The 144,179-nt window shown below is 44.6% G+C and overlaps 1 protein-coding gene across 1 annotated transcript; it reads left to right on the top strand.

Annotated features, from left to right (window-relative positions):
• The first annotated feature begins 57,296 nt into the window (after positions 1-57,296).
• Positions 57,297-124,782, top strand: LOC126262792 (hairy/enhancer-of-split related with YRPW motif protein). Its single transcript, XM_049959658.1, has 5 exons — positions 57,297-57,525; positions 57,988-58,205; positions 58,275-58,363; positions 72,253-72,470; positions 121,687-124,782. Exons 1-5 carry the CDS (start codon positions 57,297-57,299, stop codon positions 122,355-122,357), a joined length of 1,425 nt encoding a protein of 474 aa, XP_049815615.1. The 3' UTR covers positions 122,358-124,782.
• Positions 124,783-144,179: the final 19,397 nt, after the last annotated feature.

The raw sequence follows: 144,179 nt of genomic DNA, 5'->3' as shown, positions 1-144,179 counted from the left end.
TTCCTCAACTAATACTCTTTTGGCGGTAGTGGGGCCTCAAAATAGCGATAATGTGTCGCCGGAACTAATTATATGACACAATAAAGACATTCTGAAGTTATAGCTGTGGTGGTACTTTTTCTCATATCTGTTTCATGCACAGGGGTATAAGGGAAATTTCGACCCTTATTGCACAATACTTTTATTTGTTGGAGAAACTTATAAAATTTGTTTAAAATTTATATAATTACATTAGAAAAAACATTAATAGACATTAGATGTATTTCAAAAGAGTCTTTCGATAACAGTGGTGGTAGATTATGCCTACCACCACCCTTCAAGTTACTTCGCAGAGTTGGATGCAGGATCTGTTCTTGCGGAAAGAGAGGAACCTGCCACTCGTAACACTTCAAGTAGCGTGGTAGTCTTGGAAGCAAGACTTGTTTTTTCCTAAGCAGGAGAGGTACCTGGCACACACGACACATCCATTCGATTCTTGTCTGCTTCTCCTTGGTGCTTCAATTCGAACATCCTCTGCCTCTCTTCCTTGAAGCAGCCAGGGCATTGCTCACAAGACTTCTGGACACTTCCCTCCGAAACTTCTTCATCGTGATTGTTTCAAGCTTCAGTTCCTTGTGAAGCACAAAAGCATTCACGACACTTGAATCAATAAAGTACCAGAAAATACGAGGCCACCATCTCATACTCTTCCTATCAATTTCATATGTTGATTTTTTTTTGTCAGATTTATCCACACAGTTCATATTTTCATTGTAATCAACTACCAGTTGAGGGCAAGGCAGTTCCATCCTTTTCATTCCGCTGTACTTCTGTTGTGGTTCTTGGGTCATGAAAGCTTGACAACAAATGCACTGTTCTTTTGTCCTTCCATTTTACAATACACAACACAATGTCACTTGAACACCAGTCTTATTCATTACTTTTCAATCTTTTGGCTTGTCCAGCTTAGGCAGATTCTTTCTTGCTATATTGACAGTACCACATGCATGTATTTGTTTCCTTTTCAGATCCTCCATCAGTTGTACTCTGGTGAAATAACTGTCAAAGAAAACTCTACAACTTTTCCCTTCGAGACCTGTCAGCGGCTCTTTTACTCCCCTCTCTCCAAGACAAATCTGCCAGCGACAAAATGCTTCATACCATCTTAGAATCCACACACACATGGGATCGCACAAATATGTTTTTCCAGTTCAACTATTAATTCCGTTTTCACGTGGAGTTGCACTTCACACACTAGTTCGCGTGTTGGCACCTCTAAAACCGATCGTTGACTGCCTTGGATTAACACAACATCGCATAAGTATGTCAGCGAAGGTAATTTTTCAACAACTGTTCCGTATTTACATGAAATCAGATTTTCTATCGTTTTCATGTATTACCTCCCCGGAAACAGATCGTAGACTAGTAGTGAGGAATCTTAGTATTTTGGCGACTACCCTCTCAGGGAGCACTTGTGTTTGGTCCATCCATTCCATCAATAAACATTGACAGTAATTGACAGATTCATACCTCAAAAATTGGTAAGAGATGGAACTGATCCCCCATGGTACACAAAACAGAACCGAACGCTGTTGCAGAGGCAACGGAAAAAGCATGCGAAGTTCAGAAGAACGCGAAATCCCGAAGATTGGCTAAAATTTACAGACGCGCGAAATCTGTCACGGACTTCTATGCGAGATGCCTTTAATAGGTTCCACAACGAAACATTGTCTCGGAATTTGGTAGAAAATCCGAAGAAATTCTGGTCGTATGTAAAGTACACAAGCGGCAAGACGCAGTCAATACCTCCGCTGCGCAGTGGCGATGGTACTGTTACCGACGACTGTGCCGCTAAAGCGGATTTGTTGAACGCAGTTTTCCGAAATTCATTCACCAGGGAAGACGAATGGAATATTCCAGAATTTGAAACACGAACTGCTGCTAGCATGAGTTTCTTAGAAGTAGATACCTTAGGGGTTGCGAAGCAACTCAAATCGCCTGATACTGGCAAGTCTTAAGGTCCCGATTGTATACCGATTAGGTTCCTTTCAGATTACGCTGATACAATAGCTCCCTACTTAGCAATCATATACAACCGCTCGCTCACCGATAGATCTGTACCTACAGATTGGAAAATTGCGCAGGTCGCACCAGTGTTTAAGAAGGGTAGTAGGAGTAATCCATCGAACTACAGGCCTATATCATTGACGTCGGTTTGCAGCAGGGTTTTGGAGAATATACTGTATTCAAACATTATGAATCACCTCGAAGGGAACGATCTATTGATACGTAATCAGCATGGTTTCAGAAAACATCGTTCTTGTGCAACGCAGCTAGCTCTTTATACGCACGAAGTAATGGCCGCTATCGACAGGGGATCTCAAGTTGATTCCGTATTTCTAGATTTCCGTAAAGCTTTTGACACCGTTCCTCACAAGCGACTTCTAATCAAGCTGCGGGCTTATGGGGTATCGTCTCAGTTGTGCGACTGGATTCGTGATTTCCTGTCAGGAAGGTCGCAGTTCGTAGTAATAGACGGCAAATCGAGTAAAACTGAAGTGATATCAGGCGTTCCCCAGGGAAGCGTCCTGGGACCTCTGCTGTTCCTGATCTGTATAAATGATCTGAATGACAATCTGAGCAGTTCTCTTAGGTTGTTCGCAGATGATGCTGGAATTTACCGTCTAGTAAGGTCATCCGAAGACCAGTATCGGTTGCAAAGCGATTTAGAAAAGATTGCTGTATGGTGTGGCAGGTGGCAGTTGACGCTAAATAACGAAAAGTGTGCGGTGATGCACATTAGTTCCAAAAGAAATCCGTTGGAATTCGATTAATCGATAAATAGTACAATTCTCAAGGCTGTCAATTCAACTAAGTACCTGGGTGTTAAAATTACGAACAACTTCAGTTGGAAAGACCACATGGATAATATTGTGGGGAAGGCGAGCCAAAGGTTGCGTTTCATTGGCAGGACACTTAGAAGATGCAACAAGTCCACTAAAGAGACAGATTACACTACACCGTCCTCTGGTAAAATATTGCTGCGCGGTGGGATTGACGGAGGACATCGAAATGGTGCAAAAAAAGGGCAGCTCGTTTTGTATTATCACGTAATAGGGGAGAGAGTGTGGCAGATATGATACGCGAGTTGGGATGGAAGTCATTAAAGCAAAGATGTTTTTCGTCGCGGCGAGATCTATTTACGAAATTTCAGTCACCAACTTTCTCTTCCGAATGCGAAAATGTTATGTTGAGCCCAACCTACATAGGTAGGATTGATCATCAAAATAAAATAAGAGAAATCAGAGCTCGAACAGAAAGTTTTAGGTGTTCGTTTTTCCCGCGCGCTGTTCTGGAGTGGAATGATAGAGAGATAGTATGATTGTGGTTCGATGAACCCTCTGCCAAGCACTTAAATTGTGAATTGCAGAGTAATCATGTAGATGTAGATGTAGATGTAACTAAAATTTGTAATTAGCATTTCCTGACGAACTAAGTGATACTGAAATTGTATATTAACAAGTTCTCACAGCAAGTAACGTCATCACCCACCGTTGGAGCTGTACGTTAATGTTCAAACAATAAACATCAATAATAAAACATTCGCGTTTTGGCTTCCAGCTTTGTAGGTGAATCCCCAGTGTCTTTGTTCCAGTACGATACGTCTCTTGATTTCCCGACCGTTCTCAAGCTATGTGACGATCTGGTGCGTCGTTCCATGAGTATATCTTGTGAGTCTGCCTACTTGCTAGCCTTCCGTGCCAAAACCTTCTTACAATGTGCATTAAAACACAGCAACAAAAATGTAATAAACGTGGGCAGGGATGTGGCATAAACGCCACTGTAGGATTCGTGGACCTGGAAAAGCGTTCTACATTGTAAAATGATGCAAGATGTTCGAAATTCAGAGAAAGATTCGAATAAACTATAGTGTTGGATGCGTAACATACGGCATATACAGTATGTACAAGCAGGCCCGGATCTATGATGTTTCCGAACCGGGACAAAAAAATTGATAGTGGCATCCTCCCCCTCCCCCCCCCCCCCTTTCCACTCGGGAGCCTGAGACAGCACGTCAAAAATTTATAAAAACATCGATTTCTCAAAAATATATTCATTTTGTAGTACACATGTTTCTGAAGAGTTTGATGTATAAATATATACGTTCGAGGGAATATAAGACATGCTGTTTGATCCAAGTGTGCCAAAGCGCAGTGACACGAGTCTTCAGACAGCATTCTTTTATCGCACGTCATTGTATTTCGCTCTGTGGAATTCAAACGAGTATATTTTGTAAGGAAAGCCATGAAACCTACATTCAGGACAGTGGAAATTAAATGTCCTGCGGTGCCTCTCCTACTTCCAGTCGGCCGGTTTGACATCCTACCACCTTTAAAAAAATTACAGCTAGTACTGGGTAGGATTATTTATTACCAGGAGAATAACAACTCTTCAGAAAATTTGCAGTCTTTATTGTCTATTAACTAATAATGTTCTCTTTAGTGTGACATAAAATTAAATATAGAAAACATAAAACCAGTTAAGACAAGAGACAAGCAAGACAGTACACATTTCTTCAATTCTTAGGTCCCAACATCTTTTTCTCTCTAATCTTGCTAAAGCTTTACAAGACGTGCTTTCCTTTCTGCGAAAGAATCTGTTACCTCATCAAAGTTCGTCCAACGTTTTGCTACATGAAAAATCAAAATTTCGTTGTTTAATACTGAAAAAACAGTTAATACGAATAGTTCCCAAGACTGGAGTGGTTTCTCGATTATCTAACGTCTATTTTGTCACTGTATGATAAATAAAACAAAATGGGCCTTTCTAAGATTGTAACACCTGTAACACACGCAAATAAGCGAGATTGTTTTGGCAGAAATGGTTATTTTTATCTACCTCATTTACATAAATAACACGACAGAATGTAATTCACGAAGTACCAATATCAAACACCTATTAGTTCTATTACAAGCAAAGAGTTTTATTTTAGGAAAGAGTTTCACATTTCAGTTACATGCTCCAGTTTCTCAAGCATGAGATTGAAAAGCAGTACTAGTACGAAATTTTTTTATAAATCTGGAATCGGCACATTGGCAGATGATATTTCGAACATTCATTCCTCGGTCTGCTGTGATAGTGCTAGACTATGAGTATGTCCACATGTTTGTTCAGTCCTGCTTCCATTATTAAGCGCAATGTCAGAACTTCCGCCCTAGTTCTTCACCTTTTTGAAATCAAAATTGATCCTCATCTAACAGTTTGAAGAGTTTCTTTCAAAATCTTCTGTATATTATTCTTGTCAATAACTTACATGCACGAGCTATTAAGCTGTTTGTCCATAGTTCTCGCACTTATCTGTCTTTGCTATCTTCGGAATTGTGTAAATGGTACTTTTTCGACGCTCTGAGGGTACCTCGCCAGTCGCCAGTCGCCATTCTCATTGAGTATACATACCAACTCGAATAGTCGTATTGTTGCTACTTCCCTCAATTATTTTGGAACTTTCGATGAATTTTTTTTCTATCCGTTGTGCCTTATTTCATCTCAAGTCTTCCAGAGCTCTTTTAGATTCTGACACTCATTCTGGATCTCATGTGTCTTCCATACTGACTGCAGTTTTTTCTTCTATCCGGTCATGTGACAAGTCCTACCCCTCAAAGCTGCCATCAATGCACTCTTAAACCCATCTGCTTATTCTTCTGCGTTTAACAGTACAATTACCATTGCGCTCTGAATGTAGCTCTGTTAAAATAACACAGACAACTAAAAGTCCAAACTCAGCAGAAAATGAAAGAAGAAATAGAGAATGAAGGAAATATGAATTATCAAACATCATCAACAATTTGTGGAAGTGCATCGGTCTCGCAGACGTGCGACAGTAGCTGACGATATAAATAAATAAACCGAACCACCACAGCCATATTGTCAAAGAAATTTATTTCAAATGAATAGTTTCAACGCGACACTTGCGCGGTCTTCAGGTCCACTATAAACCAAGAGTACTTTCATTCCTTGGCACGTATACGATATAAGATATACTGGTTGTACGATACAAGGGCAAAGGAATGAAAGTATACTTTTGGTTTATAGTGGGCCTGAAGATGGCGCAAGTGTAGCATTGAAATTATTCATTTGAAATAAATTTCTTTGATGATACGGCTGTGGTGGGTCGTTTATTTGTTTCATCAACAACTGGTTTGGTGTGTGGCAGTCATGATATAAAATGTGACACCCGGAATCCTCTCATTAATATGGGTGACACGATAATTTCCAGAAAGATACAGAAAATGAAAACTTAAACTGGTTTATTCCTGCCCATTTATATCAAGCAGATTACTGCTATTCTTGAAGATATTATACAATACAGGAACTGAAATTCGATGTCACTTTGTTGATAAGAAACGAAAATAAATAATTTCCATAAACGGGATGAGACGGATAGTGCTATGAAAATCAACGTAACAGACGGTGCCTCTGGGGAAATTCAAGGAAGCCCAAGAAATGATTTAAAATCAGCGCAAGGTGTACATGCCTATGTACCATTTTAAAATCTTTCCAATCCACATTATTGTAAAGCTAAATGCTGTGAAGAATGTTCTGTTTATTGTTTCTAAAACAAAACTGAAATTTTCTAGCATGGTGTTTACTATATCAGCTCTTTATTCAGAAACGCCGTTGCGTGATGGGAAGTGGTGAGACGCTCATCAATTTTTGTCATAATTCTCCCAGACATTACCGTCTTTGAGCCAGGTCAGGCCTTCAGGTGAGAACGTTCGTCATCTTGCTGTCTCATCTCTTGTAGATAGCAAAACAGTGATTTATAAAATCGTTGCTCGCACAGTCGGCAAACAATCATTACCACACTGCTAGCAGCCTCTACAGAAGCAGCGAACACAACACTCGCTGAACAACGCAGTGCCCTTATCGAAGTCATTATCCGTTTTCTCTTAAGAAATAAGTGAGGTACCAGTTTACGGCCTTCGACGCGGGCGATGACCTTCCTTGTGCATTTCACAATCCATGTTATGGCCAGATATCAGCATGGAACGCTGCAGTAAACCAGGATTTTTGAAGACACCGGTGAGCCTTTCTGCAACGCCGCATCGGTGACCTCGACATCGAGCGCCCCATAAAATATAACAGCTGTGATACACCTTTGTTCAAAAGTCATGTAGGCGCACAAAGTCTGTGTTGAGAAAGAGCAGACGAGTTGCGCAAATTTTTCACAGAACTCTTACCACCTTTCTCTCTAATAAACGGCTTTTTCCGTTCGGCGTTACGACGAACAAGTACGCAATATTTATTCTCCTGCCACGCGTGGTCTACGAGGACCAAGAAATAAATGCAAAACTTTTTTATTTTTTGTGAGGATTCCAGTACACCGTGTTGTACTTCACTCTTTTGGCTACAAAACCCTATAATCTCCGTCCAATGCGACGGCCTTTCAGGACCCTACCGGTAGGCACTGTATGTCCGCATGGGACCACACTGCTGGTCGACGTCGGAGCCAACGTCGTAATGCATCAGAAACCTCCCCATCATCCACAAACTGCTTCCCGCAAAGTGCATCCTTCTTTCGGCCAGACAGATGGAAGTCGTGAGAGATGTGTACTGTCGGGTGAATGACGAAGAACAGTCCAGTGAAGTTTGTGAGCTCCTCTCGGGTGAGCAGACTTATGTGAGGGCTTGCGTTTTCTTGGAGAAAAAGCTCGTTCGCATTCGTTGCGACGAACACGCACAATTTTCTGAGGATAGCACAATACGTTTCAGAGTTGATCGTTGCACCCCTAAGGGAGGACATCAAACAGAATAACCCCATCAGAGTCCCGGAAGACCGTCGCCATGGGTTTACCGGCTGACGGTGCAGCTTTGAACTGGTTCTTCAGAGGAGAGGTGAGGTGGCGCTACTCCCTGGATTGCCGTTTTCTTCCGGTTCGAAATGATGAAACCATGCTACATTGCCTGTAGCGATGTACTATAAAAATTGTCACGATCAGACTCACAATGCGCAAGCAACTCTGCACAGATAGTTCTTCGTTGCTATTTGTGGTCTTCTGTTAAGCGGCGAGGAACCAAGTGGACTCGCACCTTTGTGTAATCCAACTGGTGGACGAGACTGTCAGAACTGCCATCAGAAACGTCCAGTTGTGCACCGAGGTGTTTGACTGCGAGCCGTCGATCACCTGGGATGAGAGTGTCCGCACGTTCCAACACTGCAAGAGTCACAGCTGTATACGGACAGCTGGTACCGGACAGGTATGATAACAGACGCCTCGTCCAACGACTCACCATCCTTTTGTTCACTGCCGGGTCTCCGTAGAGACACTCTGCAAGCGCCTGACTATCTGCGATGCTGTGGTTTTCCGCCAAAAGAAACTCAGTGACAGCTCTCTGCTTGGAACGCATATCCGTTACACTCGCCATTTCGAAAGCTACGTGTATCGCAGCCACCTGTCGGAAATTCATGAAACTGTAGGGACTCAAGCGGGAATATTCCACGATGTCCCACGGCAAATTCCGGATTTTTTCAACCTAAATTGGCCGAGAAAAAAGTGCGTTGTATTACTTATTGAACGCCCTTTGTACTCGAACGTAATAATCTATTGTAAATGATCCATTGATTTAAAACATCACAAGCTGGCTTTTTTTTTTTTTTTTTTGTTATCCTGCAATAGTTTCGATACTGACGTCATGGTCTGGAGAACTTCAAATTTTTGGTGGTGTACACCACGTGTCTACGATATGTATTTTAGAATCGAAGACATGTGGTACATACCAAAAAAAATGAAGTCTGCAAGACGATGTAGAAATGAGATGCAAAATTTAAAAAATCAAAGTTTTAGCAGCTTTCGGTGATTTTACATCAAAATGTAATACATATAGCGATGTTATCGAAAAGTTAAAAAATGGTTCAAATGGCTCTGAGCACTATGGGACTTAAAATGGCTCTGAGCACTATGGGACTCAACTGCTGTGGTTATCAGTCCCCTAGAACTTAGAACTACTTTAACCTAACTAACGTAAGGACATCACACACATCCATGCCCGAGGCAGGATTCGAACCTGCGACCGTAGAAGTCCCACGATTCCGGACTGCGCGCCTAGAACCGCGAGACCACCGCGGCCGGCTATGGGACTTAACTTCTGAGGTTATCGGTCCCCTAGAACTTAGAACTACTTAAGCCTAACTAACCTAAGGACATCACACACATCCATGCCCGAGGCAGGGTTCGAACCTGCGACCGTAGCGGTCGCGCGGATCCAGGCTGTAGCGCCTAGAACCACTCGGCCACTTCGTCCGGCATCGAAAAGTTAAACTTCCCAAAATGAATATGAGGGAGATCGAGGAAAGATGACGAACGGGACAAGGTGACTAATCACTTAGTTATAGTTCATACTTCTACGTAGCTTCGGCATAAGGATAGTAATAACTCTTCACAGGGTGAGGCACCCAAAGCTCCCACAGTGTAGCTGCTGCCGCCAGTTAAATGTGTGTTGGATTGCTGTCGTGTACATTACTTCTCATGATATATAATTATGAAGGCAATCAGCGTAAGGACTTGTGGCATAACAGCTATTTGGCGAGTCTTTGCTCTACATGACCATCTTAGGCAATATACGTTTCACTGTCATTACTTATTTATGTTTCACTGTCGTTAATCTTAATCCAAAAATCAAATAAATTAGACAGAGGCGATTGGGACAAGTTGAGCTCGTCCTCTGTTGCGTAGCAGCTACATCGGTAACAATTGCCTTTGGTTCGAACAAATCAGCATCTAACCCTACGATCCCCTTTTGTTTAACGAACATGATTTTGTGGCACTGGAAACCATAGTTCGTGATATTGTTGCACACGGTACCAACGCTGAAAATTTTCCAGCTTAGACTGCAACACCTAAAAATCAACTTGTAGAAACCAGTAACAAACACAGTGAACATGATAAGAACAAAGTGGAATGCTTCTAAGGAATCATATCAAATGCGACACTAAAAATGGATGTGACGATAGGATAACTGCTAGCTTTCGTTCTAGTTAATGAGGGTGTTTTCGTTCTGTCGTTGTAACAACAAAGTACGCGTTTTTTTTATTTTTTGCCAGACACGTTTCGCTTTATTGAGGTAGAACATCATAAATGGTCTGTAATTAAGTTATTTATATTTTGATTTGCTTTAAGATTGAAAAACATTTCGTTAAGAATATGTATGCTTTTGTTACGGTGATTTCCGCTTGATTTCTCGCCTACATCGGGAAATGCTGTCTGCTAGCACATCGTTGATGTTTTTCTTCTTTAGACACTGATGTTTGTAGTCTAATTTAATACTTAGAAGTGTAGAAACAAACAGAAAACAGTGGTGTGCGAAAACGTGTGCTGTGTAAGACATAAAAAATGCATAGTTCTGCAGAGCAATTAAAACATCAACGATGTACTAGCAAACGGCATTTCCCGCTATAGGCGAGAAATCAAGCGGAAATCACTGTAAGTAAGCCGCGCGGAATTAGCTGAGCGGTCCAGGGCGCTGCAGTCATGGACTGTGCGGCTGGTCCCGTCGGAGCTTCGAGTCCTCCCTCGGGCATGGGTGTCTGTGTTTGTCCTTAGGATAATTTAGGTTACGTAGTGTGTAAGCTTAGGGACTGATGACCTTAGCAGTTGTCCCATAGGATTTCACACACACACACATCACTGTAAGTAAACACCAACATATTGTTAACGAACTTTTTTTCGATCTTCAGACAAGTCAAAATGTAAATAAATTAATTACAACCACTTTCGATGCTTTACCTCAATAAAGTGAAACGGGTCTGGAGAAAAAACACGCATTTTTTGTAGTTGCAACAACAGAACGAAAATACCCTGAACAACTGTAAAGCAACGACGGACAACATGGCCACACAAATGAATAATTTCGTATAATTGTTTCTCTTCTGAGTGTGGCTATGTGCTCTTCAGATGACTATCCTTAAATTTGTGAATGTTGACTACTTGTTGACTACTTCTTTCGTAACTGTCAGTGGCTATTTGGTCAATATTACAGGCAGTTGGTGATAACTATTTAATCCATTGCAGCAAAGTCCATTTTATTTCGTCCTGCAGCCGTTGGGCTCGGCCTATACTTTTATAGTCCAATGTGCCGTGAACAGGCCTTTGTTTATCCTTCATCCGATCGACTAAAAGCTCCTGCAATAGATTCTACGCGGGGTTTCGAAAGAAAGAGGATGTACTGAAGTGAACTGGGGAAAAAGAAATTCATGGCACAACTTGACCACAAGAAGGGGTTTGTTGACAGGACACATACTGAAGCACCAAACATTTGTCGGTTTGGCAGTGGAGGGAATTGAAAGGTGTCTAGTCCTTTGGGCTCGCCTCTCTTTCACCTAATTCAAATGGTTCAAATGGCTCTGAACACTATGGGACTTAACTTCTGAGGTCATCAGTCCCCTAGAACTTAGAACTTCTTAAACCTAACTAACCTAAGGACATCACAAACATCCATGCCCGAGGCAGGATTCGAACCTGCGACCGTAGCGATCGCGCGGTTCCAGACTGTAGCGTCTAGAACCGCTCGGCCACCCCGGCCGGCTCTTTCACCTAATTGACCACAGTTATGAACCGTATGCGAATTAAGCCACTCGTGTCGATTTAAGGAGGCACAGTGATCAATTCAGTAAACAGTATGGAAGGTTGACAGTGATTAGGCACGGTGCTAGTTGTAACATAATTTTGCATGTAGTATTTTGGGGTGAAGGAATTGTCTCGTGTACCGCTAAGGTGACAGAAATGCCACTTTATTCCTGGCAATTTGGAGGCTGTGAAGGACTGAGCTCAGTACGTCGGGGTGGCGGATGAGGAGTCGTTGTCAACGCTTCCCTCTGGTGGAGGAACGATGGCGGACGGGCCTTAAAGGCAGGAAATTTGTCTGCGTCCAGCAGACGTTTATTGGGACTGGGTATTTCCGTGGAAATGCCGGCGCCTTAGTTTTATAGCCTCTTCGTCGGAACACGTCGGTAGGGCGCTCGCAGTTGATCCCTGCAGAGTAGAAAGACCATTTCAGGTAGCCCTGACAATGATTTTTTTTTTCCATGGGCATTCCTAAGAATGTCGAATCACCTTGTGAAAGTATTGCTGAGCTGACTCTGACGCCGAGGCATGTGCCGCAGGTTGCCTGCTCGAGGCCACAAGAATTGGTGAAAAAAGATGTACCCGATTGTTGGAAGGAGGCACTACTGTGTATTAAAAAATAGTTTATCGGCGGAAAAATATAGCTCACACCCCGCCATTAGTGGATCGTGCTTTTCGAAGGAACTCCGCTGTAGGAGGGTGGATAAAAATGTAAATGTCATGTGACTAGGGACTCCCTTAGGGTAGACCGTTCACCAGTTGCAAGACTTCCGATATGACGCCACTTCGTCGACTTGCGCGTCGATGGGGATGAAACGATGATGATTAGGACGACACAACACCCAGTCCCTGAGCGGAGAAAATCTCCGACCCAGCCGGGAATCGATCCCAGGTCATTAGGACTGACATTCTGTAGCGCTGACCACTTTTTTTTCTTTTTTTTTCTTTTTCTTTTTGACTGATGTCAAACATTGTAAGGAAGGCTTTCATACATAGCGTAAGTGTACCAAAGGATGTGCAGTCCCAAAGAGAGCGCAGCTTGTGTTCCTGACAGCGGTGTAAACTGATCAGCTCGCCACTGACGTAGTTGTTTTCAGTATGGTATCAGCAACGTCTCGTAGAAATTGTGTGAAGAACTTCTGTGTTTCCGAAGCGAAACTGGTAAGAATCACTTTTCAGCTTTCTTAATGTAGTTCTAGTACTCTGTTGCATAAGTTATACACAGAATACACTAGCAATAGCCTTTAATTCTTGATTGCAATTTGAAAGACCGGCTTGCAATCTACTATATTGCATCAAGATGTTTTGCAAATGTGACGTGTGCTGTCATGTGTTGACTTCGCTTGGAGTCATTGTTTCTGTACGAAAGAGCCCGCATATAACGTCCTCGAAGTGCGCATGCGTTCTCTTTTGGGTTGGGTGGTTGATTTGGGGAGGGGACCAAAGAACGAGGTAAATGGAAATGAGCATTTGGTGTCAGTGGGCGCAAGGCCCCCTACGGGGCAGGTCCGGTCGCCTTGGTGCAGCTCTTATTTCATTTGACGCCACACTGGGTGACCTGCACTCCGGATGGGGATGAAATGATGATGAAGACAACAAAACAGCCGGCCGCGGTGGGCGTGCGGTTCTAGGCGCTGCAGTCCGGAACCGCGGGACTGCTACGGTCGCAGGTTCGAATCCTGCCTCGGGCATGGATGTGTGTGATGTCTTTAGGTTAGTTAGGTTTAAGTAGTTCTAAGTTCTAGGGGACTGATGACCTAAGATGTTAAGTCCCATAGTGGTCAGAGCCAGTTTTGAACAACAAAACACCAAGTCCCTGAGCGGAGAAAATCCCCGACACAGCCGGGAATTGAAACCGGGCCCCTGAGGACGGCAGTCCGTGTTTTTTTTTTTTTTTTTTTTTTTTTTTTTTTTTTTTTTTTTTTTTTGTGGACCGGTGGGGGCTCGGAGGGCAAAGTGGGCAGGGGTCGAAACCCGATGCCTGACCACAGTGTCCTCCTCACCACCACCGAGCCTGTGGTGCTTAGGGAAATGGGAGACACAGGAATCAACAGTAGTGAAAGGTGTTGTTATTTATTTATTTGAATGTGTTTTTGTAATATTCACTAATATCATGAAATTATGTGAACACATAGGCGAAAGAGAAAATAGATATAAATTCTGGTTAAAGAAAAAGAAAGGAAAAGCAAAAAAAAAAAAAAATCCGCGCAATCTGCGACGCGCTCTCCCATCCGCGGAGGTCAGAAGTAGAATAGATCGTAGGCGGTTGAAACTCAGACACCGCCGGGGGAGGAGGGGTGGGTCCCCTCTGAGCCAGGCACCCCCCAACTCAGTGGAGGTCTAACAAAGACCGCTCGAAGATAGTTAACAAATAATGTTCGGTAACGTGGCGTGTTTTCGAGAGCTGCATGGGCTGTTCGTAAATAGGTCCAGAAGTCGAGGCGGGATTTAGGTCCCTCATGAAAGAGATAAGCGACCGCCCACCCTTTGACCCACGTAATACGGACGCATACGGACATTGACGAGCCCGATGCCACCATACCATGAGGGCAGGGTAAGTGTCTCATAACGGACTTTAAACATTGAACCAGCCATGAGATAATAGCCAAAAGCCGCCTGAAGGTTGCGCCCAGTTGCAGTTGGCAGAGGGAGAACTTGCGCGATGTGAACCAATTTTGATGCCACATAAAGATTAAGAAACTCAACCCGTTGAAGTGTGTCCTGGCGGCGCAACAGGTTCTGGCGGACGTCGTTGCGGATGACGTGTAACAGGCGACGGAAATTCGTTGCCGCTGTGCGTGTGACCGTGGGGGTAAAGGTAATGCGCAGGTACCGGAAAGTCCGCACAAGCGGCAGGGGTGCCACTTCACCCTCCTGGAGGCCTCGTCCAATGTGCATTGCAGAAGATTTGGCGACATTCATGGCACTGCCAGCGGCAGCCCCATAACGGGTAATCAATTCGAGGACTTCTCGAATCTCAGAGCCGGAGCGAATGAGGAGGAGGAGGTCATCAGCATATGCCCGACAGCGAAAAGTGTGTTGGCGTAGGGTGAGGCCAGAGAGCTTGGTCGTCAAGCCCCCAATAAGGGGCTCAAAGGCAATGGCATACAGGAGGGTAGAGAGGGGGCACCCCTGCCGTGTCGAACGGCAGATAGGTACCGGCCCTGCTAAACGTCCATTGACTTGGACACGTGAACTGGCACTGTCGTAAAGACGCCGGATGACGTCGAGAAACGGAGTGGGGACGCGGGCAATTAAGTCGCGGCATTCCCCTGTGGCAGTCTGTATGTTAACCTGTCCTCCAGGCGTCGTTTGCTCTGGCGAGAGGATATGAGGGAGTATTGTTCGGAGCCGCATTGCCAGTAAGCGCGCGAAAATCTTGTAATCGGCATTGAGTAGGGTGAGCGGTCTGTAACTCGTGACCATCGAACCACAGGCTGGTTTGTGGACTGGTATGATGATGCCCTCAACAAAGGCGGGTGGGATTTCTTGGTCAGACGTCATCAGTTCTTGATACATAGTCGTCCACCGTGGTGCCACGAGTTCCCGAAAGGTACGGTAAAACTCAATCGGTAAGCCGTCAATGCCGGGCGGTCTGTTGACAGCACCCTTGGTGATTGCGTTGTTGACTTCGTCTAGCATGACCGCCACTGTCAAAGCATCCGCCTCCGTGTGGGGGAGGGTGCGCGTGACGTAATGCAAAATGGAGTCGTCTGCTGCAGTTTCAGCGTCTTCTTCACTATAAGTACGACGGTAGTGCTCGACGAATGCGTGGACGATGTCATTCTGAGTGGTCACCTGCGTGCCATGAGTCATGGTCAGAGTGCTGATGATCTGCCGACGACACCGCCGTTTGTCGGACACTATATGATGCATGGATGGAATTTCTAAATCCGCGTGATCGTGGCGTCGTGTCCGTATCACGACCCCTTGCAGTTTCCGGAGTGCCAGCGCAATTATCTTCGCCTTAGTTCTTTGCCGTTCCAACTGGTTGTCCGGGGTTGGCGGTTGAGCGTCCAGATCTCAGAGAATCGCATAATAGAAGTCAACAGTGGTGCGATGCCAGTCGGCCACGTCCTTCCCGTATCTCATCAGTGTCCTCCGGATCGCCGGCTTGGCGCAGTCCAACCACCACGTCAATGTCGAGTGGTAGCGGGGAAGGCGTCGTTCGCAGGCTGTCCACGTTTCAGTGACTTGTTGGCGACACGCCAGGTCATGCAAGTGTGAAGTATTGAGTTTCCATGGCGCACGGCTGCGCCATACTGATTGCAGGGGAAGGAGGACCGTACTGATGTAAGCGAAATGGTCGGAAAAGGCCAGAACATCTCCTGCATAAGGCGGATTTTCAACATGGAACGGATGTTGTTGGTGTTGATTGTTGCTATCCGGTAGGCCTGGTGTCGGATTGCTGGAGGCTGGTCCACTCCGCTGTCCGCGCAAGGGTGTGGGCGTCGCAGCGGAACATTATCCCGCAGGGGAGTCTTGGGAGAGTATGATTAGTGATGCGTCCCGTAACGGGTCCTGCTCCTCAACCTCCTCCTCGTGCCACGCCGTGGAAGCGGACACTGGTGTATTTTCCATTTTGTCTGCAGAAGATGATGTAATGGTGTGTGGTGTAGTGTCGCCTGTGATACATTCATGATTTAGTTCAGCGTCAGCACGGGGCGCAGGCACACCGATAGATGTATCCGCGCCCATAACGTCTTCGTCAGCAGTACCGGGTTCTGAGGCCTCGTGCTGGTCGACGGTTACGTTCTCCTCGACTTGTAACGTCTCCTCTTGGCCGGAAACTGTGCGACGTCTTCGCTTGCGACGTTTCTTAGAACGTTGTTTCCTTGTGCGACCCTCCGTGTCCGACGACGGAAGGGAGTCGCGTCGTTCTGGCAGAAAGCCCGCTGTAGGAACGATGAGCGAGTCGATCTCCATCGTGTTTCCGACGTCAGGGTCAGCGTCCGGTTGCGTCGGCATCGTCGCAGCGGCGTCGATGGCCGGCCGAGGCGGCGGGTCGTCTTTGGCGCTCGCCGTCGGTGTCTGGTCGGGCTCGTTGGTGGCGTCGTTTGTGGTGACCGGAAGATGTTGCAAAGCGGTAGGATAAGCTAGAGCAGCGGCGTAGGTCACCGGTAGCACTGTAGGTTGCGACGTAGGTGGTTCTTCGGCAGCTGGAAGTTGCGTAATACGCCGTTGTAGGCATTCGGATCTAAGGTGGCCTTCTTTGCCGCACCCGGATCAGGTGCGAGGCTAGCCGTCGTATATAATTATTGCACGGCATCCGCCGATCTGTAAGTAGGACGGGACGTGGCTTCGGAGATCAATGGTGACCTGTCGGACCCCGTTCAGGACAGGATACGTCCGAAACTGTGTCCACTTCTCCGCAGTGTGGCCACGGACTGTGCCGTATGGGCGTAGTACCGCGACGACTTCCTCAGCAGGAAGTTCGAATGGCAATTCGAAAATGCGTATCTTTCGCATACCTAAGCCTGCGTGGTCGACGGTTACCTCCCCCACATTTCCATCAGCATGACAGAAGCGGAGCTCCTGCTTGCTCTCACGTTGTATGCGTTCGCACGCCGCATCGTTAATGATTTTCACATAGACCGTGCTGCTCACGATTGACAAATGTATGCCGATAATATCGGTCGCCGGGATCTTCACTTCCTCTCGCAGAAAACGCTCCACCTCGAGTGCTTTGGGTCGGGCATAATCGTTGCAGAAAGTAAATCGGAGTGTTGATTTACGGTAACGGTTCGCCATGGATCGTACAAGGTAAGCCGGCACTTAAGCAACGGCCGTCAGAATGTAAACAAGGCGAGCTCGCGCTCCGCACGAAGTCAACACGTACGCGTCCGCTCTGTTGCCCTGCCGCAGGCAGACTGTCCACTCAGCTACCGTGGGCGGACAGGAGGATAGATGGAAGGTGGAGACAGAGGTCGGCCATGATCAAACTGTGGCATAGACACTTGTAATCAGATGATGATGTAAGTGTTATGTGGTATCCGCAAGGTCCCACCATACATCCGGGTGTAGATGCAAGGCAAATCTCGTCGAAACTTAGTTTGTTGTGCGAGGCAAATCTGACCAAGACCCTTGGCACGCATGGCATAGAAATTTCGTATCTGGTTTGAAGACGCAATTCCGGGTCATGTATCGAACAGTGCGATTGTGGTATTTCGGTCGACTTATTGAAGTGTCGTGCAGTTCACAACTTTGCAGTACGTGGTAAGCATTGTGCTGCTCCAGCTGCATAGAAACACTGGAGGTGAATTCCTCTCTTAGTCTGGTATTCGCAACTGCAAATAGCAGCAGTCGTAGCTCCATATATACTTGGTAGATTAACGTGTAGATTGCTGTTCACAATCTGGATTGATATCCAGTGCACTGTAGTCAGACGGACTTCTACACATTTTACATGTAACCGTGGTAGGGACTCCACCAATTCCTGACTTTGGCAACTGCACGAACCTTGTAATCAGAAATATTTGTGTTTGCTCGTCGAATTTCACCCTTGTCTTTTTCGACAATAAATCTATGTAATCACGGTGGACACCTTCAATTTCAGTAGAAATCAGAACCTATAACCCTTTTCAAATAAGTTTTTGTGGGAGGTACTTAGAACTAGTACCTTATGTCCACTATCTATGTCCACTTCATTCTCACCATTAGGGTCAAAATATTGATTAGATAGGGTCAGATCTCCACTGCGCAAAGTTTTATAGTGGTGTAGCTGATAAGGGGTTCTGTCACGTCGGGTGTTACCTGTCAAATAGATAGAGTGGTATCCCACATTAATTAGCAAAACAAACTTGCACCACAAATGCTTTATTATACACTGAGGGAATAAAATCGCAACACCAAAAAGCAATTAATGTATAGTAATGAAATTTCGGGAATACATTTGTCTAGATGACATACACTCCTGGAAATGGAAAAAAGAACACATTGACACCGGTGTGTCGGACCCACCATACTTGCTCCGGACACTGCGAGAGGGCTGTACAAGCAATGATCACACGCACGGCACAGCGGACACACCAGGAACCGCGGTGTTGGCCGTCGAATGGCGCTAGCTGCGCAGCATTTGTGCACCGCCGCCGTCAGTGTCAGCCAGTTTGCCGTGGCATACGGAGCTCCATCGCAGTCTTTAACACTGGTAGCATGCCGCGACAGCGTGGACGTGAACCGTATGTGCAGTTGACGGACTTTGAGCGAGGGCGTATAGTGGGCATGCGGGAGGCCGGGTGGACGTACCGCCGAATTGATCAACACGTGGGGCGTGAGGTCTCCACAGTACATCGATGTTGTCGCCAGTGGTCGGCGGAAGGTGCACGTGCCCGTCGACCTGGGACAGGACCGCAGCGACGCACGGATGCACGCCAAGACCGTAGGATCCTACGCAGTGCCGTAGGGGACCGCACCGCCACTTCCCAGCAAATTAGGGACACTGTTGCTCCTGGGGTATCGGCGAGGACCATTCGCAACCGTCTCCATGAAGCTGGGCTACGGTCCCGCACACCGTTAGGCCGTCTTCCGCTCACGCCCCAACATCGTGCAGCCCGCCTCCAGTGGTGTCGCGACAGGCGTGAATAGAGGGACGAATGGAGACGTGTCGTCTTCAGCGATGAGAGTCGCTTCTGCCTTGGTGCCAATGATGGTCGTATGCGTGTTTGGCGCCGTGCAGGTGAGCGCCACAATCAGGACTGCATACGACCGAGGCACACAGGGCCAACACCCGGCATCATGGTGTGGGGAGCGATCTCCTACACTGGCCGTACACCACTGATGATCGTCGAGGGGACACTGAATAGTGCACGGTACATCCAAACCGTCATCGAACCCATCGTTCTACCATTCCTAGACCGGCAAGGGAACTTGCTGTTCCAACAGGACAATGCACGTCCGCATGTATCCCGTGCCACCCAACGTGCTCTAGAAGGTGTAAGTCAACTACCCTGGCCAGCAAGATCTCCGGATCTGTCCCCCATTGAGCATGTTTGGGACTGGATGAAGCGTCGTCTCACGCGGTCTGCACGTCCAGCACGAACGCTGGTCCAACTGAGGCGCCAGGTGGAAATGGCATGGCAAGCCGTTCCACAGGACTACACCCAGCATCTCTACGATCGTCTCCATGGGAGAATAGCAGCCTGCATTGCTGCGAAAGGTGGATATACACTGTACTAGCGCCGACATTGTGCATGCTCTGTTGCCTGTGTCTATGTGCCTGTGGTTCTGTCAGTGTGATCATGTGATGTATCTGACCCCAGGAATGTGTCAATAAAGTTTCTTCCTGGGACAATGAATTCACGGTGTTCTTATTTCAATTTCCAGGAGTGTATTTAGGTGATTGACATTATAAGATTGCAAGTTAATGTAAGCCTGAGGTAAGCCATTGTAAATGTGAAATGCTGGTGCGTTAATAACCGGTGTAATCGCCAGAATGTTGAATGCAAGCCTGCAAAATGCATGTATTTGTTGTACAGGTGCTGGATGTCAGTTTGTGAGATGAAGTTCTATGCCTGTTGCATTTGGTTGGTCAATACAGGGATGGGTAATGCTGTTGCTGTTTGTGGATGACGTTGGCGTTGTCGTCTGATGATGTTCCACACTTGCTCGATCGGAGGCAGATCTTGTTATCGACCAGGCGAAGACAACATCTCGACACTCTGTAGAGCGTGTTGCGTTACAAGAGTGGTATGTGGACGACCGTTACCCTGTTGGAAAATAACCCATGGAATACTGTTCATGAATGGTAGCACAACAGGCCGAATCACTAGACTGAGGTACAAATTTGAAGCCAGAGTGCGTTGGTAACGACGAGAGTGCTCCTGCTGTCATACGAAATCGTACCCCAGTCCATAACTCTTCATGTCACCCCAACAAAACATTATCATCAAATACAGAGAGACCAACAAAAAATTATACCAGGCGTGGGTCCAGCGTGTGTAGCACGCCAACAGGTTGGTAGCAGGCCCTCAACTGGCCATCTCCTAACCAACACACAACCGTCACTGAGAGAGAACCTGCTTTCTCGCTTCACACCACTTACGAGTGTAAATGGCAGTGGTTTGGAGATCAGTGGAATGCACGCTACAGGGAGCCTGTCTCGGAGCTGTCCTCGAAGTAACTGATTTGTAACAGTTCGTTGTGTCACTGTGGTGCCAACTGATGCTCAAAACGTTGCTGCAGATGAAGCACAATGCGTCAGAATCGTACGCAGAACACGATGATCTTCGCTCTCGGTAGTGCGCCGTGGCCGTTCGGAGCCCAGTCTTTTTGCGACCGTGTATTCCCATGCCCACTGCTGCCAGCAATCATGCACAGTGTCTACAATGCTGCGAAGTCTTTTCGCAATACCGCAGAAGGAACATTCAGCTTCTCGTGACCCTGTTGCACGGCGTCGTACGAACTCAATGAAGTGTTGATAACGCCGTCTTTGTCGCCTTAAAGGGGTTCTACTAGCGCCACTCTTATGGGACTGGCACGCAATTTGAATAGACATCGTCATTCAGATGTAGAAGCACGCCCACTAACTTTCGTTTACGTCTCACAATTCCTTCTTGTTGTTGCGGTTTTTTTTTTTTTTTTTTCATTCAGTGCAGAATTGGTAACCCGGTACCAGGATCTCGTTTCCTGGAGCACTAGTCTCTAACGGTTACGGTTTACATGGATTCGGGCCAGTGAGCCAAATTTCTGTTTCTTGATTTTGGAATTTTGCATACAACTGGGCGCGTCCGAACTCTGAATTATGATCAAGGGACACAATAAAGAATTGTCATTTCGTCTCAGAATTTAGTTTCCTGGAACAGTGTGATCTTGACTTTGTTCAGTCTGATTTCAGATCTTAGGGCTTGTATCAAATTGTTGTTCCTGTGGCTTCATTTTTGTTTCTTTTTTATGTTGCCAAGGCAGATTCTTAGCGTATATTTGTAATAAATAGCTGGATCTTCCATCGTTCTTTTTTTTTGTTTTTTTTTTTTTGTTTTTGTGAAATGAGAAATTGTCAGATGGATTCTTTTTCAGTTTAATAATTTGACCAGATTGTGAAGAGTTAGAGCCACGTTAGTTAGAAATACTAGCAAGAATGTATGTATGTGTGTGTTTGTTCCTTCTTTGGCTCAATATTTTCTGTGCACGTTGATCTGCAGTTTCTGCACCACGTGTTGTGATTTGCAGTGCCGCCACCAGCGTTGAAGAGATTTGGACGGGCCGACTAATTGGTGTATTTGTATGACACTGGAGTGTAGGTTTATATATATTTTTGCGATCCAAGGGTAACACCAATACGGGTTTATTCATAAACCTCTGAAAAATAACGGAAAAAGTCTCCCGTGACTCCACACGAAGCAAAACAAAAGAACAATATAGAAGGTGCGATATAAGCGATATAAAGAACAGATGATGTGAGCGGTAGAGCGGTAAAAACTAATAGAAGTATATATATGCTGTATCCTGCTACTAGTGCGTAGGAGTGTGAGTGCGCCGACTGCATTCTCACTTAAAAGAATGCACCAACTGTATCATCAAGTGAAAGCCTATTTGGACAGACTTCAGTCTCTAGAGGTGGTGCAACCTAGTTTGGCTAGTGAATGGTTGTCTCCGCTAGTTGTAGCTTGGAAGCCGTCGGGGAAACTTCACCTCTCTGACCATTTTAGTACTAGTGTCGTGGATGCGTATCATGATCCACATCAGGAAGAACTGTTGGTCAAGATATCGGGTAACCAGTAGTTTTCTAAACGTGATTTGTCTGAAGCGTATCTGCAGGTTCCTGTGGATGAGTCTCGGCGAGTTGTGGTTTTGAATACTCCTTTTGTTCTCTATCGCCGGTCGGTGTGGCCAAGCGGTTCTAGGCGCTTCAGTCTGGAACGGCGCGACCGCTACGGTCGCTGGTTCGAATCCTGCCTCGGGCATGGATGTGTATGATGTCCTTAGGTTAGTTAGGTTTAAGTAGTTCTAAGTTCTAGGGGCTGATGGCCTCAGAAGTTAAGTCCCATAGTGCTCAGAGCCATTTGAACCATTTTTTTTTAATCAATATTTGCGTCTTCGTTCTGGTGTGGCTAGTGCCCCTCCTACTTTGCAAGGATTTTTAGAGCAATTGACAATGCCTGTCCTGGGTTGCATTAATTATCTGGATGATTGTTTCAGGCTCCTCCACGGTCGATCACTTGAAAATTTTGCACAGTTTGTTTTCTGTCTTACAGTCCGCGAAACCTCGCAAAATCTCAGTTTTTTCAGCCTTCTGTTGTTTATTTGGAGTTCGAAGTTTCGTGGATTGAGGTTCACCTCTGGCAGACCAAAACTCTGTTGTTACGTTTGTGCCTCGCCCCTCATCCACAAAGGAGTTTCAGGCCTACGTAGGGAAGATAGCTTAGTACCACAAAATCCTGCCAAGGGCTGCCACATCGGCCCATCCGTTCGATGTCTTGTTACGCATGTGTTTTCTCTACTGGAGCCGGGATTGGGAACCTGCTTTTCAAACGTTGAAATCCGAACTACCCTCGGCGCGTTGTTCAGCTAGTTTTGGCTGGTTCAAAAATGGTTCAAATGGCTCTGAGCACTATGGGACTTAACTACTGTGGTCATCAGTCCCCTAGACTTAGAACTATTTAAACCTAATTAACCTAAGGACATCACACACATCCATGCCCGAGGCAGGATTCGAACCTGCGACCGTAAAGCAGTCACGCGGCTCCAGACTGTAGCGCCTAGAACCGCTCGGCCACACGGCCGGCCGCTAATTTTGGCGACTGACACTTCACAGTACGACCTCAACCTGGTCAAGCGCGCCGATATGCCAGTGGCTCTGAACGACCTTTTGTTTTTGCCTCTAAATCCCTCACTCCGGCCTAGCAGCGTTTCAGCTGGAAAAAGAGGCTGATGCCATAGTTGTGCTCTCCAGAAATTTCATGTTTTTTTTTTCTATAAGGTTCTAAGTTTCACCTTCCTGACCATAAACCCTTGCTTCCCATGTTCAACCGTAACATTTCTTTGCCTGACAAAGCAGCACACCGCCTACAATGCTCAGCGCTGGTCTCGTCTCGCTACAATTGCGAAATCCATTTTCGACCCACGTCAAAACGTGACAATGCGGACGACTGGTCCCCCTTTCCTGTAGCTCCCGATTCCGACTTTGGCTATTAAGAATTGCTTTGCTTCCACCTTGATACTGAAACACAGGCTGCGGTCAAGTGTTTCCTAATTACAAGGTCACGCATAGCAACTACAATTGCCGCCGATCCGGTTCTCCCCCTGGTGGTTCGGTTTGTTCGACAAGGCTGGTCAGATAAACCGCTGGGTTGGGCTTCATACCCCCTAGGCAACTATTTTTCCTTGTGATACCTCCTCTATGTTTTTGACAGTGTTTTGCTGTGGTCACAGAAGACCTCTTTCCCAGAATAATCATTCTCGCTGCATTACGGAACGAGGTTCTATGCCTTCTTCACCAGAGCTATTGGGACGTTTCGCGAACTAAACTGTTAGCTAGGTGACTTTTTTTTGGCCAGAGATTGATGGGTAAATTGTCCGTTTTGTCGCGGCTTGTGAGTAGTGTGCCTGGCAACAAGCAGCTTCCAGGGCGTCCCTGTCCCCCTGGCCCACTCCATGTCAGCCACGGAAATACATTCATCTGGGCTTCGCAGGTCCCTTCTTGAATTGCTATGGGTTCTTGGTTATGGATGTATTTTCTCAGCTTCCTTACATTCTCTGGTGTGGGTCAAAATTGGCAAAGGTCACAATTTGTACCCTTCTGACGGGTTTTCTAGCTTCCTTACATTCTCTGGTGTGGGACAAAATTGGCAAAGGTCACAATTTGTACCCTTCTGACGGGTTTTCTATTGAGGGGTTGCCTTGTACCCTATTTTCCGATAATGTGCCCAGTTCGTTTCTCACACCTTCCAGTTCTTTTGATCCTATCACGGCATTAATCATATTATGGCTTCATCATTCCACTCTCAGTCAAATAGGAAGGCGGAAAGCCAAATGAATTTTTTTTTTTTAGATTCTTCGCCAGACAACGCCCTTCTCTATTTTCTGAGCACCTATCACTTCACGCTTATGCAGGAGCAGAGCGCAGCTGAGTTGCTTCATGGCCGGCAGCTACAGACGCTCCTCCATCTTCTGCAGCCTCTGCCGACTTGCCGCGGTTGGGTTCATTCTGCCGCTTCACGCCGGTGCCGCCGGTGTGGCCGCGAGGGTTTTGTTGGTAGGCCTCGTGGAGACTGGTCACTGTTTTCCGCCGCCAGGGACGCCATCTTTGTATGACAGACGGGCTAGTGGAGCGCCAACCTGATCAGTGGCGCCCCGCTCGCTCCTCGAAGCTACTGGTTCGCAGGTGCGGCCCCCGTCACCTCAGCCTGCTCCACTGCCCCCCACCTGAAGCCCGTCGTCGCCTGATGTGGAGTCGCCCTTGTCCCATTGGCTGACTCCTCCACTAGCAGCTTCCCGGCGCTGGGTGCCAGTCTGTACCCAGCTTCGAGTCCATGGCCACAGCTTGCTGTTCCGGTCCAGCCACCTCCACCGCCACTCGCCATTATTGCCTCAGCCATCATCCCCACTGGGTCCAGCCCCATCTGCTCCACACTGGAACCTGCCTGCTGATGATGACACAAAGATAGTGACGGAACCCTCCTCGTTGTTCCTGTCACCGGGTGCCGCACAGGCGCACCACCCACGTGCATACCCGCGTCTCCATCTGTTCCAGTTCTATGCTCTGGAGCCCGCCTGATACATCGCCCTGTCCCCACCGCTACCGCTACCACTGCTCTGGATCTGAAGGATATGTCTCTTTTTGGGCCACCGGCGTCTCCCCCGTAGCCTGGGCACCCTCTTCGCACGAGAGAGGTGTGCTGTATCCTGCTACCAGTGCATCTGAGTGTGAGTGCGCCAAGTGTAGTGTCGCCATATGTGCGTACTTAAATCAGCTGCCAACTTCAGCAATGTGGGCCAGCAACTAGAGGCCCCCTGTGGGAAGTATGCAACTGGCACATGACACAATCTCCACTCTGCTGTCTTCTGGCGACTCGCTCCTATATGCACGTGAAACAGAAGTGACTCATGCTCACTACGCTCTTTTAGTTTGTACCTCTCACATCGTTTGTTCTGCGTATCGCTTACGTTACACTCCCAGTATGATTCTTTTGTCTTGCTACGCGTGGAGACACGAGAGGGTTATTTCCATTTTTTTCAGAGGTATATGAATAAACCTGTATTTGTGTTGCTTGGATCAATTTTGTGTATTACTCGGTTACTGTATAAGCAGTTATATATATTTGTGTTACTTGGATCAGTTTCGTGTATTACTCGGTTACTATATAGGCAGTTATAAATATATATGACGAAGTTCATGGGAAAAGTGTTTCTGATCATGAAGTGGTAGATGATATGCAAGAAGTAAGGCACAGTTAGCTCATGTAGAAGCTAATACCAGAGAATTTAGTAGTAAGAGTCAAGCCTCAGATAGGAGGATGGACGAGTCCAGTGAGGGCTCGATAGGACAAAGGGGAAACAAACTCATTATGTCCAAATACACCGGTCATAGTTAAGTATGTTGCAGCAGGACACTATGAGAAATCGGTGTCGCCACTGCAACGACGTAGTGCAGTGAGTTCCCAGGCGTCTATGCCGAAAATGACCATGGATAAGGATAAACAGATAACCTGATCCTAGAATTTTTAAGGCAGTCAGAAGAGAGAGAACAGGAGAATTAGACGCACATACTTGCCCAACAAACATAGTTAATTAAAGATGCAAAGGAAATGCAGAACCATGGTAAGCGAGTAGAGGATTGATGTGCTAATAAAGCAAGAGAGGACTCGGATCGTACAAAATGTATGGAGCGAGAGGAGTGTAGGGATGGACTTTACTCCACAATGAGAAGAGTCTGTAAGTCTAGTAGGAACCCATGTATGTCAACCAGCTATTGTGTGTTCACCACCAGATAGTGCTCCAGCAATCGTATCGAGAGCGTCAAAGTCTGCGACACTCATATTAGAAAATAATATAGCGCAACAAGACAGAAGTAACTCGTGTCATGGGACTAAGCATAACATTGAAGAAATACGATTATCTGATGGACAAGAGAGAACAAATTCAATTACTGACAGAGACCTTGAGCACCTGCACTTCAACTCAGTACAAAATTTTCAAAATTACAAAGAGATAATATGTTAGCTCAGTTTGATAAACCAAAGAAAGCCCTCCCCCCCCCCCCCCCCCTATCTGGCCCTGACAACATAAAATAGAATCCGTCAAACGGAATGATCATATGTGGAATTAATGCAGTTGGTACCAAGAGTTTAGAAATGCCTTCTTCATCAGATACTTGTCACAAGAGGTGCAAGAAAGAATTAAACAAGAAATCATGATGTGCAGAGGCATAGAACCGTCAGGATCCAAAAACCAGTATAGTTTTTTGATTCATTAATAAAGAAGAACCAGTTTTTGGACGCTCCATGTACCACAAGCGAAATCATACGGTTCTGCTACATGAAGCTGTCCTTCAGCTTGCGAGGTGCCGGGGCTAGCAGTGTATTTAACACTAAATTCTTCTAGATTCTTCCTATATAAAGGATGCCCTAAGGCCCCCCCTATTCCAACTCCGACTTTTGCTGTTGCACATGGATTAAAAAGAAACGCGAACTGACTGTAATCGACCCTGCAAGTGGAGTAGAAAAGAGTTTGGCACCTGCAATAATTTAATTTGATAAATAAGTTAAATAAAGGAAAGTTTCATTAACGTAGTGAGAAATGAAAGGGTTGCTCTACCGATTAACAGAATGAAAGTTCTGTCCAAAACAACAACATGAGTTATTATGACTAAAATCAAAATAATAAACAAAACACATGAAACATTTTACAAACATCAAATTGGCTAAAACTGGATACTCAAATAAATGCTGTGAAGGTGAAGTTGTCCCTAAACTAGATTGTGACATTTATGGCGAAGTGGTATGTGGAGCCAATTCCTTGCAACTCAAATCTTAAGAGAAACACACAGCCAACCCAACATTAATTTCTGCTACAGTAGTGAGAATTCAGACAATGAACACCCAAGACAGAACAAAGTTAGAAAAAGACGAACAGGAGAGCTCTGCTTAGCTCTGATTATCACCTAGGAAAGTCCCTATCTGCCAGTGCTGCGGACATACATTACCAAACTGTCTTCTTAACTGCAAGAACACGATCTGGCGTAGCGGAGGCGATGGCTGGTTGCTTCGACGTCGTGGTGATGATAATGTCGCGAGTATAGCCCGAAACTAATTATCCTGGTCTGGTTGTTCCAGACTAAAGACTTCCTAGCAATACAAATGCGCCTCTGAGGGAGATGAAGAAGGCCCACCACACAATCACTGACGGTACAGTGATTGATTTTAACAAGCGAAGTCACACTGTAACTCCGATACAGTCAACTTTAGCAAAACTGCTCAAGACAGACAACATAGGCCGCTTGTACGCAGAACGCTCAATTGCCAACTGTACTCGGAAAGTTACGTTGAAGTCGAAACTTCAGCAACTTCGTCAAACAGTTACAATAAAATAAAAGTATATTAGACAGCCAACGGAAGGCAGGCTGTCCAGAGCAGCGAGAGCTCACTCTTGTAACCTACCCCGACCGAAAGGCGAGAGCCGACTCCTCAAGAGCACCCGTACAAGCCGAACACAGAACATTCCCGCCCCCATGACAGTGGCCGTGGTTAAACGTTCCAATCAGCAACTCGAAAACCGGCGGAAAATTCCACTCTATTGCCGAAGCACTACCATTCCACCAATGGAGATACTTGGCGCCAATTTCTGCGTCGATTTTGCTACGTCACGGAGCTATGTCCTGAGCAAGCCAAACACAGTTGCGAATTTGCAGAAAACGCGGGAACTGCCTGGGAACACAAGTCATTCCCACGCCTCGCTGGTAGCCCGCCATAAAGTGTTTTCACTAAGTTTCTGCGAAGTAACGGAATCTCTAGCCCAGCCGCTACTTCAGGCCCCTGTGGGCGTGTCTTTTGACAATGTCGGCGTCTGGAAAGCATTCACTCGACTCCCTCACACCCGTCGGCTTAACCCTTTCAAGATTAGCGGAGCCCGCCTGTCACCGGACCACCCGGGTGACGAGAGACGCTGCGTGGGAAGTCCGCGTGTGAAGGAATAGCGACTTTTCACTGCATGCAATTAGAGAGGAAAATCGTAAGATAGAAATATGAGAGGGGGCTCATGCCACCTCTCATAGCCCCTACGCCATTTTAGATTGTAATTGGTGAGCGGTTGGCTCACTTAGGAGCAAGGTAGTGAGTCAATCGCCCAAGAACAATCTCGCAAACTGACTCCACATGCCGCACTCTATAAAGAAAATCACTGCAACTGAAAAATGCAGCTTATAGAGGGAGGATTATTTATGATGTAGCCAACTTCACCTTCTTAATATGGAACTCTAACCCTCACATCACACATCCATACCCAGCAAACCACTTCCAAACACTGATTCACACAGACATTCACGCTCTAAATATGGCCCGGGCACGTGAGCCAAATATGGAGCAGTTTATTCTTTACAATCAGAGTTGGAGTGCTCCGCAATTAAATGCCCAAGATGTTACAACAATTTCAATCATTAAGCTAACCTGAACTCAATCACACATGATAATATTTAAGTTAACAATCTCTTTTTGAACTTTCAGAATCTAATTACAACCTCCGATTCATTCTGTCTCCCTGCAGCAAGAATAACTTTTACAAAATGTTCCCTGAACTGATGGTCCATTCACAATGACAGTGGTGGTATGTGCTTCAGTTTATTGGGACTTCAGGCACACTGTTTGCATACACACAACAACAAAATTCAGAATACAAAAAAAAACATGGTGTAGAGAAGAATACAGTAATTTGTAATTTGTGCACCCTACTCTATGACTTACATAATAATTACAGTGCAAATTCACAAACACATACAAGGTATAACATACATTACAAAAACAACACTAGAGAAAGAAATTTAAGAAAAAAAAACAAGGTTCATGGGGTGTCAAGTTGTTCTTGCACATTGCACAATGTTCACGACTGTGCTGAGAATGAGGCACTAAATCACATTGTTGGAAATATTCGAAGCACTTCAAAAATTCGTTCTGAGGGGGTTGGTATGTTGAGTCATATGCATTGATGCACGTGGTTCCATGTCTTGAGCATCAGAGGGGGTCTTTTGGGATGGGGCCACAGTACTGACATCACATAGGGCTAAACGTCAGCTGTTGTTGCTACGTTGTGCTGAAGCATCTGCAGTACGCTGTTGAGATTGCAGCAAGACCCACGCATATGATCATGGCAGTGCGGTAGTAAGACATAGGCTCTCCTCACGTCGATTAATTGTCTCTGAGGTCTACTAGTTGGGATGCATTACTAGTCCAGGTCTCTTCTCTCCATGGACAGTACTTTACGTTTCCCAATATTGCAGTTCGACGAGGGATGAGGGCACGTGGACTCCACAAGTGTGTGAGGTGATCCAGACAGGATCGAACTAGGAGCGACGATTGCTACAACTGCTCTCTAAGTGAGAGGAGAAGTTAGAAATGAGACAATTCATTTGTTAGAGTTTGTGGCACGATACTGATTTGTGTATGCAGATCGGCCAATGCTAGTCAGTTGTAAACATTCAAATAGGTGATTATATAACGTCCCTTTCTGTCCTGAGGCCCATGAGGCGCAGGTTCTGACACCTTATGCGATCTTCGTGTACTCACGACAACGTGGTCTGCCACAGGGAATCCCTCCAAACGGCTGCCGCGTCCGGAGAGCTAGCTGGCTGTTGCATGCTGGTCGCATGTCAGTGTCAACGGCCAGCCACACTTGCGCTTGTGGGTCGGCGAGGGCTGTCTGTCGCCTAATCCCTCAGGTATACGGCCCGGTGACTGACAGCTTGTAGGACCGGACGCTCCCGCCCCCTTCTCGTCAGGTGGCGCGCTGACGCTCCCCTTCTTGCAGGTAGCCGATGACCTCTTGTTTTTGCTCCGCCTGTCCTCTGCATTGCCACGATTCCCGTCATCTGCACAGTTCTGACAAAAATCTTATGCCTAACTTTTTCCCATGACCTTCTATGTTATAATAAATTTACATAACGATACATTGATGGTCTGTCATTTAAGACACTCTTATTTTAATTTTATAGTTATCAATCTACGGCAATCATTATAACAAAATCTTGGTGTATCTAATCTAGCCATGGAAATAATTTATCTTGATATCTGTGTAGAGACCGATCTCACTATTGTATATGGTGTGTGACAACTGATGCTATGTATTGCATGAACAACTAAATGTGCGGGCCCGCACTAATATTACTATTAATTATATAGATCGACAGTAGACATGCTCAAGAATTTACTACCATTTGCCAACGACCTTCATTCTATGTCTTTTGATTAAATTATATTGTTATGCAGGTCGAAGTTTTACTGAGTTATAAAGAACATGCAACTATTCTACATTCGCTCGCCCGTCGTCCCTCCACTTGGGGTCTGTGGTTTGGTGACTTGAAAAATAGCATCCCAACACGCGCGCGCCAAACACTTATGGTAGAAAACCCCCACAATATTAAGGATCTAGCTATTGTTAAATCCTAAAGTTTAACTTATCCTAGTCTATAGTACTCTCCTTTTTTCTACTTGTATTTATTTATTTATTTTTGTTTACCTTGTACAATACTCTTACATAATTCCTGTTACGTTGAGATGTCTCGCTGCTCGCTGCTATTTGACAACAGTGATGTGCGCGCCGTACGACATGACCTCCGAGTTTTCATTACGCCTCACTGAAACTCCAGAGATTGGGTTAGCCATAGCTATACAATAAATTTCTAGTTGCAACTTCTTTTTCTATTTAATGCGGTTTTCGCGATCAAAGCGCCCCTTTCCAGAGGCAATGTAATATGACCAAGCCAGGACTGGTTCCTGTTGAGGATTCCGTCGCCCACCACACACCAGCTACACAGTATGTCACCAATCTCCAAGTATAATTCCTTGGTTATTCATCTGTGACAGTCACAAGCAGCACGCTAAATCCCCAACCAGCACATTGGCATGGTAGGCTTTATGCCCGCATTTCTACCGTCCAGGGCACCATTGGAGTCAAACGCTCACGGGTTCACCCCGACTTGCAAGACAACGATGCTGGCGCATCACTGTAAAAACTATACTGCCCGTATTCATCCTCAAAATCACGCAATATACCACAATCTTGCAGTGCACTGACGCGTGCCTGCAAGCATTGGTATGAACGTCTCACGAACTGGTTGTGGCCGCTATGGGGCGTATCACGACTTCTCAGAACGCTTCTAAGAGCACGTTCTTGTATGCGCCCGTTTGTGCGACATCTTGTCACTCATATTTGTCCCTTAACATGGACACCAGACAGGAAAGGACTAAAACATTGCTAATGGAAAGGTAGTGCCTCTTATCCCATCGACAGTGGAGATCGCGAACATAAACAAAAAAAAGTTATCAGCAGTAAATTCCTATGCGAGAAAACGCAGCGTGTTAATACTTTAACAATCTTAATCTATTAATGCAACGATTATTGTTCCCCGAAGAAAGGTTCATATATTTGCCTATTCTACTATGTACACCACGTACACTACTACTATAGCAAGGTTCATGTATTTGCCCATTCTACAATGTACACCACTTACACTACTACTATTCCACGAACTTCTTTATGTGAGAGATGTGGTGGAGTCCTATGGACTTCTTTCCTTTCAGCGTCTCCAATTCATAAGCATTGTGGTGAGCTGCTCTCCTTATACGGTACGGGCCGTTGTAAACAGAATATAATTTTTGGTATTTCATTTTTTGTTTGTTAGAGAGTCGGAAAGACTTCATGAGCACCCTTTGTCCAATTTGGAAGTGTCGTAGACGAGCTCCCCTGTCGGCACGTCTCTTCCTGACCTCTGCTGCAGCCCGTATCCTCTTGAGAGCCAAATCCAATATGGCTCGGTGCTGCGTTCGCGCCCTTGATGGGAAGTTTACGACTTCGGTTATCAAGTCCTTAGGAATCCGGTTTTTCAGTACTGTAATGGGTGCCAATTTTGTAATCCCATGGGGTGCCTCATTGATCATCTCCTGGAAGTCTTTAAGGAAAACGTCCCACGTCGTGTGCTGTTTGTTACAGTACAACCGGCACAAGTTTCCGAGTTCCTTAATAACCCGTTCTGCAGCATTCGAGCTCGGATGGTGTGAAGATATAAAAATGGAATCAATTTTACATCCAAGCAACGTCTCCTTCCATGTTTTTGACTTAAACTGTGGCCCGTTATCAGAAATAATTCTACTCACATGACCAACCTGTGGTAGGAAATCCCAGATTAGGGCTCGTGATACAGTTCGTCCTGTCGCCCTCTTCAGTGCCGTAAAGGTAACGTATTTCGACGTTAGTTCAACAAACACTAATACGTAAGTATATCCTCTTCTTGTTCTTGGCAAAGGTCCCATCAAATCTGTTGCTGCTAATTGTCTTAATTTGGTCGGTACGATTGGGTATAATGGTGCCTGCATGCTCACAGTGGTGTGCTTAGCCTTTTGGCAGTCTTTACACACCGACAGTACCCTCCGAATTCGACGCTCCATGTTTCGAAAGTAACACATGGTCCTTAGCTTGAGATTGCACTTGCGTGGTCCGAAGTGTCCATAGCTGAGGTTAGTATGCCATATAATCTTGTTTATTAGGTGTTCAGGGATGCATACCCCCCATTCAGTGTCATTGGCATAATTTCGGTGGAAAATTATGCCTTTCCGCAAGAGGTAGAACTGCCTGACGGTGGCGTGTCTTCTGTCTATCCATTTCTGTTTCAACAACACTAGGGCAGGGTCCTTGTCTTGCTCCTTCTTGATGTCCTGCATACTACAGGTAATAAAATTTTCAAAGGCTACATTCTGCATATAGAAAAGGCAGTAGTGATTTTCCTCCAGATCTTCTTCCATGTTGTGCTCAAATCCGATCGGTGACCGTGATAAGGCGTCTGCAATAATGTTATGACTGCCGGGGATATATTCTATCGAAAAGTTGTACTGCTGCAGATATGATGCCCACCTAATGAGCCGCCTGTGATTAAGCTTTGCAGTCATCAGGAACTCGAGTGCCTTGTGGTCAGTGTAGACCCTCGTCTTGCGACCAAACAGAAGGTATCTGAATTTTTCAAACACCCATACAATGGCCAGCGCCTCTAATTCGGTTACTGAGTAATTCCTCTCACTCTTGGCTAGTACTCTGCTATCAAACGCAATTGTCTTCCACACCCTGTTTCCTTCATGTACATAGTCTTGGAACACCATGACACCCAGACCTGAGTATGAACTGTCCGTGACTATGCAAAGCTCTTCTGCTAAATTAGGATGTGAGACGATGGGTGCTTGTAATAATGCGAATTTTAATGCTTTCCATTCGGATTCGGCCGCCTCATCCCATTCCCAACGAATCTTCTTTCCTGTAAGTTGATGCAACCTACGACTGCTCTGAGTTTTGACATGTATAAAGCGGTTGTAAAAATTTATGATCCCCAAGAACCCCCTTAACTGCTTCTTTGTCGTAGGAATGGGAAACTTTTCAATCGCTTCGATCTTTTCGGGATTTGCCGCAATGCCCTCACCCGTGATGATATGTCCTAGAAATTTGACAGAGGACGTCCCAAAATTCGATTTTTCGATATTGATAGTCACTCCTTATTCCTTGAATGTCGCAAGGAGTTCACCGAGGACCGCATTGTGCTCTCCCCAAGATTTCTCCGCGATCAGCAAATCGTCCACATAGCTGGTGACATGACGTTTCAAATTATCGCTTAGTATGCCGTCCAGCCCCCGAATGAATGCGGCAGACGAAATGTTCAAACCAAATGGTAGACGACGAAATCGGTAACATCTTCCAAATGTTAAAAAGGCTGTATACTGTCTGCAACTTGGATGGAGCTCGATGTGCCAGAAACTCGATTTTAGATCAACTGATGAGAAGATTGATATTCCATGGAAGTTTTGTAAGAGTTCCTCTAATCGTTCCGGTCTGTCTGTTTCGGGTTCTATTATGGTATTAATCTGTCACGAGTCCAAGACTAAACGAATACTACAACCTGCCTTCTCGACTACACTCAACGGGTTTTTATAGGCTGAAGCCGTAGGTTCTATTATTCCTTCACTCAGCATTCGCGTAATTTCAGCTGCTACTTTCTGTCGATATGCCAAGGGGATTGGGTAGGGTGGCACACGAAACTGGTTGTGCGGATGTACACGGAATTCATATTGGAAGTTCTTTATTGATCCTGTCTTGGGAATGAAAACCTCCGCATGTTCTACTAGTAATTTATGAAGTTCTTTGCGGTGGTCGCACCTTATATTCTCTATTGCTTCCACTTTTTCTCCTATTTTCTCTTTTATTTCTCCCATTACTACGACTTCATTCTCATCCGTGTCCTCTCCCCTACCCGCAACGTCGACCTGTTCTTCCTTTCTGTCTTTCTGACACGCATAGTTTATCCGAACACAGTTAGGCGGTAGTTGAGCTGGGATCAGCTGGTCGTCGAACTTAATGTGGACGGGATTCCCTTTCCTCAGAACCACTTCACCTCGTCCTAGACAAACTATCGCTTCATGCTCATTTAGGAAGTCCGTTCCTATTATCATGTCGATCGCCAGATTTGGCACGATCCAGAAGTTGGACTCTATTTTGTGTCCTTGGCAGGAGAATTCCAGTCTTGTTTGTTGGGTGACCTCCGTACATTTCCCGCTAATGCCCCTTTTATTTTGGTTTTCTTAACCGATAGGACAGGCCAGTCCACCTCCTGAGAGCACCTCTTGTATGCTGCCTCAGATATTGCTGTTATGCAGCTTCCACTATCTATTATCGCCTTCATACTCTTTTCAGCTATTGCTACTGTGATAAGAGGCTGCCGATTCTGTCGAGGAGTTGTTTTATGTTCTTCGAGCAGGATTTCTGATAAATCTTCGTAATTTATCATCCATAGTTGGCCAGATCCGAGATTGCGTGCGAAATTCCGGCGGCCTGTGTTCGCACTAGTCTGGCGTCAATCCCTTGTTAAGCTCTCCCTCCCCTGACGTGCTTTAGGATTTCCGGGTCTAGTTTCAATCTCCTGGCTCCCCTGTTATCCTTGGTTTCGCTCTCTCCAATTACGGTCGCTTTGCTGTTCGTTATTCCTCCTATCCCAGATTCCTTGTCTACATTGACCCTGTTCCCTAACGTTCTGGTTTCCGTGTCTCTGGTTTCCATAACCTTGAATAGCGTAAACTTGACTCCCGTAACCCTGGTTTCCTAACTGGCCAGTGCGATTATGCGATCTGTTGTCGTCTTCCCTTCCTGGCCCGTGGTATTTGTTACTTTGCCCCTTCTTCCTGTCCTTTGCGTCTTTTTTATCAAAGACTACTTCGAGTTCGCGCAATAGACTCTTGAATGCTTCTATGTCAGATCCACACTTCCCAACAAGTGTCTGTTGGTACCTAACTGGCAATTTGGAAAAGCAAAATTTAATGATTTCTCCGTTGCTATATGGACTATCTAAAAATTGATTCTTCTTGAGTACATCACCAAGAAATTTGGTTGCGCTCCTATGCCCGGACACTTCCAGTTCAGGACAAAATATTATTTCCTCTTTAATCCTGTCTTGCGTTTCCTTTGACCAGTAGGTCCGCAGGAATGCACCAACAAATTCCTGATAAGTTCGACACGTCGCTGCCACACCCCGCATCTTTTCCGCGGCTTGGCCTTCAATGTGTCCACACATTAATTCTAATTTTGCCTGGGTTGATCATGATGTCGGTAATGAATTTGTAAACTGCATCACCCAGCTCTTCGGATGCATCGACCCTCCATTTTCTTTGAACTTCTGGAATTTTAGTATCGACAGGAAGTGATTGTGATCAAAATCCTGTCTGATCCTCGCACTGGTGTTGTCACTCGTTTCCGATACTTGCACGTCTGCTGAGTGTCCTGATCTATCTTGCTTATAACTGTGATGTACTACCTCTGTATCACAGTGGGAGTGGCATTCAGCATTCACTCTTCTAAGTGGGCTGCAATTATTGGAGCTATTACTCGCTGTTTCTGCGTATGCACTGTTAGTTGCGTACTCTGTCACTGGGCTAGAGCACGGCGAGCTTTTCCTCGGAGACACAATTGTGTGTACTCCATCATTGGTATCCGAACGTGCAGTGCTCGTGTACCCATTTCGCTCTAGATTTGCTATTCGACTCTCTACTTCTTTCCTTCGTTTCGTGATGTTCGTAACCGCGACATTACCTTGAGTTTTTAAGAACGCTAGGGATTTTGAGTGGGCTTGTGTCGCACGTCGCAAGCGACCTGCGAGTTGAGAAGTTACTTTTGCGATTTTCATTGCCCCTGTTGCTGCCGTTTTGGCTAGGCCTGCTACTTTTTGTGCTACCGATGACATTTGTTTTGCTTCTCCACATTCTTTCTTTATTGTTAGTAATTCCCCACGAATTTTCCCTATATGCGAAATTATTGCCTGAGTGTCCTTCTGGCGCTGTTCGTCAGCTTCTTCCTTCTCCTTCGTACGTTGTTCATCAGCTTCTTCTTTCATTGATCGTAGGAAGCTCAGTATTGGGTTAATGTCATCTTTTTGATCCTCGTCACACATGGGCGATTTAACTCTGGACACCTGGGCGCTAGAGCTCTGACGTGACCGAGCTGGCCCCTGTCTGCTCTCGTTCGTTTGATTATAAACTTCTGCTGCCGTCTCGACCTGTGTGCCTGTCTCTGTTTCATCCTCTACCTCACTATGATAATCACGGCCGCGACGTTGCTCTAAGATCGCGTCCAAATCACCGTCCTCATCAATGACCCTGTCGACCTATCCTGCTAAATATGTGCCCATCTCATCTCCGAACCTATCCCCGTCAGTAACGTGCCCCTTATCCATTATAGTATCCACTTTTGTTTTAGCTTCGCTCACTAATTGTCGTCCCTTACTTCTCGTGATCATTCATGAGAAACAAAATTTATCTAAAATACACAATAAAAATAATCTACTCCCTGTATTTTTACACATAGACATAAAATTTCAACAACGCTGTTCCAACGCTGTAATTACAAGCACAATTTGATGCGGTACAGAAACCGCACACAAATCCCACAAAGTGCGATGTGGTACGGACACCACATCAACGAAACACAAAAAACAATGAACAAAAACATACATACACTGAAAACAAAAACTGTAATCATGCGCCGCTACTTAAAAACTAAACGCGGAACTAACAGAAAAACTTGGGTATTAATCAATAAAAAAATTAAGTAAAAAATTTTGAGTGTTCCTACTGATAATACTGCTTGCTTATCAGCGATTCACAGGAAAAATCCGAGGCTAAGGGTAGCCTTTTATGCGAGGTGCCGGGGCTAGCAGTGTATTTAACACTAAATTCTTCTAGAATCTTCATATATAAAGGATGCCCTAAGCCCCCCCTATTCCAACTCCGACTTTTGCTGTTGCACATGGATTAAAAAGAAACGCGAACTGACTGTAATCGACCCTGTAAGTGGAGTAGAAAAGAGTTTGGCACCTGCAATAATTTAATTTGATAAATAAGTTAAATAAAGGAAAGTTTCATTAACGTAGTGAGAAATGAAAGGGTTGCTCTACCGATTAACAGAATGAAAGTTCTGTCCAAAACAACAACATGAGTTATTATGACTAAAATCAAAATAATAAACAAAACACATGAAACATTTTACAATACATCAAATTGGCTCGAATTGGATACTCAAATAAATGCTGTGAAGGTGAAGTTGTCCCTAAACTAGATTGTGACATTTATGGCGAAGTGGTATGTGGAGTCAATTCCTTGCAACTCAAATCTTAAGAGAAACACACAGCCAACCCAACATTAATTTCTGCTACAGTAGTGAGAATTCAGACAATGAAAACCCAAGACAGAACAAAGTTAGAAAAAGACGAACAGGCGCGCTCTGCTTAGCTCTGATTATCACCTAGGAAAATCCCTATCTGCCAGTGCTGCGGACATACATTACCAAACTGTCTTCTTAACTGCAAGAACACGATCTGGCGTAGCGGAGGCGATGGCTGGTTGCTTCGACGTCGTGGTGATGATAATGTCGCGAGTATAGCCCGAAACTAATTATCCTGGTCTGGTTGTTCCAGACTAAGACTTCCTAGCAATACAAATGCGCCTCTGAGGGAGATGAAGAAGGCCCGCCACACAATCACTGATGGTACAGTGATTGATTTTAACAAGCGAAGTCACACTGTAACTTCGATACAGTCAACTTTAGCCAAAACTGCTCAAGACAGACAACATAGGCCGCTTGTACGCAAAACGCTCAATTGCCAACTGTACTCGGAAAGTTACTTTGAAGTCGAAACTTCAGCAACTTCGTCAAACAGTTACAATAAAATAAAAGTATATTAGACAGTCAACGGAAGGCAGGCTGTCCAGAGCAGCGAGAGCTCAGTCTTGTAACCTACCCCGACCGAAAGGCGAGAGCCGACTCCTCAAGAGCACCCGTACAAGCCGAACACAGAACATTCCCGCCCCCATGACAGTGGCCGTGGTTAAACGTTCCAATCAGCAACTCGAAAACCGGCGGAAAATTCCACTCTATTGCCGAAACACTACCATTCCACCAATGGAGATTCTTGGCGCCAATTTCTGCGCCGATTTTGCTACGTCATGGAGCTATGTCCTGAGCAAGCCAAACACAGTTACGATTTTGCAGAAAACGCGGGAACTGCCTGGGAACACAAGTCATTCCCACACCTCGCTGGTAGCCCACCATAAAGTGTTTTCGCTAAGTTTCTGCAAAGTAACGGAACCTCTAGCCCAGCCGCTACTTCAGGCCCCTGCGGGCATGTCTTTTGACAATGTCGGCGTCTGGAAAGCATTCACTCGACTCCCTCACACCCGTCCGCTTAACCCTTTCAAGATCAGCGGTGCCCGTCTGTCACCGGACCACCCGGGTGACGAGAGACGCTGCGTGGGAAGTCCGCGTGGGAAGGAATAGTGACTTTTCACCGCATGCAATTAGAGAGGAAAATCGTAAGATAGAAATATGAGAGGGGGCTCATGCCACCTCTCAAGCTATCAACAAATACTAGAAGTAAGGTGCAAATACAACGTAGAAGCATATAGGAGCATTCTCCAAGAATAAGAATTTGCCTATGAAGCGAATAAGATGCGTAAAAGAGAAGGAATAATGAGGGAAACGTTCTGAAACAGTCGAACAGGAACAATGATAGAAGGAACAACAATAGATTTGGATCGTTAGGACAGCATGGTTATGGCCATCTACAAGCAGACGAACACCGCCAGAAAGGGGGAACAACTGAAATGGCTCAAATGGCTCTGAGCACTATGGGACTCAACTGCTGAGGTCATAAGTCCCCTAGAACTTAGAACTACTTAAACCTAACTAACCTAAGGACAACACACACATCCATGCCCGAGGCAGGATTCGAACCTGCGACCGTAGCGGTCGCGCGGTTCCAGACTGTAGCGCCAGAACCGCTCGGCCACCAGCGGCCGGCGGAACAACTGAAACAATTTAAATGGCAGGAATAAAAACAATTGGCTCTTTGAAAGACACTGATGTGAACCAGATAGGACAGAACAGTAGGTAGACAATGTCGAGATTCGGCCTACAACGCAATGGTAACTTGCACCACAATAGACTACATAGAGATGCGGATAGCTCCTAATATGCCCGCGCCAGACGCTGGAACGAACCAAATAAATCTGTTATAATGTGGATACTTAAGTCAAATACAATTAGAAGAAATGTTATTAAACGGTGTCAGCACCCCGCTATACAAGTTAAACTAGGAAACATTCGCTAGAAAAGGGATTTTGGATAGTGGAAGCCACATTATTGACAGAGTGGAAATGGGATATCAGAAGTGTGTACAAGATCGTTTGTGGATGGTTCTATCACTTGAGAAGATGATGAAGAACGGGTGCATTAGTGGACAAACTTACAAAGGTACAACTATAAAACCATTGTCAAGGGCATACGCACGAAACAAATTTCCTGATCGTGCGAAATTTGGCCATTTATCTCACGCTTATCATGGATTTTCTCAATGAATAATAAACAATATTAGATGTAGAAAGAGGAGAAGTCATACTACAGAAGGACATGGCCATTAAAATACAATTTAGACAGCAGGCAATTCCTGTAAATTGTCTTAAGCTGAGCTATACAAATTGGGAACAGCAAAAAGAAGTTGCAACTTGACAGTACAAACGTGAACTGTACGAACAAGAAGGGAAACATTGGGGATTGATGTCACTGAGGCCATTGAAGAAAAGATACAGAAACTGCAGAATATTCCAGAGAAAGAGTGAGTAGAATTACGGTTCATACTGTTTACAGCCAAAGACGGGAACTATCAAGAATTTCGAGCACACATTTTGGGTGCAGCAACACAAGAAATCCTGCGTGTGAAACCCTATCCCTTCTCACACACTTACAGGAGCAAAAATGTTCCTTAAAATACTGACAATGTTAGAATATGGCATAGTAGAGCATGTCAAATCGACTTACAACAGTCCACGCAGGGTGGTAGAGAAATATGACGATGGAAATGGAAATGCCGTGTTGCTAGGACCTCCTGACGAGTAGACCGTTCGCCTGGTGCAAGTCTTTCGAGTTGACGCCACTTCGGCGACTTGCGTGTCAATAAATATGCTCACTGAGATGAAGACAGACAGGCCCGAAAAATTAGAATAGTTACTAAAAAATTTTCAAGGCGTGACTTTATTTTCATCTACTGACTCCGCTCCATTTACTGGCAGGTCGCCCTGCATCCTGACTGTCGTAAATAAACGGCCTTCTTGGAATTCGGTAGATGCTACCAGCTGGATTAAATGTGTCTTCTGCTGACTTTATATGTAGGCTGGATAGCATTTTGAGTGATTCATTTAAACAAAATGTAACTAGTTATGTAGACGGTCTCTTACTCACAGAAGAATCATGGAAATATCTTAATAAAATTAAACAGGATTTCTGAATATTAATATCTTAATAAAATTAAAATTAAAAAATTTAATTAAAATTAAATTAAAAAATCTTAATAAAATTAATTATTTATTAAAAATTAAATAATAAAATTAAAAATAAAAATATCTTAATAAAATTAACATGGAAACAGAAAAGTAATTTCAAGCCTTAAAATCAGCGTTAACAAGAGCGTCGCAATTTGGTACAGGATTTCTGAATGGCTTCAGACAGTGCTTATTCTGGACTGGGTGTCACGATATTCCAGGAATATGAAGAGGCTGGAAACGTAGTCCACAAGACGCATTCAGGAGCCATGCTTTGTCAAAATGTGAAAAAAATTTATTGTAATACTGTGCTACCAGCTCTGGCTGTCGTTTGGGTATTCCACAAATTCTCGGTTTTCTTGTTTGAGAGAAAAACAAAGATCTTCACAGATCACAAAGCGCTCGAGTTGTTATTAACTGCCAAACTAAAATTCAAGAGACCATCAAGATGGGTACTGTGCCTCCAAGAGCTTAATTTCTCCATTACTTATATATCATGCAAGACCAGCATCATTGAAGATACGTTGTTTCGTGCACCTATAGGTTTGGAGAACCACTTTAATTTGTTTTAAATGCACACGATGGACTTTTAGAATTACGTAACAACGAGTATGAAGGAGATAGGGAGACAACAGAACAAGAACTCAACGCTACTACGTCTGAAAAGGAAATGGAAGATCAGTCACAGGCAGCAATTAGACAGTTTTACCTGCTACGTAAGGGGATTCTCTTCTACTGGAGTGCTGCAGGTGACACATTGTAGTAGTTGTGTGTACCAGAACAGCTCATTAACAAAGTTATCCTGCTCACGTACCTGAGATACGCACATTTTGGTCCGCTGACGTGTTTCTTCAAACTGCGAACACTCTTACTTTAGCAATGTGGAGAAGAGGATAAGCAGAATTTTGGCTGCATGTTAGGCGTGCCATAAAGTAAAACACACCACTGTAGTGTCCGCCCCCGGTAGCTGAGTGGTCAGCGCGACATAATGTCAATCCTAAGGTTCTATTCCCGGCTGGGTCGGAGATTTTCTCAACTCAGGGCCAGGGTGTTGTTCTGTCCTAATCATCATCATTTCATCCCCATCGACGCGCAAGACGCCGAAGTGGCGTCAAATCGAAAGAATTACACCCGGCTAAAGGTCTACCCTACGGGAGGCCCTAGTCACACAACATTTACATTCAGCGCTGTAGTGATCCAAGCACCACTAAATCCCATCGTACCTGAACAACTGAAGCAGTTTGTGGCAACGGAAATGACGGGATCCCTCCCATGCACTAGATGAGGATTTTACTATCTAATGGTAGTTACACAAAAAGCCGCAAGGAAACGAAAGGAGCGAACATAAGGACGCATGTGTGGAATTCCCTTCAGGACAAAAAAATGTGTGTGAAATCTTATGGGACTTAACTGCTATGGTCATCAGACCCTAAGCTTACACACTACTTAACCTAAATTACCCTAAGAACAAACACGCACACCCATGCCCGAGGGAGAACTCGAACCTCCGCCGGGACCAGCCGCACAGTCCATGACTGCAGCGCCTGAGACCGCTCGGCTAATCCCGCGCGGCTATTCAGGTCAGGAAGTCCTTGTAAAGTCCTTCTGGTCGCCACCAAAAACAAATTTTTCTCACTATACAAAGATGCAGTACACATCTGTCAGATTGCCCACACAAATGTGGCAGAGCTGAAATCGATGAAAACCACAAAAACAGTGAGGGTTCATCACATTTGCCATGTCCAACCATATCGTAAACAATCATGTACCATAATATTGTTTGGGGAACTCATCAGCTTCTGCAACCCGACAGGCTTCTCCTATATTTTTTTCTATCAGCCTCTCTTTGCAAACTCTTGTTTATTTCGACACCGGTGGTTTTAGGTTTCGAGACCCGATGGTATATGTCATTTCAGATTTTCTACTCTTATTAGTTTCGTTAGGAAACCTAAAGCTGGCAGCCACGACACCTAGGTCAGAAACCCGTAACAGGGAAAATAAATCATTTATTCCGCTGTATCTGGGCTCAAAGCCCACAAGCATAGCAGGACAGCACCATTGGTGGCCGATTCACGAGTTCTTAGGGGCCACGGAGACGAGAGCAGAAACAATGCGAATTATGAAAAACAGCCACAAGTGGCAATTCAACACGCCGCCACTGCGACCCGGGGCACTCGCCACGCCGATAGGAGGCAGGACATTACCCCTAGAAGGCACAGCTAACACTTGTTTATTTGCTTGTGTCCTCTCAAGTGACTGCAAATCGCGACAGATTATTCTGCTGGCACCATACTTACGATGACGCACGGCCAGTGTCTGGCATTTGAAGTCTGCTCACCAGTTTGGAAAGTGCCGCCTACATCTACGCAACGCTGCATCTGGCCCTCATGAAACTCTGGCACCAGGATTGTTACAGTATTGTATTCTTGGGCAACCGTCCGTAACTGTGATCCTTCCGGACTATAGACTTTTGCCTGCTTAGAGTCAGTGAACTTGTCAGCTACGACAAACAGTTACAATTCTTTATCAGACTACTTAAATGCTCATACAGAGACAGTTATTTCCACAAACTGTTTTTGAAGTTACAACAACTGTTAGAGGAACCGTCTTAAGCTGCGTAGGAAGTTTTATTTATTTACTGATGATAAGTTTCTCACAGCTTGTCTGTCATCAAATCATTCATGTACGTAACTCCTGTATTACAACTAAACGTGCAGTATTGGTTAAAAACAGTCTTGGTTGCAATTTTAATTTTTAATACTTCAACGACGCTTTTCGCCTTATTTAGGCATCTAAAAATTAAAATTGCAACCAAGACTGTTTTTAATCAATACTGTTAAGCACTGGAATGCTGTATGCCACATATGGATTGGAAGAATGACTAAAAGTGAATGTAAGTTACTGGCCACAAAACAAACAAAGGTAGATACACAATGTAGCTTCCATACATGAACATTCCCGTATGTCAGAATGTAAACTGACTGTTTTTGAAACTGACATGGCCAGTAACTTACATGCATGTCTGGTTGTAGTGCAAGACTTACGTACATGGATGATTTGATAATGGACAAATCATCCGAAACTAGTTATCAAACAAAACTTCCTACGCAATTTAAGGCTGTTCCTCTAGCAGTTATTACAATGACATAAAAGTTGCAAACGTTTAGTCCCCAGCATATTGGAGGTACAGAATTTACTGTGACTTGTATTGTTGTTATTAATAAATGTTTTGTTCCTTGTCAACATCGGACAAAATCATTGCGCTCTGTGTCCTGGATGGGACACATCATACTTATCACAACCTGGTACATAAAGTCCAGACGAAAGTGGTGTGTGACGTCATAGCTACAACAGCGACTGACGACGGCGCCTTCTCCTCAGTTTGCGTGCGGACTGGGAATAGGGAGATTTGAAACAGATCAGACTTTTATATATAGGCTGTACATTTTCGGACATGCATTCTTTATAAAGGCCTTGTCTACTAAGAAACTCTACAACCCTTAGAAATATACAATAGGAATTGAGACTGCTCACAGAGCTCCCTTTCTCAGATCTGCTACTTTCATTCATCGGCTCAACACTACTGAAGGCTTGCTTTAAGAAGTATTACACAAGTGCTGAAAAAGCACGAGTCATCACGTATTATCAGAACGTAAACATTACGTACTCTGTTTTAATTAAAAAAAACTCTTTTTTCTTATCCAACCAAAAGACGAGAGAATTTAGCTGAACAATCATTTATAAAAACAGATATGTACTTAAAATCTAATATACACAGAAGCGCCAAATAAACTGGTATAAGCATGCTTATTCAAATACAGAGATATGTAAACAGGCAGAACATGGCGCTGCGGTGGGCAACGCCTATATAAGACAAGTGTCTGGCGCAGCTGTTAGATCGGTTACTGCTGCTACCATGACAGGTTTTCAAGATTTAAGTGAGTTTGAACATGGTGTTACAGTCGGCTCACGAGCGACGGGGCACAGCATCCCCGAGGTAGGGATGAAGTGGGGATTTTCTCGTACGGCCACGAGGGTACAGTGAATACCAGGAATCCGGTGAAACATCAATTCTGCGAAATCGCTGTGGCTGGAAAAAGATCCTGCAAGAACAGAACCAACGACAACTGAAGAGAATCGTTCTGCCTGACAGAAGAGCAACCCTTCCGCAAACTGCTGCAGATGTCAATGTTGGGCCGTCAACAAGTGTCAGCGCGAACCACTCAACGAAACATTATCGATATGGGCTTTCGGAGCAGAAGGCCCACTCCTGTACCATTGATGAGTGCAGGGCACAAAGCTTTACGCCTCGCCTGGGCCCGTCAACACGGACATTGGACTGTTGATGACTGGAAACATGTTGCCTGATCGGGCGAGTTTCGTTTCAGATTGCATCAAGCGGATGGACGTGTACGGGTATGGAGACAACTTCATGAATCCATGTCAACATGGGACTGTTCAAGCTGATGGAGGCTCTGTAATAGCTGTAATAGTGTGGGGCGTGTGGATTTGGAGTGACATGTGACCCCTGATACGTCTAGATACGACTCTGACAGGAAAAACGTACGTAAGCAGTCTGTCTGATCACCTGCATCCTTTCATGTCCAGCGTGCATTGAGATAGACTTGGGAAATTCCAGCAGGGCAACCCCACACGTCCATAACTGATACACAGTGGCTGCAAGAACACTGGTCTGAGTTTAAACACTTCCGCTGGCCACCAAACTCCCCAGATATGAACATTATTGAGCAAATCTGGGATGCCTTGCAACGTGCTGTTCAGAAGAGAACTCCACCCTCGTACTCTTACGGATTTATGGACAGCCCGCAGGATTCCTGGTGTCAGTTCACTCCAGTACTACTTCCGGACATTAGTCGAGTCCATGCCACCACGTGTTGCGACACTTCTGCGTGCCCGCGGGGGCCCTACACGATATTAGGCAGGTGTACCAGTTTCTTTGGCTCTTCAGTGTTTGACATACGGGGTGTTTCACACCGACGCAAGCCGTGTCTTGCGTGTTGCGCGGGTAGCAGTAATTCAGTAGGCAGGTTCTAATCACCGTGGCGCCTCGGTAAAATTCTGAGTTGAGTCTCGTCTATTGAGCGGTCGAGTATGTAAGATTTTTCTTTGTTGTTGTTGATGTTGTTGTTGTGTATATTTTCCACTGCGTTGTAGACAAAGGATGAACGAGATTTCCCTGTGTTGACCAGTGCAAGAACTCAGTCTCATATGTAGTTCAGCTGCCTTCATGAGAAGATTTACTGGTATAAGCGTTTCCAATGGTTCGACAAAAAAGGAATTAATAAAAAAATTTCAGAAGACTGGATATGCCTTAGACAGACGTCTAAAAAGTCGAGAATATGAGAAAATCGTTGCGCCATTTAGTACCACAAATCAGCTTGTCTGCAACATCTGGTCACCAAGCTGTGACCAAAATAAGGAGACCTTACGGTACGGTAGTAACTCGAATAGTGTTGCTGTACTGGCTGTTGCTCTTTTATCTAACGAGGCATGGGCGCTTTTATCGAGATTGTCGCGAAACTGTCGATGTTCAAGTTCCGAAAAGCCTCTGGATTTTTTTGTTATTATTGATCTCACAAGGGGAGACCACGACGTTTGGAACGCGGATTTACTTCAAACTTTGCACACTCGTAGTACTCTATGAGGACAACAAAATGTGTAAGCAATAGCGCGTACTTCTCAAGCGTTATTGAGAAAATCGCAAGATCATTTCGGTCGTCAAATATATACCTGTGCGTGGACATCATTACCGTGAAGCGCCGACAGCCGAAAAAAAAGAATGGTTAGCGTTCAAGCCCCGTAATCGCTGGGTCGCTGGATCGTGTCCCACTCGTCAGTTTTTTTTTTTATTTCAGACACAGTCATTTTCTTTACTATTTATATTACAGTTGATGTAACGGGAAAAATTCGTGTGATCGGATGAACTTTTATTAAATTTACAGTGTTATTTGGCAGTACAAATTTTTACTATCACAAATATAATAATATTCATAACTACCGACTATTAAACGGCCAAACGCATAAACTGATACTGAAAATGTATGCTTGTCCGTGATTTGAGAAATCCCTTATACCTAGGAGGAGCCCGAAACGACTTGTTACCTACAAGTTTTGACCGGCACAGACGGCTTTCGAAAGACGTACAATTAATCGTCGCTTTCGACGTTACAAGTTGCGGGATGGTATTTTTCGTAAAAACCTGAAAAAAAAGTTAAACGGCACCAGCTGCATTGAATAAATGCTATGTTTCCGCACACGCAAGGTCTTTTGAGGTTTGCCGGCCGGGGTGGCCGAGCGGCTCTAGGCGCTACAGTCCGGAACCGCGCGACAGCTACGGTCGCAGGTTCGAATCCTGCCTCGGGCATGGATGTGTGTGATGTCCTTAGGTTAGTTAGGTTTAAGTAGTTCTAAGTTCTAGGGGACTGATGACCTTGGAAGTTAAGTCCCATAGTGCTCAGAGCCATTTGAACCATCTTTTGAGGTTTTCCGTGGAAAAACAAACCTCGTTAACATTTTCAAAAGCCTCTCTTTCAGGCGATAATTTGGAAGCAAACCATGCACAACGCAGCATTTCCTTAAATATCGGCGCTGATAATTGGTCATGCAGTATCGAGTGTATTTTAATAGCGATTAAATACGAACAATTTTGACGACACGGACAAGCATGCATTTTCAGTATCACTTTATGCGTTTGGTCGTTTACTAGTCGGTAGTTATGAATATTATATTATTTGTGATAATAAAAAATTGTAGACGGCCAAAAAAAGTTCATCCAATTACACGTATTTTTCTCATTACATCTACTGTAATATAAACAGTACACCCAGTGATTACGGGGCTCGAACGCTAACTTTTTTTTTGCGGGCAAGTGCTCTACCAAATTGGTTTTTTTAAATAACTGAATATATCTTTATAATTTCGCACACCTTACATTGTTTGTTGACATTCTTTCAAATAAAATTGAAAAATTTGTTCGATTTTGAAGAAAAAAAAATACACGAGCAGGACTCGAACACGGTACCTCCAGCGCGGTAGCTGTAAACCTTTTTTTCTCTTTTTTTGTTTTTGTTTTTTTTCATTTTCTTGTTTTTTTTTATTTGTTTTAATTGTAAATTTTTTTCTCTACCAACTTCTTTTTGTATGGAAAAGGCGTTTTTCAGTTACGACAAACAAAATTAGAATGTACATCCGTAGCAACAACAGAACAAGAGTTCCTTCTAAACTATGAAATAGAATTTGAAACTAATAGTATGATAATAGATAATAAAGAAAGAAAAATGTAACCAAATCCCGCATGCCATTCCATGTGCATGGCCCATCTGCGTACAGATTCCATGTTCCAAATTGATAAAACATTTCGCAGCGTGTGGAGCTCCATGACGGCGGTCCTCCTCTGCCCGGTACTCCCTAACTGTGAGGGGCGTTATCGAAGACACTGCGCAAATAGTTCGCAAATAGTTGTCGGTATAGGGGTGTACACTCAAGTGTGCTATGACTATCCTGGAGAAATTTGCCAGTAATCAAGTACCATCTTCTCATCATATCGAAAGAGGTAGTATATGGACATGCCTTTAAACCACGTGAGAGCGTGAGTCTTCGCAGGTGGGAAATAAGAATCCTCTGGACAAAAGAGGAGCAGGGGCTCAATTGTGCGCGGCGCAATACGTAGGTAGCAGGTGAGGATCTTCTGCACTAGCAGACATACCTCTAACGCCGAACCACATGTTAAACGGTGTTCGTCAGTATCCACGAGGTGGAAACGTAGGCAAAGGGGGGAATCCGTCATCCCAATAGCGTACAGCCTTTGTCGTGTTACAACCTTCCCGTTCACCACCTGGTACCACGCGGCTCGTACCCGCGTGGGGAGAAACGGCTTCTGGATCGCTCTCCACACTGCAGGCCATAGGGTCGTAGGGCTCTTCCTCTCAATCACATTGCGAGGGATGGACCTTAGCAGTAGCCTGTAAAAGTCTGTCGCCTTGGGAGTGAGTTGGGGAGGTCTGGGTGCACATAACTATACTCAAGAATAAATGCCGAGAGGTGCGAGAGTGAGGGTGTAATGTGCGCAATCGTGACAGGTGGCAGAAGAGACGCCGGCAGCAATTCCTCTAACAAACTTCCGGTAAGGGAAGCATCTTTGTGGGTCCACAATTTCATCATTGTGCACAAGTATAACGCTGTAGCTCTCGTTCGTACATTTGTAAGTCCCAGTCCCCCATCACGCGGAGGGAGGGTGAGTGTTTCGTAGCGGACTTTGAATAGGTGTCCGGCGGTAAGGTAATATCCAAACGCTGTTTGCAGTCTGTGTGCCATCGCTGTCGATATCGGTAGGACCTCAGCCATATGGATCATCTTAGTCGCCACGTGAAGGTTGAGGTATTCCACACGCTGTAGAAGGTCCATAGGTTCCGGCGAACTTCTTTGCGTATTGCCTGTAGTAATCGTGCATAGTTCATGGCAGCCATGCGGTGCACATCCTGTGTAAATGTTATGCCCAAGGACCGGATCTTTTTGACTAGTGGGAGTGGGGCTAAAGCGTCCTCCTGTAGACCTTGGTTCAAATGGCTCTGAGCACTATGCGACTTAACTTCTGAGGTCGTCGCCTAGAACTTAGAACTAATTAAACCTAACTAACCTAAGGACATCACACACATCCACGCCCGAGGCAGGATTCGAACATGCGACCGTAGCGGTCGCGCGGTTCCTGACTGTAGCGCCTAGAACCGCTCGGCCACTCCGGCCGGCCCTGTAGACCTCTCCCAATGGGCATCGCTGCCGAATTGGCCACATTCATGAGGCTGCCCGCTGTCAATCCATAACGATTGATTCATTGTATCACTGAGCGTACCTCGTCACCAGATCGGACAAGTAATAGAAGGTCATCAGCATATATCCTGCAGTGAAAGGTGTGATCCCTCAATGACATGCCGGAGAGTCTGTTTTTCAACCCTCCGACAAGTGGTTAGAGTGCGATCGCGTAAAGGATCATGGAGAGTGGGCATCCTTGGCGAACTGACCGTCGGATCGGAAAGGGACCCGCAATCCGTCCATTCACCAGTACACGGGATGCAGCTCCACGGAAAAGGCACATAAATACGTCGAGATAGTCAGGCGGGAAGCCTATGCGGGTCATAACGGACAGAAAGAACTTGTGGTGAACTCTGTCGAAGGCGTGGTCGAAGTCAATGGAGATCAGAGCAGCTCGAAGGCGACAGAATGTGGCGATGGCTATTAAATCCCTGCTTTCGCTGGTTGTCGTTTGCATGTTGGTCACTCCGCCCTGTGTCGTTTGCTCCATTGAGAGAAGTAGGGGCAGAACCTTCTTTATGCGGCTGGCGAGTAGTCGGGTGAAGACTTTATAGTCCGAGTTGAGCATTGTAATTGGCCTGTAGTCCTCGACCGTCCGACCTCTGGAAGGCTTGTGTATCGGTATGAGGAGACCTTCCACGAATCCAGGTGGCACGTGGGAACCGGGGGTCATCAGTTCTTGGTACACGATGATCCATCGGGGCATCATTAGATCGCGGAAAGTCCGATAAAACCCGAGCGGCAGTCCGTCTGGCCCGGGAGATTTGTTGAGTGCTCCCTTGTTAAGCGCGTCCTCGATGTCGTCCCGTGTAAGTCCAGCTAACAGCGCCGCCGCTGCTGCATTGTCGAGGGTGTGCGACACGTGTTGCAGTGTGTCGTGCTCGTCCGCTTCCTCTGTATTCATCTCGTCGTAAAACCGGCGATAGTGATCTGCAAAGGCTTCTGTAACCGCCGCCTGAGTCATTACGACCCTACCACCTGGCAATATGAGGTCCGTGATCAGCTGCTGTCGGCGTCGGCGGCTGTCGAGCACGATCTGATGCATAGACGGGTTTTCTCTTTCCGCTCGGTCTTGACGTCGCGATCGCACGACGACCCCCTCCAAACGTTTCCTCGTAAGAGACAATATTTTACCTTTAATTCGGCGGCTTTCCAATTGTCGGTTTGGAGATGGTGGTTGGCTGGCGAGTTCGCGGAGCATCATGTAATAGACAATGTGTGACGATGCCACGCTGCGATATCTTTTCCGAATTGTGTTAGCAGACGCCGAAACGCTGGTTTTTCACATTCCACCCACTATGCTAGAGTCGAAGGGTATCGGGGAAGACGACGTTCGCAATCCATCCATGTGTTGGCGATAATCTGACGGAATTCCGGGGCTTGAAGATATGCCACATTCGGCTTCCAGGGTCCTCGGCTGCGCCATATCCGCTGCTGCTGTAGAGTGAGTGTGCATATGAAAGCGCTGTGATCGGAGAAGGCAAGCGGCCAACGTTCGGCGTCCAGTATTCCCGGCGCCAGAGCTCGTGAGACATAAATGCGGTCTAGGCGACTGGCTGAGTGACTAGTAAGATATGTCGGCTCGGGACGGTCACCGTGCACTGTCTCCCACGTGTCGTTGAGAAGCAAATCTCGAACCAGGAGCCGAAGTTCTTGACAAGTCGAGAAATGTGGGACTTGGTCTTTGGGGTGGAGCACACAAAGTCGCCGACGAAGATATATTGATCGAAGCGACAAGAGGGGGGCGATATCCTCCGAGTAGAACAGCGATCGTTCGCGGCGTTGGTCAGTTCCTGCTGGAGCGTAAATGTTAATGATGCGCGTGCCCAGTGCTGTGATCGCCAGCCCCCTTCCTGACGGAAGGTAAGTCACTTCTTCGATGGCAATTCCGTCGCGCACTAGTATTGCCGTACCGCTTCCCTTTCGGTCCGCCGGTGACATATATCTCACATAACCGTAGAAAACGGAGAGGGCCGCAATATACACTTCTTGCAACATGCCAATGTCAACATCCGAAGAACGAAGCATCTCACGCAGCAACTGGATCTTCACTGTCGTTGGTATCGTGTTGAGGTTAAGCGTGGCGGTACGATAAGCTTGTTGCTGAACCACAAGTGCTAAGTTATCCGTTAAGACTGGAATTACCCATGACGCTTCTGACTGTATTGACACCTCCGCATCCCCACAAACCTCACCTGCAGTCCTTTCTAGAGAGCCGGCGCCAATGGCGTGGGCCCTGTTGGCGTAACTTGCATGGTGCCGTCGTCGTCGTGGTCATCCGCCCACGTCGGGGAACTCAAAGCAAGATCGGCTTCCCTAGCTTCCTCAGGACCCGGCATGGGTGCTTGCACTCCAGAAGGTGGTGGGCAGCATCTGTCCTGCATATCGGCATCCGATTTTGCCACTGTAGATATGTGTGGTTTGTCCTCAGTTCCGTTCGGTGGTGCCACTCTGTAGCAAATGGCGGTTGCCTCTGTGGTAGCGTCGTCATTGAAGATGGAGTCGTCATCCTCTGGAGGCTGCGTCACATCCCGTTCGGAAGTTGCTCTACGCCTCCGCTTCCGTCGCTTCGGAGAGCGTTGATTCCTGGTGTGTCCTTCTGTGTCAGACGATGGCAAAGATTCACGACGTTCCGGCACAAAGGCAGCCGTAGGCACAATAAGCGAGCCTACGGCCATGCTATCGTCGTATATGTTGTTATCCGTCGACGGGGGCGGCGGCATTGGAGTTGAATCCGTAGCTTGTGGAACGGGTGTGTCGTCATCGCCCTGTAATGGAGGATGGAGCCGCGACCCAGTAGTGGGTGTCGGCTGTCTTGGTGAAGTGGTAGCTGTCGTGAGGGCTTCACGGGAAGCAGCGTCGGCTGCGATGGTGGGTCCGCGTCAGCCAGCGGCAGTTGAGTGATTCGACGTTGGATACATTGTCCCTCCTTCCCATAACCAGAGCAGGTCTTCGGTTGCCCATCGTAGATGACGATGGCACGGCAGCCACCGATATTCAGATATGAAGGTACATGTCTAAGTTCTATTCGGACCTCGCGGACTCCGTTCAGCACAGGATATGTCTGGAATTGCGTCCATTTTTCCGCAATATGATCATGCACCGTGCCGTAGGGGCGCAGCGCTGTCACGACGTCCTCCGCCGGTAGTTCGAAAGGAAGTTCGAAAAGTCTGATCGTGCGAAGTCCCATGCCAGAATAATCGACGTGCACAGTCCCCACATTGTCATCAGCATGGCAGAAACGGAGGCACTGTTTCGTTTCCCGAAGGATCCGTTCACATGTTGCGTCGTTGATGATCTTGACATATACGATACCACTCAGAATGGACAAGTGAATGCCGAGAATGTTGGTCGCCGGGATTTTAACTTCTTCTCGTAGAAATCGTTCGACTTCGAGTGCTTTGGGCCGTGCAAATTCGTTGCGGAACGTAAATTTGAGAGTCGATGTTCTGTATTGGTGCGCCATAGTGATCTATATGCTGAGTACGGCACGCGCGAACCGGCCGAGTACGACGTAAACAACACGAGCGCTCGCTCCGCGGCAGGAACACAAGCAGCGCGTCCTCACCGCAGCACAGCCAAAGGCCAACTCTGCTGCCATTCGGCCACCGGCGCTTCATGGTAATAATGGCCACGCAAGGGTATATATTTGATGACCGAAATTATCTTGCGATTTTCTCATTAACGCTTGAGAAGTACGCGCTACTGCTTACACATTTTGTTGTACTCATGGAGTACTACGAGTGTACGAAGTTTGAAGTAAATCCGCGTTCCAAACGTCGTGGCCTCCCCTTGTCAGACAAACCCTACCTGACCAGGTACAATAATGAGACAAATGTCTCTAAGCACTATAGGATTTAACATCTGAAGTCATCGGTCTCCTAGACTTAGAAGTAATTAAACGTAACTAACCTAAGCTGCTTACAAGAATAATACACAGAAGAACGGAAAAGAAAATTGAGAATGCGCTAGGTGACGATCAGTTTGGCTTTAGGAAAAGTAAAGGGACGAGAGAGGCAATTCTGACGTTACGGCTAATAATGGAAGCAAGGATAAAGAAAAATCAAGACACTTTCATAGGATTTGTCGACCTGGAAAAAGCGTTCGACAATATAAAATGGTGCAAGCTGTTCGAGATTCTGAAAAAAGTAGGGTTAAGCTATAGGAAGAGACGGGTCATATACAATATGTACAACAACCAAGAGGGAATAATAAGAGTGGACGATCAAGAACGAAGTGCTCGTATTAAGAAGGGTGTAAGACAAGGCTGTAGCCTTTCGCCCCTACTCTTCAATCTGTACATCGAGGAAGCAATGATGGCAATAAAAGAAAGGTTCAGGAATGGAATTAAAATACAAGGTGAAATGATATCAATGATACGATTCGCTGATGACATTGCTATCCTGAGTGAAAGTGAAGAAGAATTAAATGATCTGCTGAACGGAATGAACAGTCTAATGAGTACACAGTATGGTTTGAGAGTAAATCGGAGAAAGACGAAGGTAATGAGAAGTAGTAGAAATGAGAACAGCGAGAAACTTAACATCAGGATTGATGGTCACGAAGTCAATGAATTTAAGGAATTCTGCTACCTAGGCAGTAAAATAACCAATGACGGACGGAGCAAGGAGGACATCAAAAGCAGACTCGCTATGGCAAAAAAGGCATTTCTGGCCAAGAGAAGTCTACTAATATCAAATACCGGCCTTAATTTGAGGAAGAAATTTCTGAGGATGTACGTCTGGAGTACAGCATTGTATGGTAGTGAAACATGGACTGTGGGAAAACCGGAACAGAAGAGAATCGAAGCATTTGAAATGTGGTGCTATAGACGAATGTTGAAAATTAGGTGGACTGATGAGGTAAGGAATGAGGAGGTTCTACGCAGAATCGGAGAGGAAAGGAATATGTGGAAAACACTGATAAGGAGAAGGGACAGGATGATAGGACATCTGCTAAGACATGAGGGAATGACTTCCATGGTACTAGAGGGAGCTGTAGAGGGCAAAAACTGTAGAGGAAGACAGAGATTGGAATACGTCAAGCAAATAATTGAGGACGTAGGTTGCAAGTGCTACTCTGAGAAGAAGAGGTTAGCACAGGAAAGGAATTCGTGGCGGGCCGCATCAAACCTGTCAGTAGACTGATGACCAAAAAAAAAACCTTAGGACATCACACACATCCATGCCCGAGGGAGGATTCGAACCTGCAACCGTAGCAGCCGCGTGGTTCCCCACTGAAGCGCGTAGAACCGCTCGACCACAGTGGCCGGCAGTAATGGGACATAATGGTACAAATAAGACGTTGTTCCATATTGATTATCATTAATATTATTGTTTCTGTGCTAAGAAACACATGTTGCTATAGGGATACAGATGTTTGTTGGAAGATTAGAAAAATAAGAAAGAAAATAAGACTAAAAAAAGAAAGAAAGACTACTCGAACGCAATAAGGACAGACTTGTAATCTACCGCCGTAGTCGGTTGCATTATCACCACTGCTGCCATACGTATTCAACAGGCTCGTGACACTTTGAACCTTAATTTCTGGAAAAAATTCGTATTAGGGCAGAATTTTTTTAAAATCGGAAAATAGACTGCAACCATTCGAACAAAGGAATAATACCCGTGACCCATCGGCTGTATGGTTCTCTAGTTACTTCACGCTAAAGTCGAGGATGATGCGCCCCGATGACATGCAGCAGTTGCCGAGGAAAATAGCAGCTGCAAACGGCGTGTGAATTGTGGGCATGTCCAATTGTCGTACGTGGTGGGAAAAAAAGACACCAAAAATACCTTCATCCTTCTTTATTTAAAGTTTTGCTTTACTTATGCGAACAGTTTCGGCTTTCCACCACGCTATCTTCAGGCCCCCTGGCCAACGTGTAGGAAGAATTCAGCCTCACGTGCAATGAAAATAGTGGCCGGTATTCAGTAATATACGCACAAACAAAGTTGACCCTCGCCGCGTTGGATGATAAGAACGACTGTAAATGGGAAATGCTTTTACAGTCGCTCGCATCAGCTACCACGCCGAGGGTCAACTTTTTTTTTGCAAATATAATAACTGGTGCCCGTAGACTTACTGCTTAACAAAGTAATCCCTTCGTTCATCAGCTGCAGACTGCCTGCACATGAGGTTCGATTCTACCTATACGTCGGTCAGTGGGCCTGAAGATGACGTAGTGAAACGCAAAAGCAGCATAAAATCTGAAGTACAGACGGCCTAAGGTGTTTTTGTTTTGACCTTTTATACTAAACAGCCGAAATCCATACGCCATTCTGTATGAAAATGGATTTACAGGAAGAAAACAAGAAGTCCAAATGCGATCTCAAAATGTCCAGTTGCACAGGGAGACGAGAGATTGTTAATGTGATGGAAGTTGCGGCGTCTGAAGGCCGATGTCAGTGATACCACCCGGGAATACCAGACCAATCCTGAAGTAGATCCCAGCATACGTATGGAATTCGATGGAGCCTCTTGTAATATTTTACTGTCTATTGTTGATCTTGTCGTATGTTACTGTGGGTCTCCCCACTAACTAACTGCTTGAATTTGCTGCAATCGTGACACCGAAAAGCTGTAGCACCGGCTGTTTTGTTACGTGCACCACCACGGTGCCGTATCACAGCTGTTGCCGACACTGGACTCGCGGTGGCAGGATTTGGCACGCGCAGCACCGCCGGCCCAGATCCGCGCGCCGATCGGCCACAATAGCGGGCGCCTGCAATTACATTTGCCGTGAGATACCGGCCGGCGGCAGGCCTCGCGATTATGCGGATGCTGGCCGCGGCGCGGCGCGGCGGGGTGGCCCCCCTCCAGCGGCATGGGCGAGGGGGGCAGGGGGAGGGGGGCGGCCGCGTGGCCGAGCGGCGCTCCGCACACGACCGGCGCACGGCAGCCGGCAGGGCGAGCGGCGGCCGCAGTCAGTTGCGCGCCGGACGAGCACGCGTGCGCACGCCTCGCGCCACCCCTCCACCTCGCCGGAAGACCGCGCCGGCCGCGTGCCGCCCTAATTGAAGCACAAGACGACGCCGCCCAAGACAAGTGCCTTCGTCAGCCGCCACGGGATGCGCCATTGTCCGGCCACCCCCGCCCGACGCCGATCGTTCATTAAACGGCCCAAACATTACTCAGGCTTTCCGACTGCTGCCTCCGTGTTTGGCATAATGAAGATGCACCGTGGGAAATCTAGTTAATGCCGTGGAGTCAGCAACACCGAAGTTATTCGATAGATTAATGATATTCCACACTGCGTGTCTCCCAAGAAGATTCTCGCCTCACCCTTGACAATGACGGCTTCGACATCTCTTTTATCCTTATTATAACATCGTCTCAGACTACCTCCGAAGAATTTACTCAGTTCTCGTAGGTCGCTGTTGCTTCATACAGAGCTTAGCCGAACATTGACAGTTCTCCATCAAGACTCCACCTGTGTTGGACAATTGTGTAAAAACGCTGGTGTGTGTGAGCTAAGCTGAACCTTTCGGTGGACTCTTGAGTGCTGCGTACTCCAGACCATAGGGGATTTATATGTGACACGCGATCTGGTGCGGGAGTCTTCGAGGTGACCAGTGCCGCGGTGGTGAGACAGGGACACGGGCTGGAGAACGCGAGCGTGTGGCGCGTGGTGGTGCCGCGCGGGCCGGAGCCCGCCGGTGCCGGCGTGGGCGTGGGCGTGGGCGCGCTGGAGCCGCCGGTGCCCTGGGGCTACGGCGGGTGGGCCGCCGCCTCCGCCGGCGTCCACCCGCCCCCGGGGCCCGCCCCCGGCCACCCGCTCGGCCCCGGCCGGCATCACGCGCAGCCGCCGCCGCCTCCCTCCTCTCTCAAGAGGGCGCTCAGCGAGAGCGACGACTGTGACGACGTCTTCTCGGAGGAGTCCTCCAAGGACCGGTGAGTGGAGTCGTGCTCGTGCACTGGTGCGTTATGGAAGCACGTCGTTTGCAATATGCCAATAATACTGTGTGGTAGCCTCCTCTGATGGAAAATTTTCATGTCGTTAAGGAAAATTATACCAAGTGCACCATTTTTCAGTAGCATCTAGTACATGAGTAAGTCAGTACAATTTACACATGTTGCTGCTGATGTTCTAGTGCTGTAATTGATATTACCGGGTGATCAAAAAGTCAGTATAAATTTGAAAACTGAATAAATCACGGAATAATGTAGATATAGAGGTACAAATTGACACATGCTTGGAATGACATGGGGTTTTATTAGAACAAAAAAAATTCAAAAGTGTAAAAAATTTCCGACAGATGACGCTTCGTCTGATCAGAATAGCAATAATTAGCATAACAAAGTAAGACAAAGCAAAGATGATGTTCTTTACAGGAAATGCTCAATATGTCCACCATCATTCCTCAACAATAGCTGTAGTCGAGGAATAATGTTGTGAACAGCACTGCCGGCCGGTGTGGCCTTGCGGTTGGTTCTAGGCGCTTCAGTCTGGAACCGCGTGACCGCTACGGTCGCAGGTTCGAATCCTGCCTCGGGCTCGGATGTGTGTGATGTCCCTAGGTTCGTTAAGTTTAAGTAGTTCTAAGTTATAGGGGACTGATGACCACAGATGTTAAGTCCCATAGTGCTCAGAGCCATTTGAACCATTTGAACAGCACTGTAAAGCATGTACGGAGTTATGGTGAGGCATTGGCGTCGGATGTTGTCTTTCAGCATCCCTAGAGATGTCGGTCGATCACGATACACTTGCGACTTCAGGTAACCCCAAAGCCAATAATCGCACGGACTGAGATCTGGGGACCTGGGAGGCCAAGTATGACGAAAGTGGCGGCTGAGCACACGATCATCACCAAACGACGCGCGCAAGAGATCTTTCACGCGTCTAGCAATATGGGCTGGAACGCCATCCTAATAAAACCCCATATCATTCCAAGCATCTGTACCAATTTTTACCTCTCTATCTACATTATTCCGTGGTTTATTAAGTTTCAAATTTATACTGACTTTTGGATCACCAGTTATTTAAAGCCAAGATCGCTTCATGTGAAATAGTTTACTTCACGATCAGATTCGACAGTAACTAGCTGTCATCCTCACATTCTATGTCCCAGAAATATAACGACACTATAGTCTCGTCAACATGCTGAGAACATGCTCCAATTATTATAGTTAAGGAGCGCCGGAACAAAACCTGATACATCCACTTTTGTTGTATTCACGTGTATGAGCTGTAGGGGGGAAATACGGGAGTAATACATGCTGCCACAAAATAATTTTCAGCACAACGCAAGTGTTTTATGGTGTGTTACTTCTTTTCATAGCTTGTGGAGCCATTTAGAGATCACTATTTGTTACTTTCTGTATTAACAGCAAATGCGGATTTATCGGTTTTTGTTCCGGCGCTCCTCAATTACTATCGTATCAGTGTAGAGCTGCATTATTCTGACTGAAACACGCTTTTAATATGTTTGAAGAGACTCATGTTTAATTTTATTCCTGGAAGATCTGAGAGTCAGAGGATGACACCTAGTTACTGTCGACACTGATCGTGGAATAAACTATGTCACATAAATCGATCCTGGCTTCGAAGAAATCAATCATTTTCCAACAATTTCCTTTCGAAACATCACATAAAATACTATTCTCCGTAATTACCGGCACACTTTCCAAAAGACGAAGTTATGCTTCCTAATTGCTTGCTAACATTTTGTGTTTACCATCCGCCTTTTCAGATAGAACGTACGAGGGCTGTGTCTGAACTGCAGTACTACACTGACATGTTTTTCTGCTTTCTCACTTAAGTCGTCTATAGTTGCTCGCACCCATTTGGAAGACGAACTCTCGCCATCAGCAATAATTACTTAACAAATACTAAAAACCACATAGTGTTAAGCGACGTTCACTAAAGCAAACCGGAGTGTCATGTAACATCTGCCTCTATTCAATAAGATGTTTGCGAAGACTATGCCATACCGCAATATTTCTGTCCAGGTTATCAGACATAACGTCCTTTGCAACTAGGGTTACCAACCGCTCCGCTTTTTCCCGAGATTTCGGTGCTTTTTTTTAGTATCCAGCCGGCATTTTTGTTTTTTAAAGATGTCCGTCTTCTTAATAAAAAAGTTGCATTATATTATCTAACGAATTTCAGTGTAGCGTCTGAATTGTGATCAGCACGCACTTGACTAAAATTTTCCACGTCGTTCCCTACACCAGTGGTGTAATTGGAGAAAAGTTGATTCATAGTCAGTATATGCAATACAGCGATTCGAGATAATGTAGTTTGTTTAGCATTGTCTCGATATTTTCACGCTTTGAAACAAAAGGTTGTTAAGTAATCATTTGAAATTGGAGTTTGCGTATGTTATCGTTCTTAGAAGCGCTAAACTTCGGCGAAGTACTGCCGCTGTATACGATTGCGTGCTGCTAATAAGAAGTATGTCATATCATTTTCTGCTCATATTGAGATTAGAGCATGTTTATTACCCCACTGTGTAAAACATGAACAATTTGTTCATTCTAAAATAAATTGCCCGGCTTTTTAAAAAGTTTTCTGCTTTTGGTGAAGCACTGCCCTGTTTTGGATAATTTGAAGATGGTAGCCCTATTTGAAGTAGGAAATTATTTAATTCATCACAGGCTAACATCCCATAACTGCTAGCTCCAATGAAATAAAACATTGTCCATGAACGCCTTCAATGAAAAGTTCGTACTTTTTGTACACCACATTTGTAAGTGGCTAGTATACACATAGATAAAACGTTTGCCAATAATGTTTCTACAGAGAGTGCTGCAGCATGCGACTTCTCATGTGACTTAATTTAGATATGTGATGAATTTTGAGAAGTAATAAATGCATTGTTTACACACACATTACAATTTACCCTTCACTTTGTGCTATTAATTCACACGACCACGTTCGTGAGAAGCTGTCATCTGAAATATGTTCTTATGTTCACAGCATAGATGAAATCGTTATATTTTATCATTCGTTAAATTCGTAATATGATATTGCCTGTTTGTAGAAACGCCTAGTGTGGGTTTCATGAATAAAGTAACCTGAGCGAAAGTTTCCCTACCTTATTAGTTTGTTTCTATCAAAACAAAATGTCTACTTAGTGCGAACTTGTCACTGAAAGTAGAACGGTCTCTCTCGCTAGCCTAATGCACATGTTGCCGGGAATAGGCGCCATTCGCGGTGTTGAGAAGGTCTTGTTTATACATTGTGCACATTTTTATTTTTCTGTGTACGAGTAAGTGAAAGTCAGAATAGTTTGCTATCTTCAGATTATCTGATGATATTTCTTGCAACACGAACTGAAACATCAGGCGTACGAAGTCGATCACAACCTTCCACCCCTTTAGTTATTTTGTCACCTGTCATCTACAACAGTTGTGCCCCGCAGACCATTGTGTGAAAATGGCAAGGCGCACTTACTGTACGACGAGCGCTGTGTACCGTCCTGTGCGTGAAGTACAGCTGCTTTCCAGAAGGAATTATGGAAACTATGGGAGAAATGTGGTCGTTTGTGTACCCGAAAACAATAGGTATTTTGACTCTTTATGAAAACTACTACTCTAAATATTGAAAGTGTCACTTGTGACATAGCCTATGCATTTATTTTGATATAAGTCACGGGAATTAGTTAACTGTAATCCGTCCGACGAACCGTACTTCAAGAGTGATAAAAGGATCGAAAACATCCGCATAAAGTTGAGTTTCAGCTTCACCTGATAGATTCTAGTGAATGACAGTACCAATTGCTTTCTCCTGCTAAGAAGTTCACACCTTACACACCTCGACAGGTATTTTTCAAACATTTGGTCGCTATAACAGGCTAGCGATTTCATTAGTAAATCCATACTGTATTTACCTTCATTTAAGGAGATAATCAGAAGAGCCGGTGTTTGTATACACAAATTTGTTATACTCTGAAACAGACAGGGTGGTGGAAAAGAGAGAGGAACATTAGGTCTTAAACTCTCGTAGAAAGCGTTAGCATTAGAGACAGAACGCAGACTCCATGGGATAAGGAAGCGGCATTACACTGTTTGAGGAGCCATCTCTGCATTCATTGTAGCACAACAAGGGGAACTACGGATAACCGAAATCAGTCTGGGATATTAACCTTGTTACTTCCTCTGGAATATGGGTTCATAAGTTATTTTCTTAGTTCAATGATCCAGTGATGTTTACGGTATCTCGTCATAATGTGCAATTTTTCAAGCTAGTGTACAAAAACACTAAATTTTAACAAAAGAAACAAACAAACAAAAGAGAACAAAAAAGATGGCTGCATGGTAGACATATACAGGTACAGTTTTAATCTACAACGAAAGAACTGTCTACTTGCCTGTCTTTGAGGCGAGAACCAGACGACCATAGACAATAAATATTACCTATTTAAGACGACCACACTGAATTAGAAGAATGTAGATACCACGCACAACGGATTTGTGTTTATATCTGAAGCTTTTCTCATTTGTTGTTAGCAATTTTACGTCACTAGGAAGGTTGTCCAGTGTATTTTGTGGCTGCCATCCAGTTTTATAGCCACTCACCTCCTCGTTGACTTCATCTTATACTTCTTAATTGCCGTGCATGTCACGCTCCGAGAACACCAGGAAAGTTTAATTATTTTATTTTATAAGTTTTACTGTCATTTAATAATTGTTAATTGCCAGCCATTCGCACTAAGAAATAATTTAGTTTGAGTCATGCCCGATTCTACAATCAGAAAATTTGTTGATCCAGTGGCTTTATAAAAGTATTTGTCTTTCTTTATGAAATGACACTCTTCTGTGTTTCTTTTTTTAAATTTATTACATTTCTACTGAAACTACTGTCTGTGAACTCAAACTACTGTCTCTTTACTTATTTTTATCATTTCAGCACTGACCTGACAAAGGCAACTCAAACTTGACCTATTCATTTATTCCCACAATATACAAACCCAAAGCAATCTGACTGCTATCCAGTGACAACATGGCTTCCAGTAAATTACACAAAAGAATGGCCCTGAATTGCAAGTAATCCTAACAATAACCCATACTTTTTCAGAAGTCACTTACCTTTTCATAACACGAACTGCAGCAATTACAGAAATCAGCAACTACAGCCAACTAAATAGAAAGATTCTAACTCTACCATACTTGTGTACATGACCATTTTCTGCTACTGTAACGTGAGGGTACGGCAGAAAGCGGCAACAAATAGACATCAAACAAAAGTCTGCAAAAACCAACAGTAAGAAAATCGAGGTACGTCAACATTCAGGAAAAGGTGGTGAGTCATTGTTACTATAAGCAGTAAAACATAATATTCCTGTCGAAATTTCGGTGAGTGGCATTGTAAAACAAAGGAAAGAGAAGATACGAACAAAACACCTGTACTCAATATGAAAGTGATCTGCATATGGAAGTTTTGAAATCGATTGAAACACTGAATGCCACACATCTTTCTGGCGTCCGTAGTAAAGCGCTTCGACTGCGATGACTGCCCGCCCAACTCTGGATCAAACTGTTAACATCAGGTCTCCTGGTTTTGCAAAAAAAAAAAAAAAAAAAAGAAATGGATCTCTGTCACATATCTCTCTAACAGTACCCATTCTTGTTGCCTGCTGCAGCTCGTCAGTAAAATTCTGCGGTACAATGCAAATCAAGAACAGATTTTCCGTTTGCCGAAATCATTGTGAATGGTGGCACAAACACTGTCTCTGCTAGTCCTATAATCCCTCGATACCAATCTCCGAAACAATCATTTGAATTGTGCCAGTGGTTGTCTAAGTTACACACGACTGTTGCTCTGCTTGGTCCAGGTGGACCAGAAATTGGTGCATCACAAGGGTTTATTTCCTGTCTCAAAAGCGTTCGAAGCAGTCGAAAATATATTTTTTCTCTGTGACTTCGCCCCGTACACTTGCACGATCATCACACGTCTCTCCATCGCCGATTTTCGCAGTTTTATTACACGTTGAGCCACTCCACTGGAGACTTCACACTAACTGTCGTCAACTGGTCGCATCGGATTAATCTGCTTCAGCTTAGGATTTCTGACGACGTTTGGCGCATCAAGAGGTTTTTCTCCTCCCGCATGTCACTGCAAAGTTGGCAAGCATACCTGTTCAAGCACTTTTTGCAAGCCTGCTGGGCCATCTGCAGGTAATTTTACGCAAGCATTTAGACCGAACTGCTTGATTTTTGACCAGTAGCAAACTGGCGCAAGCATACCAACGTACACTTGCTTGTATGTGTGCACTGACAATGTGCAGACTTGTAAAAGCAAACGTCAATTGCGAAGTAAACCTTCGTAGCAGCACTATGTCGAGCGATATGAGTGAAATAATTGCTGGAAGAATGTATTTGAGTATATGAAAGTTAGCGTTGTTTCAGAAGCATAAAATCGAAAAATTACCGTATCTCGGTAAGGCATAAAAACAAATGACCCTGTCGCAAACACTTCGTTATTTAGAAAATAAATTTTTCCATAATCAACCACAGGAAAAGATGAGGTACAGAAGTCAACACTCGCGTATTACAAATGTTTATACGTGCGTATTTGAAGTATTCATACTAGTTTCAACTCGCAATAAATCTCAATATTGCTGTCTATCATGTGATGTTACAAACTCCGTCATGACTGTATTCTGCGTTTTAATCAGTGGTGTCGCGAGTATCTTTCTTTTTCTTTCTTTCTTTTGCTTGTGCCTTTTTCCCGCAATGATGCAGGATCGGCATCGTTAATCGGATTTGGCAAGGTTAATGTAAGGGGTGGTCAGATGCCCTTCCTGCCGCCACCCCTTACCCCCCGGGACAGAATTAGTGTACCCCAACTGTCTGCGACTAGTGTAATCCATGGAATAGTGCGAATGTGTTCAGATGTCTGCGAGCCGTAGAACTGAGGCGGGACGTGGTGACCAGCCCAGTATTCACCTAGGGGATTAGGAAAACCGCCTAAAAACCACATCCAGGGTGGCCGGCACACCGGAGTCAGTCGCTAAGCCACCGAGCGGATTCGATCGGGTCCAGCGCGCCTACCGAAGTCCAGGAAGCAGCGCATTAGCACTCTCGGCTAACCTGGCGGGTTAGTGGTGTTGCGTGTGTATAGAAGTTAAAATGTGTTTCTCCACTGATCGTGAAATTATTGGCGGACATACCTCCAATACATAGAGTATGTGGTAGAATAAGTTTTCCATCCATTAATCAGTCCTTAAATAACATATCACGTCTCCTTTTTCGGTGAGCTCGCACCAAAATGGAGTTTTTTTTTTCTTTTTTCCCGCTCAATGCGCGGTTATCAGCACCCGTACAATTTCCCAACCTTTGCTCGGCCCAATTCCGCCACTTTCCTGGATGATGATGAAATGATGACAACACCAACACCCAGTCATCTCGAGGCAGGTGAAAATCCCTGTCCCCGTCGGGAATCGAAACCGGGACCCCATGAACGGGAAGCGAGAACGCGACCGCTAGACCACGAGCTGTGGACTTTTGTTGTTGTTGTGGTCTTCAGTTCCTAGACTGGTTTGATGCAGCTCTCCATGCTACTCTATCTTGTGCAAGCTTCTTCATCTCCCAGTACATACTGCAACCTACATCCTTCTGAGTCTGTTTAGTGTATTCATCTCTTGGTCTCCCTCTACGATTTTTACCCTCCACGCTGCCCTTTAATACTAAATTGGTGATCCCTTGATGCCTCAGAACATGTCCTACCAACCGATCCCTTCTTCTAGTCAAGTTGTGCCACAAACTTCTCTTATCCCCAATTCTATTCAACACCTCCTCATTAGTTATATGCAGTGTGCGAATTGCAGGGGGGATGGGCGTGATTTCCACCCCTCTGCATCAGACCATCCCCTCCTCTGGTTTTAGTTTATGCATCCCAACCTGGGATGTTTATTTCCCACGCACTGGAGTAAAACTTTACATATAATTTAAATTTGTGGAGCCGAACACTGAAAGTTTTTAGTAAGTCTTACTATTAATATGTTTCAGTTTTCTGTCATCACTGTAAGTACAGCTTTTCACAAATGTGCCTCTAGGTTTTGAATTCCCGTCGTATACCTGTATGTAGATGATTTTGTAAATAACCTTTACCTATAATGTAGTTTTTAAAGATATAACAAGGGATGGCTTTTCTGATAGTGCATACGCGTGAATAGTGAGTTTCGGCATTAACATCTATTTACAAATAGCTGTTTAACCATGCGTAACGCCACGGTCCAAGCTACTAACAAAAAATGGCTCTGAGCACTATGGGACTTAACATCTATGGTCATCAGTCCCCTAGAACTTAGAACTACTTAAACCTAACTAACCTAAGGACAGCACACAACACCCAGCCATCACGAGGCAGAGAAAATCTCTGACCCCGCCGGGAATCGAACCCGGGCGTGGGAAGCGAGAACGCTACCGCACGACCACGAGATGCGGGCAGCTAGTAACATACATAACTCTACTAACCCCCTAAGACATCCCCCCCCCCCACTGGTAAAAGCACAAATCGCACCCTGGTTATATGATCTACCCATCTAATCTTCAGCATTGTTCTGTATCACCACATTTCGAAAGCTTCTATTCTCTTCTTGTCCAAACTAGTTATCGTCCACGTTTCACTTCCATACATGGCTACACTCCATAAAAATACTTTCAGAAACGACTTCCTGACATTTAAATCTGTATTCGATGTTAACAAATTTTTCTTCTTCAGAAATGATTTCCTTGCCATTGCCATTCTGCATTTTATATCCTCTCTATTTGGACCATGATCAGTTATTTTGCTTCCCAAATAGCAAAACCCGTTTACTACTTCAACTGTCTTATTTCCCAATCTAATTCCCTCAGCATCACCCGAGTTAACTCGACTACATTCCATTATTCTCGTTTTGCTTTTGTTGATGTTCATCTTATACCCTCCTTTCAAGACACTTTCCATTCCGTTCAGCTGATCTTCCAAGTCCTTTGCTGTCTCTGACAGAATTACAATATCATCGGCGAACCTCAAAGTCTTTATTTCTTCTCCATGGATTTTAATACCTACTCGGAACTTTTCTTTTGTTTCCTATATTGCTTACTCAATACACAGATTGAATAACATCGGGGATAGGCTACAACCCTATCTCACTCGATTCCCAACCACTAGAACTAAGAACTACTTAAACCTAACTAACCTAAGGACATCCCACACATCTATGCCCGAAGCAGGACTCGAACCTGCAACCGTAGCAGCAGCGCGGTTCCAGGCTGAAGCTCCTAGAACCAGATCTTGTAACACATGTCAAGTTTGCTGTCAGGAGCCTTTAGATACCGACCTGTTCGACAGACCTTTTAGTAATAAGTGAAGATGAAATGATAGCAACTGCTACGGAGAACTGCAGTGAGCAACGTGTCCAGGGCAGCGCAGGGGTTGGGAAGGGAAGGGAAGGGAAGGGCAGAGGCCGCGCTCTCTCACACGGTCCCACGTGAGCGGCGGCTGTGCACGCGAGGTTCGCAGAAGCGGCGCGGAGGTGCGCGTGACGGCGCCGCAACACCCGATACACGGCGGCCCGCCAGCCGGGAACACACGCCTCGCGGGGCTGCGGCTGCGGCTGGCTCCCGTTTCAAGGGCCGAGCCGCCCTGCACCGCGGCGAGGCGTTCCGGTGTCAGCCGGCGCGGCACGCAAAGCACGACGGACCGCCGAAGGCGCCGACGGCCAGTCTTCTTACCGACACCATTCACCCAGCCAAGATTCCGCCGGCGCTATAGACTCCGTGATATTTAAAATAATTGTAACATATCGTTCATTTTTCAGTCCCTGTTGCACGTCTTTTTTAGTTCGATCTTCCTGGATCATCTTCAGATCTATGTAGCTGCGTCAGCAAACTGTCGAGGCCTGCCGCTGTGGTCGAGCGGTTCTAGGCGCTTCAGTCCGCAACCGTGCTGCTGCTACGGTCGCAGATTCGAATCCTGCCTCGGGCATGGTTGTGTGTGATGTCCTTATGTTAGTTAGGTTTCAGTAGTTCGAAGTCAAGGAGACTGATGATCTCAGATGTTAAGTCCCATAGTGCTTGGAGCCATTTGAACCATTTTTGAAACTGTCGAGTCTCGTGTCTGCATCAGAATCACGTATCTGAATGCTAGGGAGATGAACACTTGTCACGTTTTTTTAAAAAATATGCCACTGGGACTCAAAAATAAATGATACATTACGTAAAACTGCCAACACAGTTGCTGTCCTGTCACTACGAATATCTCTGTTACCTTCCACACACTTTTCTCACGATTCCACCGACGTTACGTGGCAAATGCACCCTATCAGTTTCAGATAACTGTGACGTGACAAAGTCCTCCTGTGGTTCGTTTGCTGTACGACTCACATTCCGATATTTCTTCTTAACTAGTTTCTTGCTGTCCTCCTATTACTATACCTGCCACAAATTTCATTTTAGCATACCTGCCGCAACCGCCACCTTACACCTACACTTGTCTCCGCAAGTCACTTTTCAGTGTGTGGTGGAGGCTTCTGTGCGCACCACTGTCACTGTTCTCTTTTCCTGTCCCTCTTCCAACGGTGCTCAAAGAAAGACAGTTAATAAGCTTCCGAAAGAGCTTAAATCCGATTTTTCTGTCAAGGTCTTTTTTGAGAGCGGTAGTCAACAGAGTTGCAATTATCACGACGAGAGAATAGGTTACGTAATTAAGTTTTCGTTTGTTTGTGGGTACGTCTCTGCAGCCCTGGTACAAACTGAAATTCATCTACATGTACATATATACTCCGCTAGTCACCAAGCGGTGTGTGGCGGAGGGCACTATTCCCCCCCCCCCCTCCCCTCTCTCTGTTCCACGCGCGGATCGCGCGATTCAAAAAGGACTGTCAGAGCGCCTCAGTACCAGCTCTAATTTCCCTTATCTTTGAATGGTGATCATTGCGCGATTTGAAAGTTGGTGGTAACAATATACGCTCCACATCCTCGGCGAAGATCGGATTTTGTAATTTAGTGACCACCCCTTCCGTTTAGCGCGTCGTCTATCTGCAAGTGTGTCCCACTTCAAACTTTCTATGAAATTCGTAACGCTCTCGCTATGGCTAAATGTACCAGTCACGAATCTTGCCGCTCTTCTTTGGACCTTCTCAATCTCTTGAATCAGACTCAACTGTTAAGGGTCCCATACAGACGAACAATACTCTAAGACTGGACGAACTAACGTATTTTAAGCAATTTCCTTTGGTGGAGGACTGCATCGCTTCAGGATTCTACCAATAAACCGCAGTCTAGAGTTCGCCACAGTACCGCAACGCGCAGCTAGTCGGGATAAAACGAAATGGTGCAGCTCATTGACAATATGGAGTATCGTGTGCTAATTCGTTTTCGGCAGCAGCGAAAATGTTGCAGCTGTCAGACCAAGCCGGACCGCTAGAGAAGTCATCTGGCTTGGTCTGACACAGCTGGAACACATTCGCTGCGCCCTAAAACTAATTATCTCACGATACTCCATGTTGTCAATGAGCTGCGCCATTTTGTTCTGGGCCCACTAGCAGCGCGTTGCAATAGTGTGGTGAGGAGATTTCAGTTTCTACCAGGACTGCAAAGACGTACCCACAAACAAACAAAACATTAATTACGTAACTTTTTTCATCGCGATAATTACAACGTAATTACTAACTCGTGTGTAGTAACAAGCATCGCATTGCTTGAATATTCTACGTATGTAGTGTTGTGCACGACTTCTGTTTTGTAGCGTTTCGCACTGGTGTTCTCTATTTCGTCTATCAGTCCCCACCTTCAAGGTCCGCAGACGAAGACACAGTACTAAAGTATCGATCGAATCATTCTCTGCGCTTCCTCCTTCAGTATTCTTCTACTGAGGCTCAGTCTGGGTTTCCGACGGTTACTTCTCTCTGGTCGTCCCATATCACATCCGTGCGTACACATACTCGGAGATAGTTGTCTTTGTCTTTCGATTTCTCATCACTCCACTAACCCCTTATTGCACGTGCCACCTGTAAATTAACTAACTATGGGGGACCCGTAGCTCATGTCCAACTATTTATTTTTAGTGGTTTTCGGTATATTCCTTTCCTCACCTGTTATTTCATCATTTTATAACTCCCCTCGCAGTAGAAATTTAAAATACTTTCATTCCCTTACCATATAATATTGAGAACGGACAACCAGTTTGCGAAACTTCATTCTTATTTACAACCTGTGTTTGATATCGATCGCTTTCTCTGGTCATGTTGCGTAGTCACGTTTCCAGTATTTGATATCTGTAGAGTTCGTTGCTTACGTTGAGTGATCTTGTTTCCTTCATTCCCCTTTCAAAAATGGCTCTGAGCACCATGCGACTTAACTTCTGAGGTCATCAGTCGCCTAGAACTTAGAACTAATTAAACCTAACTAACCTAAGGACATCACACACATCCATGCCCGAGGCAGGATTCGAACCTGCGACCGTAGCGGTCACGCGGTTCCAGACTGAAGCGCCTTTAACCGCACGGCCAAACCGGCCGGCCATTCCCCTTTCAAACTTTAGTCATTGCGTGTATGAAGTACACTTCGCCTCGTCTTAGATATAAAAGCTAAACGTCTGTGACAATAACCTAGAACCGTTACTTAACATTTTGCTATCAGAGTATTGTCACCCAGGTAGGTCTACGTTATTGGTCACAGTACAGTGCAAGGCGTATAGCTCTAATAATCTAATAAGTCACTTCCTTTATTGTGCGACTGGATTTGTGGAAACTCAAAAAGAATGGCTGTATATCTTCATTAGCACTGCTCATTAAGTATACGATGGATAGAATAAGTTATTTTATTTGGAAATTTGTGGTACGTTCTTAAGGGACCAAACTGCTGAAGTCATCGATCCCTTGGCTTACACACTACTTAATCTAACCCAAACAAACTTACGCTAAGGACAACACAAACACACACACACACACACACACACACACACACACAGCCGCGCGGTTCAAAATGGTTCACATGGCTCTGAGCACTATGGGACTTAACTTCCGAGGTCACCAGTCCCCTAGAACTTTGAACTACTTAAACCTAACTAACCTAAGGACATCACACATATCCATGCCTGAGGCAGGAGTCGAACCTACGACCGTAGCGGTCGCACGGTTCCAGACTGAAGTGCCTAGAACCTCTCGGCCACAACTGTCCGGCTAGCTGAGCGGTCTAAGGCGTTGCAGTCATGGACTGTGCGGCTGATCCTGGCTTAGGTTCGAGTCCTCCTTCGGGCATGGGTGTGTGTGTTTGACCTTAGGATAATTTAGGTTAAGTAGTGTGTAAGTTTAGGGACCGATGACCTTAGCAGTTAAGTCCCATAAGATTTCATACACACACGCACACACACACACACACACACACACACACACACACACACACACACACACACACACACATGCCCCAGGGAGGACTCGAACCTCCGACGGGCAGAGCCGCGCAAACCGTGCGCCTTAGACCACGCGTTTGCTGATTATCTCAAATTTGCACAGTTAATGAACGAGACAAGTGCATAGTTTACACAACAAATCAGTCGCTAAAGACTGTGCTAACATCAGTGCTGTATTTGGAGTTCTATGGCAGTTATATTTCAGTGGGTTAGATTCTGAAACCGATCGTCGCCTGGTTCTTGACATACTTTTTACTCTACTATGTAAAGTAAATCTTACGTCGCCCAATGCTGTTTGTTCGTGCAAAATGTCAGGCTGCATTGCGTTTCGGATCGCCGACAGTAACTTGAGCTCGAGGGAAACAAACTACCTGCGACTAGGAACTGCTGCGGGGTGGTGTAAGTGTGAGAGAGGTAGAGCTTGTGGTGGTGCCTGCAGGTGCTCGTCGCCGGGCGACGCGGACAGCTGCCAGCTGCTGAGCCGCAAGAAGCGGCGCGGCATCATCGAGAAGCGGCGGCGCGACCGCATCAACACGTCGCTGAGCGAGCTGCGGCGCCTCGTGCCCGCCGCCTTCGAGAAGCAGGGCTCCGCCAAGCTGGAGAAGGCCGAGATCCTGCAGCTCACCGTCGACCACCTCAAGAGCCTGCACGCCAAAGGTCAGTCACAAGCCGACGAGTAGCAGCGAAAGCTGCCGGCGAGTGTTCTCGAGCGAACGGCCGAACCGTTGTGGCAAACAGACACAACACTCTGGCAACGTTCCAATTATCGAGATCTCTCGTATCTAAATACTGTGTCTGCCCGCCACCATGGCCCAGCTGTTCATCCGAGAACTCTCACATAAGCCCATGTGAACGACAGTCATTAGAATGGCTCTGAGCTCTATGGGACTTACCATCTGTGGTCATCAGTCCCCTAGAACTCTGAACTACTTAAATCTAACCAACCTAAGGACGTCACACACATCCATGCCGAGGCACGATTCGAAGCTGCGACCGTAGCGGTCTCGCGGTTCCAGACTGAAGCGCCTAGAACCGCTCGGCCACACCGGCCGGTCGACAGTCATTAGAAACTTTATTGCCTGCAATGAGATGCGCAATAAATCATCAGGTTTCGATATTATGAACGAATAAATGATTGCCGTTAAAGTTACTTTTTTCAGTGACAGGTGATGCTTTAGTTGAGGTAGTACTTTGTCTAGCTTTGTACAGTTCACAACGCCGGCCGTTGTGGCCGAACGGTTCTAGGCGCTTCAGTCTAGGACCTCGCGACCGCTACGGTCGCAGGTTCTAATCCTGCCTCGGGCATTGGTGTGTGTGATGTCATTAGGTTAATTAGGTTTAAGTAGTTCTAAGTTCTAGCTGACTGATGAACTTAGATGTTCAGTCTCATAGTGTTCAGGGCCATTTTTTTAGCTCATAACGATGCACATTCGTACTTCAGTCAAACGAAAACTCTATCTCACTAATAATCTTGATCATTTTGAGATTCACAAATGATTGATACTACTATTAATGATTAATAAAAACCAGCACAGCTATATTGATGTAAATTTATAGTGTCACATCGAACAGAACTGATCGAGACACAATAAGTGTATATCAGCACACCTGCGGTGGTTGTCATTAATCGTTAATATTAGTTCAATAATCAGTATACAGTCTGTTTCTGTTTGAACCATTCAGCAAATTCATCATTAACAAATTGAGTCTCAGTTAATGTTGAATGCATTTCGTTTTTAAGTTTAATACCAAATACCCATTTTGAACCTCGGGACAACGTTAGACGACAGTTCAGACTGTACTATTACATCATTATGCTAAGATTACCAGCATCAAATTTTCGCTCTGCGCTGATATGAAACGTCCTGGCAGATTAAAATTCTGTGCTGGACCGACACTCGAATTCGGGACCTTCGGAAGGTAGTAGACGAGGTACTGGCGGGTCGTGAGTCGTACTTGGCTAGCTCACAGTAGGGTACTTGCCCGCGAAAGATCAAGGTCCCGAGTTCGAGTCTCAGTCCGGCATACAGTTTTAACCTGCCAGGAAGTTTAAATGCAAAGGTTAGGTGACATTCTACACGTTCTTTCCAAGATTACGCTCCTGGTAATCGCAATAAATTCGCATCCTAATGGCTGGAGCAGGAAAAGTTTGCAACATCTTTTGGTCATGGGTGTGAGTCTTTCCTTAGTCATAGTCTAGGACAGGGTCGAGTTCTGGAATAAGAAACTATTCTTCATCTAGAGCTGATGGGTCGGTCTTTCCCTAATCCTGCCGAATGAATTGTGGCCGAAACACGTGGCTGGCTTACTGGGAGAGTAATTTCCCCACGACAGCCATTGTTTCCAACATTCGTTGCAGAAAAAGTTCTGAAAGGCCGGCCAGGAGCAGCATTTTACAATACCTTTATTAGAGAGAGCAGGAAATGGCCAGTGAGAATGCCCACATTCTGCTCCTGACAGCCTGGCTGAAAGGCCCGAATAAGAGGAGATCATTTTGCTGCAGCGTATATGCAGTGTAGCGCTACTTTGATGAGTGGATATAAGCGCCAACATGTAGGCAAGGGGCGTATCTTTCCTGCCTGTAGTAAATGCGGAAACATGAACTATGGCGACGTTATTATCAAATGCGTCCACAGGACCAAGGTGCTGCTATCCTTCTCGGCTGCCGAAGGACCAACACCGGTAAACGTGACATCGGAGAGTGAAGAATGTGTATGGAACAGCATGTCTGTCGAAAACCACCGTTCTGCGACAAGGAATGGTGCTTGCCACCTAATGATAACGCACGTCCCATATCGAAAATGTCGGAAATCAGAAGTTACGCCAACTCACATAGGAGACACTGGAACACCCACCCTACAGTCCTGATCTATCACTATGCGGTTATCACGCCTTAGGACCCTTCAAAAAGGCTTGAAGGGTCAGCGATTCCTGCCAGACGACGTTGTGCAGCAGGCAGTTAAGGACTTCTTCACGCAGCACGACAAGGTGTTTTACCAACGGGTGTCTTCAAGTTGCTGCGACGGTGGTTTTATTGCCTCAGTGCCCATGAGGATTCTGCCTGATTGGCACACCGATGCTGGATTTTACGGCCTTTGAACGGAAACTTCTTGATCGCCTCTTATAAATAATTTTTTGGATCAGTCAATAAAATTCTTCTGGGTTTGAGGCCGCATTTTCATCTCTAAACACGTTTCGGCGACAGTTGCAAGAAGCCTTCGTCAGGGTGTATTGTTAACTGCTTGTTCGTGGATCAGTTTGGAGCTCTCCCTCTTGGGAGGCGTCGTTTATAGTATATCTTAAAAGTCGGGAGGAGCTGATCTTTCGCCATCAGTCGAATTATTTCTTTCAGTACGGAAAATTATGAGAGTTCATAAATGAGTTCCCATGCGCGGGTCTGGATTTCGGGATGAACTTTCCGGTGTTCTAAATGAGTGTTTTCTTTTTAGAGACCGTTCAAGTGCTCGCTAGCCAGAACACAGATGCTGACATCACGGAGCAAGTAGCTAGCTGGAAGTATTGTTTTAGTGAATGACACGAGCTTGGCAAAGTTTAATAGACGCCAACAAATTATACGAGGGTCACTCCAAAATAATTGCACACTGCTTTTTTAAAATCCGTCTTTCATTCTGCATGTTTGAAAGTTTTACAGTGTGTAGATACATCTTTTAGGAATAATATTTTCATTTCTCCACATAATTTCCATCCCTCTCAACTGCGTTACGCCATCTTGGAACCAGCGCCTGCATACCCGCACGGTAGAATTTTGGACCAACCTGTTGGAGCCACTGTTTGACAGCGTGCACAATGGAGTCATCATCTTCAAATCTTGTTCCACGAAGAGAGTCTTTCAGTTTCCCAAAGAGATGATAGTCACATGGAGCCAGGTCAGGACCGTAAGGCGGGTGTTTCAGTGTTGTCCATCCGAGTTTTGTGATCGCTTCCATAGTTTTTGGCTGACATGTGGCCGTGCATTGTCGTGAAACAGCAAAACATCCCGCTTTCGACTCAGTCGAGCCTGAAGTTTCTTCAGTGTCGTCACATATGCATCAGAATTTATGGTGGTTCCACTTGGCATGATGTCCACAAACAAGAGTCCTTCGGAATCGAAAAACACCGTAGCCATAACTACACACTGTAAAACTTTCACACATGCAGAATGAAAACTGTATTTTTACAAAAAATAGTGTGCATTTCTTATGGAGTGACCCTCGTATTTGTTTCCGTGGAAATTTGAGAGTGATGTTTTTGTGTGACTCAGGGAACTGTGTTCATGTTTTGTCGTTGTGGCAGTTATCGGCAAGAGTTGCCAGTAGCCAGTGTATTGGGCTACTAGCAATGGACATATTGCAGCCCAGTGGTAAGGCCTCGTAATTTTTCCTGAAATTAGTTAGATAGCTACAGGGCTTTTGCTCATTCACTTTGGAGATATGAGAAATGTAACACTGTCTCGCGGATCAAAACGAGACTGGCTAGCGTTATTTGGACTCGTGGTCTAGTAGAGCAGGGAGTTAATCCAGATTCGGCATTGAACGTTTCCGATTAAATCCAACGAGCAGCGCGTCGGGTACTTTGCGTCCCTCGTCGCACATCGCTAACAGCGCATGGAGACAGGCTGCGACGTCGAGTGCGATTTCGCACTACGCTTTGGAAGCTCCGAGGCGCGGAGGAGAGGAACGTGTGTGCTGCAGTCTGAAGTTTGTAAACATTTACGTGATGGCTTCTATTTCCGTCCACTGCATCATCCTTTAAAACTGACCCGCAGTTATTGTGCTGCAGACTAGTTTCTTAGGTTGTCGTTGACGGCCGGCCGCTGTGGCCGAGAGGTTCTAAGCGCTTCAGTCCGAAACCGCGCTGCTGCTACGGTCGCAGGTTAGAATCCCGCCACGGGCATGGATGTGTGTGATCTCCTTAGGTTAGTTAGGTTTAAGTAGTTCTAAGTCTAGGGGACTGATGACCTCAGAGGTTAAGTCCCATAATGCTTAGAGACATTTGAACCATTTGTCCTTGACGAAGTATTCTTTCATATAGACATTTAGTTACAACACTTAACAAAAACGTATGTCTCGATAGTTTTAGGGGGATAAATGCCCAGTGCTGTGTTCACGTACTGCATTATCACACTGCAGAGAATCTTTCATCGTAAAGCTAGCACCTGAAGACGACAGTTATCTTTGTTGTTTCTCTGTTACTTTTGGATTATCTGATGTTAACTCCAGAATTAAGATAATAAGGCGTTTGCCGGCCGCGGTGGCCGTGCGGTTCTGGCGCTGCAGTCTGGAACCGCGCGACCGCTACGGTGGCAGGTTCGAATCCTGCCTCGGGCATGGATGTGTGTGTTGTCCTTAGGTTAGTTAGGTTTAAGTAGTTCTAAGTTCTAGGGGACTTATGACCAAAGATGTTGAGTCCCATAGTGCTCAGAGCCATTTGAACCATAATAAGGCGTTTCCACACTTCGTAGAGTAAAATCCATCCCGCGACTGGTTGTTGTCGCCGTTCCGGCCCAAGCAGGACAAAGGCCGCCTCCGCCGCAGACGTGGTACGGCAGAGAGCCGGTGAGGCAGCTGCCCGCTAATTGCTGCCCTACTTGCCGTGTGTGCACAGAGCGCGTGCGGCCGCGTACTGACGGCGTCCCAGCCACGTGGCTTCTCAATTAATGTCCACTCGTAGCACGGCCGGCGGCCGCGGCCACCTCAGTTTACCAACGGAACACCGGACAAGGCAGCTGGCAAATCACGCTGCGTGTGCGTGAATCACCTCTCACGACTGCCTGTGAGAAGTTAATTGCGGTGACTTCAGATTCATTGCGCGGGAGACATCTTAGCATGTGTATGTAACGAATATTGCCACACTGCGTACAAAAAATAGACTTATTTTTTAAAATTATTTTTAATTTTTATATTTACCCATATTTCATATCCAGAAGTAGTGAGAAAATATATATTAAATAACATTTATAACCTCATCTGATAAGAGTGTTTCGTCTACCATAACTTACTATCCCATCTACAAAATCTTGTCATAATGGTATGGCACTTAGAAAACGAATATTTAGACTCATAAATGTCAAAGACACGACAGTTCGCTTATGAACCAATTGCAGCCCAGCACTCCATACTGAAAATTTAAATCAGTTTGTCTGTAGCAATATTTATTGTTACGAAACATTTTTTCGAATTAGAAAAACATCCCCCGTAGTTACTGCGATGGCACTAGCGGGGAAACCAAACACCAAACGCCCCATTGGACGGCCGAGGCAGCGCTGCATGGACGACCTGGCGAAGGACCTAGTAGCCCTGGGAATTGAAGACACATGGAGGAACCGGGAACAAAACAGGAAGGAATGGAGGCAGTTTGTCGAATCAGCGCGTGGTCTGAAGGGCCTGTGATCGCTGAATATCTATCTATCACCCGTAGTTATCTACATCTCTAAATGTTATGGATATTTAGGGCCTGCCATTTCATTGCACATACGCCAGACTGAACGAAAGTGTCATTTTTTCCCTGTTTCACGTTATTATATGTGTCATTCGGTGACCGTAACATTTCACTAACTCGTCCACTGGCTTTACTTTTATTTCGTCTGTCGGAATGACAAGTCTAAATTCAAAGGACTACACACCGGTTCATTTTTTTTTTTTCATTTTCTCACCTCGCTCTTTTCAGGACAAAGAAGGGCATCACTGATGAATTATTCTCGCGGTATTAATCGAGTGAACTGGCAATGTGTAGCCAGAAAGTGGCAAGTAAGAAACTTACTGAGACGTCGCTACATATCAACCAGTTTACCTGAACAACTTAATCAGAACAATTCATCAGTGAAATTCGCAGAAAAAGACTACATTCACAAAACGCTGTTAATATTAGCGCAATATTGTATCAGATTAAGCTTAATGCGGAAGTATGTTGTGAGCGTTAATTTTTCTGATGATTACTATTTTCCAGCAGTTCGACATCTGGCTTCAAAATCACTTGAAAATCCCAACATTCATTGTTGTCCTATCCATAATTTAGATTCTCTACGAGCAGCATCTGTTGCACCTCTCCAAAACCCCCACAAGACTTATTATTTATATTCCTAGGAGGATATTTCGTCCAATTTTGGTTTGAATTACTGTAACTTCACGATAACCTTAATCCATACTGTCAGGTAGAATGCAGCTGTGACCGAGGGAGTGGAAAGGGGGTGCTGGAGAGGGGGAATCGGAATGCTGAACAGGTCATGTGTCGAGGAACCGCACTACAACGTGCTGATCCACTAAAATCGAATATATGATTCACCTCGAGACTTAAATTAAACAGCCGACCAGGGTGGCCGAGCGGTTCTAGGCGCTACAGTCTGGAGTCGCGCGACCGCTACGGTCGCAGGTTCGAATCCTGCCTCTGGCATGGATGTGTGTGATTTCCTTAGGTTAGTTAGGTTTAAGTAGTTCTAAGTTCTAGGGGACTGATGACCTTAGAAGTTAAGTCCGATAGTGCTCAGAGCCATTTATAAATTAAACAGCGTGACAGTGGCAATTTCATTATGTGGGATGCAATTGAGGGAGCATAGACGATCCCGTCACGTATTAATTATTGCCTTTTCAGCAGAAATAACACATCTATTACATAAAGAAGCTGGCTATCTTGTGATTGCCGGCCGGAGTGGCCGAGCGGTTCTAGGCGCTACAGTTTGGAACCGGGCGACCGTTACGGTCGCAGGTTGGAATCCTGCCTCGGGCATGGATGTGTGTGATGTCCTTAGGTTAGTTAGGATTAAGTAGTTCTAAGTTCTAGGGGACTGATAACCTCAGAAGTTAATTCCCATAGAGCTCAGAGCCATTTGAACCATTTTTTTGTCTTGTGATTGTATTATTCTTCCAGGTAAGATAACAGAACAACATTGTAAGGGGACGTATGTGAAAAATTTGAAATTTGTGGTATGTTCAAAAAATGAGCACTATGTGACTTAACTGTTAAGGTCATCAGTCCCCTAGAACTTCGAACTTCTTAAACCTAACTAACCTAAGGACATCACTCACATCCATGCCCGAGGCAGGATTCGAACATGCGACCGTAGCGGTCGCGCGGTTCCGGACTGTAGCGCCTAGAACCGCTCGGCCACCCCGGCCGCCGTGGTAAGTTCCTATGGGACCAAACCGCTGAGGTCATCGGTCCCTAGGCTTACACACTACTTAATCTAACTTAAACTAACTTACACTATGGACAACACACACACATACCCATGCCCAAGGGAGGACTCGAACCTCCGACGCGGGGAGCCGCGCGAATCGTGGCAAGACGCCTCAGATCGCTCGGCGACGTATGAGAGGTGTACCGTCAAACGCATTTTATTCAAGGTGATGATCCTAAATTACTCTTGTAAGAATGTGGAACACAAGTGAAGAGCCCGCATACCAGCGCAACTTGTGCAGGATCGCAGTTTTTGGCGGGAACTCTCCAGCTACATGTTGCATTTGACAACACCCCTACCAACAGACAGGGTGAGGAACGTCTGTCGCAGCTGCCCTCAGAATTCTATGATGAACCGCATTCCCTGGTGTAGCTGCTGCCTAGGCCCCCGGTGTGGCGGGCAGTTCCCACGCGGCTGTGGCTGGCCTGCAAGGTGTCGGGTGGCGGCGGCGGCGGCAGCGGAGGCGCGCCGAGCACAGGTGCCTGCCCGCCTGCTTGCCGCCTGTGCGACGGCCACATGGCGCTTCCGGCAACAGCTTCCGGCCTCCGCACCTGTTCCCTTCCGCAGTGCCTTATTGGATCCCCGACCCACGCGCTTTTGTCACACGGCCGCTTCCGCGCCCATTTCGCTGTTAATTACCGCCATTCGAAGTCTTCTGCTCAAGGCTCCGTCTTCAGCTGAGCTGAGAATAACCTACTGTAGTTCAGTTTGAAGTCATGCTGACTGGTTCACTCGAATAATATCTTCCCAATACTTGTAATAGTGATCTAACTCGCTAGTGGCTCCTTCGACGATATACCCTATCATATTTCACCGAAAATACAATGTTTTTGATGCCCCTAATACCAACGATCCATTTAACTATCTCCATTCTGAACATCGTTCTTTTTACGAAGCGCCGGGCGGGATTAGTCGAGCGGTCTGAGGCGCTGCAGTCATCGACTGAGCGGTTGGTACCGGCGGAGGTTCGAGTCCTCCCTCGGGCATGGGTGTGTGTGTTTGTCCTTCGTATAATTTAGGTTAAGTAGTGTGTAAGCTTAGGGACTGATGACCTTAGCAGTTAAGTCCCATATGATTTCACACACATTTGAACATTTTTTTTACGAAGCCAACGCGTCAATTCCATTGCAGATCCCGTTCTTTCCATGAGAAAAGTCGCAACTTTTCCCATAAAAATGATCAAACCCGTTCGTTACTTTCTACGCCCCACCTCTTTGTATGTGAATAATAGAAATTAGATTAGCAGGAACGAAGTGCTCGGATTAAAAACGTTGTAAGACAGGGATTCAGCCCGTCGCCTCTACTGTTCGATCTATACATCGAAGAAGCATCTACATCTACATCCATACTGCGCAAGTCACCTGACGGTGTGTGGCGGAGAGTACCTTGAGTACCTCTACCGGTTCTCCCTTCTATTCCAGTGAGGGAAATAAAAGAAAGGTTCAAGGTGGGATTAAAATTCAATGTGTAAGTATATCAACGGTAAGATTCACTGACTGACATTGCTATCTCAAAGCGCAGAGGAATTCCAGGGTCTGATGAATGGAATGAGCAGTCCAATGAGTACGGAATATGGATAGAGAATAAACCGGAAAAAGACGGAAGTAATGAAAAGCAGCAAACATGAGAACAGAGAGAAACTTATCATAAAAGTTGGTAATAATAAAGCTGACGAAGTTAAGGAGTTCTGCTACTTTGGAAGCAAAATAACCCATGACGGACGAAGCAAAGAGGATGTAAAAAGTGGTCTAGCACAAGTAAAGAGGACATTCCTGGCTAAGAGAAATCTATTAGTATCAAACATAAGCCTTAATTTGACGGAGAAATTTCTGAGACTACGTTTGGAGCACAGTATTCTCTGGTAGTGAATCTTGCACAGTTGGAAAACCGGAAAAGAAGAGAATAGAAGCGTTTGAGATGTGGTGGTGCAGAAGAATGTTGAAAATTACTTATACTGATAACATAAGGAATGAGGAGGCTCGCCGGCCGTTGTAGACGAGCGGTTCTAGACGCTTCAGTCAGGAACCGCCCTGCTGCTACGGTCGTAGGTTCGAATCCTGCCTCGGGCATGGATGTGTGTGCTGTCCTTAGGTTAGTTAGGTTTAAGTATTTCTAAGTCTATGGGACTGATGACCTCTGATGTTAAGTCCCATAGTGCTCAGAACTATTTGAACAATTTTTCCCCCCCTTGAGGAGGTTCTCCGCAGAATCGGTGAAGAAACGGACCTATGAAAAACACTGACAACAAGAAGGCACACGATGATGGCATATGCGTTAAGGCGTCAGGGAGCATCTTCCATGGTTCTAGAGGGAGCTGTAGGGGGCAAAAACTGTAGAGGAAGATAGGGATTGTAGCACATCCAGCAAATAATTGAGGACGTAGGTTGCAAGTGCTACACCACACTACATTACCGCACGAAATCGCAACACTTTGGTGTAAGCGTAAGTTAAGGGAAAGATGCTAGGAAACTTCAAAATGTAACTTCCACATTATTGTGGCAGACCAAACAACATTTAAAATGTTGCGCTGAATTTCAATGTGACACATATACATGGGACTATTTTTCAACATATTCACCAAGTCTTTGTAAAAAATTGTCAGACCGTTCTAGGAATACTGAGTTCCTCGACGATATAAATTTACTCCTTGGCCATGGAGCCACTCGAGAACCGCAGTCTGAACGACTCCATAGTCGGAAAACTACTGCGAATCGATTCCGCAATAGTCTGGAAGCTGCCGTCTGTGGTCGATGTTGGTGGCCTTCCCACCCGATGGTCATCACCCACGTCTGGGCAGCTTTCGTCAGATTGTTGGTATCTTAGCACTGCGTATGTACGCGACTTTGCATTTGGTCCCTATACCGACAGAATTTCACGAAGATTTTGTGTACGTTTAAGACGTTTTGCCCATAAGTATCGTACTGTCCCGCGTACTTCAACTTTGGAGTACGTTTCATGTCGCCGCGCCATTTGTAGTGTACCACATCTTTTTGGTCAAATGTTTAAGCGGAGCGAAACTCCCTAGCAATTACACAATGGGTTTTTGTCAGAATTTTCATAGCCAAATGAAGAGTGGGAAATGAACAAATGAGGTACGTGTCAAATTGACCAGCGTGAGGTTTTGATTTAGAAATTAATTGCTTGAAAGTAATTAGGGCAATTAAGAAAAACATAATTAGTGATTGAGGGGAAAATTGAAATATTTCACGAGAAGCTGCTGCTAGCTACGTAAGTGAAGTCTTAAAAAGTTCATCTCTTAAAGGCCTAGCTATTTTGTGCGTAAAAGTTACGTTGGTGTGATACTTAACCGTTAAAAATTTGAAAAGAAAAAAAACTGGAAAATACTGTTACATGTTTTGTGAAATGATTTGTCCAAAAGAAGGCAACAAAACTGTGTAGAGAAACATTTGATACGCCTTTGAATAATGTCGAAATCACGTACAGTAAATGATGTTCTGACTGAGAGTTTAAAGTACAATGTATAACTTAGAACCTCATTTGCTGTAAATGACTTTTCGACCATCATTCAAACGCGCGTCAAATGTTTCTGTAATGTGTTTTGCTTCCTGGTTTTTGATAAATTATTGCACAACACATTTGATCGTTTTTTCAAATTTTTACAGTAAAATAGTTTTATGCTCCACTATATCTCTTCAGTAATTATTATTTTTGTTACCCTTCTCCCTTTTTTTGGGTAAATGTGTAAATATACGTTCATAGACTTCTGGAATTGTTAATACACCACTATTTTTTTCCTTTGCATATTTACTGCCTTATGTACGCCAACTAGTTACCAGACCACCAAGAACAGTGAAATTTGTAAATCAAAACCAACAGAGATAATCATGTGACAAGGCTGCGCTTTCTTACAATGGCAGTTTTCCCTTCAAAATATGTTCACATCAAATGGTTCCCTTTCATGACAGTAATGTGGTGCTTTTTCATACTGCTAAACACTCAAAAATGGCTTAAGAAGCCGATACTGACATTGGAACGAGGAAGAAGTCAAAACAAGTACAACTTGTGTGGCAAAATCGGTGTTCCATTAGTTGCATAAGCTTTCATCGAAATTACTCAAATGTGCACCCCTTGGAACATTCTCTCGTAATGTTGAGTCCAATTCTCGCACTGAGGCCCACAAAAAAACAGGCCTTGTCGTATACCTCATAGCACGTGACAATGCAGGTCTCACGAATGCCAGCAGCCGTCTCGAGCGGGGAGCGAGTAACTATTTCAGACGAGTTTAATAATTCTTGACCGCGTGTTTCAGTTCCTGGAAGTTCCCGATTGCACACGACAAAATTACAATATTTGATGGGTACCTTTCTATACTACTGGCCATTAAAATTGCTACACCACGAAAATGACGTGCTACAGACGCGAAATTAAATCGGCAGGAAGAAGATGCTGTGATATGCAAATTATTAGCTTTTCAGAGCATTCACACAAGGTTGGCGCCGGTGGTGACACATACAACGTACTGACATGCGGAAAGCTTCCAACCGATTTCTCATATACAAACAGCACTTAACCGGCGTTGCCTGGTGAAACGTTGTTGTGATGCCTCGTGTAGGAGGAGAAATGCGTACCATCACGTTTCCGACTTTGGTAAAGGTCGGATTGCAGCCTATCGCGATTGCGGTTTATCGTATCGCGACATTGCCGCTCGCGTTGATCGAGATCCAATGACTGTTAGCAGAATGTGGACTCGGTGGGTTCAGGAGGGTAATACGGAACGCCGTGCTGGATCCAAACGGCCACGTATCACTAGCAGTCGAGATGACAGGCATCTTATCCGCACGGCTGTAACGGATCGTGCAGCCACCTCTCGATCCCTGAGTCAACAGATGGGGACGTTTGCAAGACAACAACCATCTGCACGAATAGTTCGACGACGTTTGCAGCAGCATGGAATATCAACTCAGAGACCATGGCTGCGGTAACCCTTGACGCTGCGTCACAGACAGGAGCGCCTGCGTTGGTGTACTCAACGACGAACATGGATGCACGAATGGCAAAACGTCATTTTTTCGTATTAATCCAGGTTCTGTGTACAGTTTGGCGACACCGCGGTGAACGCACATTGGAAGCGCGTATTCGTCATCGCCATACTGGCTTATCACTCGGCGTGATGGTATGGGGTGCTATTGGTTACACGTCTCGGTCACCTCTTGTTCGCATTGACGGCACTTTGAACAGAGGACCTTACATTTCAGATGTGTTACGACCCGTGACTCCACCTTTCATTCGATCCCTGCGAAACCCTATATTTCAGCAGGATAATGCTCGACCGCATGTTGCAGGTCCTGTACGGGCCTTTCTGGATACAGAAAATGTTCGACTGCTGCCCTGGCCAGCACATTCCCCAGATCTCTTACCAATTGAAAACGTCTGGTCAGTGGTGGCCGAGCAACTGGCTCGTCACAATACGCCAGTCACTACTCTTGATGAACTGTGGTATCGTGTTGAATCTGCATGGGCAGCTGTACCTGTACACGCCATCCAAGCTCTGTTTGACTTAATGCCCAGGCGAATCAAGACCGTTATTACGGCCAGAGGTGGTTGCTCTGGGTACTGATTTCTTAGGATCTATGCACCCAAATTGCGTGAAAATGTAACTACATGTCAGTTCTAGTATAACATATTTGTCCAATGAATACCCGTTTATCATCTGCATTTCTTCTTGGTGTAGCCATTTTAATGGCCAGTAGTGTGTCGTCACAAGTTCATTGCAGGGCCCGTGTACGTCATTGGCCCCGTCTTGCGCCAGGTGACGGCACTGTCGCGCTTTACACGGCAGCCCGCTCGTTTTCCCGTGGCAGCGAGCCGGCAGCGGGCTGGCGCGTGTCGGGTCCCGGCGGCGGCAGAGTTCCGGCGTGAGAGCGGCTCCCGGCCACGGCGCGCTCTCACAGCAATGAGCGCCGCTCCCACGGACGCCAATTACTGCCCCCCCCCCCCGGCCCTACGCCCCCTCTCCCGTCTCCCCCCTCCAACTCTTGCTGCACTCGGCTTCTTTCACCGCACTGTCAGTGCATCCCCCGCACTTCCTCTACGTAGTGCCGAGATCCGCTCTCTTCAACCAATAAACCGATCAATCCATTCGTTAGTATCATCATCATAATCGACACTGGGGATTAAGCCACCTCTGGTTTTTCCGCCCTCAAGTATTTCGCTCTGTCCATCGTTTTTCGGGCTGACTAATTATCCTTCTTCCTTGTCTTCCAGTTCGCCAGTGACTTCATATTCTTCTTGCCAGAATGAGATTTTCACTCTGCAGTGGAGTGTGCGCTGATATGAAACTTCCTGGCAGATTAAAACTGTGTGCCGGACCGAGACTCGAACTCGGGACCTTTGCCTTCGCAGGAGAGCTTCTGCAAAGTTTGGAAGGTGGGAGACAAGGTCCTGGCAGAAGTAAAGCTGTGAGGTCGCGCCGTGAGTAGTGCTTGAGTACCTCAGTTGACGCCGGCACGGTAGCTCAGCGTGTTTGGTCAGAGGGTTAGCTGTCCTCTGTAATAAAAAAAATGAGTTAATCAATCAACAAAGAACTTAAACGGATGTCTTACGACGTCCGCCCCGAGCAGATGCAACGAACAAAAAAGCGAACACAATGAGACTAAAAAAAAAAGTTGGTAGAGCACTTGTCCGCGAAAGGCAAAGGTCCCGAGTTCGAGTCTCGGTCCGGCACACAGTTTTAATCTGCCAGGAAGTTTCATATTCTTCTTTCTTGTGTTCTTATTACGTGTCGTTTCTATCTGTCCGCGAAAGGCAAAGGTCCCGAGTTCGAGTCTCGGTCCGGCACACAGTTTTAATCTGCCAGGAAGTTTCATATTCTTCTTTCTTGTATTCTTGTTACGTGTCGTTTCTATCTGTTCCTGTACTTTTCCTCTTTCTTTATCCAAGTTATTTATGTTTCATTATTTCCTGATATCTTCGCTTCAATTCATATCAGATAATGTTTAGCCACCTACGTTTCTCAGAAATCTCTACTCTTTCGATTTTTTCTCTGTATCGTTTAGTAGGCGTCAAGCATTCACATAACAACGTAGGTACTGGCATTATTTTGTAATGTTTATACAGTATAACTCTTCTGTTACTTTTAAATGGTGTTTCATTGTGTCACATAATGGAATATTTGTAGGCTTCTAATCACATCATCACTCAGTGTGTCAGTAACATCACACCCGAGAAAAAGAAATTTGGTATATTTCTCTATTGTTTCGTTATTGATGACGATTTTGCTACCAGCAGATTCATATTGTCTAAATGCCATCACCTTTGTTTTGATGTGGAGGTATTTCAGTTGCATTAATTTACTATTTTCACGAGTCGTTACAGCTCTGGCTGCAGATTATTGTTCGTTATAATTAAAGTCGCCGTGTGTATTGAATAAAAACAATTTTAATGTAAAAAGCTGTTATTATCAATACCGCAATTTTCATTATACAACGAATACATGATGACTTCAAAAAATGGTTCAAATGGCTCTGAGCACTATGGGACTCAACTGCTGAGGTCATTAGTCCCCTAGAACTTAGAACTAGTTAAACCTAACTAACCTAAGGACATCACAAACATCCATGCCCGAGGCAGGTTTCGAACCTGCGACCGTAGCGGTCTTGCGGTTCCAGACTGCAGCGCCTTTAACCGCACGGCCACTTCGGCCGGCACATGATGACTACTTTTGGTTGCTTTCCACAGCCATCTTCAGATCTGTAAAGATGTAGATCAAAAAGAGTCTTAAAAAATTCTACCCAGTGAAGCTGAATATAAAAAATATGTACAGGTTAATTCTGTCCAGTGAAGCTGATTATATATATAAAAAAATATGTACAGGGTGACATAAAAGTATGGGAAATTTTTGAATAGAGATTAATGGATGAGCACAGTTACTTTACACATATTTAATTATGTCAATATATAGTACAGAGTATGCCATTATTGAATGTCATCAGCATATTTATTACTTGAATATCACATCCGATAAATGAGCTTTCCCTCGCACACATTTTTGCAGTCTGATAGGAGCGTTATGCATGTCTCGACCCAACATTTCAATAGGAATCTTTGAGATTTCCACTCGTATTTTTGCTTTAAGTTCTTGGGTGGTAACGGGTCGTGTACGTAAACGCTCTATCGAGGTATCCCATCAATATCCGTGCCGTATGTGCCGTTGCTCCGTCCTATTGAAACCGTTAGCAGGAGAATGGGGTTGTTCATGTGCAACAAAACTTCCTATCATGGCAACATACCGAACAGACGTTACAGCGGTTGCACACCCATCATCTTCTTCAAAAAAGTAGGGGCCTCTAACGCCAGTCGATGACATGGCGCATCATAGAGTAATCTTGCTGCTGTGCAATGGACGCTGGTGTAGATGACGTGAATCTTACCGAGACCAATTTCGAAAATTCTGTCTATTGACAAAGCTACTGAGGTGGAACATATTGTCTACGCATTAGCATATCGTTAGGTTGAAGTTGCTGATCTGCAGCGTGTACGGATGGAACTCTAAATCCCCTTTCAGTATTCGTTGAACACTCGAACGATGCCAGTGTAGAAACTCTGTGTGACGTCGAACAGAGCGCTGTGGGCTCCTTACGAAAGCACTTCGCACAGCCCTGATATTGCCTCCAGTACGAGCGGTCGGAGTCTCCCTGCAGATTGCTCCTTCAGTACATAACCAATTGCTTCACAATTGTGAACCCAAGTGTTGATTACATGCGCTGAGGGAACACGACCATATCGTCCATTGTTAAAATTCTCGAACGCGGCGTCCACACTTCCATTCTTCTAGTAAGTTTTTACCGCAAAGACACGCTACACACCGTTCCCTTGCTCCATGTTGCACTGTTTACTAAATAGCAAAACAGTGCGAGCATCATTCTATATGCCATTTGGCAACAGTTACCTCGCAGCGTAGCCACAAAAAGTTGCAAAATTTCCCAATCTCTTGAGTCACTCTGCATAACAGATGAACAATAAATATAAGGAGAGTCAATTCCAGTAGCAAAAGTTGATGCGTAACAAATCCCATAACAGTGTTGTATACGTGATATGTAGTTGCTCTAAATAAGACCTAACGTTCAAACCGTAAAAACGAGTTGAGTATGCGTTGGAAAACATCATTAGCAAAAGGCATGCAGTGAGATGCATTCGTAGTATTGGCCAACAAGTATGCAGTTAAAAGCTTCATCGAGAGCGAGCCAGGTTATAAACTGCCGACATAAGACAGAAACCTAAAAACTGCATGTCTAAATGCAAGTGATTTTAAAACTACGGTATAGAAATAACAATGGAATGAAGTTAAATTACAAGAAAGGTAAGCTGGCTTATATAATTAACTGGCAACATGCCATATGTAAAAGAAAAAACCTACGCAACTGTGAATAGTTCAAGATAATAATCTTAGAAAGCTTGTACCTACATTCAGGCTAGGTCAGGCTTCACTAAAATCACTGCGTAGAGCATTGCATATAGAGTAACGTTATTTAAAGCAGATCACAAATAATGTTAATGGGGGGAGAAACTAAATTACTCATTTACTGAATACACAAAGATTCATTTGTATCACACAAGAGAAAGAGAAATTCCTGAAAGAGTGCATTTGGCACTACAACATTGCAGTAAATTGAAAAGCGTAAAGTAGAAAAGGAAGAGAAGAAGATACTAGTGACCATTCAGAAACAGTGCTATAGAGCGATGTTAAAAAATAAGACATAATACACGAGGAAAGAAAACGTTTCTCAAATGTGATAATGCCGGGATATTCATTTAGACGTGAACGAATAATCGCCATGACAGTGGAATAACTAGTGGATGAGGGAATTGTAGTGGAATACGAAGTGTGTAGATTATTGATAGAATATATTCAGATATGGAGAGACTTTCACTTCTAGAATGTTACCGGATATAGCAATTTCAAGCAGAAAAAACAATTATATCTCGTTGTTAAAGACCCCTCTCCAAATTTATTTGTCAATACAAGAGGTTACTAACGACGTACTATGTTGTTTTCAACATTGATAATTCTTTTAGTCCCGGGTTCCCGGGTTCGATTCCCGGCGGGATCAGGGATTTTCTCTGCCTCGTGATGGCTGGGTGTTGTGTGATGTCCTTAGGTTAGTTAGGTTTCAGTACTTCTAAGTTCTAGGGGACTGATGACCATAGATGTTAAGTCAGTGCTCAGAGCCATTTGAATCCTTTTAGTGCCCACTGTTGTTTTCCACTTTGGCTACGCATGTCTAATAGAAGCGTTGTTCCCCAATTCTGCTCCTTTTGTATTCACTACCGTCCTATCGTAATGACGATAGGCATCAGCTTCTAAAGTTCATGGAAGGTTGCCAGAAAAGGAAATAGAAAAATCAACTAAATATGAACATTAGCTGTAAGCCTTGTAACATAGTCAGCCCGTTAAGAGGTCATACGCATTGGGAAACAGTTGACTTCATGCGAAGTGTAGGTAAAAAGCGAAGCAGTCGCGTGTAATCTGTAAGCAAACAGCCTCAAACGCTTTATGTAGAGGCCCTCGAACGACAGCAGCCTCGGATGAACGAGCCTACAGCAGATGCTATGTAAGTGAGCAGTCAGACTTAATCAACTTCGTGTACTAAGAAGGACTTGCAAAGCTTGCTTGTACGAACCTCTGGGCTGGGGTGGCCATTTGATCTGGTAACTGGTTGGAGAATCTAGTAAGCCTCATCCATGTTATTATAAACCAATGTCTGTGGTCTCCAGCACGACCATTGCTAACATGTGAAGAAACAGTAAAAAGGGGAGCAGTAAGCCAACTCCGAGTCTCATTTCACTATCATCACCATATCTGCTTCCTTCAGCCGAACATCCAAGTCATCCTGCACTGTCTCCAACTAAAGAGATCTGAAAAATCTCAGCTTGATCCCGTCGCCGCTTCCCTCTTCTACACAGCCGCTCTTGTACCAGGAAACGGATGATCAAAAATCCCGCGTCTCCGCTGACCTTAGAGCGAGCTTCTAAAGTAATTGTTGTTCGGGATGTATACATCATTTATGCAACTCATCAGCCGTGTCTAAAACCGCTTTCAAAACTAAATTCATCATACCGATCGGTCCCAGCAGCTAAAGTCCCCGTTGCTTTGTTTAAGCTGGGGCTAGAGCCACCGGTTAGGCGGCCAGCGCCACGCGCCGTCCCAGTCACCAGGATGTGGACGCGCCCACGCCAGGAAACTGCAGTGAGGGAGTGGCGTACACCAACCTTCAGCCGCGTTGTCGCGTTACAGCCCGCTTCCGCAGCAAGCTGAAGCGGTCAAGAAACTGATAATGCATTACGCTGGATCAGTAGCATACTGTCATACACGGGAGGCGGTAATTGTACTCACAATTTTCGTTGCAGACGTATGTATGAAGTGGAAAGTGTTGTTTCATATCTTTGCTAACCAGTTCGAAACGTTCAGGAGCTTGTGGAGCATGATGGTGTACGTAACACAAATTGTTGGACTCGGCGCCAACTGCAAAAAAAACTTTTGATGCTCTTATGTTTGGTTGTTGTTTCGATTATATCGAAATCAGGACTGACAAATTTATAGTGATCGACGGTATCCAAGTGAAATCGTTGTTAATATGGTTTAACCGTTATCCAAAGACACACGATAAAAAAGATCACACTTAGAATATTCAGTAAGGATTTGCATCACCTTAGCTGACAGCAAAAGACTTGGAAGAGCATTTCAACGGAATGGACAGTGTCTGGAAAGGAGGATATAACATCAAGAAAAGCAAAACTAGGATAATGGAATGTAGTCGAATTAAGTCGGGTGATGCTGAGGGAATTAGATTAGGAAATGAGACACTTAATGTTGTAAAGGACTTTTGCTATTTGGGGAGCAAAATAACTGATGATGGTCGAAGTAGACAGGATATAAAATGTAGACTGGCAATGGCAAGGAAAGCGTATCTGAAGAAGAGAAATTTGTTAACATCGAGTATAGATTTAAGTCTCATGAAGTCGTTTCTGGAAGTATTTGTATGGAGTGTAACCATGTATGGAAGTAAAACATGGACAATAAATAGTTTGGACGAGAAGAGAATAGAAGCTTCCGAAATGTGGTGCTACAGAAGAATGCTGAAGATTAGATGGATAGATCACATAACTAAAGAGGAGGTATTGAATAGAATTGGGGAGAAGAGGAGTTTCTGGCATAACTTGACTAGAAGAAGGTATCGGTTGGTAGGACATGTTCTGAGGCATCAAGGGATCACCAATTTAGTATTGGAGGGCAACGTGGAGGGTAAAAATCGTAGAGGGGGACCAAGAGATGAATACACTAAGCTGATTCATAAGGATGTAGGTTGCAGTAGGTTCTGGGAGATGAAGAAGCTTGCACAGGATAGAGTAACATGGAGAGCTGCATCAAACCAGTCTCAGGACTGAAGACCACAACAGCAACAGCTGACATTGGTGACTCACTGGATCATTATAGTGTAAAAGAAATTCTTGAGGAGTGCTTGACCGGGCATGGGAGCAGATGTGTGCAATCGCTATACAGTGTTCATCACAAGAATGAAAAAATGGTTCAAATGGCTCTGAGCACTATGGGACTTAACTGCTGAGGTCATCAGTCCCCTAGAACTTAGAACTACTTAAACCTAACTAACCTAAGTACATCACACACATCCATGCCCGAGGCAGGATTCGAACCTGCGACCGCAGCGGTCGCGCGGTTCCAGGCTGTAGCGCCTAGATGCGCACAAGAATGAACCGCACGTAAATATTACAGCACATATTCTTCCGCGTTTGCTTAAATCTCGTTGGCTTTCGTTTCTCATGGAGCAGAAGTCAAGCTGTGTCCAGTACTGTCAAGTAAGATTATAAGGATACGTTTTATGCTGTGTTACACGCACATAGAACGGGCGATAATGCGGAACAACTGCTTTACCGGCGCATTTAACCTGGACAGTATGATGCTGGTCCAACTAACTTGCTATAATGTGATCAGTTGCAGTTCAGACGTAAAAAGCGACGAGCAGGAAAACAGTATAGTTTCGAATGTTATTCAATTTTTAATGGGGATGAAATAATATTCGGTAAAACTACCGCATCTTCTTTGGTGATCGGGCGGGAATCATGTACTGTTCCCGTTCTCACGTAGCATAGTATTATAATTACTACCAAGAGTGATGAAAATTCCTAACTTACAAACACAGTAATTTTTCTGAGCGAGCTATGTGTGATGTAATAGCGCACTGCAGATGCTGTTTAATACTGACACTACTGAAGGTATTAATTACAGTCAGTCGTCTGGTATCTCTTAGGTCCTTCCTTATCCGAATCTGAGAAATACATTTCAGTTCTGGAACTGTCATCTGATGCGTTGATAACGAATCGATCAACAACAGAATCCACGTAGCCACCCTGGCGCCGCATTTCTCCTGTTAGTTTATGATTGCGTTTGGCAGTGACAGGTGAAAAAGCTGCGTGCGTTAGTTCCAGAACGTCTCACAGCTTAACAGTCTTGTTATTTCTCGCGACAAATCCCATCGTTAACTTGGCTCCACATCAGTTCTGTTGGGTATATAGTGTAATTGTACAGTGACAAATGTAAAAATGCAGCATTTGTATGATGTGCTCGATGCCGTGAAAATTATTTTTCAGGTTTTAACGCCACATATCACTCCAGTTCGTGGGGGACTACATCTGTGTATAAAACAATGGACGTAATCCAAGTAAAGAGTATTTGGTTTTTCATTTTTGTCCTAAAAATTAAATTGTTATTTTTCTTAATTTAAGCAACCTTTATTAACAATATTTCACAAAATATCGATAATTAATAATTCAGATTTGAAATGAAAACAGGAATTTCACTTGCAATATGTAATTAGAAACAAGCAGACGTACGTTATTCATAAAATGACGATGAATTTTACAATTGGGAGATGTAGGTATTTCAAATTGAACGAAAAAAAGGGATGACCAAGTTGAGACGTAAACCAGCGATCCACCAACTGTACCATATTATCAAGCTACAATGCTACCGATTCCGCTATTCATCCAATGTGCATTTTTATCTCAACTGTATCAAATACAGTCCCTCGGAAAACTTCGAAACCAATTTTTTTCTGTAAATTTGTGAAAAACATTAAGAAGAACCTACTTCTCGGCACTTTTTACCCGTGTTCCACACGCATCTTTCACTACGGAGCAGGAGGCAGCTTCAGCCATTTTCGTATTGCATATTAACAGCGCGACAGACAGAGCACAACAGTACAGAGACTGTGAGTCTACATGAGTTTTGAAATAAAAAGTACATAGCTAAAGCGTGATTAAGAAAAACGTTGTTGGCTGTCAATAAACTAGAATATCTTAACGTTTCATTTAACATAACTTAGTAAAAAGATATCTAATGCGTAAGTAGGACCTGCTTCCAAGAGCGTAACAACACCTTCGGCTTCCGACCAACCATGTGTTTGTTTACATCAGGTTTATTCTTGTTCAAATGTTCAAATGTGTGTAAATTCCTAAGGGACCAAACTGCTGAAGTCGTCGGTTCCTAGACTTACACACTAAATTAACCTATGCTAACGAGAACACACACACCAATGCCCGAGAGAGGACTCGAACCTCCTTACATTGCGCCTCAAACCGCGCGGCCACTCCGCGCGGCAGGTTTATTCTTACTATGAGCAAAATTTAGTCACAAGACTGTGCCATTTCCCTGAATTACGCCAAAGCTCTCCATAGTGCATTACGCAGTGAGGCTTCCAACACTCGACTGTGAAATGTTGTTAGGAGAGGAATCCTGCCTCGGCATTCAGTCTGCGTTCTATGAATATATTCAGTTTCCAATCGATAAATAGGGAATGTAATATGGGACAACCTTATATGTCACCTACGAGTATCACACTGCGTTTCCAAACCAGTGGAGAAGCAACAGAAGAATATAATTCGTGTTCTTTCGTTTTGCTTGTGACTCATTGCCAACATTTTTAGGGTTCTGTAACTCAATCGATAAAAACGGAACCCTTGTAGGATCACTTCGTTGCCCTTCTGTCTATGTGTCTGTTAAGACTCCTTTTTCTCAGGGAAGGGTAGATGTACCACGTTGAAGGTTATGTCAAATGCTAAGATATGTGGTCCCTTGGCGGTGTAATAAATTTAAGCTTTTAAATCAATGCAGTAAAAAAAAAAAAAACGGCCATTAATGTCTCAAATATTTGATTCTCACAAACTCACTCATCAAAATCTACAGATGAACTATCTATATACCTAACTCAGTTTGAGGAGCCTTCAAAGCAAGAGTCCTACTCGGACTTGTCTGGTTTTTAAGTTCCTAACGCTGTTATCTAAGAAGATGATGTGCGAGATAAGATGTAGCCTTCTTATTAGGAAGGAGTTGAGTTCAAGTTCCCAATTATTTACATTGTTTTAATTTTTCCAAATGCACCGTAAGTGTTTTCAGATGAATAGAGAGACATTCTATTCACCACGTCGAAAGACAGCTCCTAAGCTAACATTTCGTAGGCATAAGTTTAAAGATTACGAGACGCTGAAATCCAGCTTTGTTCCGCCAACTGCTCCATGCCAAGGTAGTATCCAACGATGATGCACCCAAATGAGGACGGCGAATCCTTGTTGAGTAGTTGGTGACGGATGACTTTTTGTAGTGGACAGCGACCCCAAGAACTGGCTCTTCACATAGTCTGGAATCTTGATCTGATGATTGTTATTATAACCGAAACATATTACCTGCGGTAGAACGAAAACAGCTATTATAACTTTTACCTTTCTCTTTTTTAAGTGCCTGCCAATATTTTTCGAGACGTTCTATGAACCATATCGCATCAAATTTGAGATGTGGTAGACCACGCAGTGATGGACGCTCAGCTAATGTTTGAAAGGAGAGTGCCAGAACGTAGTTATATATAATTTGCCGCATGTTAAAAGTTTTTGGTCATTATTTGGGAAAATTGGTATTGTAGGTTAAGTAGATGAGTACAGTGAGTCACAATGCGCCTGCCTGCAAGTGTACCACAAAGTGAGAGGAGATGAGTGAGAGAGAGAGCGGTGGCTGTCCGCCGCCTCGGCGCAGCAACCGGTGGCCGGCGAGCGATAAGGCGTGGGCGTATGAGAGGCTCTGCCGCCGCCTTGCATCAGCCGCGCCGCCGCAGCAGATGGCATCTGCACGCGCCGCGCTCTGCTAGGCCCTCGGTCAGCTGCTTATCGGTCAGTCAGCGAGTCAGCTAGTCTCCCCCTCCCCACCACTCTCTCTCTCCACATCGTTGATCGCTGCATAAGCCCAGCCCGTCCCACTCCGTTCTGCATATCGTTTCCCTTCCACTCGTCCACTCGTTCGTTTACAGAGGAACTTCTGGATAAAAAAATTTTCTTGTGTCCCCACTGGGAATTACAGACTTTTATTATCATTCGAAACAATTATATGAAGAGAAAGGATGCAGACGAACATATACTACTCACTCTGAAATTGTCTACCTGTAGTTTCCAACACTACTTGTAAATGCAGATCTGTTAGTCTAAATGGTTGCTTCAGTTATCCGGATGGTGTACACAACTGGACATTAAAACTGCTACACCACGAAGAAATGCAGATGATAAACGGGTATTCATTGGACAAATATATTATACTAGAACTGAAATGTGATTACCTTTTCACGCATTTTGGGTGCATAGATCCTGAGAAATCAGTACCCAGAACAACGACCTCTGGCCGTAATAACGGCCTTGATACGCCTGGGCATTAACTCAAACAGAGCTTGGATGGCTTGTACAGGTACAGCTGCTCATGCAGCTTCAACACGATACCACAGTTCATCAAGAGCAGTGACTGGCGTATTGTGACGAGCCAGTTGCTCGGCCACCATTGACCAGACGTTTTCAGTTGGTGACAGATCTGGAGAATGTGCTGGCCAGGGCAGCAGTCGAACATTTTCTGTTTCCAGAAAGGCCCGTACGGGACCCGCAACATGCGGTCGTGCATTATCCTGCTGAAATGTAAGGTTTCGCAGGGATCAAATGAAGGGTAGAGCCACGGGTCGTAACACATCTGTAATGTAACGTCCACTGTTCAAAGTGCCGTCAATGCGAACAAGAGGTGACCGAGACGTGAAACCAATGGCACCCTATACCGTCAAGTCGGTCGATAACGCCAGTATGGCGATGACGAATACACGCTTCCAATGTGCGTTCACCCAGATGTCGCCAAACACGGATGCGACCATCACGATGCTGTAAACAGAACCTGGATTCATCCGAAAAAATGACTTTTTGCCATTCGTGCACCCGGGTTCGTCGTTGAGTACACCATCGCAAGCGCTCCTGTCTCTGACGCAGCGTCAAGGGTAACCGTAGCCATGGTCTCTGAGCTGATAGTCCGTGCTGCTGGAAACGTCGTCGAACTGTTCGTGCAAATGGTTGTTGTCTTGCAAACGTCCCCATCTGTTGACTCAGGGATCGAACGTGGCTGCACCATCCCTTACAGCCATGCGGATAAGATGCCTTTCATCTCGACTTCTAGTGATACGAGGCCGTTGGGATCCAGCACGGCGTCCCGTATTACCCTCCTGAACCCAGCGATTCCATATTCTGCTAACAGTCATTGCATCTCGACCACCGCGAGCAGCAATGCCGCGATACAATAACCGCAATCGCGATAGGCTACAATCTGACCTTTATCAAAGTCGGAAACGTGATGGTACGCATTTCTCCTCCTTAGACGAGGCATCACAACAACGTTTCACCAGGCAACGCCGGTCAACTGCTGTTTGTGTATGAGAAATCGGTTGGAAACTTTTCACATGTCAGCACGTTGTAGGTGTCGCCACCGGCGCCAACCTTGTGTGAATGCTCTGAAAAGCTAATCATTTGCATATCACAGCATCTTCTTACTGTCGGTTAAATTTCGAGTCTGTAGCACGTCATCTTCGTGCTGTCGCAAATTTAAGGGCCAGTAGTTTATAACTTCGTAGCATTTTTCCATAAGTTTCATATGCTCAACAGATGCATATAACATACACATTAGTCATAAATAATATTCTCTTCGCTATTTGCAACAGCCTGCCAACGCTGGGGTAACATTTTGACTTCGCGACTATAGAATTACTTGGTTTTCAGGCGAAGAATTCGTCGAGCCATGTTCGGAATTTATTTTCATCCGGAAACGAAGTTCCTTGAAGGTTTTTCGATAAACAGCGGAAAAGGTGATAAATGGTTCAATGGCTCTGAGCACTATGGGACTTAACATCTGAGGTCATCGGTCCCCTAGACTTAGAACTACTTAAACCTAACTAACCTAAGGACATCACACACATCCATGCCCGAGGCAGGATTCGAACCTGCGACTGCAGCAGCAGGGCGGTTCCGGACTAAAGCGCCTAAAAAAAGGTAATAATTTGAGGGCGCAATGCCAGGTGAATAATGTGGGTGCAAAATGACTTGCAAACCCAACTCCTGTAAAGTGCTTTTTTGTCAGCACAGTAGAATGCGCGTGGGCGTTATCGCGCAGCAGCATCACTTCACGCAGACTTCCTGGTCGTCGTTCTTGGACTGCGTCTTCGAGACATCTCAGTTCAAATGGCTCTGAGCACTATGGGACTTAACTTCTGAGGTCATCAGTGCCCTAGAACTTAGAACTACTTAAACCTAACCGGCCTAAAGACATCACACACACATCTATGCCCGAGGCAGGATTCGAACCTGCGACCGTAGCGGTCGCGCGGTTCCAGACTGTAGCGCCTAGAACCGCTCGGCCAGCCCGGCCGGCATACGTCTCAGTTGTCGAGAAGATGTGTCAGCAGTGATGGTTACACCTAGGGGAAGCAATTCATAGTATACCACTCTGTCGCTGTTCCACTAGATATATGACATTATGTTCTGTCCATGAGCTCAGGTCCTTGTAGGGGGGAGTTGCTGCTTTGTTTGGGCTCAAACATTGCTTTCGTTCCCTTCTTTTCTAGCATCCACAGCTCCACTCACTATCTACACAGGACAGAATGACAGTATGTAATCTCAGATAGCAACAGTGAACTACAAACAAAAAAGTATAATCGATAAATAAATGCATAGCAACTGTAATATCAACATGCAAAACAAAATGCTACGAACTTACGTATCAAGCTCATACAAATATTCAAAACTAATCGTTCTTGAAATTTAGGTTTAGACCCTGAACTAACATTTGCAGGATATTAACAGAAACAAAGCCAAGTTGCTACCTATGGTTTCCTTGCAGATATACACCGTTCACGCGCTTCATAACGCTGTGATTTTCATAATGCTGTGATTTTCAGTCAACAAGCTTGCGTCTTTCGGTCGCAATAAAAACTTGATGTGTAGTCAGTATTTACGGTCACAGTCATAAGAAAATTTAAATATCATCATTCGCGAGTTTTAACCAACTTCGCTGAAAAAACTGTTGCTATATCTAAACGAAATTAATGCCTGAGACAGCAGTGGTTGTCTTTGCAACTGAGTGGTAAAAATGGTTCAAATGGCTCTGAGCACTATGGGACTTAACATCTTAGGTCATCAGTCCCCTAGAACTTAGAACTAGTTAAACCTAACTAACCTAAGGACATCACACACATCCAAGCCCGAGGCAGGATTCGAACCTGCGACCGTAGCAGTCGCGCGGCTGAGTGGTAAGTGCACTTTGTAAAACAGGGACGGCTTCACACTCCGTGTAACGCACAGGGTGGTTAATAATTAAACTTTCGCCATTTGAGAGAGTCACTAAGGAAAACGAGAGACTGTAGGGAAACGCAACTTTGTCGAAAGAAGAGAAAAAAAAAACGAATAAATCACTGAAAGAAACTCATTTTAATTTCCACAAGAGAGGATAACATTTGTTAACTGGAAACCATGTTTACCTTTCAGGTTATTACCATTGGTCCATATAACCACCACCTGTACCCACGACAGCCTGAGAGTTTGTGTGGGTACCATTTCACAATTGTCCGCAGCACTGTGGGCCATGAAATGTTCAAGGTGACGTGACACAGTGCGTGCAAATGTTGAATGAAGCTCGCACATTGCGTCCAGCATTTTCAGCCATGGCAACAGTAAATACTTCAACAATTCGTGGCGCAATTGATCGTCGTTCTCTCCCAAGAGCAATTCCGATATCGCCAGCTATTTCCAACTTCCGAATCATATTCTTCAACCACGGTGCGGAAAAAGGACCTCTCTGTATTCCTTTAACGCGTGGATATTCTTGCAGATCAGCAGCACTGTTCCTCTTTCGATAAAACAGCTATTTGTGCAAAGCCCGGCTCACCTTGTCCAGACTCACGTAGACTGTCTGCAGCTGCCACGATGCTTGTGCTTCAACCCTACGTCGTCGTACCAGAACCGGTGCCTAACGGCAGGTTATGACAGTAACACAACTAACAAGGCACGGTAAATACTTTTCCATCTACACTTGCTCAAGTAGAGGAAGTTTGATCGTAATCATCCTGCATTTCTGTACGAGAACCAGTATCTAAACCATTCTGAGTTTGAAAATCAGAGTTGTTGGATGATTCCTGTTTTCTACAGATATTTTTCAGTTTTGCTTCTTCGTACAAGAAAAAATGGAAATTATTGATGAACAGAAAAAAATTGCTTCTGTTTTTAGTTTACCTAAAAATTTACACAAGTTTGTAAGCGATCAGCCAGACGCTGTGGCCGAGCGGTTCTAGGCGCTTCAGTCCGGAACCGCGCTGCTGCTACAGTCGCAGGTCGAATCCTGCCCCGGGCATGGATGTGTGTGATGTCCTTAGGTTAGTTACGTTTAAGTAGTTCTAAGTCTAGGGGTCTGATGACCTCAGATGTTAAGTCCCATAGCGCTTAGAGCCATCTGAACATTTGTAAGCGATCCCACCGCATATGACTGTCTCAGGAAACTTATTTCTTTAGTGGAACCAGGGTACGTCGATCTTTCCGATGACGTTATCAGTTTTCATAATATTTCGCTTTTGCTAAATTCATTCAGCATCTAAACATGGCATTTAATCCGTAATTGTATTCCTGCCCTTCCACTGTGCAGTGTATTTCCTCCTTAATGTCCCACAGCCAACGCGTAACAGGAACAAGCACCTGGTTCTAGCACTCCTGACAGTAAACTGGTAGAACAGTTCACATGGTGACTCCATAAGAAACTAATTAAGTACTGACCTGAAAACCCCAGTAAATCTTTCAAACGTTAATGTTTCATTCGATTAAGCACATTGTTTCGGAAAGACGGTGTCTAAATATGTACATTCATGTCCTGAAGGTTATGCTCTGTAAGATCTAGAAAGTCGTGAAGTTTTCGGATTGTTTCGCCCCACCAAAATGGATGAGCGAGAAAGTGCTTTTAAGCCGGGTTCGATATTATTGTTTCCTGGATCTATCACTCAAAAACTGAAGTGTTTAATTACTAATTACAGATTTCCTTTCCAATCCGTAACATTTATCTCAAGTTAACTGTAAACGATTTTTCGTTTTCAGTTAGCAGTTAAGTGACTTAATGTAATAAGCTTTATTAAATTATAAACAACGATTTGTTTAGAGTGGTTCAAGAGAACTTTTTACTGAGCAGTTAATGTAGCGAAGCAAACGACAGACGTTCGAAACCTAAACTAATGAGGTCGTCCAGTAGAATATAAACAACAGATATTCCCAGTGGAGGTAGGAGTCTACGCATATGGGACACTTGTAAAAACTTGCCTAAAGAGCGACCAGCACATGCCCAGGAGAAAAAATGATCCCTGTATTAGCCAACATCGTGTTTCCACGTAGTTATAGCGAGTATACTGAGGCGGACAACCATTTTCGAACGGTCGACGAGAGACACTAGGTACATGCCATTGGGCCACCAGTACGACTCGGCATTCCTTCGGGTCTATAATAAGAGTCAAATGGCCCGTGAGAACGGTTTTCATCGTCGGGAAATTAGATGCTGCTCGTGTAAGCTTTCGCTCGCACGCAGTATACTACAACATAAATCTGCAGCGAGGTTCGGTTGGGACCGCGCCACGAACTGTGTGCCCTTGTTTTGGGGCCGAGTAGTATTTCTTTACAGGACATAAAATGGCTCAAATTAATGTCGGACCGAAAGAGCGGCCGGCATGCGCGGTGGGGCGGACAAATTTCGTGTGGATCGGAAAGTCGGAAACCGCAGCGCAGCGGGAGCGGGGCCTCGCAGCAAAAAGCCAGTCGGCTGGCTAGTGGCTGGCTACCTGTTGTGGCGGTTCACGCGCCGCTTGCTCCGGGCCTCGCCCAAATTACAGGGCCTGCCGCTGCTTCATTACACGGCCCGCGCATGCGCACACGCTCGCCGCTGGCGCTCTTCCGTTCCCAAGCCGACCGCGTGCTCTCTCGCTTTCCTCGATTCCCACCGCACTGTGCCCGCGTTTTCCCCACTACCTGCGTAAATCTCACTTTTAATAAATCAGTAATACAGTTTGCATAGAAATAGGCCATATCCGTTATTATGTTTCGTTTTTTTTCCAGTGTTTTATTTCTGTTTTCCGCTATTCTTCATTAAAACTGCCGTTTAACAGTCACGTAGAAAAAAATGGAATTACCTTTCGGATTCGTACCTGAAGTCCTGGTTTACTGTCAAATTCCTATTCCACAGTAGCGTACCAAGCCGCCAGAGGATATTGATAAAGTAAAGATATTCGGCGCCATTTTGTTTTGGCTTCTCTAGTGTCATGCTACGGTACTTACGGCAATATGTGGCAGGGATTTCAATGTGCATCAATACTGCAGATACGTACCTCCAAATATACAGAAAAATAATTGCGTAACTATAGTTTTTCGAGGTAATAATTAAAATTTTCTGACTATCCTTCTTATTTGTCACTCCCTTTCTTTTTGTGCTATTTATTTATTACTTTTTATTTAACCTAATCAGCTATTACACATACACTACCTTTTCTACATCATAGTTACCTTAGAAATAACTATAATTTTAATACGACAATTTTGACAAGTAGTAATAAAATGATTTGAATATCTGTAGAAAAAAAATGAATAAATAATACTGACTAAGAGCTAATAAATTTAATGCTGTCAGCAGTTCTATTACTGCAGCTCCGAATAATAATAATAATAATAATAATACCAGGCCGGATTCAGAAAAGGACGGTCATGTGCGGAACAGATCTGGTGCTTAAAGACAATATTACAATTGAGGAAATGCAGAAACACAGTAGTTACATTCATCGACTTCAGGAAAGCATATGATTCAGTGGACCGTGGAACCCTGTTTAAAATCATGGAAGAATTTGGGATCGACCGAAAGACACGAAAAATCACAGAACAGACACTTACAGGAACAACGGCCAAAGTGAAATTCATGGGCGAAGTATCAGAACCCTTCGAAATCAAATCTGGAGTCCGACAGGGGGACGGACTATCCCCAGTCCTTTTCAATATTGTTCTAGAAAAGATAATCAGGGAATGGGAACCTCACGTAAAGGGTATCCAAATTGGTATCAAGAAAGAGAACCGAATTAAAGTCAAGTACCTTGCTTTCGCTGACGATATTGCAATTATCACCAATAACAGAACAGAAGCGATTCACGCAGTGGAAAAACTACATGAAATTTCACAAAAAACCGGACTACAGATATCTTATGAAAAAACCCAATATATGGAAAGGCAGCCAGAAAATAAATCCCCTTTAATAACAAAATATGGTAAAATTGCACAAGTCTGCCATTTTAAATACCTCAGTGAAACTATACAGTCCTCAGGATTAAACCGAATTGCCAATGAACAAAGAATCACCAAGCTCCAGAAAGCCTACAAGCTAACATGGACGCATTACAACAAGAAGTGCATTTCGACAGACGCAAAATTAAGGCACTATACAACAGTGATTCTTCCAGAAGCAATCTATGCAGCTGAAACAATGGTGATTGATGGTCATTCTAAAATTAAGGAAATATAAAAGGAGGAAAGAAAAATTCTCAGGAAGATTTACGGTCCAATCAACAAAAATGGCATTTGGATGAAGAGACCACAAAACGAGCTCTATAGAAAGATCAACGTAGTAACAGATGAAATCAGAAAGCGCCGAGCCAAATTTTATACACACATCTACAGGATGGAAGACTCCAGAACAGCAAAGAAATTATTCAATATTATAACAAGGAGTAAATGTGGCACGGAATGGCTGAAAGAAGTCCAGAGGGATCTACAGCAGATCAACATAAAAAATCTCGAAGATCGCACCGAGTGCCGGCATAAAATCACAAGTGTGAAGTTTGGGGAAAGAACATCGCGTCAGCCTGGTAAAAAATGGACAGAGGAACGGAAGAAGGAGCATTCTGAGAGGATGAGGAGGTTTTGGGAAGCAAAGAAGAAAAATATCCGAAGATGAAATTATGAATTCAAGTTCAATCGTTCTCCTAAAAGAGAACAATCGTTATAATAATAATAATAATAATAATAATAATAATAATAGTGACAGTTACAAAAAGAATTTGTCGGTGTACAAAGCTGTGATAATGGTGCTTACAAAAAAGAATTTATAGTTGTCCAAGGTAGATTTTTTGCGATGTAGCTATTGTAGTTTTGGCAAAGAGAAATTTAAGGAGACTGCACGAGTTAAGAACGCTGGGAAATGAGGAGGATCGGGTTGGAAAAAAGTATGTAAACGGGTAGCGAGTGCACATGTCAATGGTAGCAATTATTGTTCATTAACAGTGTTTTGAAACTGGAGATATTATTCAGTTCTCCAATGCAATGAGTCTGGTTCCTTCCACTGAGAAGGACTTCAAGAAAGTGGCTGAGCATGAACTGGGACAGAAAGGATTTTACGAGGAGAGATATAAGGGACACAGACTTGTAACATACTTTAAATACTGAAATTTTGCAACTTTTCTACATAGAATAAAGCTATGACTGTGACACATTCGTCATCATTTAAGTTCAAATGGTCAGACACAGTCACTGCAGAACATGTGCTGAAACTACCGTAACAAAAAATTGTCTCTTGTAATAGTTTTTTGCGCTAAACGCTTCAGTAATTCACAAGGAAAACCACGTCAGCAAAAAGATTGATATATATAGTACAATGGTAGGCAGCGAATTTAGCGTAATAGTGGAATCAAATCAGATAAACCAAAAATTATGGATTTTAATATATGAGAAAGAAAGGCCTGTACTTAAGACTTAAAACTTGTGTTTGTACGTAGTGCCCTTCAGATCCCTGACAGATCCCTGTCGGACGTTTCTCTAAATCACTTCAGAAAATTGCACCACTTCCTTCGATAGGGTAGCCCATATTTCCTCCCACAGCTGCAGCTGAGAAGGCTCTCCATCTCTGGAGAAGGGTTTACACTGCCTGAGACGTGCCTGATGAAACTGTTGCGCTAGGCTGTTTCGTGTAGTATATACGTAACTTAGTGACCACAGTGTCGAGCCGTTAAACCCTAACCTCTCCCTAGATTAGCTGCGACACCACAGAGCTCAAGCGTGGATCTGTTCACGAAGGTATCCACTCGCCTATCTCCGACCTGAGAACTAGTCCACCCATCCAGTTACACGGCGGCACTACAGCTTAACAAGGGATTCGGATCGTGGCCCATCTTCACATACTCCAAATCAGGGATCTTAATCGATTCCTGTTGTTTAAAAAAAAAGGCAAGGAAAACTGCTGCGAAATCTCCTATGTGACAACTGTTTGCGTGAGAGTGCTTTCAAAATCTTCGAAAAATTTCATCACTGGTAGCGAATTCAGACAAACACAATATATCACTACCTTTCAGGAAAACTTGCTGCAAAATACACTGCCGGTCGGGGTGGCCGAGCGGTTCTAGGCGCTACAGTCTGGAACCGCGCGACCGCTACGGTCGCAGGTTCGAATCCTGCCTCGGGCATGGACGTGTGTGATGTCCTTAGGTTGGTTAGGTTTAAGTAGTTCTAAGTTCTAGGGGACTGATGACCTTAGAAGTTAAGTCCCATAGTGCTCAGAGCCATTTTTTTTGCAAAAAACACTGAGGCGACAAAAGTCACAGGATAGAGATATGCACATCAACAGGTTGCGGTAGTATCGCGTAAACAAGGTGCGAAAGTGCAGTGCGTTGGCGGAGCTGTCATTTGTGCTCAGTGACTCACGTCAAAAGGCTTCCGACGTGAATATGGTAGCACGGCGGAAATTAAGAGACTTTGAACGCGGAGTTAGACGCATGGGACATTCCATTTCCGAAATCGTTAGGGAATTCAGTATTTCGAGATCCACCGTGTCAGGAGTGCGCCGAGAATATCAAATTTCAGGCATTACCTCTCACCGCGGACAATACTGTAGCCGACGGCCTTCGCTTAACGACAGAGAGCAGCAGAGTTTGCGTAGAGTTGTCAGTGCTACAGTCAAGCAACACTGCGTGAAATAACGGCAGAATTCATTGTGGGACGTACGACGAACGTATCCGGTAGGACAGTGCGGCGAATTTCTGGCGCTAATGGGTTATGACAGCAGACGACCGAATCGATTGCCTTTGCTAACAACACGGCGTCACCTACAGTGCCTCTCTTGGCTTCGTGACCATATCGGTTGGACCCTAGACGACTGGAAAACCGTAGCCTGCTGAGATGAGTACCAATGGTGTTAGAGATCGAGTGTGGAGCAGACCCCACGAAGCCATGGACACAGGTTATCGACAAGGGACTGCGTAATGATGTGGGCTGTGAATGTAGGTTTCCCGGTGTATACTGCTGATGATGTTATTCATTCAATCTGTATATTGAGCAAGCAGTAATGGAAACAAAAGCAAAATTCAAAGTAGGAATTAAAACCCATGGAGAAGAAATAAAAACTTTGAGGTTCGTCGATGACATTGTAATTCTGTCAGAGACAGCAAAGGACTTGGAAGAGCAGTTGAACGGAATGGATAGTGTCTTGAAAGGAGGATATAAGATGAATATCAACAAAAGCAAAACGAGGATAATGGAATGTAGTCGAATTAAATCGGGTGATGCTGAGGGTATTAGATTAGGAAATGAGACGCTTAAAGTAGTAAAGGAGTTTTGCTATTTAGGGAGTAAAATAACTGATGATGGTCGAAGTAGAGAGGATATAAAATGTACACGGGCAATGGCAAGGAAAGCGTTTCTGAAGAAGAGAAATTTGTTAATATCGAGTATAGATTTAAGTGTCAGGAAGACGTTTCTGAAAGTATTTGTATGGAGTGTAGCCATGTATGGAAGTGAAAAATGGACGATAAATAGTTTGGACAAGAAGAGAATAGAAGCTTCCGAAATGTGGTGCTACAGAAAAATGCTGAAGATTAGATGGGTAGATCACATAACTAATGAGGAGGTATTGAATAGAATTAGGGAGAAGAGGAATTTGTGGCACAACTTGACCAGAAGGAGGGGTCGGTTGGTAGGACACGTTCTGAGGCATGAAGGGATCATCAATTTAGTACTGGAGGGCAGCGTGGAGGGTAAAAATAGTAGAGGGAGACCAAGAGATGAATACACTAAGCAGATTCAGATGGATGTAGGTTGCAGTAGGTGCTGGGAGATGAAGAAGCTTGCACAGGATAGAGTAGCATGGAGGGCTGCATCAAATCAGTCTCTGGACTGAAGACCACAACAACAACCACAAGAACATCTACATCTACATCTGTACTCCGCGAGCCACCTTACGGTGTGTGGCGGAGGGTACTTATTGTACCACTATCTGATCCCCCCTTCCCTGTTCCATTCACGAATTGTGCGTGGGAAGAACGACTGCTTGTAAGTCTCCGTATTTGCTCTAATTTCTCGGATCTTTTCGTTGTGATCATTACGCGAGATATATGTGGGCGGTAGTAATATGTTGCCCATCTCTTCCCGGAATGTGCTCTCTCGTAAGTTCGATAATAAACCTCTCCGTATTGCGTAACGCCTTTCTTGAAGTGTCCGCCACTGGAGCTTGTTCAGCATCTCCGTAACGCTCTCGCGCTGACTAAATGTCCCCATGACGAATCGCGCTGCTTTTCGCTGGATCATGTCTATCTCTTCTATTAATCCAACCTGGTAAGGGTCCCATACTGATGAGCAATACTCAAGAATCGGACGAACAAGCGTTTTGTAAGCTACTTCTTTCGTCGATGAGTCACATTTTCTTAGAATTCTTCCTATGAATCTCAACCTGGCGCCTGCTTTTCCCACTATTTGTTTTATGTGATCATTCCACTTCAGATCGCTCCGGATAGTAACTCCTAAGTATTTTACGGTCGTTACCGCTTCCAATGATTTACCACCTATGGCATAATCGTACTGGAATGGATTTCTGCCCCTATGTATGCGCATTATATTACATTTATCTACGTTTAGGGAAAGCTGCCAGCTGTCGCACCATTCATTAATCCTCTGCAGGTCTTCCTGGAGTACGTACGAGTCTTCTGATGTTGCTACTTTCTTGTAGACAACCGTGTCATCTGCAAATAGCCTCACGGAGCTACCGATGTTGTCAACTAAGTCATTTATGTATATTGTAAACAATAAAGGTCCTATCACGCTTCCTTGCGGTACTCCCGAAATTACCTCTACATCTGCAGATTTTGAACCGTTAAGAATGACATGTTGTGTTCTTTCTTCTAGGAAATCCTGAATCCAATCACAAACCTGGTCCGATATTCCGTAAGCTCGTATTTTTTTTCACTAAACGTAAGTGCGGAACCGTATCAAATGCCTTCCTGAAGTCCAGGAATACGGCATCAATCTGCTCGCCAGTGTCTACGGCACTGTGAATTTCTTGGACAAATAGGGCGAGCTGAGTTTCACATGATCTCTGTTTGCGGAATCCATGTTGGTTATGATGAAGGAGATTTGTATTATCTAAGAACGTCATAATACGAGAACATAAAACATGTTCCATTATTCTACAACAGATTGACGTAAGCGAAATAGGCCTATAATTATTCGCATCTGATTTATGACCCTTCTTGAAAATGGGAACGACCTGCGCTTTCTTCCAGTCGCTAGGTACTTTACGTTCTTCCAGAGATCTACGATAAATTGCTGATAGAAAGGGGGCAAGTTCTTTAGCATAATCACTGTAGAATCTTACGGGTATCTCGTCTGGTCCGGATGCTTTTCCGCTACTAAGTGATAGCAGTTGTTTTTCAATTCCGATATCGTTTATTTCAATATTTTCCATTTTGGCGTCCGTGCGACGGCTGAAGTCAGGGACCGTGTTACGATTTTCCGCAGTGAAACAGTTTCGGAACACTGAATTCAGTATTTCTGCCTTTCTTCGGTCGTCCTCTGTTTCGGTGCCATCGTGGTCAACGAGTGACTGAATAGGGGATTTAGATCCGCTTACCGATTTTACATATGACCAAAACTTTTTAGGGTTCTTGTTTAGATTGTTTGCCAATGTTTTATGTTCGAATTCGTTGAATGCTTCTCTCATTGCTCTCTTTACGCTCTTTTTCGCTTCGTTCAGCTTTTCCTTATCAGCTATGATTCGACTACTCTTAAACCTATGATGAAGCTTTCTTTGTTTCCGTAGTACCTTTCGTACATGATTGTTATACCATGGTGGATCTTTCCCCCCGCTTTGGACCTTAGTCGGTACGAACTTATCTAAGGCGTACTGGACGATGTTTCTGAATTTTTTCCATTTTTGTTCCACATCCTCTTCCTCAGAAATGAACGTTTGATGGTGGTCACTCAGATATTCTGCGATTTGTGCCCTATCACTCTTGTTAAGCAAATATATTTTCCTTCCTTTCTTGGCATTTCTTATTACACTTGTAGTCATTGATGCAACCACTGACTTATGATCACTGATACCCTCTTCTACATTCACGGAGTCGAAAAGTTCCGGTCTATTTGTTGCTATGAGGTCTAAAACGTTAGCTTCACGAGTTGGTTCTCTAACTATCTGCTCGAAGTAATTCTCGGACAAGGCAGTCAGGATAATGTCACAAGAGTCTCTGTCCCTGGCTCCAGTTCTGATTGTGTGACTATCCCATTCTATACCTGGTAGATTGAAGTCTCCCCCTATTACAATAGTATGATCACGAAACTTCTTCACGACGTTCTGCAGGTTCTCTCTGAGGCGCTCAACTACTACGGTTGCTGATGCAGGTGGTCTATAGAAGCATCCGACTATCATATCTGACCCACCTTTGATACTTAACTTAACCCAGATTATTTCACATTCGCATTCGCTAATAACTTCACTGGATATTATTGAATTCTTTACTGCTATAAATACTCCTCCACCATTGGCGTTTATCCTATCCTTGCGGTATATATTCCATTCTGTGTCTAGGATTTCGTTACTGTTCACTTCCGGTTTTAACCAACTTTCCGTTCCTAATACTATATGCGCACTATTTCCTTCAATAAGCGATACTAATTCAGGAACCTTGCCCTGGATACTCCTGCAGTTTACCAATATTACGTTAACTTTTCCTGTTTTTGGTCTCTGAGGACGGACGTTCTTTATCAACGATGCTGATGTTCTCTCTGGTAAGCCGTCAGGTATTTTATCGTTTCGCCCAAGGGGGGGGGGGGGGGGTCCCTCTAACCTAAAAAACCCCCGTGTGCACGCTGCTGATGAAAACTTCTCGGGCTTCTATCCGGGTGGGGCTGTGTTAGCATGGAATGGACTGTTTCCTCTGGTCCAGCTGAAACGACCAGTGACTGGAAACGGTCATTTTCAGCTACTTAGGGACCATATGCAGCCATTGATGGACTTCATGTTTCCAAACATTTCACCAGGCCACAGTTGTTCGCGATTGGTTTAAAGAACATTCTGGGCAATTCGAGCGACTGATTTGACCTCCTACATCGCCCAACAAGAATTCCGATGGGTTTATGGGACATAATGAGAGACCAGTTCGCTCAAAAAATCCTGCACCGGCAACACTTTCGCTATTATCTACTGCTGTAGATGCAGCATGGCTCAATATTTCTTCATGAATAGTTCCGATGACTTCTTGAGTCCATGCCACATCAAGTTGCTGCATTACGCGCTGCAAAAGGAGGTCCGACACGATATTGGGAGCTATCCCATGGCTCGGGTCACCTCAGTTTGTGTGACTAGATACCCGGCACATAGTGTCTACCGTGCGTTCCTAACATTACTGTTCTTCTTTCGAGGTGGAGTACGATGTGTTCAGTGAAGAACGGCATGTTACAGACTCGCCTCTGCTTCAACAAGTGCGAAAATGGAGGGAGTACCTGTACGACAACGGCAACAACGCGAACAGAGTCCTGGCGCAGCCACTCTGCCTCGGAGCCGCAACTGCCCGTTGTTCGGAAGCCTACTGGCTGCGCTACCTTTTTTCGGTTCGGTTTCGACGCCGATTAGCGCCACAACACGCCCGCAGAGACCGCCGCTATCTCCGACACACACCGCTGGGGGCCCGTTGCCTAAGTCTCAGGGTCAAAGGACACGTGCTATCACTGACTGATGTTAGAAGCACCAGCCGCTGTTTTATTTACACTTATCACAGCTGCTGAACTTGACCCGCGCTCGTTGAAAAAGAATCGTCCCATGCTGCATGATGCAAAACATGTCAACTGTTCTCTTCTGTCGTCTCCTGGCGCCCGTCTCGCAGTGGCTGGCGGAAGGAATGACCAGATATTGTCTCAGACGCTACACTTATTGTCACCATCACAAGTGCTATTTTCAACACATTAGTAGTTTACCAGGGTGCTGTCTGATAACGAGATTAGGAAAGTCTTTCTTAAAACAAATAATGGAAGATTCTATCAGAATTTTGTGGTATTCTTGAGCTATGGTAGGGCAGCGCAAATACGAAAGAAATTTCGGAGTTAAAAAGAGATGGGTCTTGCAGCAAAATATGTAACAAAATTAATTTAGTATTACACGTATTACAGGCTTTACTCTTCTCACGTCTTTGTTCATGTCAGTCCACTCACTTTTAATAGTGTGAAGCAATGTTCAACACATCTTCATATAATCCTCGGGCTTCAGTTTTCGCCAGTTTTGTTCGGAGTGTTTAAAGTACTGGTTTTCCTCGATTCTTTCAGAAATAGTACTGTTATAAATTTGCAAGGTGATAAGGTAGAATTAAACTCGGTTTCAGAACTGTATGGTGGATCATCAAAATATATCTACTGAATTACCGCATTTGTAATGGACTAACGGGTCAACTGGAGCGTTAAAATGAAATCTCTACAGGTACATTTCTTGACGAGGACTTGTCAACATGAAGCGACGATTTTCCTCGAATTTCGCTGTCATTCAGTCGCCTTTATCTTCAGTGCGGCCACTGTATATGCCACTTTCCTTGTTGTTCTAGTCGCCGTAACTCCTTCCCTAAACTCATAGCTGACTCACTCTCCTTAATTCGATGTAACAGGCCCTCACGGTTAAGATAAGGTACCGTGAATGTTTTCTTGTGATGAGAAACCTTATCTGTGATCAGAGTAAACTTTGAGGAAGGTTTTATTTTCCTATACGAGTGACAAACTGGTGACAATGTGGAAATTATACCTGACAAAGCAGCGGAAAAGAAGTCCACTGTGCGTATAATGTAGTGGAAATTAATATAATGGCAGGGTTGCTACGAAAAGTAACACTAAAATACCTCAAGCACATATATATTTTATCATGATACATATAAGACACAAGCAATCATGACGGAATTACATGATTTCTTTCATAGCTTAAGCAACTAAAAACGGCGTTTGCATTTCGTGGATGGAAACTAATATAAAGGCACTCACTGATGTGTTACTGTGTTGTTAGCACATTGTCCAGCCTCCGTTCTTCCTAATTACGTCAGAAATGCTCTTCGGCATTGGGTTTGATAGAATTTCTAGTTCTTGCAATGAAATTGCCGCCCATTCTTCTTGTATCGTTCTTTTCAGCGTATATACGGCCTCATATCGGGTTCCATTGCGATAAACACGCCTCGCAAGTATTCCGCAAATGTTTTCTACTGTGTTAAAATCCGAGCTACGTGCAGACCAGAGTAAGACATCGACATATCTTTACCTTGAAACCACTTTTTGGTGGTAATAGAAACCTGCACAGTTTTCGCCAGTTTTGTTGAAACATTAGACTTTCGTCCCCCATGTCCTCATACATCCTAATCAATTTTCTCTCTAGCATCTCAGTATATATGTTAGAGACAATTGCAGTGTTCAACCAAGCAATGCGCGATTTATCTTTAGCGCAGAAGGCTACCTATATCATAACACTTCCACCACCAAAATTTCTGCTCACTCTTAGCTGCTGGTCTGTTCTCATATCGTGCCAATAACACTGAAATCCATTCATCCCATCTGCGTTAGACTTCTTCTCATCACGGAAGGTCTCTCTATCTCATTCTGAAGTCCATAACTTCTTTTTTTTTTCAGCAAACTCCAAACTAGCCCGCGCATGTTTAGGTTTTAGAGCAGGTCTCTGCAGTCTCTTCTTGAATCCAAGATATTTATCGTCCGAGAAAATTTGTCATAGACACCTGGCAGTTACTTGCAACTGTAAATCAGCAACAAATTGAGAAGAATAACGTTCTGTGAGCCTTGCTTTTCGCAAAACTAACCGTTTCGATGCCTCAGATAATTTTTTACTTTGCCCGCGATTTCGGTTCTGTCCATCCCGTGCACCCAATCTAACGAACTCATCATCACTGCACATGAACGGTTCAACTTCTTGGCGATTTGCCCCATGAGAGAACCCTATTTTCTTGTACACACTGTATTTGCTTTTTCTGCTTCTTCCCCCTCTCTCCGTCCATCTCAACTTCTTTTTTCCATTTCCTCCTTCCTCCTCTCTTTGTCTGCCTCCCCCTGCCCCGTCCTTCTCGTCATTGCCTCTTCCCCTGTCCGTCCATGTCCTCCTCCCCACCATAGATCACCATCACCAAGCTGTGATCGCCGCCACAATAGCAAGGTGGTGGTTCTTACCCACACAGTACTTCTTTCCAGATAGTAAGTAATATGAGTACCAAGTTTGACTGAAATCGATCTAGGGGTTTAGTAGGAGCTTTTCTCGTGCGACTTTGCCAGAATGCGTACATGTGAAATACATTTTACACGTATTTAACATACGTCGCATATATTTTTACAAACATTTCACCTGTATGTGTAGTGAATTTCGCCGTGCAGTTTAGTTTCCACGCAGCTCAAGTGTTGATGATGTCGTATCCTCCTGAACTATGTGTCGTGCAGTGATACCTTTGTGTAGGTACGTCCAGCGGGATATGTGGCTACTATCTGCAAATTTTTTGCAAATAGAGTTGTTAACAGATAATAAATTCGATAGTTTTCACTCATACCAGTATTTATGACGTCATATCTCCTGAATTGTGCATCGTAAAATGATATAATTTTACAGTTAGATTCAGGTGAATAAATGAATGATTACTGTCTGCAAAACTTGTCGTGCATAAATTTTGTAGTAATGAATTAAAACGTCCTGCCTGATGTGGTAGTTTCACTGCATAAACAATGAAAATGCAGTTCTCCCTTTCGTGGGGGTTGTCGGGGAGAAAAAGTTTGAATAAAGATTTGAATTATGCAAAGTTTGCTGCAGGTCACTAAGTGTGGTGTCACCGCCAGACACCACACATGCTAGGCGGTAGCCTTTAAATCGGCCACGGTCCGTTAGTATACGTCGGACCCGCGTGTCGCCACTATTAGTGATTGCAGACCGAACGCCGCCACACGGCAGGTGTAGTCTAGAGAGACTACCTAGCACTCGCCCCAGTTGTACAGCCGACTTTGCTAGCGATAATTCACTGCCTACAAATGCTCTCATTTGCAGAGACGACAGTTCAGCATAGCCTTCAGCTACGTCATTTGCTACGACCTAGCAAGGCGCCATATTCCGTTACTATTCTGAACAAATAATATTGTGAATCATGTACCGTCAAGAGCGACGTTCATCATTAATGGATTAAAGTTAAGTATCAGACTAATTACGTCCGCTTTCTGAATTCTCATTCCTTGTCATGTTCCAGACCTCACGTCAGTGTAGTTCTTCCCTCCGCACGCCAGCCTGCGTGAGCTAAAACGCGTGCATTTCGGCCTAGTCTAGTAACACGGTGTTGGCTCTCCTGCCAACACTACACTAAGTACTCTCACTCTCAAATAATGGATGAACAGTCGCTTATGGTGACTACACAGGTAGTCACCCCCACCGTCGCCCCTATGACAGGCACGTGGTTCTTATGCCCACAGTAAGCGATATTTGTACAGTGATTATAAAGAATCCGCCTCGTATGTTGACCTAGGTTTCGGCGCGGATAACCACGCCTTCTTCGGAACATATTAAAACTACAAACTGCCTAAAGAGGCATAGTCAAACATTAATAAAGAACGCCCAAACGGGGCCTCTTTAGGCAGTTTGTAGTTTTGGTGTGTTCCGAAGAAGGCGTGGTTATCCGCGCCGAAACCTAGGTCAACATCCGGTTTATATTTGCAATCGAGGCGGATTCTTTATAAGCATTAAATTATTCACGATTGCTGACGAGGTGCAATCTTAAAAGTTCTCATATTTGTACCAAGTCTGGTTGAAATCGGTCCATCTGTTTAGGACGAGGTGTGGAACACACACATATATACATATTTACATACGTACATCCATTTCTGTGATACATATGGATTAATAGCAGTAATTCAGGTTGATGTAGCTACAAGTAATTGTATCTCAACCGAGGATGGCAGCTTGCTGCCGAAACGTGTCGTGTTTATAAAAGCAAAGAGTGACTGGAGAAGTAAAAATAATTTAATAAATTTGGAAAACAGTCGCTGACTTCAATTGATTGCTACTGAACATGGGTAAAATTTAAACAATTTTTTTGTCAGAGTTGTTTATGATTTTACGTTACACACTGTGCCTTTCCCTCTAGCAGCACATTAGACGCAGTGCCCTAGGGATGTCGGTGTGAAGGTTGGCGGTAACGGCGTCGGCCGGCTGGTGCAGCGCGGCGCGCGCAGGCGGCCCGGGTTCACGCAGTTCCCACGGCTGCGGACGACCCGCGCCTCGGCCTGCCCGCACAGCCGTCTCCTCCCGGGCTCTAGCGCAGCCCGTTTAGCGTTCCTCAGCACTGCACGTCTTCCCCTGCGCATTTCATATTCTCAGCACACATTTTCCGTTCAACTACACTGATCTTACATCAGACAATCATCCTCCCATGTTATCTTCATCACTGTCGAGATACTGACGACTTAGGATAAAACTAATCGAGAATTAGGAAACTTATTAATTCAGCAGCTTTTGGCTGTTTTAAAGTGCGCTTTTCAGTATCTAATAAGAGGTACCTGCCTCCGTTAGCCACTTGCTGTGCAAACTTACTACCTCTATACCACGAGAAGCTGGATGTCAGGTTTTCCTTTCATCTACTTTAGGGCCTTAACGACACTCGCTAGAAATTCTACTCCTTTCCGGTATGAAGAACGGCTATCTACGAGGCTTCGATTGAGAGAAAGTTTTCATTATATGCTTCTTGTTTGTAGTCCACGTCATCTTATACAATGAGATCACAGAAGTCATGGAATATCTCCTAACATCGTGTCATGCCTTCTTTTGCCGGCCGTAATACAGCAGTTCGACGTGGCACGGACTCAACTAGTCGTTGGAAGTCCCCTGAAGAAATATTGAGCCACGCTGCTGCTATAGGGCTCCATAAATGCGGAATTGTTGACGGTGCAAGATTTTGTGCATTAACTGACTTATCGAGTATGTCACATAAATGTTCGATGGCATTCATGTCGTGCGATCTTAGCGGATAAATCATTCGCTCCAATTGACCAGAATGTTCTTCGAACCAATCGCGGACAACTGTGACCCCGTGACATGGCGCATTGTCATCCATAAAATTTCCACCGTCGTTTGGAGACATGAAGTCCATGAATGACTGCAGATGGTCCCCAAGTAGCCGAAAATAACCATTTCCAGTCAATGATCGGTTCACTTCGGCCAGAAGGCCCAGTCCATTCCATGTCAACACGGCTCACACCATTATGGAGCCACCGCTAGCTTGCAGAATGCCTTGTTGGCTCCCTGGGTCCATGACTTCGTGGCGTCTGCGCCACACTTGTTTCCTACCATCAGCTGAAACCGGGACTCACCTGACCTGAATACGGTTTTCCAGTCGTCTAGGGTCCAACAGATATGGTGACGAGCGCAAGAGACGCGCTTCAGGCGATGTCGTGCTGTTAGCAAAGCCACTCGCTTCGACCGTCTGCTACCATAGCCTGTCAACGCCCAATTTCGCCGCACTGTCCAAACGGATACGTTCGTCGTACGTCTTACACTGATTTCTGCGTGTATTTCACGCAGTGTTGCTTGCCTGTTTGCACTGACAACTCTACGCAAATGCCACTGCTCTCGGTTGTCAAGCGAAGGCCGTCCTGCGTTGTCCGTGGTGAGAGGTAATGCCTGAAATGTGGTATTCTCGGCACGCTCTTCACACTGTGGATATCGCAATATTGAATTCCATAACGATTTCCAAAGGAGAATGTGCCATGCGTCTAGCTCCAACTACTATCCTGCGTTCAAAGTCTGTTGATTTCCATCGTGTGGCCATCATCACGCCAGAAACCGTTGCACATGAATCACCTGCGTACAAATGCAGCTCTGCCAAAACAATGCCCATTCATACGCGACACCAGCGCCATCTGTGTGCGTGCACATTGCTATCCCGTGACTCAAGTCACCTCAGTGTAAAATGTATCAACGTTTCGGGCACTGTTGTGATAATCATACCGATTCCCAATGTGTGCCAAGAAAATTCAGTTTTAAATTATTGCCAACAAAGAACATCATCTCCATCTCCCTTCCGACATCCAATGATGTGTAGAGTTTTATTCACGCTCCTTTTAACCAAGTACAGAGACAAAATCAACTAAGAATCCTCCCATGTTATTTTTATATTTGCCGACCTGCTAGTGATTTAAGATAAAAACTAATCGAAAATAACAAAAAGTAATTAATTGAGCAGCTTTGGGCGGTTTAAAATGCCTTTTCAAAATTTTTCAGAGGTATGGAGAACTACATGTAGGAAGTGTTTTGGACAATACATCCATTTTTATAACTAAAGAACATATATTTGTGTTCTTTCACTTCTTCCACGATTTGTACCTGACCGCAGCCACAGATCTAAATTGTTGCTCCGTATTGTTTTTGTTACGAGCTTGTCCGCAGCTCGTGGTCGTGCGGTAGCGTTCTCGCTTCCCGCTCCCGGGTTCCCAGGTTCGATTCCCGGCGGGGTCAGGGATTTTCACTGCCTCGTGATGACTGGGTGTTGTGTGATGTCCTTAGGTTAGTTAGGTTTAAGTAGTTCTAAGTTCTAGGGGATTGATGACCATAGATGTTAAGTCCCATAGTGCTCAGAGCCATTTGTTACGAGCTTTCCTGTGGAACAACGGATATCCAGTGCATGTTTAACAAAGTGGTTTCTGGTTTCCATATAGCCTTTTCCATCCTTTGGAGATGACCTTGCTGGTTCGTCTGCCATTAGGAGCAAGGGAAAAAGGGTGCTCTGCCCTGTACCCAATCCCCGGCGCTCCCAAGAGACCATGGCACGTGGTACACTTGCAGCATGCCTACTTCCCTACGTTACCCATTTGCAATCTCTATAACACAAAGACCTGAATGTCAGATTTTTCGTTTCATCTATTTTAGGATTGTACGGCGTTTCCTAGAATTTCAAATCATTTAGAGATGAAGGATTGCTACCCACAAGTCTTCGGTTTGAGAGTAAAGAAGATTTTCACAATGCCTGAAATTTGATATTCTCGTCACATCTTTGACGCTGTGGATCTCGGAATATTGAATTCCCGAACGATTTCGGTGCTTCAGAAGAATGCTGAAGATTAGATGGGTAGATCACATAACTAATGAGGAGGTATTGAATAGAATTGGGGAGAAGAGGAGTTTGTGGCACAACTTGACTAGAAGAAGGGATCGGTTGGTAGGACATGTTCTGAGGCATCAAGGGATCACCAATTTAGTACTGGATGACAGCGTGGAGGGTAAAAATCGTAGAGGGAGACCAAGAGATGTATACACTAAGCAGATTCAGAAGGATGTAGGCTGCAGTAAGTACTGGGAGATGAAGAAGCTTGCACAGGATAGAGTAGCATGGAGAGCTGCATCAAACCAGTCTCAGGACTGAAGACCACAACAACAACAACAACGATTTCGGAAATGGAATGTCTTACACTATGCGATCAAAAGTATCCGGACACCACTACAAACATACGTTTTTCATATTAGGTGCATTGTGCTGCCACCTACTGCCAGGTACTCCATATCAGCGACTTCAGTAGTCATTAGACATCGCGAGAGAGCAGAATGGGGCGTCCCGCGGAACTCACGGACTTCAAACGTGGCCAGGTGATTAGGTGTCATGCGTCTGTACGCGAGATTTTCACACTCCTAAACATCCTTAGGTCCACTATTTCCGATGTGAGAGTGTAGTGGAAATATGAAGGGACACGTACAGCACAAAAGCGTACAGGCCGACCTCGTCTGTTGACTGACAGAGACCTACAGTTGAAGAGGATCGTAACGTGTAATGGGAAACATCTATCCAGACCATCACGCAGGAATTCCAAACTGCATCAGGATCCACTGCAAGTAGTATGATAACTAGGGGGGAGGTGAGAAAACTTGGATTTCATGGTCGAGCAGCTGCTGATAAGCCACACATCACGCCAGTAAATGCCAAACGACAGAAGAAAAACGTTGTGTGGAGTGAAGAATCACGGTACACAATGTGGCGATCCGATGACAGGATGAGGGTGTGGCGAATGGCCGCTGAACGTCATCTGCCAGCGTGTGTAGTGCCAAAATTAAAATTCGGAGGCTGTGGTGTTATGGTGTGCACCCCTTGTTGTTTAGCGTGGCACTACCACAGCACAGGCCTACATTGACGTTTTAAGCACCTTAGTGCTTCCATCTGTAGGGCGAATGCTTCAACACGATCGAGCGACTGTTCATAATGCACGGCCTGCGGCGGAACGGTTACACGACAATAACATTCCTGTAATGGACTGGCCTGTACAAAGTACTGACTAGAATGCTATAGAACACCTTTGGGATGTTTTGGAACGCCGACTTCGTGCCAGGCCTCACCGACCGACATCGATACCTCTCCAGAGTCCAGCACTCCGCGTAGAATGGGCTGCCATTCCCCAAGAAACCTGCCAGCACCTGACTGTACGTATGCTTGCGAGAGTGGAAGCTCTCATCAACGCTCAGGTTGGGCCAATACTACAGGGTTATTACAAATGATTGAAGCGATTTCACAGCTCTACAATAACTTTATTATTTGAGATATTTTCACAATGCTTTGCACACACATACAAAAACTCAAAAAGTTTTTTTAGGCATTCACAAATGTTCGATATGTGCCCCTTTAGTGATACGGCAGACATCAAGCCGATAATCAAGTTCCTCCCACACTCGGCGCACCATGTCCTCATCAATGAGTTCGAAAGCATCGTTGATGCGAGCTCACAGTTATGGCACGTTTCTTGGTAGAGGAGGTTTAAACACTGAATCTTTCACATATCCCCACAGAAAGAAATCACATGGGGTTAAGTCGGGAGAGTGTAGAGGCTATGACATGAATTGCTGATCATGATCTCCACCACGACCGATCCATCGGTTTTCCAATCTCCTGTTTAAGAAATGCCGAACATCATGATGGAAGTGCGGTGGAGCACCATCCTGTTGAAAGATGAAGTCGGCGCTGTCGGTCTCCAGTTGTGGCATGAGCCAATTTTCCGCGGGCTACGGGTGAAACTTGCCCGCACGCGTTCAACCGTTTCTTCGCTCACTGCAGGCCGACCCGTTGATTTCCCCTTACAAAGGCATCCAGAAGCTTTAAACTGCGCATACCATCGCCGAATGGAGTTAGCAGTTGGTGGATCTTTGTTGAACTTCGTCCTGAAGTGTCGTTGCACTGTTATGACTGACTGATGTGAGTGCATTTCGAGCACGACATACGCTTTCTCGGCTCCTATCGTCATTTTGTCTCACTGCACTCTCGAGCGCTCTGGCGGCAGAAACCTGAAGTGCGGCTTCAGCCGAACAAAACTTTATGAGTTTTTCTACGTATCTGTAGTGTGTCGTGACCATATGTCAATGAATGGAGCTACAGTGAACTTATGAAATCGCTTCAATCATTTGTAATACCCCTGTATATTGAATTCCAGCATTACCGATGGAGGGCGCCACGACCTCGTAACTCATTTTCAGCCAGGTGTTCATATGGTCCAAATGGCTCTGAGCACATCTGAGGTCATCAGTCCCCTAGAACTTAGAACTACTTAAACCTAACTAACCTAAGAACATCACACACATCCATGCCCGAGGCAGGATTCGAGCCTGCGACCGTAGCAGTCGCGCGGTTCCGGACTGAAGCGCCTAGAACCGCTCGGCCACAACGGCCGGCTCAGCCATGTGTCCGGATACTTTTGATCACATGGTGCATATGTCTAGCTCCGACTACCATTCCGCGTTCAAAGTTGTTAATTCCCGCCGTGGGCCATAATCATGTCGGAATCCTTTTCACATGAATCACCTGAGTACAAATGACAGCTCCGCTAATGCAGTGGCCTTTTTCACCTTGTGTGCCCGATTCTACCGCCATTTGTATATGTGCACATTGCTATCGCATGACTTTCAGTGGTCTCACATCTCTAATCCAGCCGCTGTAGCCTGTGTAGTTACATTTAGGAAGCTAGTCGCGCTGCTGCTGTGCGTCTTTGCGACTGTGTTCTGTAGCGGTGCGCGATGGCTTGTTGCAGGCGTGGACGCGTTCGCGTACGACCCGCACAAGTTCGCGATGGACTACCACGGGCTGGGCTTCCGCGAGTGCGCGGCCGAGGTGGCGCGCTACTTGGTGACGGTGGAGGGGCTGGACGTGCAGGACCCGCTGCGCCTGCGCCTCATGTCGCACCTGCAGTGCTGCGCCGCGCAGCGCGAGCTCGCCGCCAAGCAGGCCGGCCCGCCGCCCGCGTGGCCCTACCCGCCCGCCCCTGCCCCCGCACCGGCGCCGCAGCCCTACGGCGCCGAGCACCCGTTCGCCGCCGAGCTGGCGGCCGCCTCCTCGGGGGCGGGCGCCGCCTCCGGGGGCGGCAGCGGCGCCGCCGGGCTGCACCACGGCTCGCACCACCAGCAGCAGCACCAACACCAGCACCAAGCCCAGCAGCAGCAGCAGCAGCAGTGCCATACGCCGCCCACCTCCACCGCCGTCTCCTCGGCGGCCAGGCACCCCCAGCAGCAGAACCCCGCGACGACGAGCGCCACGTCGGCGGCCGGCGCCGCCTCCCTGGGCTACGCGGCGCCGCCGCCCTCGCAGTACCACATGAGCCTCAACTCGTTCCCCTCGGCGTCGGGCGGCGCGCACCACCAGACGCCCTTCAACTCGGCCGGCGCCAAGCCGTACCGGCCGTGGGGCGCCGAGGTCGCCTACTGAACGCCTGTCTTCCGTCGACTCACGTCTTCGTCTACAGACTATACTCGAAGGACAGTATGTCGAAGAGATTCTGCGATATTCTTCTAGTCTCTGGGAAACCTCGCAGCAGTAGCAACGATTTCTGTACGGCTACAAAGTAACTTCTAGGGTCGATCACTTATTTACATACACGAGAAGAAAGCTTCACTATGCAGCAGTGTGATCCAAGCTTAGAGATTTAAATTCCTTCTGACTGGAACTCACATATTTCTGTTCCGTCGAAAACGCTCTCAGTCAGAGCTGTTCGATCCTGACTTACAGAGCGGACACATCACTCTACCGTCGCACCTCGACTCCTTTTTGATACTCCATCGTAATACTCTTACTTTTGTAAGTAGAATTTTGACATATCCAGTTAAATTATATGAATTTATAAATTATCTCTATTCCTCTCTATGGTTCGTTACGGGTAATAAGAAGAAATAAACCTAAGAAAAGAACCTTTCTTTTGACACTAAAGTGTACCAGTAAGGTAAAATTTGATTCGTTGTCCGTGGGAAATACAGTAACGCAGAACAAATATCTGTCTAGCAAACAGGCGAATTCGATACAGGAAATAAATCACTAAAACTGAACTGACGTTCAGTATCTACATGGAATTATGTCTCAAACATTTTTGCAAAATTTAATTTCGAACATGATAGGTTCTAACAACCAAAATAGTAGAGAATTTATTTTCTAATTTTTTTTTAAGACAGAAAGAACTGAATTATGTAACAATCAGGTACTCTGCCAGGGTAAATGAAACAAATAATCAGAACATTATTCTACATATGTTAATATTTACGAGTTTATATTTATCACCTGAGTAATAGTATTCTTTTAGTCTCGTAATAGAAGTTCACCAAACCCACACACAGCAAACTGACCTTTGCTTCCTTACTTTCTACCTAACCCTAAACAATAATTGGATTGTATTCAACATAATTGAGAAGCTGCCCCGTATTGATCTTCCAGAGTATTGTATGGTATTTCCTTGTAACTGTAGAGAAGGACGCTGGCTATTCAGTTTCTCATAGTAAGTGGCAGCAGTATACACTGCGAACAGTTCACGTTAATACAAAAAAGCTAAAGAAACTAAATTATCGACGCAAAGACAGTGATATGAAACTTTTAATAGGTAACAGGGATTTTGAATACTGTGTGACTCCATCGTCTAGTGATCGTCATTGCAAGTTACATCACTTCATACTCGTGAAATTTAGTATTTCACCGCAGACCTTCCCGTTCAACAGATGCTCTGTTAATGCTGGTTAAAGACCTTCGAGCATGTCACTCATCGTGAAGATCAATACACAAAGGGTTAAATAAATAATAAATCGATGCTGCGCACGGCTGCAAAAGAAAACATTTTTATTTAGAAAATTTACAAGTGATCGACCCTCGTAACATCACAGAAGATTTCAAAAGAAGTTAATTCTGTAGCCTAAAATAGTAGTTTCCAGTTTCAAGAAGTGATCGTCACAGGAGAAGCATTATTCCCGAGTCGTATAGGTGCAAAACTTTTGGGAAAAGCTTCTTAGTGCAACTCTATCTTGCAAAATTCTCGCGATCGAGCTACATCGCGAACGAAACTTTCTACTTGTGATTTCCCATGAGTAGTTTCCGGCGCCAAGGGCAGCTACAAAGAAAGCACGGAATTGACTGTGATCGCCGACCTGTGATAGGAAAGGCACATATTTCTGCTTTCATTCCATATCTGTACTACAGAAATAATGTTGGTAATATGACGTAGAGTAGCTTGCGGCTCTAGTAAAAAAAATAATGTCACGGGGATCATATTCTGCGCTAGAGGTTGCCGCTGGGACAAGCCTTACAGGCAGAATTAATAAATTCGTGCTTCAGACAAAACCAGCACAGAATGTGCTAAACAAGTTCCTTCCATTGCATAATTGCCTGGGTTTCTGAAGTGCCCTATGTCGTCCGTGAGTCAACCGACAGAGCACAGTAAACACTAAGGTACCTGCTGTAAATTATCTCGCGACATTTTTTGTTGCGTTATATTCCAAATATGCTAGTCGATTTGCCTGTGTGCCTTTTTCTCTGTAAATTATCTCGTGTCTTGTTTATATGTGTGTGTGTGTGTGAAAGCATTTGCAAGCACGGCGTGTGAGTTGTTGAATAATCACGAGTTATGACTCAGTATTACTAATGTTTCCACGCAAGTGTCTTCTGAAGTGGACCGATCGGTTGCACTGCAGTATTAAAGATGTGACAATACTGGTGTCTTTCTAATGTGCCTTTTCTGATGTCAAATGCCATCTTAAATCATCTTTTGTACATAGAAGTATATTTTTGAGTAAACTGATCTCATATTTTGAATAAATATATACTAGAGAATTGATCTCACAAAGATTAAAAATGGAAATAAATACCTGAAATTTAACTTGTTGAAATTCATTTCTTAGAAGACTTAGAACCCTTTACATATATGTTGTTTTCGGGAAGGCAGAGCAAAAGCAGACAGTACATTCGAAAGGTAAGACATATACACCAACAGAGCGTAACACTTTTCCACACAGTCACAAGTGAGAAGAGAAACGGAAAACCACGGACTGCACTTGAAATTATCAACGTAGTTAGGTCAATAATAACTGAGTTGTCTTCTTCAATAAGATACTTCTATTACATATGTACACCACCATTAAGTGAGGCATGTGAACATAATATTCCAAATTAGCCCCATATTAAACTATTGTTGAAATAACCCAGTAAATGAAAGTAGCTTTTATGCAGTTGTTTTTCAGCAGTTCTGACATTCAACAGTTCATTCTGATAGGAGCGCTATATGCACACAGTTACCAGGATATATGAAATTTGACAGGTATCAGTACATGTGGAGACACCGTTATATATTGTTCACACTATTTGTTATCCGTGAAGTGCTGGTGGCACGATTCTACGTCTTTTTTTTCTGTTGGGATCCCGCCTTACACACGAATATCGACACAACAGTTTTTAAAAAAACTTAAATGATCGTAGGGCATTTGCTGGCCGGGAGGCCCCATACCAGGAAGTCCGGCCGCCGAGTGCAAGTCTTATTGCAGTCGACGCCACATTGGGCGATTCGCGCGCCGATAATGAGCATGAAATGACAATGAGGACAACACTACACCAAGTTCACGAGCCGGGAAAATGTCCAACCCGGCCGGGGTTCGAACCCGGCAAGGCAAGCACGTTACCATCCAGCTAAGCATCGACCAAATAGGATTTTAATCTGTACACGCTGAAGTCCGAGGAAAACGGCAAATCATATTCCCGACTAGCGACCATTCACCCTATATAAAACTCAGTAGCGTGGTCAAACATATCCTTTAATACAGACAAGACATACAGACCTCACAGCTGACAGAAGGTAATAACCCTACTCGAAGACCCTTATAACTGCGTATGCATTTATCGATACAGAATAGGTAATATCTTCCGCATTATGAAAAGAATAGTTTTTAATTCCATTCAGCAATTTACCTAGAGGAATACACTTTAAGTTTCTGTACAATACCGAAGTGTTATTACCTTTCTTCGAAATAGCTACTTACCTGGTAGCACTTCAGAATAGCATTTATGATACTCTCTTTCCCCATCTCTTATTGTACTTCGTTTAATATTTATTAGACGTTCAGAATGGTACCCAACATCAATTATTTCAGAACCTTTTCTATTCTGTTGTACCTCAAACACTGCAGTGGATTTTCTTCTTCCCGTAAGCGTAGGTGCCGGCCGCTGTGACCGAGCTGCCTCGGACATGGATGTATGTGATGTCCTTAGGTTAGTTAGGTTTAAGTAGTTCTAAGTTCTAGGGGACTGATGACCTCAGATATTGTCCCATAGTGCACAGAGCCATTTGAACCATTTTAAGCGTAGGTCTTCCATTTTTAGCTCAGTGTGGCTTTCCTTCTGCTTTATTAATTAAGAAAGGAATTCAGATTGATAATAAATTCTGTATTCTTATTAAAACATCTCTTACGTTTGAGACAAGCGCAATAACAACACTACAGAATTCTACGATCCTCCATTGAAATCAAAACGACGTATAACAGTTACGCAGGAAACGAAAAACTAAAATAAAATTACCGATCACAACGCAATCTCTTACCCACAGCACAATGAGATTTTGAAAGTTCAAGTACGCAAAGAAACAAACATTGACACAGACCACTACCTAATCCGGCTGAAATTAAGAATCTCTGTAATTGCTGAATTTGATACTAGTAAAACACAACCATTATCAGCAAACAAACTACAGTACGCAAGCACAAAATTGAGACCAATTCAAGTGACAAGCTTATCAGAACTATCCGTAGTTAAATTCCTTTACAAAGGGGAATGAAGCACCCAGATACGAACAGACAGAAAAATTTATAGACACAAAGCATCAATACATGAAATAGAAACAAATAAAAAAATGCATATAATGCGTTCCTAGCAAGTGCAAAAGAAGTTTCGAAATTAATTAGATGAAACAAAAATACTGCATTAAAACTGTTAACTCCGTGAATTTGAAGAAGACTCGAAAAAGTAAAAAACGAACACGTTAGGATTTTTTTATAAAAGATTTAAACTAACCTAAATAAGGACCAGACACAAAATCTCTGCTTCATGAAGGAAGACAAGAAAGAGCTGATACACTATCCTGAGCCCAAAAAATGATTGCTGTCAAAAATTCCCCAAAAAATCCAGATTCGTAAGCATCAAATGATAAAGTGCTACACAGATTAAAAGACTAAAAAATAACAGGGTGGAGACGAAGAACACTTCTCCGCCATTCTGGTCACCGCTGGGCCAATCGGGAGCGACCGACCGCCGTGTCATCCTCAGCCAAAGGCGTTATCCAGATGCAGATGGATAGTGGCATAGAGTCAGCACATCGCTCTCCCGCCCGTTGTGGGCTTTGCAGACTTTGGTTCCGCTGCTACTCGATCAAACAGCTCCTCAATTGGCATCACGTGGCTGAGTGGGTCCCGTGCAATCGTTCCAACAAGCAAAAATCCCCGCCACTACCGGGAATCGAAACCGGGTCCCCCGCATAGGAGTCGTCTATGTTGGCCACTCTGGTAAGTAGGCAGACCAAGTATCGTAGCTCTTACCCAGAACAAATCTTAATACAGAAAAAAACTGTAGGTCATCAAAAAACTTATGATAACAAAATGTTTTGTACCTTTGCAGATTTTTAAATAAACTTACGATTCTATATACCGTAAGTCTCTCATTCAAATTCTGAAACAACAAGCGTGGACCTCAGAACCATTGCGATTATTAGTGAAAGACTGAATGTTAGAAAACCTGAGGCAAAATTCAGAGGAGAATTTGGAAATTAAAGCAGGGGGAGACGAGCTGATAGCCTTTGATTACTTTTCAATGTGTCTTTCAAAAAAGCTATAAAAGAGTGTCGAAAACTAAAATCGCTGTTTGAAACTGACGAAACAATCAAATAAGGAAAAATTAATATTGCGTCAGACTGCTTAGTTTTTCCAGACGACCTGGCAGCTCTATGTTAACACATTCTTAAAGAAAGAGCAGAAAGAGTAGGTTTGCAAAATACTTTAAAAAAAAACAATATATCTTTCTAGCTACAACGTGGTACGCAAAATCTTAAAACTGTGCACGGGAAAATCGAGAGAGTATCTCTGTTCAAATATTTAGGCGAAACCATTCAGGAAACAGGGCTGGTTATAAGAAACGAGCATCAAAATAGAAAAATCCTTCAGACTTACAAAGATATCTATAACAAAAAAATGCGTCTGAAAACACAGTAAAATGAGCCTCTACTTCAATTCTCAAACCAGAGTGTCTTTATAGGGCTGAAACACTCAATTCAATAAAAAGAGACACATCGAAGAAATCAAAAAGAGAGAAAGAAAAGCAATCAAAAACATTTAGGTCCAAATTGTACTGAAGAGGAAACGTACAGACTAAGAACAAATAAAGAAACTGAGAAGTGTATCAAAATTTATTCGGAAATGGAAAAACGCAGGATAAAATTCGGTAAGCTGTCTTGTGACAGCCAGAGCGAGAGCACCAGCAGCAGCGAGTACTGTTTGTATAAAGCGTTTATTTTGCATTTTGTTTACGACCTTCCACTAAGGAAGAGATTCTATTTGTGTTTATCTGCTCTGCATAGAAACTAACAGTTCTTGATCGTTAGGAGAGAAATTTATTTTGTACTTATTTGCTGCGCTTAGCTTTTAAATAGTTTTTCTGGGAAAACCTAGCGTAGTTTTCGCGTCTCGTATTTCAGTGAGTGTTTCTTGATTATCAGAGTAGCTCATCAGAAGATTATCTTGGGAATTTGTCACCGTATAGAGTAGGGTAAACATAGTCATGTGTAGGGACTGTGGTTGTTGTGAGCGGACGCAAGGAGAATTGGCCACTCTTCGGGGGCAGGTGGAGGCTTTGTCTGTTAGGCTCATCGAGCTCGAGGCGCAGGCGTCGGCTCGTAGTGGCGTTGGGGCAACTGTGGTGAGACCTATGCCTACTTCGGTGGCCTTGGAATCACATGGAACCCCTGATGTCGCTGCGTCTTCCGGCAGTGAGCATCTTACCGGTCAGCCATCACTCCAGGGTGAATGGCGGACAGTGGTGGGCTCGCGTGTGCCTGGCCGAAAGGCGAAGGTGGGGTCTGGCCGCGTGGCAGCTGCCTTACCCCTTTCCAACAGGTACGGGGTGCTTCCTAGTGGTGATGACATAGTTTCCGAGCCACCACAGGATGCCTCGCCTGTTGGGCCAGTGGCCGATTCTCCGGCAAGGTCCCGACAGTCACAGAGGGCGGGCCTATTAGTTATAGGGAGCTCCAACGTTAGGCGGGTTATGGAGCCCCTCAGGAAAATAGCGGGTAGGTCGGGGAAGAATGCCAGTGTGCACTCGGTGTGCTTGCCGCGGGGTCTCGTCCGTAATGTGGAGGAGGCCCTTCCGGCAGCTATTGAACGCACTGGGTGTGACCGGCTGCAGATAGTAGCACATGTCGGAACGAATGACGCCTGCCGCTTGGGTTCTGAGGCCATCCTTGGTTCCTTCCGGCGGCTGGCTGATTTGGTGAAGACAACCAGCATCGCACGCGGAGTGCAAGCTGAGCTTAATATCTGCAGCATAGTGCCCAGAGTCGATCGCGGTCCTCTGGTTTGGAGCCGTGTGGAGGGTCTAAACCAGAGGCTCAGACGACTCTGCGACTATAATGGTTGCAAATTCATCGACCTCCGTTATTGGGTGGAGAACTGTAGGCCCCCCCTAGACAGGTCAGGCGTGCACTACACACAGGAAGCAGCTACTAGGGTAGCAGAGTACGTGTGGCGTGCACACGGGGGTTTTTTAGGTTAGAGGGACCCCCCCTTGGGCGAAACGATAAAATACCTGACGGCTTACCAGAGAGAACATCAACATCGTTGATAAAGAACGTCCGTCCTCAGAGACCAAAAACAGGAAAAGTTAACGTAATATTGGTAAACTGCAGGAGTATCCAGGGCAAGGTTCCTGAATTATTATCGCTTATTGAAGGAAATAGTGCGCATATAGTATTAGGAACGGAAAGTTGGTTAAAACCGGAAGTGAACAGCAACGAAATCCTAGACACAGAATGGAATATATACCGCAAGAATAGGATAAACGCCAATGGTGGAGGAGTATTTATAGCAGTAAAGAATTCAATAATATCCAGTGAAGTTATTAGCGAATGCGAATGTGAAATAATCTGGGTTAAGTTAAGTATCAAAGGTGGGTCAGATATGATAGTCGGATGCTTCTATAGACCACCTGCATCAGCAACCGTAGTAGTTGAGCGCCTCAGAGAGAACCTGCAGAACGTCGTGAAGAAGTTTCGTGATCATACTATTGTAATAGGGGGAGACTTCAATCTACCAGGTATAGAATGGGATAGTCACACAATCAGAACTGGAGCCAGGGACAGAGACTCTTGTGACATTATCCTGACTGCCTTGTCCGAGAATTACTTCGAGCAGATAGTTAGAGAACCAACTCGTGAAGCTAATGTTTTAGACCTCATAGCAACAAATAGACCGGAACTTTTCGACTCCGTGAATGTAGAAGAGGGTATCAGTGATCATAAGTCAGTGGTTGCATCAATGACTACAAGTGTAATAAGAAATGCCAAGAAAGGAAGGAAAATATATTTGCTTAACAAGAGTGATAGGGCACAAATCGCAGAATATCTGAGTGACCACCATCAAACGTTCATTTCTGAGGAAGAGGATGTGGAACAAAAATGGAAAAAATTCAGAAACATCGTCCAGTACGCCTTAGATAAGTTCGTACCGACTAAGGTCCAAAGCGAGGGGAAAGATCCACCGTGGTATAACAATCATGTACGAAAGGTACTACGGAAACAAAGAAAGCTTCATCATAGGTTTGAGAGTAGTCGAATCATAGCTGATAAGGAAAAGCTGAACGAAGCGAAAAAGAGCGTAAAGAGAGCAATGAGAGAAGCATTCAACGAATTCGAACATAAAACATTGGCAAACAATCTAAACAAGAACCCTAAAAAGTTTTGGTCATATGTAAAATCGGTAAGCGGATCTAAATCCCCTATTCAGTCACTCGTTGACCACGATGGCACCGAAACAGAGGACGACCGAAGAAAGGCAGAAATGCTGAATTCAGTGTTCCGAAACTGTTTCACTGCGGAAAATCGTAACACGGTCCCTGACTTCAGCCGTCGCACGGACGCCAAAATGGAAAATATTGAAATAAACGATATCGGAATTGAAAAACAACTGCTATCACTTAGTAGCGGAAAAGCATCCGGACCAGACGAGATACCCGTAAGATTCAACAGTGATTATGCTAAAGAACTTGCTCCCTTTCTATCAGCAATTTATCGTAGATCTCTGGAAGAACGTAAAGTACCTAGCGACTGGAAGAAAGCGCAGGTCGTTCCCATTTTCAAGAAGGGTCATAAAACAGATGCGAATAAGGAAATTAAGCAAATAATGAGTCGCGTGGCAACAGAATGTTGTCGCGCCTTTCCACACCACAACAGTTTACGAGAAACAAATAAATCGGAAAGCTCTGAATTTGCAGTTACTTATTCTGAAATACTAAATTTTGAAAGTACAGTTAAATGAAGTTGCTGGTAAAATTAATGACTGACTGTAACCGAAACTTGGTTTCGTAAAAACCGATTTTCAGAAACCTAAGCATAACTTAATGCAAAATTTGGAAAAGGGCAATTAATTTACTCTTAATTATTGAAAGAATGAAGTGGATTTACTGTAAGGAAATGAGCAACTGATTTACGTTTAGCAAACAATAAGCTAAGTACCAAGCCAGTAGAAGTCACTCGCTAGGCTAAATACAGAATTAATGAAACTCCGCTCTCTTAATTTGTGCTGTATCTTTAGTTATTGGTTTTGACAGTGAAATTTTACGTTACTTTATGTGAGTGAAGCTAATACTCAAAATTGTAAATTAGTTAAGCCTCTGTTATGCAATACAAGAACGAACAGTTGCTGATATAGTAAAATTTTAACTGAAACTGGTCATTAGCAAACAAACAAAACTGGCAGTAAATAGTTAATCAGTTGTCATATTTTTACTACACTCGGTGATTGCATGGAAAGGAAAAAGGACCGTGATTGGTAATAACGTCTGAGGACAATAACAACACATGTGCCTTACAAGTTTTGACTATGGCAGATTATTATTAAAGAGAATTATTAAAGTTTGTGAAAGAAATGCGACCGAGTAATGCCTGTACAATATTAGTTAACAGTCTTACGATGTTGTAGCTGTGCTGACGACGAAGAATGTAGCCGACGACAATGCTGAGCTGCTACTGTTGCTGCTGCTGCTGGTTGAGAACCACGAGTCGTCTCCAGAGCCACAGATAATTATGGGACAGGCAACAGTTAGAATTGCAGCTTCCTCCGCCTGTTCACTCCTACCGCGTTCTCAATACTCGCGGATGAACGAATCAGGTGTACCAACGTTTACGTGATCCTAGCGGCACACCGCGTCTGCGGGAGCACCCAAAAAGCACTTCCGTACTCTTTCATGACTCAAGTTGCTCTGCTTCCTCTCTATTCGCAGAGCGACAGAGACTTCGACTGTCCGTACGCTACTGCCATTTCATCTTGGCTGTCGATATATTTAAATAAAGTTCCCTTGGCTATAACCCAGCGATTTCAAATATTTACATTATAATTACAATCTACATCTACATCTACATGGTGACTCTGCAGTTTACACTTAAATGCAGTGAACACATAATGTGGTGTGGGGCGATCACTCTGTTGTAGAAAGAATTCAAAAGCCGAGATCGCTTAAATATTGTTTACTAGATGACCGGTTTCAACACACTAAGGGTGCCATCATCGGATCTGAATGTAGATTAACATTTATCAACCATTTGGATATAACGATACATGAGGCAGACCAACTGATATAAAATCACTGTCGCAGAAATGCTCTCATGGTCATATTATTCCATCAGATATATAAAACCGAAGTCACAAGATAAAAACTTGTTTTTATCAGATATATAAAACCATATAAAACCGAAGTCACAAGATAAAAACTAGTTTTATATGTGATGGAATAGTATGACCATGAGAGCAGTTGTTTTTTAAGTTTTATTTCTGCGACAATGATTTTATATCAGTTAGTCTGCATCATGTATCGTTATATCCAAATGATTTATACATGTTAAGCTACATTCAGATCCGATGATGGCACCTTAGTGTGTTGAAAACGGTTCTCGAGTAAACAGTATTTAAACGATCTTGGCTTTTGAATTCTTCACACTTAAGTGCCTGGCAGTCAATTATATACAGTTGAAAATAAACACAACCATGTTATTGTTGTTGTTGTTGTGGTTTTCAGTCCTGAGACTGGTTTGATGCAGCTCTCGGACATACAGTAAAGCTGCATGCCCTCGGGAAAAATTACGGCTGTAGTTTCCCCTTGCTTTCAACCGTTCGCAGTACCAGCACAGCAAGGCCGTTTTGGTTAGTGTTGCAAGGCCAGATCAGTCAATCATCCAGACTGTTGCCCCTGCAACCACTGAAAAGGCTGCTGCCCCTCTTCAGGAACCACACGTTTGTCTGGCTTCTCAACAGATACCCCCCCGTTGTGGTTGCACCTACGGTACGGCCATCTGTATCGTTGAGACACGCAAGCCTCCCCACCAACGGCAAGGTCCGTGGTTCATGGGGGGGGGGGGGGGGGAGGGGGGGGGATGTCAATCATAATTAACCCAAACCATAACTAACCCAAACAAGTGCGGGCTGTTCGCCGTGACCGCACAATGGTATTGGGTTAATGGCAACCATAATTAACCCAATACATTGTGTAGTCACGGCGAACAGTCCGCACTTGTTTCCACTCGGAGAGAAAAAATCATTACCTTTATTGACAGATTCTAGAACACGTTGCCACTCATTGAGGAAAGCAGTCTTCATCACAGGAATGATTGGGGGAGATGACAAAATGTGTTTTCCATGCGAACTCCAAAATATTCAGTATGATCCAAAAAAGCTGACCATGCTGGCCGCGACTATTTAATCTTATATACAGAATAGTACACGGTGTTCACCAACTGAGATGAACAGGGACACGAATTGTCGTAAATCGAGAGGGAACGGTCAAAAATTACGCATAGAAGGTATATGCAGCATGCGTATGAATGTTTTTTAGATTAAGGAAACTCATTTGCATATTAGACGATCAGACAAGCGTAATAAATTTGCGAGTCACCTTTAGTTATTCGAAAGAGAATTTAATAATTATTGTTAAGTCAGAAAAAAAAAGTTTAAACCTAATATTGATTAACTGCAGATGCGTTCATGTTAAGAGTCCAGTGTTTTTATTCACTCATTAATACTAACAGGAAGCATGTGGAATAGAAAATGGTTGCAGAAAGAAAGAAATTTCAGTGATATATTACTCAGAATGGAATGTACACCAAAAGGACAGGCTGTTCACTAATGGCTACTTTGTATTTATTTTAGTATTGCATTCCGTAACGTCAGAATGCGAGGTGGATGATAAGCGCCAAAATAGTTAGCAGTAGTTAGTATCGTCTACCAACGTGTATCGATATGGTGGAATATTTCACAGAAACCGTGTAAAATATTATTTTACATTTGATGCAGCTCTCCACGCTACCCTACCTTGGGCGAGTATTTGCATAACTAAAACACTTCACATCCCTTGGAACCTCCCTTCTGTACTCAGATCTTGGTATCCTAATACAAATGTTACCTCCGCACTTCCCTTTACGGAATATACCAGTTCTTGACATCTCATGATGCGTGCTATGGATCTATTCCTTCTTGTAGTCAGTTTATGTGATAGAGCTCTTTTTTCCGCACTTAGATTCAGTTGCTTATCATTTGTTATTCGCTCTACCCAAACACTCTTCAGCATTCGTCTGTAATACGACGTTTCACTCCCTTCTTTTCTCTTTTCGTCTGTACTGGAAAATATCATACATAAATCATACCACAGTGACTTGGGGACATCTCAATCTGCCGTCTACATACAGTGTGACATACTTATTCGGAACAGTAGGTAGGGACGAAAAATATGCGTTGCTCTGCTAAACGTGCCTATTGCCGCAGGAAGATGATTAAAACTACCTGAACAGTCAACAATAAACATTCCGCTCCGGGGAGTAGAATATGGAGAATGTCTGGCAGAGGTTCAGAGGCATTATAGGCCAAATGCTGTTCCTGTCGTGGATGGATGTGACAGTCATGGTCCAATAACAACATTAGGAAGATACCACGAAAGCACAGGGACTTGCATACCACATTCAAACGAAGCGAAACTTCCTGACAAACACAAAACGAACGAAATCAAAATAAACAGCGTACAGCAAGGCGATAAACGTTGGATGAATTCCAGAGCGCGGTCACCTTAGAAAATTTCTGTTAGTCGAATAAAGTCGTCTGTCGAAACGCTTGTTGGACATGATGAAACAGTAGCTAATTTAAGGTCTGAAACACCGTCTCATGTCCGATTGACATAGCGAGTGCGGCATCGAAATACAATTCAAGTCGCTCGATAGAGGAAAGGCCACAAGACTTGCTGGGGTGGCCGTTAGATTCAGTGTTGGATATAAGGAAATCCGGGCCACCTTCTAGCGTTAGTTCATAGCAGGTCGTCGGAACAACGGAGTGCACCTTTTGACCTGAGAAACACGCAGGTCCTTTAAAAAGGCTCACAAAGCCTACTACACGAGTGTCGATTTCTTGCCTACGAGGCTGTTTGTGGATGACACAGTTATATAGAAGGAACTGAGAGAAAATTGTTACGAAATGCAGAGAACTTACAGATGGTCAGCGTCTGATGCAAAACATGAATAACATTATGTAACGGACGTAAAAAAGACGAAAGATGCGACAGCGTTTGATTACACGGTAAGCGACCAGTCTCTGGAATAGTCACAACCTTGAAATATCTATGAGTTTATATCTTGAGCGATTTAAAATGGACTGAGCATATAAATCTAGCAATGTGGGCCGCAGATGCTACATGGATTTACTGTTTAAGAAGGCAGAGGAAGGGTAATTCACGTACGAAAGAGAACGCATTCACTAACTGAGTGCTATTCGTCGGTCTGAGACCCCTACCTATCTGGACACACAAGAGTGTCACAAAACGCTCGACAATTTGCATTGGAAGGCGCTAGGAAAGATGTACGTCGCACAGAGGACCCACCTCGCAAATTTTGTAGATCCCACGCAGAGCTCAAGTTTCAAAGCTACTAAAGAGACATAAAAACGAATACGAAACTCTTTCTTCGCTGGATAGAGAGCACTTATTTGTACGACCATCTCCATTCACCGTCTCTGGCAAAACCGTTTAGTGCCGATGTGATTCACACAACAGACATACAGGATTTTGAAGTCGTATCTGCAGTGGTGAAAAATCCAGTGGAACATTTCCGCCGTGCGGGCCAGGAGATCAACCGATGGATGAAGTTATGAAAGGTCTGTGATACTGGGGGACAGAGATAGATTGAAACAGTTTAAGATCGGAGGTTCTGAATCCATATTTTGATCTCTACACGCGACCTTCAAACTCGATAAGCCACAGGAAGATGGATGGTAAAACCTTGTAGGTCCCAAGCGATATGTGATAGTGTGTTGCTTTCTTGAAATATGGACCCAGTGGCGTGATAGAGAACGGATAGACTGGTCACACATAGCATCTTCTGTTCGGAACTTTCGTTAAATATGACAGTGTAGGTAGACAATTATAGTTGGTCATTTGCTCAGAACGTGCGAAGAGCTACAGCGATTACCTATGTCACACAATCTTCTCATTTCAATCTTATGATAGACTTTTCCAATAATGTTACTTGTCATCACATTGGTTACTGACAGGTCTATAATTTCTGTCTGTTGTGGCTACAAGTTATCATGTTCTTTTACAAAAGAAGACCGCTTCTTCGAGAAGTTCGAGTTAGAGAAAACGCCACCCCTAGTTCGATTTGATAAAATATCTCAGCGCAAAAGTCATCACAAGCTCACAAAAAATTAGACGTTACGGAAGCATGTAAGCTAGGATCTAAGAAACCTTTTCAACTGTATCCTCTTGGAGGCGAATGATTTGACCGCTAGAATTAGATTGTTACGAGGAAAATATAGAACGAGGACAGTTCAATAGATAATGCCGCACAATTTTTTTTCTCAAAACATATTTGTTGTTAAGAGCTAGAATTTGGTGACAGTACAAACCAATATTCCTTTTACATATGCTATTGCTCCACCAACTTCGATGGCATCAAACCCAGCGTTGTGTAAGAGCATGTATTCCTGTCCTGTGCTCATAGCCATGTTTACCGCGTAAATTGTGCTCTCATCACCTCCAAAGTGTGTTCTGCGAAGAGAATCCTTAAATGGTCTAAAAACATGAAAGTCCGAGGGCACCAGGTCTCGGCTATAGGGTTGATTGGGCAACGACTTGTGTGCTGGCGTGTTTTGTCGTTTTGGAGCAAGATTATTTTTGGACACTTGTCAGACTGAATACGTCGGAAATGGTTCTAGAGTTTGTTCAGAGACTTCACATATACCTCTCAATTAATAGTTTATGCTTTTGGCTACATATCCACGATAATGACACCATCACCATCCCAAAAGACTGTTATCATTTCTTTGTCTTGAAATTCTTCTTTTTTGCTGATTTCGGATGGTGCCATTGCAGTAACTGCCTTTTTGCTCCTTGCTCAAAGTGGTGCAACAACGTTTTGTCAACTGTATCGATTCACGAGAGAAAGGCCTCTCTATCGGTCTCAGATTGTTCCAACAGTTCAGATGAAATTACTTTTCTTTGAATTTTGAGGCCTCCTGTGAATATTTGTAGAACCAATTTCGAGAAAAACTTTGAATGCCCAAGAGAGTCAATCACTTCACACGCATTTCCAGTGTTTATCGATAACAGCAGAGCCAACTGTCGAGTTGTGATTCGCTGGACTCCGCGATTCATCATGTAAGAAGCAGTAGCTGTGACAGGAACATCCCGATCATGGATCTCAGTTTCTGGATATCCTGACTCTCTCTCCTCTTTGCCCATCGCCCAGCAGTATTCCTGTCGACTGCAACACTTCCACACACTGCTCACAAATGTTTATGGAGTCTAGTTACAGACCGTTGCTTGTAACGCGTATACTGCGTAGACACCGTTTTGATGGTTCGTTACGGCTCTGCCATCTGTCGAAATTGTTGAAAGCACAAAGTTTTAAGCGCCCAAACGGACGTTGTCCTATACAGGGTGGTCAGTCACAGTCTGAAAAGCTTGTAACAAGCTTTTATAACGTTGTTGCAGGGAATGTTGTGCTAGGAAATAATTATTAAAAAAATTCGATACGTTGCGCCGTTTCCAAGTTAATTAGCATTGAAGTTACTCAGCCAGGCAGCTGCACACGCAAATTCAAGTGGTCCGTCAGAGATGTATCGCGAAACGTGTCCTTCGTTTCGTTTCCTTAAACCGAACAAGAGAGCGATGCAAAAATTTGACATGGAACTGTAGGTAGTAAGGAGCGAATACGAGTCAAAGGTTGAGCAGTCTCGTGCGCAGTCATTACGCTGTGAGAACAACTTACACTAATTATATCTGGCGGGCCACTTGAATCTCAGTGCGTAACGGCCTGACTGGTTGACTTCGATGCTTATTAGCTCGGAAACGGCGCAACGTATAGAATTTTTTTCTTAACAATTATTTCTCAGCACAATCTACCCAGCAACAGCCTTACAAGCTTTTCAGACTGTTTCTGACGCCCCTATAGTTATCAACGTCTGTAAAAAGAAGTGGGGTATTATTTACTGACATACCCTTCAAACTGCTACGCTTTTGTCCGGGAGATGGGCGAAAATAAACATCTAAGAAATTTGCAGTTTCTACGGAATAGTCTACTTATATTAATTACATGTGCTCCCTAGCGTAAGCGAAATCATATTAACTGCCAAGCAACAGTTATCCCTCTCATTTCATCGCTCATAATAAACTGTATACCTCAACGTTTTACACAAATTCAGGAACTCCAATCCATGTCTTAACGTAACCATATTGCATAATTGGATCAACGCTTATTAGGGTGTCAATAGCGGTGAACATATATTTTTCCGACAAACCATGCAAGTTACCAACTCATCATTTCTAAACAATGGATCTGAGAAAGAAAAACAGGAAATACATTCATTGGATCTTGAACACCATGTGGTCAGTTTCTCAACAATGAAAAAATATGTCACAGCCCTCGGATAAAGATTTTGGCTTTGTTCCAGGGGCCTTTTTTCTTTCAAAAGCACAAGAAAAAGTCCGTCTCCCCAACTTCCAAGATTTTTTCTAACAAGACAACAGTTCCAATTAGTAATGTCAGAACTTTTTTCATTTTCTTTTTTTCATTTTGAGTGAACTTTAGTTCATGCGGGGCTGAACACTATCTCGAGAACAAATAACTCGTACTCAAAAGCACTGCTTTTTATGTCTATGTTCAACTATTCTTTCGCTAGATAACTGTGCGGATATGTACAACGAACTTTTCACTTATCTCGGAAACTAGCCTGGAAAAATAATCCTCTTAAAGACGACATGGGCGCTCCAGCCACGGCAGCAGCAGTAAAACAGGTGATCACTATCCACGAGGAACCACGGGGAGGCCATACTGCCAAAGCACTCGCACAGTGAGTGTGGACCCAGGACAATAATTTGCCAGACCTACCCAATGTTGAGTCAACGTCACCACAGGATCTCAGTTGGTACCAATGGGATCGAGTCTGGGTGCGAGTCGCCGTACGGATTGTTAAAGCGTTACCTCCACTGCACATCTCTACTGCCGATATAAATACACTACCTTAATACGTGGGATGTGATGGTTCGCAGACACTTAAGGGGCAAATGGTGTCCGGTCCCCCCGTCGGTTTTGTTGTGGCAACGAAGGCCACTAATGGATCCTCCACTGGGAGCGACCAGACTCCTCAAATGACTAACGCTAACCGCAAGAAATGCATGCTTGAACATGAATGCAGATACTAGCCAAGTGTAGGTTGCACTGTTGTGTTTGATCACGAATGACACCTGTGCTCTGACCTCAATACGTTGAAAACGACTTTTCAAGACGTTGGGAATGTGTCCACCTATTCTACTCGGACAGGTCACGTACTGCAGATGGTGCTGAAAGCGCATATTGTGAAGGACGGACGTACCACAGTGCCCAATTCCAGCTCCCTCCGGAAGCCTTGGTAATTACAGCGGAGCTCACCGCAATACTAGACAACCTTAAATATGCTGACAGCTTACATAGAGATACAATCATTATTCTGACAGAGTGGCGATCAGCATTGCTCCTCATACGGAACCATGACGCCAATAATACAATTCTAAGAAATAAAGAAAGAAAAACGACGCCAAACGAAGGAATTATCCGAATGGGACGAAAATCGGTAGATGAGATTTACATGTGCAGACAAACAAATTATTACAATTTCAGAAAAACTGGAGATTTATTCGGCTTTGCACTGATCGACAGAGTTATTGGATGTCTTCCTGAGGGATATTCTGTCCAATTCGCGCGTTGGATCGTGAAAATCCCAAGATGGTTGGAATGTCCATAATACTTCACCGTTCTCAAATGGTTCAAATGGCTCTGAGCACTATGGGACTTAACATCTGAGGTCATCAGTCCCCTAGAACTTAGAACTACTTAAACCTAACTAACCTAAGAACATCACACACATCCATGCCCGAGGCAGGATTCGAACCTGCGACCGTAGTGGTCTCGCGGTTCCAGACTGAAGCGCCTAGAACCACACGGCCACACCGGCCGGCGTCACCGTTCTCAGCTGGGGAGGAATACGGCGACCTTGCTGGTCAAGGTAGGGTTTGGCAAGCACGATGAGAAGCAGTAGAAACTCCCGCTGTGTGTGGGCTGCCATTGCAGAAATGTAAGCTCGGGATGGCTTCTCATGAAGAGGAATAGAACGACGCGTAGAACATCGTCGACGTACCGCTATGCTGTAAGTGTGCCGCGGATGACAACCAAAGAGGTCCTGATATGAAAAGAAATGCCACCCTAGACCTTCTCTCCTGGTTGTCGGGCCGTGTGGCAGGTGACACTCAGGTTGGAATCCGACCGCCGTCCAGGACGAATCACATTTCAGCCAGATAGCGCCCACCTCACGCGTTGATAGTCCCTCACGTGAGCATCCAATAACTCTGTCAATCACTGCCAAGCCGAATAACTGCTTACATAAGATTCAGAGGTCAACTGACGTGTTTTTACTTGCTCAATTTGAGAAGCTCTTTCTATTGAATAAATCACCCAGTTTTTCTGAAATTGTGAGAATCTGCTTGTCTGTTCATGTACATAAAAACTGTCAATTTTGTCTCATTTAGATAATTCCTCCGTGTTGCGTCGCTGTTTTTTCTTTGTCACAGAATGTACAGTTACTTGATGTATAGATCATAGACTGTATTACAGCACTACAGCGTTGTAACAAGAAAATCGCCAAGCTGTGCCAGCCAGGGCAATGAAACTGTCTAAGCTCTCTCGCGCTAAGAGTTCCATCCAGCATCGGACAAAGGAGTACGAACATGTTCCGTACACAGAGATACTGCAAGACGTGCGGCAGCGGGTGAGAATCTTGTGGAACAATAAGTGGCGCCTATTGTTCCAACAAAGAAGAAGGTTTTTGCAACTGTACTACCGTATATGCCTGCATGACCGAGTAACTCCCATGGCATGTATCACAGAAAGTTTCTGGTTACCATGTTCCGTCTCCGCTTTATGTTGGAGCTTAGTGAAGTCGAACGTGGGCCAATTGTTGGTGCTTGTATGGTGGATGCTTTCGTAACCCAGGCAGCCGAAAAGTTTGGTGTATCAGGAGGCACCGTATGGAAGAGTTATACCGCATACAGGGAAAGCGGAAGAAAACATTATCCGCTAAGTCACAACACAGGGGAAAATGTGTGTTGAATAATCGTGATGGACGCTCATTGAAGAGGATTGTGACGAAAAAAAAGGACGACAGCTGCAAAAATCACTGAAGAACTGAATGTCGCACCAAAACAACATCCGGGGACCTCTGTTGTTGTTATTGTTGTGGTCTTCAGTCTGAAAACAGGTTTGATGCAGCTCTCCATGCTACACTGTCCTGTGCAAGGCTCTTCATCTCAAGATAACTACTGACGAATCTGCTTACTGTATTCATCCCTTGGTCTCCCTCTATGATTTTTATTCCCCCACTCATCCCTCCAGTACTAAATTGGTGATCCCTTGACGTCTCAGAATGTGCCCTATGAACCGATCCTTTCTTTTAGTCAAGTGGCGCTACAAATTTCTCTGCTCCCCAGTTCTATTAAGTATCTCCTCATCAGCTACGTGATCTACCCAGCTAATCTTCAGCGTTCTTCTGTAGCACCATATTTCAAAAGCTCCTTCCCTTCTTGTCTAAACTGTTTGTTGTCCATGTTTTACTTCCATTCATGGCTACAGTCCTTACAAACACTTTCAGAAATAAATACTTACATCTGTATTCTATGCTACAAAATTTCTCTTCTTCAGAAACGCTTTTGCCAGCCCACATTTTATATCCTCTCTAGTTTGGCCATCGTCAGTTATTTTGCTGACTGCAACTATACCTAACGGTTTTCTGCTGCTGAGTTGCTTTTCTGAACAGCATCCCATACGAGCAAACCTGTGGTAATTCATACTTTACGTACTTTTCACAGCTGTGTTTGAAGAGAATACCTCGGTGCAGTCGTAGGATCGAGCTGCGAACGTCTGCTTTCACGCCCCGCAGCTAATTCGCTGCAAATAATAACCTGAGCAGTAAAATAGTCTATGCATTGGCTAGAATTGCTAGTTAGTGAAATACACAGACATACAAAATAAAAGTTAAATGAGTAATTTAATAACAAGGGTTCTGTTCTAGCGTCTGTAATTTATGTAGGCGACAGAGATTTATGTTGAATAATCTTTATTCAAGAAAGGACATCTCAAATAAACGGAAAATTGTCCTACGATATTCATTTAAAATACAGACGGAAAATACTCTTATCACATACAGTAAAGTTACGTTGCGAGCGTTATGAGAATTGTAGCAAAATCCCCAAAATAAATTGTAATCGAAGATAGGTGACAACTAAGTCTATTTCGTAATCACAATACACTTAATATTCACCAGCACGAAACAGTTCAGAGTTTAACATGACCATTTACAAATTATCCCATGCGACACAAAGAATATACTCATATTCTGTCTATCTTCAGTTCCATAACACGAAAATTTAGAGATCTACGCTGGAGTACATTCAAACCTCTCAAGATGAAAGTCCCTTCAGAAGTTGAAGTATGGTAGTGGCCGTTCACCGCCCAGAATAAATCACATACACGATCGAATACCCTCGTTACCACGGGCAGATCTGCCTCCTTTAAGCACATACGTGAAAGTGCCCAGAATCGCTCCCTTGAGCTCTTCACTCGACTTCTGTAGTTTTCTACTACTGTTTGATTTTCTATTGGCTGAAGGCCACCTCATCAAAAAACAGTAATTCTTACGTTCTACAGACATCATTTGAATCAACTTGACCACTTCCTGGATCAAACAAATATATTACTACAATATTTAAATAAAGAAACGTTAGAGACATTCAGTCACACTCAGACCATTCACAGTAAACATGAATAAAGGTTTGTCCATAAATACGAGGGTCACTCGAAAAGAAATGTACACTATTTTTTTTTAATCCATCTTTTATTGTACATGTTTGAAAGTTTTACAGTGTGTAGATATATCCTTTAGGAACAATATTTTCATTTCTCCACATAATTTCCATTCCTCTCAAGTGCCTTACGCCATCTTCGAACCAGCGCCTGTATACCCGCACGGTAAAATTCTGGACCAACCTGTTGGAACCACTGTTTGGCAGCGTGCACAAGGGAGTCATCATCTTCAAACCCTGTTTCACGAAGAGTCTTTCAGTTTCCCAAAGAGATGATAGTCACATGGAGCCAAGTCAGGACTGTAAGGCGCTGTTTCAGTCTTGTCCATCCGAGTTTTGTGATCGCTTCCATGGTTTTTTGACTGACATATGGCCGTACATTTTCGTGTAATAGTAAAACATCCTGCTTTGGCCGATGTGGTCGAACACGACTCAGTCGAGCTTGAAGTTTCTTCAGTGTCGTCACATATGCATCATAATTTATGGTGGTTCCACTTGGCATGATGTCCACAAGCAAGAGTCCCTCAGAATCGAAAAACACCGTAGCCATAACTTTTCCAGGAATAGGTGTGGTTTTGAATTTTTTTTTTTTTCTTGGGTGAATTT

The sequence above is a fragment of the Schistocerca nitens genome, chromosome 1 (genome assembly GCF_023898315.1).
Source record: "Schistocerca nitens isolate TAMUIC-IGC-003100 chromosome 1, iqSchNite1.1, whole genome shotgun sequence".
Taxonomy (NCBI): domain Eukaryota; kingdom Metazoa; phylum Arthropoda; class Insecta; order Orthoptera; family Acrididae; genus Schistocerca; species Schistocerca nitens.
This window is presented reverse-complemented; position numbering and strand designations above follow the sequence as displayed.

Bases quoted from the DNA above. Each gene is read 5' to 3' on its own strand.
- LOC126262792 (XM_049959658.1), top strand. From the start codon at position 57,297: ATGGGCGAGGGGGGCAGGGGGAGGGGGGCGGCCGCGTGGCCGAGCGGC. The intron at 57,526-57,987 runs GTCAGCCGCCAC...TGCGTACTCCAG, and splicing joins CGCCCAAGACAAGTGCCTTC to ACCATAGGGGATTTATATGT. The intron at 72,471-121,686 runs GTCAGTCACAAG...GGCTTGTTGCAG, and splicing joins CAAGAGCCTGCACGCCAAAG to GCGTGGACGCGTTCGCGTAC.